The 144,179-nt window shown below is 37.9% G+C and overlaps 1 protein-coding gene across 3 annotated transcripts; it reads left to right on the top strand.

Annotated features, from left to right (window-relative positions):
- Positions 1 to 36,054: 36,054 nt before the first annotated feature.
- LOC131063748 (uncharacterized) lies at positions 36,055 to 142,002 on the top strand. Of its 3 annotated transcripts, XR_009111126.2 has the most exons (8): positions 36,055 to 36,975; positions 92,310 to 92,457; positions 93,286 to 93,375; positions 93,606 to 93,660; positions 94,296 to 94,418; positions 131,423 to 131,479; positions 131,576 to 131,811; positions 141,419 to 142,002. XR_009111126.2 is itself a non-coding variant. In XM_057997650.2 (7 exons), exons 1-7 carry the CDS (start codon positions 36,182 to 36,184, stop codon positions 131,698 to 131,700), a joined length of 1,392 nt encoding a protein of 463 aa, XP_057853633.1. In that variant the 5' UTR covers positions 36,055 to 36,181; the 3' UTR covers positions 131,701 to 131,971. The 3 variants fall into 3 exon arrangements, 2 of the variants coding, with proteins under 2 accessions (XP_057853633.1, XP_057853634.1); XM_057997650.2 differs by lacking the exon at positions 141,419 to 142,002 and having other exon boundaries at positions 131,576 to 131,971; XM_057997651.2 differs by lacking the exons at positions 131,423 to 131,479; positions 141,419 to 142,002 and having other exon boundaries at positions 131,576 to 131,971.
- The last annotated feature ends 2,177 nt before the right edge of the window (positions 142,003 to 144,179 follow it).

The following is a 144,179-nucleotide window of genomic DNA, read 5'->3' as shown; positions in this document are numbered from 1 at the left end:
CATCCATTTGTTCAACCTCTAAATCATAAGCAGTAGCAATAGAAAGCAAAAATCTAATGGACGTCATTTTTGCAACAGGAGAAAATATCTCACCGTAATCAACACCCTCAACCTGAGAGTAGCCTTTTGCAACCAACCTTGCTTTATACTTCTCAATGCTTCCATCTGAACCAATCTTTTTCTTGAACACCCATTTACAACCAACAGGTTTTCATCCTTCAGGCAATGGTACAAGATCCCATGTATCATTCTTTTTCAAAGCTGCCATTTCTTCCTCCATAGCAATCTTCCAGGATTCTGCATCATTCATACCTAATGCCTCTTCTACAGATTTCGGTTCATCCATACTAGTATTCAGAGCAAAAATACATCTCCAATCATCAGGTGAATACCTTTGAGGTGGTTGTCTATGTCTTGTAGACTTCGAACAAGCTGAGTTGGAGGTTCTTCCTCCTCTTCTGAAGATTCAGAGCTAGACGAGCTCTCCTCAACTTCTTGCCTATCTAGGGGTCTCGATTCAACTCTTTCAGGTGTAGAAGGAAGTTGAATCACATCTTCTTTTTTAGTCTGTTCTGGCTGCAATGTAACAGAAGGAGACTTAATTTCTCTAAAAATAACACTTCTACTGTGAATTACCTTTTGTGCAACAGGGTCCCAAAGCTTGTATCCTTTCACACCATAACTATACCCGATGAAGATACATTTCACAGCCTTGTTCTCCAACTTTGTTCACTTCTCCTTTGACACATGTGCACATGCCTCGCAACCAAAAACTCTAAGATGTCTCAATGAAGGCTTGTGACTTGACCATGCTTCCATAGGCGTTTTATCAACAAGAGCTGATGTAGGAGACCTGTTAATCAGGTAGCAAGCAGTGGCAACAGCTTCAGCCCAAAACTTTTGTTCGAGACCAGCACCACTCAACATACTCCTAGCCTTCTCCATCAGTGTCCTGTTCATTCTTTCTGCAACTCCATTCTGCTGTGGAAAATACGGAGTTGTCTGCTGCCTGTTAATTCCACAGTCTTTACAAAATCTATCAAAATCATTAGAGCAAAACTCACCGCCATTATCAATTCTCAAACATTTTATTTTCTTTCTAGTCTGCAACTCAACCATTGCTTTAAATTCTTTAAAACGACTAAAAACTTCAGATTTACTCTTTAGAAAATAAACCCATGTCCTTCTACTAAAATCATCAATAAATGAAACATAATATGTGGATTTTCCAATCGAAGAGACATCTACTGGACCAAACACATCAGAATGGATAAGATCCAAAACACCACAAGTTTTATGAGAACTCGAGTAAAACTGAACGCGGTTTTGTTTTCCATAAATGCAATGCTCACAGAAATCAAAGTCAAGATTACAGTCATTCAAACCTTCAACAAGGTTTTTATTTTTCAAAGTCCTTAGACCCTTTTCTCCAATGTGGCCAAGTCTCTGGTGCCATAACATAGTCTTCTCTGCAGGTAACTTTGCTTCAAACGAAAGAGCACCCTTAGGTACCCAAAAACCATTTCCATCTGCTGAAGGTGAAACCTTCAAATCTTCCAGTGAAGTATCCGCAGATTTACTTTTTACAGAAGTGCTATTACACTCAACAGTGTATGCTTCAAGCTTATACAAAGTGCCAAACCTGACACCTCTAGCAACTACCATAGCACCCTTAATCATCTTACATCCTGCTTCAGAAAAGACTACCTGCACACCCGCATCTATCAGTTTGCTCACAGATAACAGGTTTCGTTTTAATCCAGGGATATGCAGCACACCATTAATCCTTTTTATTCTACCATCAGAAAACTTGATTCTAACTTTACCTCGACCAACAATGTCTAGATGTGAATCATCACCCAAGTACACCTTACTTCCATTAAATCCTTCATATTCAGAAAACCAATCTCTATTGGAAGTCATATGAAAAGATGCACCTGAGTCAATTAGCCAGGCATCATTACCTGCATGAGTCACCAAAGCCGCAATAAAGGCATCGCCATCTTCCTTGTCGGACTCAGAATCAGAATCAAACTTTTTCTTTTTCTTCTTCTTCTTTTCTTCTTTGCAGTCCTTACGGATGTGACCCGGTTTACCGCAGTTCCAGCAAATGACTTTGGACTTTCCAGGAGATTTTGATCTCCCTTTGGATTTGGACTTGTCGCGCTTCTCATTCTTCTTGCCTTTCTCCTTAGGTCTTCCATGAACGGTTAGGGCTTCCTTTGAACTGATGGATACCTTCCTTTGCATCTCTTCACCGAGTAGGGCACCCACCACATCTTCAGATTTCAAAACAACAGAAGTACTACCGATAGCCATAACAAGAGAATCCCACGAATCAGGCAAAGAACAAAGCAAGATCTGACATTTCTCCTCCTCGTCCATCTTAACACCAACGGATACTAATTGAGCCACCAACATATTGAATGCTTCCAGGTGGTCTGCAATTCGTCCACCCTCTTCCATCTTCAAGGAATACAATTTCTTTCTTAAGAAAATTTGATTTAATAAAGATTTCACTTGATACATCTCACCAAGCTTAGTCCATAGCTTCTTTGCAGAGTTCTCTTCATGGACATTGATTAGAACAGAGTCTGCCACGCACAGTCTGATTAGACCCTTGGCTTTTCGGTCCATAACATCATACTGAGCTGCTGCAGTAGGATCTGAGGGCCTTTGGACATTCGTATCAACAGCATCCAAAAGATCTCGATCTATTAACAGATCTTCCATCTTCAGCTTCCACATCTCAAAATTACTTCCATTAAATTTCTCCACCTCTATTCTCCCTGACGAACTCGCCATCTGAATATTCCTGCAACAAGATCAAAAAGTGTCTTCTGCACAAGCTCCCACTCAAATCTGGATTAGTTCAAAAAACCCAACTGCCCACAATTGAAACCAAAGGTGATCAGGGTCTGATACCACTTGTAAGGAAGTTAAGTAGCGGAAACAACTTCCTACACTAACCTTGAGAGGAGGGTAATGCAAAACTTTTTCAGATCATTACAACAGTTATAGAAAATAGAAATAGATATAATAACATTCATACCACAACACAATGATTTACGTAGGGAAAACCCTTTCGGGAGAAAAACCCCACCCTCCAAAAGCAGCTCAATATTTTATTCAGCAATCAAAAACAGATTACAACATACTTGCAGAGAAAGCTCTTCGTAGGAGTACCACTAATCAGAGATTCAGAGGCAACTCAATAGCCATAGGACTCTTACACACAACCTCTATCTCACACACCTCATAAATAGGAGATACAATACAAGAAACCGTCAAATGGTATTACAAAACCATGGGCTAAAACCACCCAATAAGGTGTAGCCGACCTTATCTCCCTTCTAGATGCCCTATGACATGTTAAAGCACACATCAACATGTGTCGCTCCCTTTTACAGCTCATTTATGTATCCGATACAAATTATTTTTCCTCTTTCAGGAGTACAAACTTCCGGAGGCCATAACTTGAGAACCGGGTGTCCGATTGACGAACCGTTTGAAGCGCCGGAAAGCTCGCGAAGTGCTCTATCACCTTATAATTTGCTTCACTGGTTACGGCCACTTTTCAGGTCGTTTCGGAGCCTCTAAAGTCCCCAAAATTAAGTTTAAATATTTTATTGCACCCCTCCAAGACGAAAACATTAATATCTTCAAAACTAGCTATGACCTTGCGACGCAACTTTACCGGAATGCTTATCTAACCAACCAGAAGCTTTAGGGAGAGTTTCGCACCATTTCATTCTCAAATGAAAACTTACTATAAATAGTAATCTCGCATAAATGCAAGGTTGAGACACCATTTTTCCCAACACCACCATCCCTCAAGGTGTGTGACAATGCTGATCTTTCCAGGATTTCCATCTACTCAATCCCAATTCTTCCAATACCTTATCCATTATCCAACACCTCTTTTCAGTCCTTTCATCCATCCTATCCAATCCTTGGCATGAACCCTTAGTCCCATCTCATATCCATGTCATTATCCTACCAATGTCTTTGAGCACATTTTTAATAGTCATGGTCCATTTTTCAATGGTACCATCCAGACAACAAGATGCTTGATTCCTTCTTCCATCCTCGATCAAGTGTCCATTTTCTTCCAAAAATGCAAAAATGCAAAAAAATTGAAAAAGTCAAAATATAAAAAAAAAATCAGAAAAAAAAGAAAAAAAAAGAGTAAAGAAAAATAATTCGTCCTCTAGTGAAAACCTGGCAAACAAGCACCTTGGGAAAGTACCATGATGAAAACCTGGCAAACAAGCGTCATGCGTAATTTATGAACTTCTTGCACACTACACTTGGGGGCAGGTTTCCTCCTTCATATCCTATTGCTCTTCATTATCCTATCATACCCCTTCCTTGTCCTATCATCTCTCATGTCCATATCCCATTTTCCACCTTTGATCTTGACAAGGCAGAGGATCTTCATGAGCATCATGCATCCTGTTCTCAGCTTTCAGTCTATCATAGCTTTTGGTCTTTATCCATTGGCTTATCACAACCTTTCATCCATATTCCTTGGCTTATTGCAACCTTCAGTCCATATTCCCTATCCTATTCATGTCCCTTATCCATTCTTGATCTTGCTTGTCTTATCCATATCCTATGACTATCCATACACTCTTTTTTGTCCCTTGATCTTGATCCGACATAAGAACATAAAATGCAAAACATGTTTCAAAAACCTCTTCATGCCATTGTTTTACATTGTCACATCCAATCTATTATCCCATCGTGTGATAGCCCTTGGAAATTGAATCTGGTTTGTCTCCATAATAAATAGCCTCTATTTTCCCTCTATCCACCAATATTTCAGCAAGCTTCTTTATCTATTCATCATATTCCTTGCCTTTTTAGACACTGTGGGAACAATCATAAAAAGTCCATAAAAATCAAATAATGTCCTGAAAAAAATCCATAAAAATCAAATAAAGTTCTGAAAAAATCCATAAAAATCAAATAAAGTCTTGCAAAAATCAATAATTTTTTTGAAAAATGACCTGAAATAATCCCAAAAACATTCATAAAATATCATGAAATAAAAAAAAAAATCAAACAACATCCTGAAATAATCCAAAAAAATTGTAAAAACATCCTGAAATAACACAAAAAACATTTGTAAAAAGTCCTAAACAAAACACAAAAAAATAAAAAAAGTTCAAAAACCCTAAAAATTGGAAAACATCAAAATAAAAAAAGTACTCATTTTCATTATATCAATAAATTGGCTCTTTTGTACATAGACAAACATTTGAGCGGATGTCAAACAAAAAACATGATAAAACACCACACTTAACAAATCATGCATTAACAGATGAACTATTCAACCAAACCAAACTAACCGATTCAATTGTCTTATCAAAACATCATCAACATTATCAGTCCTTTGTCAGCATTATCATGGGTCTTATGCAGGGTGTGGTATACTCGAAACCAGACTATGTCTTGTCTTAGATGGGGTACTGCATTCCCTGAAACCAGATAGATTGATTGTCCTTTTACTACAATATTATCACCTTTTGACAATGAAGATTAGAATGTTTGTTTGACTTGCTTGGATTAATGAGTCTTATCTTTCATTGATTTATCTTTGATCATGTTCCTATGTCACTTGATGATGTCACTGAGTGATTTAGAGTGGTCGAGATGGTTCATGATTGTTTTTGTTTTTGTATTTTATGTTTGTGGAGTGTTTAATAAATTACTGGGGCACGTATGTCTTCGATATCTATGATAAGTACGTTCTCTTTGTGAATGCCACACATACCTCGACCTTTGACACACGTATTGTCTTAGGCAATTATTGACTCATTCCTTGTTTGCAATGTGTCTATTTTACGCAAAGGGATTGCATTATTGCTTTGGCCTTTAATGCCATGATGTGCTGCATCCATTTTGCAATATTAAATAAAGGTTCTCACCTACTCTTTGTGCATTTGTGAAAGCAAGATTGTTCTTCACCACTAACTCTTCTCCATCTAATTTCCTCTAACTAACATTTCTTTTGTCAGTCATTGCAGTCATCTTGGTCTAGTCCTAGTACTATTTTTGATAAATTGGCCTCTTTCCTAGATTTTTCCAGCAAAATCCTCGAGGGGGCATCCATATATGTTGTCATTGTTTTGGGCATATTTCTTGATTGTTCTTTGAAACAATGCTCATAATCGCATTGTCTCAAAGAGGGGCAAAATGTAGGCATCTAAAAATGGTCAACGCTTGCAGTGTCATACTTTAACATGTATGTGTGACCTTATTTTAGGATTTTCACATCCTAAAAACATTTCTTCTATGACACACACTTGATCTTTATTATTTGTTGACATTTTGTCATTCTTTTGTGTTTCTTGCATTTGTCGCATTTTCAATTAGGTCTTGTCAAGATTATCATTATCAATTGCAATCTTTGATCGTTATCAATATTATCATGTCAATTGGATATCGTCAACCCTTCTTAATGTTGAATTAGGGTTTTGTCTTGATCATTCATCAATTTATCAATCTCTTATCAATTTGTGACCGATTTGTCAATGGTCTTTGATCATTTGACCTTCATCAAGTCAACCTTTTATCAATCTTTGATCGATTTGTCATCGATCTCAATCAATCATCATTTCTTGTCAATTTGGATCAATTAGTAATTAGTCATCATCAATTGGCATCTATCAATTTCATCCTTGTCAATCTTGATCAATTTATCATTGATCTTTATCAATCAACATCGACACTTTATCAATTATCCAATTCCCATCATTAAATCATGATCAAATCGAGCCTATATCAATTATCTTTTGTCATGACCTAATTATCGTCCTTGCATTTCTAATTCATCTCCTCGGGTTTTGTGATTTAATCATTTAATCATATTTGTCATTTTCCCTCTCGGATAAATAATTTATTCATTTATCTTAAGTCTTCTGGTCACAATTAAATATTTATTTAATTGGCTAATTAATTCCCCCCTCTTTTGTGAATTAATTAATGAATGAAAACTTATTAATTAATTCACCTAATTTACTAGTTTCCTAATTTCTAATTTCATCACTTTCTAATTTCCTAATTTCTAATTCATCATTTCCACCTAATTTCCTAATTGCTAAATCCTAATTTCCAACTCATTATCTCTCTCAAGTGGCTCTTATTTTTGTGCTTTAATTTGGAAACATGTTTCCTTATTTGTCATGAGTTTGGATATGACATCTTATCCTAACATTATATTTGATGGTTGGTCTTATCCTCTTGCATGGAAATAGTGCAATGGCATTTCTTTCTAAATCTGATTTTTCCCATTTTTGAATCCAATTTCATCTAATATCGATTTCTTGCTAATTGTTGTCCTCTCTCCATTTTTTCTATAAATTGGATGCATTTCTCATCAGAATCAACCATGCTTCTAGTATCCTCGCATTGTCAAAATCAATCTTGCTTTCATACTTTGCTCTTGCACTTGTAGGTGAGATCCACAAATCCTCTATTTGGGGGAGAAATGAGGACAATGGAGAGATATGAAGGAGATGATTTGCTTCTATGGTTTGCAATTTGATTAGAATTTTGCCTTCATAGCTTCATTGCGTGTAGTAGGATCAATTTCATTGCAATCTAGTTTTTTGTGGTTGAGATAGTTTAGTATTGCTTTGATGTATTCCATTTTCCTATCTACAAAGCCAATTTCCATCTTTTATGACAATACCAATGCAATAAATATTTATAAGAATTTAATACCTCATTCAAGAATGAAACACATTTCAATGCAGTATCACTTTTTGAGGGAGAACTTTTTGGAGAATGAGGTGAAGCTTGATTATGTACCTACAAAAAGAATAGATTGTTGATATCTTTGCTAACGTGCTCTCTAAAGATACTTTCGAGTATCTTCAAAGAAGATTGAGGGTTATTACCCCTCCTTATCTAAAATAGATGTGTATAGAGGTGCATTAGTCCAGTGAACTTCATGAATAGTATTCTAGACTAATGATTGGATCTTCCAAGTCTTAGGGGGAGCTAAGTGTAGTGGTGAGTTTTTGAGGAGCTGAGAAAAATGAGATAATAGTTTTTGAGTTTGGGCCTTTTTCCTTGATGGAAAAGGGGGAGAGAATGAGAAGTTGGGAAAGAATGAGAGTTTTGGAGAATTGGAGAGTAAGTGACAAAGGGGGAATATTAGAGTGTGATTGATAAAGGGGGAGTATAGTGTATTGGAAAGCATTGAAAATTTGGTATGAGAGTTGTTGATACTGTTGCTTTTGTTGATGTGTTGCCATCAATGACAAAGGGCCAGATTGTTGTGAGTTTGGGCGAAATGAGTTGTTGGTGTATTGTCATTGATTTCAACATGTTTTGGTTGTCATTAGTGACCAGTTGGTATAGTTGATGTTGAGTTTCTTGTGTAGTTGTGCTGAGATAGTTTCTCCATATTTCTTCTATATTGTAGATCTATTCATGTGGTTTGGATATATTGTTAAGTAGTGTTTAGAGATGTAAGATTTGAGATTTGGTGCTTTGGATTGCAATGCTAAGGAACTTGTGTTCACCAGTGTGATAGTGTTTGACAGTATTTTCGAGTGAAATGCATGTTCTGCATTTCTTCACTTTATGGTTTCTAGTGTTGCACTTTTGGAGATAAGTTGGTAATGTCCTTAGCTTCATTCTATTCAGTTGGCACGAGCTCTTGGCCTTTAGAGGCGTGGTTTCAAAGTTTGATGGTGTTTACTCCAAGTTTGACAAACCTTGGTTGTTTACACTTCACATTGTTGTTCTAATGATTATGGATTGATGTGTAACATGTGTGATGATTATTTTGGTCTTATTTAAGATGTATTGTGGTCCACTTAAAGTTCTCTTCCACTATAGAAATGTTTAGTGTTGACCTAGTTTGAATTGTGTTCAATTGAGATGTTAAGCCGACCTTGAGAGATTTTGCATATGTAAGAATGGTAAAAATAAAGCATAATTTGTTGAGGATGACATGTGAGTGTTTAAAATGGGAAAGAAAGTGTGAGTTGTGGCATATGTGTATTGGTGTATGTGATGAAGGTGTGTGAAAGAGGATCTATTTTCCTGATTGTTTGAGTTGGAAATAAGTGTTGTTTGAGTTGGTGAATTTTTTTGATCAATGTGGACTTTCATGTGTTAGCTACTAGAAGTAGTGAGCCAGAGGTTTCTACAAATCACATGGTTGCAAAAATGTATCAGTGGTAGATTCTTTATCTTTTATCCGTCTTCATCTGGGCAGTGAGCCTTTCTTTTTTTCTTTCAAGTAGTGAGCCCTTTGGTAGTGAGTGTTTCTTTGTAAAAATCACCTTGATCGGTGTCACCCTAACAAGTGTTTATATGTTGAGAATAATATTCTCTATGGATTTTCCCATAACAGGTTTTTCTAAATCAAATCTAGTGTTTCATTGTGTATGATGTGTTCTTCTTTTCATGTTATTTTGTGTTGATCATATATTTTTGTGTATTAAGTGATAAAGTTAAGTTACTATGGATTTGATTTAAGAAAAAGATTTTGTGGTTGTGTAGACAACTAATTCACTCCCCACCCCTTCTTAGTTGTCTTGTGCATGAGAACATTCAACATAAATCAAACCTACAAATTAGGGAATTCCTCAATTGAAAAATCATCCAAGTATTAGTGTAATAATTTGATAGATTCATCCACAAATTATTAAATAGGCCTATGATTTTTAAATAATCAAGTCGTAAATATTGTTCCAAATTAGTATATGGACTTGATATTTATTTTGTCTCCCACCCCTAAATAAATAATCATGTACATGGAATAAAAGTGGACAAGCTACATAAAATCAACCTTCAACAATGAATTTGAATATATAGGATAGTTTATTAATGATGAGTAAGTCAATTACAAAAGTTTATTCAAGTGCATAGAAATATAAATAAAAAAATAGATTTCAAGTGATTTTTAGCTTATAAGCTATAATGCATGGGATTTTCATCCCAAAATTATCTCACGCTAGAAATCCACCAACAAGTAAACTGGGCAGTAAGTCAATAGTCAATGTAGGAGCTTTTAGTCTAAATGTTCTCATGCCATCAAACAAGATCAAACAACTTTCAAGAATGTTTTTCCTACATTGTTTGTGTTTACTATTTTATTTGATGCAATAGATTGATCTTGCGAACATGTATGCACTACTAATTGTGCTCAATAAATGATAAAGTAAATCCAGATCATTGTTTGGTAAATATTTGATTTCATTTTATCTCTTCTGAGATATTTTATTGCATTGTCTGCCTTCTAATTTAATTGCATTTCTTGTCTATGCCACCTATAGAGTTTGTATTGCATCACTTGTCTACGTCGCCTGCAAAGTTTGTAGGGAAAAACAACTTCCAGGTAGTTGAAACATTCCTCGTCCCATGCTAGTTTAGAATTGTGGATTCGATGGTTTGAACATTATATCAAAGGTCTTTCTTGTTGAAGGTGTTTTCTATTTTTAATCTTCCAAATACTTATAGATTTAGTAATATTAGTGTGTTTCACTAATTTTGGAGAATACACTTTTCTTTTTTTCTGTTGGCCATCTATGGCATTGTCCCTTCTATAGGGGTATTTCTATACACCAAAATTTGGTAGGAAATTAATCTGCCAAATGTTGTAGTGGAAATGCAAATGTGAATCTAAGACGTTCACAATGGAAAATTCAGTGGAGGAGATTTAGGGTATATTTTGAGTAGAACATTAGCAACGATAAACTTAGAGAAAGTCAAAATGAATTATAGGGTTTCAACAACTCAGTCAATTGTCATGGTTGAAAGTAAATATTTTAAAAGGGGCAAGGGAAATTATAGTTTAAATGAAGAGCAGGCAAGTGCAGTGGAAACAAATGACAAGTGTGCGGAGGTTGTGGGGGGGCTCAATTTTGTTAAAACCATAGCGTTGACTCATCACATTTCTTATATGGTTACATGTTGCAATGTGTCGCCATTCAACATATTGGTACACACTCTAATTATGTTGTTTGCTAAACTTTCTTGGCAAACGATGTTAATTAGGTAAATTGTGTTTATTTTCTTCTCGTACTGAGTGTGTTTTCTAGACTATTTGTGTGAACTTTCTTGGCAATCTGTTAGTTTTACTGCAAACTTTGTTAATTTTCCAAAAAAAAATTCAAATATGTGTTAATTTTATATTTAATTATTCTTTATGTTGATTTTTGCAATTGATTTTCTTTGTGAATTGTGTTAATTTTCTATTTTATATTTTCTTCGCAACTTGTATTAATTTTCTATTTGATTTCTCTTTGTAAATTTTGTTAATTTGACAATTTATTTTTAAAATTTATTGATTTGTCATTTGATTTTTCTCCATATTAACAAATTATTCTAATTTTCCTCACAAGCTATTAGTTTTCCCTCAAGCCATGTTAATTTTTTTCTATTCAAATGATATTTCATAGATGATGCTTCCTTTTAAAAATTCATATCTATGGGTGTTAATATTTCATTTAATCTTTTCTTTGCAGCTCATTAATTTTCCATTTAATTTTTCTTTGATGGAAGAGTAGTATTGACAAATTGGAGCCCCTCTGAGTAGAACAATAATGTATTTTTTAAATGCTAAGCGTGATTGCAATTTCTTGATTTTGTATGATGTATGCTAAATGGTGCACTATTGTCATGGATGTCTCATCATTTACACTTGTGTAGTAGCATTGGACTCTCTTCAAATCTACATCTTGTGAATCAATTCTCTTAGATATTTCTTAGTTATATAAAAAATAGCACCAACAAAAATTATCACAATTAATTTGTTGAAGTCGATCCTAGCTATTCTACAATAAAGGATAAACATTGCAATTAATGTGATGATGTATTGATCCAACTATTCTTGGAGAAAAGTGACACTAGTCTTGTAAATTGTAATTTGCATCTATTTTTCAATTGTGTTTTGTTCTTATGTTCTTCATTGTAAAGTTTTAAATTTTTTCCTATATATACATTATGAAAGACATTTTTATTGTACATTCTTTTTTCAATTAATATATTTTTTAATTAAATATTATTTTTATATAAATATGACTTGATTGTTTGTTGAGGTTACTTTCAAATTTACACCATTTTTTTTCTTTGCAATAATATCTTCTACATCCAGTCTACCAGCTTTCCCTTTTCTGTGCAATTTCTATGGAATCCTACTGCTAGGTGTCAGGTAAAATTTACCAATTTTTTCTATATTTTGGATCATAAATAAACAAGCAATATGGTTCATTTTTAGCTCTGTTTTATTTCACTCTAAGACAATTTTGTTGTCCTCTGTAATCTAAATTTATTTTGTACAAAATGTGTACATGGCTGGAAAGATGTTATTTTTACTATTCATCGCATTTGTACATAATCTAGTCTACAAATAGACATGCCAAAAATCTTTGTTTGATTAACAATGGATTTCCTCGGCCCTAAACCTCAGTATCCTTCACAAACACAAAACCTGTAACTAAACAGTGGCTATTACATTAGTCGTCCAGAATCCATCTCAACCGCACCGAATAAACTACTTATTAGAATTGAGTCAAAAATTTATTCTTGACTTTGAGAGTGCCTAAATGAAATACTCTTAGATTTTAAAGCATTACATCTTTGCTTTTGTGTTTTTTGTGCCTACTTCTTGTTTTACTTTTTTTACTCGATTTTTCTACAGATGCATAAATAATATGTTACTGTATACTTTTCAAATGTATCAATCTCTAAATTACTTTTGGCAACTTCACACCTTAAAAACTAAAAAATATTTTTATAGATTAAATTATAAAAATACAAAACTCAATTCCCCTTTCCAAGAGAGCTAATTTTGTTCCTTTTTTCTTCAATTTTCAAATGTGTCTTAAACTTATCCTTAATGGTTAGTTGAAAGAACATAAATATCAAAATGGGTGGGAGATAGCTAATAAACCAAATAGGTTTTATAGTTATAATCAACAATTTCATCAAATACTATCTGATGGTAAAAAATTAATAATTTTGGTTTAACTTATTGTTCACTAATCTTTAATGCAGATAAATGGGCATCACATTGTAGTAAATTATTTTCCAATATTTTGTGAGTTTTGAGATTAGAGGATTGCAATACCACTATTTTGATCTCCTTTGATAGGAATTCTATTTAAATGTTAGGGATGTGGTGTATTGTAATATGCAATTGAATAAAAATACATTCAATTTCTTTTTGTTGACAATATTACATTTGGCCTAAAATTTCACAAAATTTCATCTTGATGTACATATTATGTTCATGTAATACAAATAGGCATGCCAAATTGAAGGAACTCTTATGACTTGAGTTTAAGCTAGTTGGCGCATCATGGCATGAAAAGTCAGAAATAACATGTGTGATGCTTTTTGAATCCAACAAATTCTTTTACATGATTACTGCATACATAGTGTCAACCTTCATTTTGAATATTACCTTTGGTTTAAGTTGCTTGATCCATACACTTACACCTATAAGTCTAAAGTTTAAATAAGACCATCCCTATGTCTATCGAATAAAGATTCAAGATGAATATATTAGTTTATAATAGTGTGGTGACGTGACTCAATTTATATGTTTTTAATATTAAAAGCAGTGAAAATTAGGGCGTTGCCCCTTAACATAGCCCAAGGGTTATCAGTAGTACATTTGCAACAAAAAGATAAAAATCAAATAAATGGTCTTAACAACAAACTAGTAAATAAGTATCAGTAGTGGGTACACCCCGTATGTCCAGAGTAGCCATAAAATCATTAAATTTTTAAAACTATAAAGAACCTAGAACTAGGGACCTAACTTGTGAAGTCACACCTTCCCAAGGACATTATCCCAGTCTTCTATGAGGAAGTTGAAGAATTCCCTACATGCTTTCTTATCAACATCCTCTTCCTTCAAGGTCTTGTCCTACAACAAATAGAGGGTAGTTGTCAAGTTGTTGTTGGTGTAATTATTTATTCTTATAGGATATAATTACACTTTACTTAAGTTAACTTAGCATAATGCATCTCATCGTAGTTTGGATATGAGACACTTAGGGAAGTGTGTACATAGGGATGTAGCTTGTAGGAGAAATTCCACCTTTTGTGGTCTTATCTTGTTGTTACACTCCACATTCGGTGTGTCATCCACCTCTTGTGGAATATTATATTATTTCTCCTACCCACCCCTACTTTTTCTTACCTACTCTTGTTTCTCATTGAGCCACATGTCATGATTATGTGCTCACATATCCATTTGGCCTTGCCTATATATGCAGACCTATATCCATTATATTGGTTAATCCAGTTGATCATTTGTATATTGATGAAAATACAATTTGTTCTTGTCATACTATTGTCTCTCTTTTGTGCTTTTCATTGTGCCCTTGATCTTGGCAAAATCTCACATGGTATTAGAGTCATTGGGGCTTCATTGATTGGTTTTGGGAGACATCTTGGAAGGCTTCTATTTTCAGATCTGAGGTACTGCGCATTTTGAAGACATCCTAGAGCATTTTTTTACCTCACCATTGCGTCCGGGAGGCTGTTTCCATAAAAATCGAGTATAAACTCAACCTATTTTGGCGAAAGTCGAATTTTGGGTGTTGGAGGAATTTTTTGCCCAATTTGGGCAGTACGGTATGAATTTTCAGAAAATAATTTTTGATTATGCAAAAAATAAATTATTTATTTGAAAAAAAAAAATTAAATTGTTGCAGATTTTTTTTTTTTTTAGATAGGAGATTATTTTTAAAAAAGAAAAAAAGAGGAAAAGTCTTTTTGCAGGGGTCGTACCACCTACAGGCACACCGCCCATCGTACCTCATCCTCAGCTTCCCCTTCAACTTCGCAAATCTCCCCGACACCGCCATAGTCTTCGGACACCGGCCCGCCCGACCTCCTCCCGGCCACCGGCGACAGCGGCCCCCGCCACTGTCGACAACAGCCTCGACACCCCGCCAGCTCTAGCAACCCGCAGCCCACCACTCAATCACCAACTCCAGCAACTGCCACATCAGGCACCTCACCCCCTAGCGAACCCACGTCTACCATGTGGCAGGAGGCCACTGGCCCATGGAAAAACAATGCCATGTCATTCGCCTAGTCAGTATTTCCGTACGATTAGCCAGGGGGTGCGACGACCATTTTGATGGTCATACGACCATCAAATTTAACAAAGTGATTTGCTAACGTCAGCCTTCGTCAGCACATTTTTGAAAATTTTAGACCCCTCTTCGTTCAGCAGTTTGGTTTTTTGGGTCAACTTTGGAGGCTCATAACTTGCTCAATTTTGCTCCTTTTTGGGCGCAATTTTTTTTGATTTGGGCTAATTTTCCATTCTTTCCACAGTGGTGTGGTTATTTTCTAATCTTGGGGCACAGGTTTTTTAGAATTTTCATATTCTCTCAGAAGTACCTGTCCAATCCTCAATTTTGCAACTTTAAAGGCTTCATTTGGGCTCATACAACCTCCTTTTCAGGTGTTGTTTGTTTTGAAAGTGCATATTTTTTCATCTACTTTCATAATCTATGATCAATTTTCAGAGATTTTGAGTGGATATTGTACTTTCAGATATTGGTCCCTTTTGGCCTACTTGGTACTTGTAATTCGCTTGGATCTTAGTTTAGATCTCTTGCATTATCAATTTGAGTCTCCTTTGGCCTCTTTGAGGAAGTTGTAAAGTTGAAATCATAAGTCCACTTTGTCATTTTTTGCAAGTGGCCCATTGTACACACACTAAGTATAAAGTGTCAAATCATCATTTTTTTGGGGGGGGGGGTTCTTTGATTGAGTGAATTTGGGGGGGTTTCTTGTGTGATTGTGCCTCTCTTTCCTTGTGTTGTTTCATTTTTTTTTCTATGAGTCCTCATAAATTTCCACCTTTAACTCCTCATAATTATACATCTTGGAAAATTAAAGCATGGAGCAAACTAATGAAAAAAGGACTCACACATTACATAGATGGAACAATAGCAGCAACACCTGATACTAAGGGTGATCCTAATGCTTAGTTAGAATGGCTCACTAAAAATTGCATGGCTCTTGGAACTTTGCGTAAGTATGTATCACATGACCTCATTTTTCACATTGAGAAGTGTTCTACAATCAAAGAGGCTCAGGACATCTTTCAGAAATTGTATGGTCAAGTTGATGAAATCAGAGGTTACAAGATTGACAATAAGCTCACCAACTTGGATCCCAAGAGTTTTGATACAATCCAAGATTATGTCACCAAAGAAAATGAGCTAAGAGCAAAGCTTAAGGATTGTGGAATTGACAAAAAGGATGCTCAGTTGATATTCAACTTGTTGGACAAGCTATCACCTGAATATGCAACATTTGTTTCTAGCTTCCAAACCCATCATTTGACAGTGGGGAGTTCCTACACTATGCCTTCATTTGATGCTTTCACAAAAATGTTGATGTTGGAACAATCTAAGTTGTTGAACATGGGGATTCTCGAGTCTTCAAAGTCCAAGGCTTTGGTGGCTAATCAAGGGAGTCAAGGCAAAGATTCCAAGAAGAAGAAGAAGCAATCTAAGTCAAAGCCACAATAGGAAAAAGGACAATCATCCTCTCCATCATAAGGAGATTTTTCATCGTCTTCCAAGAAGGGGAATCCACCTAAGAAGGATAAACCAACTTGTGCTTATTGCAAGAAGTATGGTCATGATGAGCATCGATGCCACACCAAGCAAGTTGATGAGTTGACAAATCTTCTTAAGAAGAACAACATTAATTTGACATTCGCCTACAACAAGAAGGATTCATCTCCTTCCACTTTCTCACAGTCTAAGGGAAAAGGGCAAGCATTTGTGGCTAAAACAAGTTCTTCACAGCAATGGATACTTGACTCAAGTGCCTCTTATCACATGGGTTCTACAAAGGATCAATTTTCTTCATTGGAGCCATCAAAGGTACCTCACATTTACATAGGTGATGATACACAAGTTGAGGTTCAAGGGAAAGGTTAAGTTGACATGGATGATGGAACATTTGAGAATGTTCTTTATGTTCCTAACTTGTCTACCAATCTCCTCTCTATCTACCAAATCACTCACTATGGGAATGGGAAAAAGGTTGAGTTTACACCTGATTCAGTTGGTAGAGGAACTTGATAATGATGCCTTGGTAGCAGTGGGATAAGTCAATAACAACTCAAGGATTTATTCATTCTCCCACTTTGTGCCAAGTTATCCTTCTAGGGCCTTGCTTACTCATTCAAATTCAGAAAGTAAGCTATGGCATGAGCGGTTTGGTCACCTCAATTACTGCTATCTTCAGTAGCTTAGCACTAAAGACATGGTCACAGGTCTAACTCGAATCAGTTTTTCAGAGGGTGTATGTTCAGGATGTTCCATGGGCAAGCATCCCAAGGAGAAGTTTGATAAGAGGAAAGCTTGGAGAGCTTTGGAAGTTCTTCGACTTGTTCACAGTGCTGTAGCAGGTCCATTTCCATCACCTTCATTTAGTAGGGCCCGCTATGTCCTCACCGCCATTGATGACTACTCTCGCTTCACTTGGGTCTATTTTCTTGTTCATAAGAGTGAAGTGTTTGACAAATTTCTCGACTTCAAGGCTCATGTGGAGAAGCAATCAAGGAAAGTGGTCAAAATTCTTCACACAGATAATGAAAGGGAATATATGAACAAAAGACTTGAGGATTTTTGTACATTTGAGGGGATTGATCTTTAGCATTTAGTTGCCTACACTCCACAACAGAATGGAGTTGCAAAATGCAAGTTTAGAACTCTCAAAGAAATGGCTAGTTGTATGATACATGCACATTCTCTTGATCCCGCCTTTTGGGCAAAGGTTATTAGTTGTGCCACACACATCCAAAATCGAGTTCCTCACAAAGCTTTGATAGAAATTACTCCTTTTGAGGCTTGGGCTGGAAGGAAACTGATTGTGAGACATTTCAGAGTCTTTGGGTGTCCACCATGGGCTTGCATTCCTCCGCAAAAATGCAAGGCATTGGAACCTCAGAGTTGGCCTTGTATTTTTGTTGGATATCCCGAGGGTGTTAAGGCATATTGATTGATGGATCCTGAGACACATGCGGTGTTTATTGAGAGGAGTGTTCATTTTGAGGAAAGCTCTCCTAGCTTAGCCTCTCTTCCTCCTCTACCTTCCTCCATTGTGGATAGTGATTCAGATGGTGAGACTCTTTCAACTCCAAATCATAGGGTTACACCTCCGCATGGTCCACTTGCAGTTGAGGAGCCTCGTTCTCCACCTCCACCTAGACCTCGTTGGGCTCAATAAACACTTGAGTCGGTGGGCTCTCTTGTTGGGGATCCTTCAGATACACAGAGAACTCAATCACAACATCAAGACCTTCCACATGCATACATTGCTACCGCCTCTGATCCACAAACATTTTAGGAAGCATCACGGGTTCCCGAGTGGGACCATGCTATGGAGGAAGAGTATAGTTCCTAGATGAGGAACAACACATGGGAGTTAGTCCCTCTCCCTAAGGGGAGAAAGATGGTTCAATGTAAGTGGATCTATTGAACCAAGTTTGCAGCGGATGGTAGTGTGGATAAGTATAAGGCTCGACTTGTTGCGAAAGGTTTCTCTCAGGTTCCAGGTGTTGACTATACTGAGACCTTTGCGCCTGTAGCCAAGATGAACTCCATTCGCTTGACACTTGATATTCTTGCAGCTCATGGTTGGGTTGTACATTAGATGGATGTGAAGAGTTCTTTTCTTCATGGGGATCTTGATGAGGAGATATATATGGAGCAACCACAGGGTTTCATCCAGGATTCTTCATTGGTTTGCAGACTGAGGAAATCTCTTTGTGGCCTTAAGAAGGACCCTAGGGCTTGGTACGCCAAGATGGATTCCTTTCTTCTCTCAGTAGGGTTCACTAGGTGTCATTCTGATCCAAATGTCTACATTTTGCGACAAGATGACTCACACTTGATACTTGTGCTCTATGTTGATGATTTGATCATTACAAGGAGCACCACATCCATCATTAGCAGTGTCAAATATACTTTGCATGACAGATTTTCTATGACTGACTTGGGTCTTTTGCACTACTTTCTCAGGATAGAGATTTCACAGTCATCTTCTGGGATTACTCTTTCGCAGCCCAAGTATGTTCTTGATCTACTTGCACACTTTTGTATGGTTAATTGTAAGTCTGCATCGACTCCCTTTCTCTTAGGAGTCAGGCTTGAGGCTAGGTGCTCTTCTCCACCAGTTGATGCCACATTGTATAGTCAGCTTGTGGGTAGTCTCACCTACTTGACTCACACACGCCCTGACATTTCATTTGTGGTTGGCATGGTTTCCCACTTCATGTAGGAACCACATGAGCTTCATTGGAAAGCCGCCAAACGCATCCTACACTACATCCAGGGTACACATCATTATGGGATTCACTATGCAGCAGGCATAGGACTTCGCTTGGTTGGGTACACAGACTCTGATTGTGCTAGTGATCTTGATGATCGTAAGTCTACTTCTGGTTACAACTTCCACCTTAGTTCGGGCCCCATTTGTTGGCAGAGCAAGAAGCAACATGCTATTGCTCTCTCTTCGACTAAGGCTTAGAATCGAGGGGTTGTTAACATAGCGACTGAGACTATTCGGCTTCAACATATTCTCACAGAGTTTGGGTTCTCCACTCCATGACCAACAATTCTACATTATGACAATCAGAGTGCTATTGCAATCTCAAAGAACTTGATTCAACATCAGCAGAACAAACACATTGAGATTCATATGCACTACATTCGAGAGCTGATTCAGGAGCAGGTCATTGATTTGTAGTATTGTCCTACAGGGGAGCAGGTTGCAGACATATTCACCAAACCCTTCACTGAGAGTAAGTTCCAGCAGTTGTGAGCTTTCTTAGGGGTGCAGGATGTCTCATTAGGGGGGGTCAGCTGACTTCTCCTTCCTCTCTTATGGGGGGGGACTTTTTCCTCTTTGAGGTTTTGTCCTTCTTCTTTGAGACTCTTTTGTACATTCATCTCTCTTATGGGGGGGATTTTTTTCCCACTGGGTTTTCTCCCTTTCTCCGTTTGTGAGAGATTGCATTGCATAGGTTTGCTTGCATTTGCATATTGTACATGGGTATCTATTATGGCCTAGTAGTCGGGACCCATCTTGCATTGTTGACTTGAGTCTTTATTCCCCTAAGTTGCACTTAAGTGGGGGTGTTGGTGTAATTATTTATTCTTATAGGATATAATTATACTTTACTTAAGTTAACTTAGGATAATGCATCTCATCGTAGTTTGGATATGAGACACTTAGGGAAGTGTGCACATAGGGATGTAGCTTGTAGGATAAATTCCACCTTTTGTGGTCTTGTCTTGTTGTTACACTCCACGTTTGGTGGGTCATCCATCTCTTGTGGAATATTATATTATTTTTCCTACCTACCCCTACTTTTTCTTACCTACCCTTGTTTCTCATTGAGCCACATGTCATGATTGTGTGCTCGCATATCCATTTGGCCTTGCCTATATATGCAAGCCTATATTCATTATATTGGTTAATCTAGTTGATCATTTGTATATTGATGAGAATACAGTTTGTTCTTGTCATACTAATGTCTCTCTTTTATGCTTTTCATTGTGCCCTTGATCTTGGCAAACTCTCACAGTTGTGCATCACCCTAATGTAAAACTTGTTGATGTTTGCTAGTTGCATATCCCATGTGTCCCACCAGTTCTTCATCTCTTTAATATTCACCCTCAACTCATGAACCTCATGTTTTAGGGCCTGCAGTTCACCATCCCTTAGTTGGTTGCTCAACTCAACATTCTCATCTACCCTCACAGTTTTTTGCACTTCTTCGATAGTTTGGTAGCACCTCCTTTCCCCTTTCTTTCCCCCCTTTTTCTTGCCAACTTTCCTTCCCCTGTCTTTCTTCTCCACCACACCACTCAAACCATCCCCTTCCTTTTTCTTATTCCCATCATTCCCAATATTCGACCTTAGCATAATAATAGGGTCCACTTTTTGAAGCATCTCATCTGAGGCCACTTTATCCAACTGCTCAATAGGGTCCACTTTCTCTCCCATCACATCATGAGAATTCAACAAACAAAAAATACCAGCCTCATCACCAACAATAGCCTCCCTAGTATCCAAGTCCTCATCATCGGGCTTATTTAAATTCCCAACATCACCCCCCTCGGTATCATATTCAAATTCAATAGCAGTCTATTTCTCACCCTTTTTGTCACTTGCATCTCAAGAGGCAATCCTCTATAACCGTTTCCTTCCTTAAGTCTTGATATTAGGGTCCTCTTCCTCAATATCTTAAGAACTAGAATTTTTAATGATAATTCTCTTTCATTATGTAGGGGATTTTCTTTTTCCCTTAGGGCAAATGGTTTTTCAGTCCTTACTATTGGTAGGAGAGGAAAAGCTGGGAGGGCTCAATTCCATGATGGTCACAAAGGAAGAAAGGAGTGGAGAACACGAAAAAATTCACCAAAGAGATAGAAAAATCTAGGGGGGGGCAATTCCACCCGCATACATAGCCAGGGGGTGAGAAGCATGAAGAGGGGTTTGAATCATCATGATATTACGTGGGGGGCATAAGGCTGAATGGTAAGCATAAAGTCTATAAATTAGACCACGGTGGAGAGGGATGGGCCTTTTATCTTCAATCTTAGGGTCTAAAGCTTCTTTGATGGAGCTTTCAAGGGAATGCGACAGATAATGGGAGAGACAAATAGTGACATGATACCTAAAATGGTTTAAAAGAGGAATATGGTAATAGTAATAAACCTTATAGTGGCCCACTATGATAAAGTACTTCATGACCATAAGGCATACCTGGTCCCATGGGTGAAGTAACTCCTTGGCGAAACCACCTTCCAATTTAACAGGGGCTTCCTTCCCCTTGGAAAATTTATTGAGACTGTCATTGTTGGTGACATGGCTAGTTCGCTTCCATCTCCTGCCTTCAAGGGAAAGGCCTATGGATTGGGCAATGAACTCCTCAGAGATTTTGAAAGAAATTCCCCCAAGAACAACCCTTCGATTGGACCAAGAAGTGGAAAATTGGATTGAAAGTTTCTCATCATGCCCCCTCAAGTTCGCCAAATATTTTGTCACTCCCCCTTTGACACAATAATGCCAAATGATAGGGTAATTTTTTAAGTCATCGACCTTGTCTGGCTCATAACATACCCTATCACCTCTCATAACAGACTCACAGAGATTCCCAGAAAAGGCATTGCCACAAACCAAAGACATTAATATTTTAGCGACAAAGGTAGCCAAAAAAGAACACCGCCTTGCTAAAATGGACTTAACACTTACATAATTATTTTGATTCCCCAAATTGTGTGACCTAGGAAATGCATAATTACTTAGATTAAACTTTGAACTACGTGGTGCATGCCAAAGGTAAATCTTACCTTGCAAAAGGACATTAAAATTTAAAATCACTGCCTTGTTGTAGAGGCTTAAAAAATCATCATTGCCCATATATCCACGTGTTTAGGAAAGCCCATCCTTTATCATGCGAGCACGAACCTCTAGAGGCATCATGTGAGCCCCAACATAGTCGAGGTGCATCGTCAACAAACCCAAACAAAAAAAAACAAATCATGATGGTGAGTTGCCCACCAAGGTCATCAATCCATTTGGTAGCCTACATCATATTAATTTTTGTCCCTATCAGTGCCAAGTTGGACCAATTGAAATTCAAAAAATCTCACCTTATCGGGCTCACATGACCAGACTAGAGAAAGTGGGTTTTGATGATGAGATGACTATCCATGGGAGATTTGGTTGCAACACTCTCCATCCAGGAGTAGTCAGACATTGTTAGGGAGGGAATTCATCCTCCTCCAACATCTCGATCCTTTAGTTAGAAGTCCAAGCACCGCTAAGGCGTTTGCCACCTTGTTTCCCTCTCTATAAACATCTCAAACAGACCAGTCCAAAGCATATACAATCAATCTCAAGGTCAGTCAATTGGTCGCGAAGACGTTGAGTGGCAGGATGCTTCCCTTGCATCTGCAATATACCTAGGTCCTCCTACAAACACAATCAAATGAAAATGGCAACATCCTTGCTATGCAAAATCTGCTACTACCTAGACTTCATTAGATACTTTCCATCAAGAATCTCAAGTCTCATCGGTTAATTCGACTCACAAACACCTAGACTAACAACAGGAATTTACATCAATTGCCTAGTCTCAACAGGTACACTGAGTCTCCAATACACAACAAGCATGCATACAACGAAAACATTGACATCAACTGTCAACATTACACTCAAACTGGGGCAATCGACACTGACTATCCTATACTCAAAGAAAAAAGAATTATAACACTTGACACAGGTGCTAAACAAAACAAAAGAGCTCAACAAATTCCACAAAAGTGCCAAACAAATACAAAAGCACTACTTTCACTATACATTCGTGCTACAATACAACATTAGCGCTACTATATGCAACAAAAAATGCTAAAACTGGACCATTCAACATTAAAAAATGATAGTACCAAAACTTTGAAAAACACTAGCGCTAAAACTACCCTACAATACCGCTATATTCATGATAGGGCTACAACTACCTCATGATAGCGCCATTGTGGCACAATAGTGCTATTTTGGGCAACAAAGTCGTCCAAAATTTTCCCTTAGCTAATAAATGCAATAAATGAGTTCAAAACACAAAGGTTATAATTGGACTTACAGGGGGTCCATAGTCGGTTGGTCGTTGGTACCTCCAGATGCGCTCGAAACGATGATCTACAATTAGGAACACCATTTTCTCTATCACAATATGTTGCAATGGGTCACTATAGGGGTTCTAGATCGCTATGTGAGAGTGTGAAAATGAGGATCATTTGCCCCCTTCTTGCCTAAATATACCCTGCCCAACCCTACCCCTACTTCGTTCCGCTCACCGTCATGGACCCTGCGAACTTTTGAGGCTTGCCATTTCTCTGTTTTCACCCCATTTTCCTTCGTTCTTTCACTATTTAATCCAAATTCTTCTAATCTATCATCCCCTAATTTTTATTTTTTTTTGAGATATCACTCGATTTTTTGAAATTTCCAGCCCGTCTCTCGAGGGGGCATACCAACCCACAAACTAATATCTCTGAGGCATTTTTTCATGCCTATCTGTTGTTCTTTGAAACAATGCAATAAACTGCATTGTCTCAAAGAGGGGCAAATGTAGACACATAAATCTATCTACTGATTAAATGAATATTATATATTTATTTAATCACTAATATTCCTCTATTAATTAAATTTACATTTAATTAATTCACCTTAGCCTATTATTCTATTCCAGTTAAATAAATTTCATTAATTCATTTAATTACTAACTATGGTCCAACTATTTAAATAAATTTATCAATTTATTTAATCAACCCCCTTTCCTCCTATTTAAATAAATTAAACATTTATTTAAAATCCCCGAATCAAATCTCCTTTTAAATAAATCAATATTTATTTAAAAATATCTCATCCACTTGCATTCCCCTACAAATGCAAGTTGCACATTTGAATAATTTTTTTTATTTAATTAAATCATATTTATCCTCACCCACCTCCTTCTAGATTCTTTTAACCCCTTCTAAATTAGCCTAATCATTTGCACAATCCTAATCCAAAGCTAACCCTCAAACCATCATCTCAACCATTTAAGACTCTTATAGAGTCATGAATGCTTCTCTCCTCCAACACTCCAACCCCCATGGGTCTTGACCCTTCAAGTCAAGGCTTGACCATGGGTAAACCTTGCATAAGAGTTTACCCATTGGATAATAACCTTACCCTTGGACAATACCTTTATCCAATAACCCAACCCACATGACGTTACCCTCATTTCTTCTCAGGCATTAAATGCTCCTTCCCCCTCCTCTCAAGCCATCTCATATTGACACTTGTCATCATGGGATTGAGTTGAAAGCCATCACATGGATCATGAATCATGCAATCTTGGCCCTTCACAAGCCTAGTCAATCCTGACGATCCAATCCTCTATTTTCCTATAAATATAGCCTCATTCCTCAAGCAAAAGAGGAAGCATTAGAGCATTATTAATATAATGAAATTTGCAGAGATACTTAGAGATTTCTCATAGTATCACTCTTTGCATTTGCATAGCACGTGTGTTCATTTTCAACCATCTTAAATCTCCATATGGCATCCATGGTTAGTGCTAAAAGTTGAGAGCTACACTCATTTTGGACTTGGAGAGGAGAGAAACAAGGGAGAAACATTAAAAGGCATCATGCAAGCATCTTAGGGAGGCTCTTCTCCTTTCTTTTATTTGGTTAAGCTTCTTTGATGCTTTTTGGAATCTCTTTTGATATGTTTTTGGAATGGTTTTGAGTTCTTTGTTTTGGTTTTATGGTTGAAATTAACATACTAACATTGAAATTTGTTTTTGGCTCGTGTCCACATTTTCTATGGCATCACATACATACATACATACATGAACTGAGGTGAATGCCTTACGACAACCTTATGCAGTTATTTTCTTTATAATAATATAAGTTATAAATATATATATATATATATATATATATATATATATATATATATATATATATATATATATATATATATATATATATATATATATATATATATATATATATATATATATATATATATATATATATATATATATATATATATATATATATAATTATCTTTGAACTATTGTTGCATTTATATTGTTAGTCATGCATTCATAAACAATGATAGGTATTATTTGAACGATTTATTTATCTTTATGTTTGGAAGACTAATATTAATTAACATGTGTGGGTTAAATAGACTTAAGTGGATCAATTTATGTTTTCATTTTGGATAGTAGTATTATTATTTTTTAACTAAATCGGATGAAGGGAAGTAAATGGTTAAGAATTATTTAGTATTCAAATGTGATTTAGATCTCGTCATTGGCACATTGTGCCCTTATGTGTGTTGAGGATTGACTTCTATAATTTAGAACCATGAGAATATTGTTTAAATGTATTTCTCTCCCAGAGGCTAGGGTGTGTTTTTGTATCCTTCATTGTGTATTAATATTCTTCATCTCTTGATGTTATTGGATCCGTGTCTCTCTAGATCTGTAAGTGCTAGATGGTCTTTCCTAGCTTGTATTTATTACTTCCTTATGGTTATCTTGTTCTATCAAGTTAGTTAAGCCTTTCTATGGTCAAGACTCTATCATCTCGAGTTTGTGAGTATTATAGGTCTTGTGTTGTACTTGGTTTCCTAGGTGCAAGTCAAGGGGGAGTGGCTCTCATTGGGGGCGGGACCCAAAGTGGTTGCTACGGTAACTCAATGAGAGTTTTGTAACCAAGTGGAAATCTAACTAAAGAACTTGGGTGGGTAGCTAGTTCGCATAAAAAATATTAAATGTTGTCTCTCTTACTCTCGAATTCTTGTATAGGTTCAAGGTAAGTAGAGAAGGCCTGTAATGGAATCCACCAATCTTGTCCCTTCAAAATGTTGGTGTGGTCCACTAGAATTTTTATGAGTCTTGTGGGTCGGTAGAGGTCACCAGGGTAACCCAGGATGGGGGCCGAGACCTAGTGAAGACTCACTAGGGTAACCCATGACAACCTAGTGATGGCACTCTTCCTTATTGCATACCTAGTGGCCTCTTATGTTATTTATCTTTCTATGATTTGCTTTTGGCCTTTGGAATTGGTTGGTTTTCTTAAGAGTCTCTTGTGATTATAGCCACATGAGTCTCTTGTGATTATAGTCTTGTGAGTCCCTTGAGAGTCATGTTGGTACCCTCATATGCTTGCATCTGTCATGTGGGTTTATTTGATATCTCCTTGCACAGGGGGTGGACCTAATGGTACCACATGGTTGGGTGGAGTGCTATTCACACTCATTGGGTTTTGTTCATTTTGCATCATGTTCGTCATGGATTGTGGGAATATTGAAGACTTTCTTTATGATCCAAATCTATGTACTTATTTCCTTATTGTACTCAAGGAGATTAGATCCTTCAGATACATTGTAATGTAATTGTTGATCATATGAACATTCTTATGAAAATGTATTATGTACCAAGATCCTATATAATTAACGATGTTTTAATTATTATTGTTGATTCCGATGATCATGTATGTTGGGGATTACTGTTATTACTTGAATGGAATATCCCCTGTCCAATTGATGCTTGAAACAAAGAATATTTTTGACAATAGTTTTCGAATTTGGTTTATATGAGTTGCTGATATATTTGTTTCAAACTGAAAGCAAGATGTTAACAGTGTCTATGAACAATATAAGTGTCCTTAAATGTTTGGAAGATAAGTCTAAGATGCTTATACAACTAACTTGAGAGTTCACTACCAAATTAGGCCCTTATAAGACATAATATATAACTTTTCAGTCAACTGACATTTTAACAAACACTTGATGTCCGTCCTCAGATAATGCACTTACAATATAATGCAAACCCAACTTCTTATTCATATGATAAATCAAATTACATTCCCATGATAGCTTAGAGTAAATGACAAGACTGCTAATCAACAAATTTATTGACTGTCATAATCAGTTTTTTCTAAGTACCTAAGATCTTGTAGTCATATATATATACACACTCATAGAATGAAAACAAGTTAATGAGAACCTAATTTATGACATCTTCAAGGAGAAGTTTTGACCCCGCACCATGCCATATCAAACTCTTCCATGACCGCCCCTGCAGCTGCATAGTTCGGACTGAGATCACAGTGAATGACAACTGGTATCACCTCAGACTTTCACCAAAATGATTGATTTGTTACATCAATTATAGTGTCATCCTCAATATGAAATTTGGAGGTCAAACTAAAAAAATATAAGTGCAAAATCAATTGGTAATGGCAGACTTGGTTCGATTTTGTCTTCAGTCCATATGTGGTCGATTATACCCCTATTCACCTTCAATTCATCCAAAGGGAAATCACCTTGATCTTATAATCAAATTGTTGAACTCCAATTTGCCCTTTGTAGCTATAATGAGATGATTTGGGCAAAAACGTGAAAATATGGCAACCTGATATAAATGCTGATAGGATTCTGATTGGAAGCTGATTCACTTGCAAATTGCTCCTAGATGAATCGCTTCACCTTGTTGATCAAATCGCCTAACTCAAATGATGAGTTCAAAGCCCCTAAGTAATGAATAAAATTGAAGGGTATTGCACAACAGTTCAATAGTCTTCAGACCTGCAAATATAAATCTGCGAAATGTGGTCTCCCAAGAACAAATAGGCCTCTCTTCCTTGAATGCTATTGATTAGCTATGAAAGCCAATATCACCATCTCTATAAATCTTTCAAGATAATCACCATGGTAGCAACAAAACCTCAGTAAGCACAAATAAGAAAGACTGAAATGTCTCTCTCTCTCACCTGTAAATTTGTCTTCAAGAGAAGACTTCACAAATTTAAGCACCGATGTAGATCCTATCACGAACCTACTCCAAAAATGAAGAACTAGGGTTTTGTCCATCCCTTCCTCAATCTGCTGAAGGTTTGCATCCTCAAAGATTTCACCAATGCAACGCATCAGTCATTTCATCAAATCAATCTCCAATCTTCCTGATCCTCAATCAACCTCTTCTATTTATCCTTTTCATAACCCATCATAAGATTCCTTCTAGAAGAGGGTGGGTACACTTTATTATTTAAGTGAATTTTAAATTATTTTAATTTTATACTTTAGTCACTTTTTAATTAAATATAAAGTCAATTTTTAATTTTTAATTTATTTAATGACTTTATAAGAAATTAATTTAATTAATTTCTCCTTATACCTCCTTTTAGCCAAAAGGCTAAAATCAGGGACATTACAATCCACCCCTCCTGAAATTGCTTGTCCCCAAGCAATCATTGCTGCTCAACCAAACATCCTGTAGAATAACACCACCTGGATCCCAAATGAAAAACTGTGTAATGTCCCTATCAACATGCCAAATCTCTTGTAACACCAACTGCACCTGTTGAATCATTTCAAACACCTCATCATGTGCCATAGAAGTGCAAGCCTTAGCCCTGACAATACTTGGATCCCAAACCAATCCATCAATCCTACTATATGTGATGAAGATGAAATGACTCCTCGAATCATCATGAATCTCCCATCCTGGAAGACATTGTAAATCAAAGGAATCCATCTCACTTATTCCCCATCAAATAGGTATGTCCCCACATACTTTTGTGCCACTAAATAACTGATGTAGACCATGCCAAATCTAAAAGTGCTTTAAAAAACAAAACATGACAACCACTAACCCATGCAGAATCAAGGAAGATTAAATCACCAATCAAAAAATAGATAGCTGCCATCTCATATGAATCCAAAGAGGGATACAACTCTTGAGGAGTTGATCCACTATAAGTGTCATCACAAAAATCATCATCACCTTCAAAATTAGTCAAACTTTGTTTATCATGAATGTGTTGAAGATGGAGCTTGGTTTGTTGAGCCAACATCTTGGCTTGCTTTGCCCTTTCTAGCCATCCATCAATCAACCTTTGGGACTGCTCCATATCAGCTGCTCCAAAGTGCCTAAAACTTATCCCAAAAAGAGATGTATCTTTAAAATTTCCATGTCCCCTACTTGCATCATGTGCACTAACCATAGTACTCCCTTTTCCACAATTAAAGGTCATTATATTATGAGAAAGTGAAGACATACCACCACATTGTGTACTGCTTTCACCCTTTCCAAGCATCTCTTCAATGCAAGTTTCATCCTTTATACTTGTAGATTCATCTTCACAAATTCTTCCATGTGTAAGGTCTGCATCTTCATGAGAAGTATATAACATAATGTTGTTGTCCTCAAATAAATCTGTGATGATATCATCCCATTGCAAAGTGTCTCCTCCATCAGTCAAAACACTAGTGGTTGTTCCACTAAGTAAAGAATCAATTTCCACATCAACCCAAGTTTGATATAAAAAATCAGAATGCTCATGATTTGTATTCATCCCTTCCAACTCATCTTTAACACCTAATTCTTGGGTATCTTTACTTGACAACACTATAGAACCATTAATCTCTTGTGTAGAATTTATTGTCTCGTGCTGATGCAAAGGAACCTTACTATTGTCATGAGAATCAAAACTGATGTAGCTTACATTCTTCATGCATTCTTTATGTTTGACACTCATATCTTGCGTGCTAACATTCAAAGCTTCTTTCGCGACATTTTTTGCATTATTTATAGTGTCATCAATAGACTCAACCAAGAATTCATCCTCTGCTAACCGTCCATTACCAAGTGCTGGTTCAAGAGTTGCCTTCAAGGGAAGACTAAGTGTATCATGTGCTATACTTTTTGTCCCATGGCTACAATGTAAATCAACATGCGTATAAGTCTCCTTAACCTCATTATCTATGCATTGGTGTTTAGGATCCCAAAAGCCTTTGAAAATGAAGCATAGACCTTGTCTTCTCATTTCATTCTTGCTCATTATGGATGTTCTTGTAACCTGATCATTGATCTTTGATGTAGAACCATCTTCATAAGCTGATTTAATAGTTCTATCATACCTGTTCACCTTGTTCCCATGACTAAATTGTGTTCCTTTAGAAGAAATTTCCTCCTTATACACCTTCCTAATATACTTTACTAACCCAATCTCTTTAGGCTTACAGGTGACAAACAAGTTCAAATAATCATGTAGAGAGTATTGTGCTTTAAAAACATTTGGCATTGTCTGATAGCCCTCAAGGAGTTGAGGAGCTTCGCGTTCATATTTTCCCTCAATTTGATGGCATCCTGTTCAATTTCTTCTCTAGATTTCCCCACCATATTGTAGTAGTCCATGACTGAAACTTATGTGTGTTGGTCACTCAAATGATGCAATTCAAGATCCCAACAGGATGGTAGGAAACCGCTCTGATACCATTGAAATATCCCTTGTCCAATTGATGACTGAAACAAGGAATATTTTTGCCAATAGTTTTCAAATTTGGTTTATATGAGCTGCTGATATGTTTGTTTCAGATTGAATGCAAGATGTTAATAATGTCAATGAACAATATAAGTGTCCTTAAATGTTTGGAAGACAAGTCTAAGATGCTTATACAACTAACTTGAGAGTTCATTACCAAATTAGGCCCTTAGAAGACACAATAAATAACTTTTCAGTCAACTGACATTTTAACAAACACTTGATGTACTTCCTCAGATAATGCACTTACAATATAATGCAAACCCAACTTCTTATTCATATGATAAATTAAATTACATTCCCATGATAGCTTAGAGTACTTGACAAGATTGCTAATCAACAAATTCATTGACTGTCATAATCAGTTTTTTTCTGAGTACCTAAGACCTTGTAGTCATATATGTATATAAAAAAACTCATAGAATGAAAATGAGTTAATGAGAACCTGATTTATGACATCTTCAAGGAGCAATTTTGACCCTGCACCATGCCATATTAGACTCTTCCTCGGCGGCCCTTGTTGCTGCAGAGTTCAAACTGAGATCACAGTGAATGACAGTTGGTATCACCTCAGACTTTCACCAAAATGATCGCTTTGTTGCATCAAGTATAGCACCATCCTCAATATGGAATTTGGAGGTCAAACTAAAAAAGATAAGTGCAAAATCAATGGGTAATGGCAGATCTGGTTTGATTTTGTCTTCAGTCCATATGTGACCGATTATACCCCTATTCACCTTCAATTCATCCAAAGGGAAATCGCCTTGATCTTATAATCAAATCGCTAACCTCCAATTTGCCCTTTGTAGCTACTATGAGATGATTTGGGCAAAAATGTGAAAATATGGCAGCCTGATATAAATGCTAATAGGATTCTGATTGGAAGCTGATTCACTTCCAAATTGCTCCTAGATGAATTGCTTCAACTTGCTGATCAAATCGCCTAACTCAAATGATGAGTTCAAAGCCCCTAAGTAATGAATAAAATCGAAGGGTATTGCACAACAGTTCGATAGTCTTCAGATCTGCAAATATAAATCTGCGAAATGTGGTCTCCCAAGAACAAATAGGCCTCTCTTCCTTGAATGCTATTGATTATCTATGAAAGCCAATATCACAATCTCTAAAAATCCTTCAAGATAATCACCATTGCAACAACAAAACCTCAGTTAGCACAAATAAGAAAGACTGAAATGTCTCTCTCTCTCTCAGCTGTAAATTTGTCTTCAAGAGAAAACTTCACAAATTTAAGCACCGATGTAGATCCCGTTACAAACCTACTCCAAAAATGAAGAACTAGGATTTCGTCCAACCCTTCCTCAATATGTCGAAGGTTTGCGTCCTTAGAGGTTTCACTAATGCAACACATCAATCATTTCATCAAATCAATCTCCAATATTCCTGATCCTCAATCACCCTCTTCTAGTTATCCTTTTCATAACCCATCATAAGATTCCTTCTAGAAGAGGATAGGTACATTTTATTATTTAAGTGACTTTTAAATTATTTTAATTTCATAATTTAGTCACTTTTTAATTAAATTAATTAAATATAAAGTCACTTTTTAATTTTTAATTTATTTCATGACTTTATAAGAAATTAATTTAATTAATTTCTCCTTATACCTCCTTTTAGCCAAAAGGCTAAAATCGAGGACATTACATTGAATAACAACGTTGTGGGGCCTTGAGGACTATTGTTAGTTGTTATATGTTTACCCTTTCTTATCATGTTGTATGTAACTCAATGCATATGTATAATTTATCTTTTAAAAAAGAAAATTATTCACATTTTCTTTGTTTTAATTGGTTAGGTCCTCTGAGCCTCATAGCAGGGGTGTTACAAACACATTATTAGTTTGACATAATGTTCACACAATTAACTACGATATAGTTTTTAATTTGATCTCATATAAAATATAATCATGATATTCATGCATTGAGACTTTGTTAACTTTCATGAAATTTTCTACACATAATATCTATGAGCAATTAAGACCCTATAAAGACTCTAAGTTGTCGACCTATTTTTTTCATTCATATTTTGTTTTTCTCTCATACTTTATCTCTTAACTATCATATCATATTCATATTTAACTAATTTTATAAATAAAAAAATACATTGCTTGATATCGTGGACTATAAAAAGATCCTTTTCTTTTGTAGCAAAGGAGTGATTGAAACCAAATGACACTTCATCATAGAGTGTGTAGCCTATAAGGATATCCGTATTCAGTTTGAAAACAATTTAAAAGTGGCAATATGAACGAGCTATTTGAGGAGGCAAGACTTCACAAAACAACGAACTTCTTGATAAAGATACATAATAGATTAGTTGACATTGATTTTTTTTTTAAATTGTGTTAATTTTATGATTCTTAATCTTTTAGATTGCTTGATCTTATGAACATCATTAAATTTTTTTCATCCATTCATTTCATTTCCTTAGATTCTATTATTATTGAAGAAGTTGAGAAATACAACTTCAGAGATCCCAAGAACACATACAAGCAAAATACCTGTCACAAGAGAAGAATAGAGGCAAAAGACAATAATAGCTCTGAAAAAAAGATTATCATTCTGAGAGAGAATAAATAAAAAGTGCAATACAATACTTATAAAAGGAGAATATGCAACCCTAAAAAAACCCTAAAGGGATAAAGTGTATTTAATAATTAGAATACATACCATATTATTAAATGCCTAAGTTTAGCTCAAGCGTAGATGATAATTGACTAATAATTAAATAAATAATTATTAGCTAATACGTGATAACTCTAACACCCCCCCCTTAAGATGAACTTAGGGAGTAGCTAAAAAACTAAATGCATGAAGCAGAATGCAACTACATGATGAAGACAAATTTGGGTCCCAACAACAAAGCCTGATGAGGTACCCAATTACAACCAAATCTCTATAAATAGGATAAATACAGAAAACCAGGTGGGAAAAAAACTCTACTCCAAAAAGAGATGAAGACTAGTGAAGGACTGAAGAAGCCTCCAAACTAAAGAATGTTCCAGAAAACATGAATAAAGGATGAACATGAAGAACACCACTGAAACATGAAGTTGCAAACACTGTCGAAGAATAACTATCGATCTAAAGAACCTCCACTGAAATAGAAGATGATTAGGTAGACAAGGCTGTAATTTGCATGAGTGCCCTGAAATAACACTACTCGAATTAGATAGCAAACAAAGACAAACAACTAATCTCGAAAATACAGATGGAAAAAACACCAAAGTCTGAAGAGCTGATCAATCGAAGATGGAAGGTTGCCTCCAAAAATAGGAATGAAAGAGTGTCCATACGGTAAATGATCCATCTCACCGAAATGCATAGGTAACAAGCCAGTGCATCCACCTAGTACATAGGAACAAATACTGAATACATAGCTCAAACTAACGAACCAAGGAAGCATTAACACCAATAGTAGAATCTCCCACAATGCTGACAAGGGAGAGGTTATAGGTACATTGAAATTGAATGCCAAGAAAAATTGCATGACGAAGAACCAGGAACATCGAGAGTGCAGCAGAAAGTACAAAAACACATAAAGGTTAGTGTCGTAGAAGGAACACTCACTTGACACACATCACGAGGCTAATGCCATGGAAGGAACATTCACGTGACAAAGGTAGATGACAAACAAAGGCAAACATCTAACCCCCCATGACACTTTATAATGGAGTGCGAGTACAATAAGGCACACATGTGCAAGATCCCAAGCATGCAAGGCATAATGTCACTTTATCTAAGTGTGTTTGCAAAAAAAGAAAATGCTTACAAAATGACAACTTCAATGTTCAAAGAAGACAAAAGACTGGAAATACATGAAGCACAACCAACAAAAAGTCATTTCACCAAAATGAGAAGTTTCCAGGATCTCAAATGTCCAAGTAATTCACTAGAGTGTGAAAACACAAAAAACTGAATAAAATGTACCCGGAGTAAAATCCCCCAAAAGTACATGGATGGCTGTGAAAAGCTCTGAAACACTGTCCCAACATCACTGGAATCGCAAAAAATGGAGAAACTAACGAAAAGTTATGAACTCAGGACTAAAAACAACACCTCTGACTTCAAATGGCTATAGCTAGCAGAAAAAATAGGTGATGAAACCCACAAATCTAGAAAATAGATGAAACTAGCTTTCCAACGATATCTCGTTTGCCGAAAATCAATATCCTATGCCCAAAATCAATATCGTATGCCCAAAATCAATATCGTATGCTCAAGTTATGGTCAAAAGAAAAAAAAACCCTCTTTTAGGGCACAAAGAGGGTCTAAAAGGGTCATTGTGCAGTCTGTACTGCTAATGTCAGCATGATGTCATGCTGATATCAGTAGCCGAAAATCAAAATCCCTTAAATTTTTTTTGACGCAGGTTAAGTATGACCGTATAGATATTTGTGTCTCGAAAAAACGTGCCATTTTTTTTTTCGATTTTTAAAAAAAATCCGTGCCCAAAAAAGGGCACAAAACAAAAAAAATAAAAAATTCTTAGAGCCAAAGTTGTCCAAATTAGACAAATTTTAATTGCAAATGGGGGTTTTTGAGTGTTTTGAGCTCAACGGTGAAGTCCATTTGAGCCCAAAATGCTCAGAAATAAAAAACTCTGCAGATGCAAATAAAAAACTTTGAAAAACTTGAAACCCTAGCCTCCAAAAAATCTTCTAAAAAATCAGGAACAAGTAGTAGCAGATGTAGGCTCTGATACCATGAAGAAGTTGAGAAATACAACTTCAGAGATTCCAAGAACACCTACAAGCAAAATACCTGTCATAAGAGAAAAATGAAGGCAAAGAACAATAATAGCTCTGAATTTTTTTATAACATTCAGAAAGACAATAAATAAAAAGTACAATACAATTCTTATAAAAGAAGAATTTGTAACTTAAAGAAACCTTAAAGAAATAAAGTATATTTAATAATTACCTTATGATATTATTAAATACCTAAATTTAATTTAAGGGTAGAATATAATAAACTAATAATTAAATAAATAATTATTACCCAATACATGAAAACACTAATATAATTATTATTTAATTTATCTTAAACCTACTTTACCTTCTATTAAGATAAAATACGTAAACCCTTGAAAAAAGACTTTTACTTTGTGGAAGCCAGCTCCTACGTACCAACCTTTTTTGCATCCTTTATTTTGGAAATGACCTTCACATGAACAAAGCGCCATCTTAGTTACTCTGAAAGCCGTCACCTCTGAAACGTCCTGCAACTAAAGTTTTGCTCTACTGTATGTGTAACTGTTTCTTTATCAAAACCCCAAGACAACAAATTTCAGTTTCATCAATAGGTTTCAGAGTAGTTGTCAATCTCTGCAGAATCGGACGAGCCATGCCGAGGCTTACCAGGGAAAAAAAAGACGCGCGGAAAGCCAAAGCAGACGCCTTGAAAGCGTCAGAGACGAGCAACACTGGTAATAATAATAATGCTCCTCCTGCTTCGAATTGCGCTCCATGCGGCACAAGCTCTGGTATTGTATCGGCAGGAGGACAAACGAGGGTTTTAACGGCGGGAAAAAGCGAACAGGAAAATGCGACTCAAAGTAATGCTTCTGCAGCGGTGCAGGATAAGAGAGCTGAAAAGAGTACGGCTGAAATTGTAAAGGAGAGATCAGATGGCGGAGAAAGGGGGCCGGGAGAAAACAAACACCAAAAGGTAAATGAAATTAATGCTTCTACAGTGGTGCAGGATAAGAGAGCTGAAAAGATCAGGGCTGATATTGCCAAGGAGAGATCAGGTGGTGGAGAAAGGGGGCCTTCGCATAAGTCTGGCGAAGAAGAGGCCGTAAACTTGCGGCCGTCGCAGCTGGAGTCGAGGCAGAAACAAAGGGACGACCGTTCGAGCTTCGCTGGGAACAAGGGTTTCAGACAGGATTATAATGGCAGAAATTCGAGTGCATCGCAGAATTATGAAGGATATAATTCTAGACAAGGTGGGCAACATGGGTATAATGACAACCGGTGGAGAGGTCGAGGAGGAGATAATGAAGGTGACAGCGGACGCATCAATGCCCTTGGAAGACTCTTGTAAGGGTTTTTCATTTGTAATTTTTTGTTTCGTTTTGTTTTTAGAATCATTGGCTCTTATTTTATTCTGCATTTAGTGAAATGGTTCTATTAGACGGATGCATGTATGCCTGTATCCTTAGACTTCTCTTTTCTCTATGATTTGGGCTTTCTTCCCCACGAGTGAGGGGTTTTCATTGCGTTAAATTAAAAAAAGCGATGGTAGTTGCTCGAGTGTTTGATGCCAAATTTTACTCAATTGGTCCATGTTTCACGTCCCTTGGGTTCTATGTCGGGGCCTTGCTTTGGAAATTAGTATGCTTTTCTTCGCAATTGAAACTGCCCTTCGATTTGATTATGTATCCTCCTGATCCCGGGGTATCTTCCGAGTTTAAATTTTTTTTGCTGAGCGTAACTAGGTGGTTCTCTTAGATTTGACTCTGTAGCTTTCTGGTTCTGGGGTTTCTGATTATCCGTGTTTTTACAGAAATCATGGGGCCCTAGCTCGGCCCCGGACTCTTCTGGGGACGGGCAGTTAAGCATTTCGATGTGCCTACAAATTTAACCATATTATCAATGGGGAGTCCATTGGGTAGTAGGCTGTTCCACCAAGTTTACTCTCTTTGAACTTGTCTATGGGCTGGAAGCTAGCTTACTTATCAACTTCATCGTCCACAATCTTCGAACAACGCTCTTTTTGAGGCTAATAGATGACAACTCCATCAAGCAAAGGCTTGAAGAATCAGACAAGTTAGACGAAGCCAGACAACTTGCGGAACATCATTTGTTGATAGAAAGAAGATGGCAAAAGGCTTGGCATGACCACAATATCAAATCCAAACAATTTCAGGTTGATGATGTGGTGCTTTTATATGATAGCAAGTTTAAGAAACAAGGAAAATTGAAGGTCTGGCGGCTCGGGCCCTATCTAATCAATGACATTTTGGATTCTGGTGGAATCGGACTAAGAAGATTAGAGGGAACAATTCTACAATGTTATGTTATGGAGTCCGACTTAAACACTATCATACCAATCTAGAGTAGTGTTGGCTTGAGGACAAGTCAACATTTTGAAAGAGCTTGCAGAGCCACAAACCGAAGAGACATCATGTAGAATAGGAGCAGCATTAATGAGTCATGTCTCGTTAGATGGATATTTGTAATAGATAAGATGCAAAGAGATAGATATTGAGAATAGAGAAAAAGTGTGTGTGTGTGTGTGGAGATACAGGGATAAAGCAAAGGGGGAATAACCTATACAAATGTACATAAATGATCTTTGATAACAAATATACTGGAGTTCCATATGTGATGTGTTATGACTTATGAATGTTGCATGGTTCAGTGTTTTGTTAACTAGTTAAGGTACAGTTTGAATTAACTCCTTGTTCTCTTTGTATAATCGAGTTTGAGGTATAAAATACAAAAATTACACGAGGCTCAGAATTTTGGTTTGTGTTTCCCCCTTTTTCTTGTTAACAATAAGGACTTCTTATGTTTTGTACTTTGAATGAACTGAATTATGTCCATTTCTGGTAGACAACACTTACTGAGGCTTTCTTTGTTAATGTTTGAGTGGGCCTTTAATCTTAAATTTTTACGAATCCTAGTATTGGTTTGGGTAAAAGGAAAATTCAAGGTTGGGTACATTTTGGGTTTCTTCATTCAAAAACATATAAAAATTATAAATATATACATATTTACAACCCAATAAGAAAAGCAAACATATTTTTTTATTTTATTTCATATAGTAGTATATATTAACTTGATACAATATTAATAAAATCAATATGTAATAGAATAATAGATTAAAAGTTACTTTTTTATTAATAAATAAATAACTAAATAAAGTTTCTATTTTGCCATTGTTATCTCCACATATCCACCATGGTATATGAACCTAAGTTACACCAAGTTTTTGGGACAGAGGGACATGTTTCCAAGATGGTTTTCTGGAAGGTCATTTTTTATGGGACAGTAGGGGATGGCTATTAAAAAACAAGAAAACATAAAATAATAAGGAAATTTCAAATATTTATATGATGGCATTGATAAGGCATTCATTACATACTTTATATAACCTTGATACATAATATCAGACCTGAACTGAGATTTCGCATGATATTGAACAAACAAATTAACAAAGTTTAATTTCTTTCATTGTCAATGTGCATATAAATTATATAAAAATTACAACAAAATGCCCAAAGGTTGCAAATTTCAACTACAAGATGACAAAAACATAGAAAATATTAAATGTCATTGCCCCTAATTGGCATTTAGTAACATTCCATCAATATTGGAGCTCTAGTTTGAGTCACTGTCATTGTGAGTGGCTACCTCATCCAATGGAATCCCAACCAATCACTCTTGTGCCTCATCAACTTGTGTGGCATCTTTGGGTTCAACATCTGTAATGTGCCTTTTTTGTAAACGCCCGAGTTTTTGCCCTAAAATCACAATTCCAAGAAACTTTCCTACTAGGATTAGAACATAAACTTAAGCATAAGATATCTCTAATTTATTGGGGAAATTCAATCATAGGGAAGCTAGGATAAGGTGACTTGATAGGGTGCCCTAGGGATCCTCTACCCTAGGCCCAAGAGCAGATATACCATCCCTCTTGGCCTCGTGGCCCATGCCATCCATATGAGGTGATGTACCTAGTGAGGTGTTCTATAACCATTCCCCTTAATCTGCTACTTTTATTCTACTTCCTATGATTGAACATTCTTGATTAATTCATCCACCATGATAGAGAGCATGAGGAGCATTCACAATAGGGTACCCTGAAAGTCCATCCTTTCTAAGCCCACAGGCAGTACCTTTTGTACCCCTTTGGCCCCATGGGACTCCCCAGTCTTATACCATGAGGTGGCATACCTAGAAGATGACCCCATCACCGTTCCCCTACTTGTAATTTCCCACTCTCTCCAACATGGTTGGTTACATTCAGAACACATGAAGATGTCCAGTATTATGCACACATTCTACATAAACAACAACAAGATATTAATTAATTTTCTCTGTGATATACATACGGTCATAAACATATAGCCTATTATAAGCAGTCCTAAACGGTCAGGTATATATTATAGACAGTCATGTATATTCTAAACAGTTATAACCAACAACATATTATCAATTATCGATGAGCAGATAACATTCATCATGCTGTGCATAAAGAACTCTGTAATGTCTCCGAAGGGGACCCTCTTATATTCTGTCCTAGAATCATAATTTTAGTACATAGATAGAACAATAGAAGGGCATTTATGTCAAATAAAGCTTAGTCTGGAACCTACACTGTCATTATGTTGTATTGCATTATCAATGATATTGTCAGCATTATATTATATTAAGAGCCTTATACTATATCATATATTAACAGCATTATACTATATCATATTACATTTATATTATACTAATGTATTATATTATATTATTCTTATTATTAACAGCATCCTATCACAGTACCATATTATATTTATCTTATTAACCATATTTAATTATCATAACCTTATCAATATTAATAAGACCATATTTTATTATTATTGTTAGTTGGGTTGTTAATACTTATACCTAAATTAGTAATGCACTGCCCTATATACTTATCACTGTCCCAATGACCATAGTGTGCTGTTTCTAACAGTCAGTTTGACTGCTGTCTTTTTCCTGCTGTATTCCCTTGCTCTACGTGTGAGTCCCTATCCCATATACCCCCCGTGCCTTCTTATAATGATTTGCTGGGTTTTAAATTGGTGCGTTGCTGGTGAGGGGCTGCAATGGGAAGGACGTGACTCCTTCCATTTCAAATGATGCCTTTGTCTACTTTGCTATCGTATATCGATAGCCTTATTAATTAATACCTTGGTGTAGATCGATGCTAGTTGTTTTAATTAAATTGCTGCTCTTTAATAATATATATGTTTAGATTTGGAACCCATCATATGTGTTCAATGTCTGCAGACTATCTTCATAGTAAAATCCCGTATTAATTATAATAAGGGAGTATAACATCAGTTAGCAATATTAAGTATATAAATCATGTTTATAATATAATATTAATTTATTTTTAAATATATCAAGAATATTATTAATAATAAATATTAATTAATTAATAATATTTAATAAATAAATAAATGTTAAATAATCATTTGTTGATAATAAAAATTGTTTCATTTAAGATATATATACACAATGATCAAGGAGGGGACATGACAAACTCATACCCCAAAACCATAAGCATATTCGAACTGCTGTATATTTAGTTACTAACATTCGATCTGATTCCATTCCATGGTTACATATATTCCCCTTTACAAATCTGCTGATAAATATTATACTCAGAATTCTGCATTTTAGGATGGCATACCATATCCTTCTTTCTGCTCTAAAATGGAATCCCTTCCACTCTCCTTCTCAAATAAAACCTTCTCCCCCTTCTTATTACTTCCAATGTGAGGGACAGTCATGCCCCTTCATTATGCTTTCCCTTTGCAATGGTCACAACCTTTCACAATTATCACTTCTTCATAATGTCACAACCTTTCATCATTTCTATCCTTAAAAGCCTGTTTTCTAGCATTAACCTGTCTAAAGTTTCAAGATAATCAGGAGGTAGACCATCCCTTCCACTAAAATCCCAACCACCGACATGCTCTGAAGCCCACTTGGCCAAACAATCAGCCATTCTATTCCACTCCCTAGGAATATGACAAAAGGAGACAAATTCCAATGTATTACACAGTTGTAAAATCTGTCTGACCACAGAAGCTAATTGCCAACTCACATCATCCAAATTTTGTTTGTTCAACATGTCCACAACAATCTGAGAATCCGACTCACAAATAATCTTCCTCCATCCTAAAGATCAGCCTCACTCAACAACAATCTTAATAGCTAGGGCCTCCATAAGATTGTTAGAGTGCTGCCCAATATAAATAGAGAAGAAAAAAACTGCACAACCATCATCACCTCTACCCATACCTCCAATACCTGCATGTCCAGGATTCCCACGAGAAGAGCCAGCTGTATTAATTTTTAAGATTCCCACAGGAGGGGGAATCCACCTTCCATCTTGTTGGTGTCTGTTTTATCATCTACCAAACATTAGGATAGGATACCCGAAGGCATTCTATCCTCTCTTGAAAAATCACTACTGATTCCAAGGTCTATATGTGCGAACAAGCGACTTTAGTGGAATAGCTTCTTGGGTAGTGTATGCTGAAAATTTCAAGGGGGACATACGTTTAACAACTATCTTGAACAACTGGACTTAGATGGATTTGGCAATTTTAGGCTCTTCTTCTTTTTTTGGATTTTTTGGGGATTTAGACTTTCAAAAAAGGGGAAAAGAGATAGGGTTAAGAAGGCTAGTCTACTCCTACGAATTCTAGAGACGGTATCAACTGGGTGCTCTCGAGAAACCAAACTTCGCTTCGCCACACTAGGGACAACTACACAAAGCTGGTGCAATCTTCAATGGGTTGTGCTTATGATCGAGATGTCGGGATGCACAGAGGATGGGCTCAGACTAACTTTGCACGGTAAAATGGAAATCATCCATTTACCAAAAGTATGAGCGGAGATACACCATCAATCGACACTTATCAAATCCTTCGTTCAAATTAACAACAATGAAAGCAAATCTAAATTAATTTTAATTAAGTGTTGAGGAAATTGAAACCATGCAAATAATTCAAATAATAGGGATTACAAAGCAAGCGCACATTCAATATATTATTTGGAAATGACCTTACGCAACAATACATCAAAAACCTCACACTCTCCAAATGAGAGGAGGCAACCTTATATAGTTTTTCAAAATAAATGAATGGCCGAGATCAAACAGTGATCAACGACCAAGATTGAAAGTCATAAACCCTAATTAGGGTTTCCCAAAATACTATTAGCTCAAATGAATAAGAGGGTGACACGTGGCACAACTACTAATCTCATTGAGGTGAGTGTCCACTTTCCTCTTTTAGAGATTCGACGTATTTGGACACAATGAGCTTGACCTCCTCCATGGTGACACTTGGCAAACTGCCAATCTGGAAGTCAATGATGTCCACATCATCGGTACAGGTAGCGAGGATGCTCTCCCACTCAACCGCTTGGGCAAGAAAATTTTCATCGATGAAGAGAAAATTTGCAATTTTCGAGAGATCGCCTTTGTCAATCATCCCTGAATCCTTGAAGAAGTTTGACTGAATCCTGGCTCTCAGGTTTTCTGCCTGCAAATGTTTCTCCCTTATGCTTTCCTTCTCCCAGATCTCTGACGCCACATGAAATACCTTGCTCAGGATCTCTCTTAACACTTTCCTCTGTCTCAAAGCACTTGGTCTCAGATTTCTTCAGAACTTCAATCTGAGTGACCAAGGCATAGTACCATGTGCTAAAGTCATACCTGTCTTTGGCCTGTATGATACTTGCATCCACTAGGCTTCTCTTCGACAAGCCTCGGATAACCTTCAGATGTGGGAGTATTTCATTCTGAATTACATCCACATCCTCCCAATTGGTGGCTAGATCCTGGATACGATTGATCAGTGAAGAGGCTGATTCATGTGTTGATACTAAATTCTCTACCAGTATGTCAGCACGCGCCGAAGCGTCTGAAATCCACTCCTTTGCTTGAGTGTACGAGCCCTTCATATCATCATAATCCTTCATCGATCCTTGTTGAAGAGGCTGTGGCGGAGTAACCGAGATCTCACGGTTGAGTGGTCTGGTAAGATGGAGAACGTACTTTCTCCACTGTTGCTTCTCTTCTTCAACCTTCGTCCTCTTTTCTTTTTCATGGGCTAGACTTGCCTTCAGAGTGTTGCAAGAGTCATCAAGATACTACACCTCTTGGTCCTGGGTGGGCTTACGCAACTCTATGGTGGTAATCTTGTAATCATCCGCGACGACATTGTCCCTAGTCTTTCCTTCTTTGGGCATCGCTATCTGGACTGTCCTAAACCCTGCACTGTCTCTCTGAATTAGAGAAAACTTTCTGGCGGGCTTGGGTGGTTTAGTTATAGTGGGCTCATTCACCCTCTCCAGAAATGCTGCAGTGACCTCTTCGGAACAGGCCTCCTTGGGGACCTTGGCCTTTATTCTTTCCCTCAGCCAATCCGGAATGGTTGATTGCTCTATAGTATTCCAGTCAAACTCATCATCTGCCTCTCTTGGATTTGCTGGTATGCCATCCAAGATGACTGTAGGTGCTTCAACTTGCTCTCTGTTTGGACTTTGGATGACCTCTTCCACTATTTCCCTAACCGGATGAGAAGACACTCTCACTTCATCATCAATCATGCAGATGTTCATCTCTTGCTCCCCAATTGCATTCTGATCGGGCACAATGGAAGCGACACTCAGGATGGAGTGGCCTTCGCTGGACTCCCTTCTTTCACCTACAACCCTTTTCCCTGTGACCTTTGTGGAGCTTCCAACCAACTCCTTTCTCTTTCGAGACCCAACACTTTCTGGATTTCGGGCATCACTGGCAGAGGTACAAGGATTGATGGACAGAGTATCATCTACTCCCATCAATTCGTAGGTCAAGGTCACACCTTTGGCCTTTAACTACCTTGTCTTTTCAGACGTCCACCACCTCAAATACTCAACCACCGACCTCATGAGGTCTGCTAGATCTGACTTCTCCCCATCTGTCCACTCTATTAAAACTAGGGGTTCATTTTTCATCTTTTCAAAGCCTGGCTGTTGAAGCTCTAGGCTTTCCTCCACTTGATCGACAACTCTAAATACCTCTGTTGCTCTCACCATGCTCAAAGGAATTCTCGACCAAAATCTCTTCCTGATCTCGAAGCTATCGGCTGCATTAGCCCGATAATCTTCTAGGTCTGGTCTGTGCTCAAATGCCGTTCCTTCGACCTTCTTTATCCTGTGGAATGGATTGAAATTCCTTCTTGCCTTATATTGATAGAGGGGATACCAGGCTAGCTCCTTCTCAGTGGTCGCAACAACTTGTGATGATGGACATGTTTCCAGCCCATTGCCAATTGTAAGTGAGGATGTTCTTGCCTTCTTTTGCTTATCCCTTTGAATCACTATATACTCCTCCAATTGTCTTACAACCTCGAGCAACACCACTCGGTTGGTAGGGTAAGTTGGAAGCTTGTTTGGAGGTCCAGAGAATCCCTGAATTCGGAGGTAAGTGAACTTTGGATATTGGATGTACCAATATCCGAACTGACTGATGAAGTCCATAGACTCTTGAGAGAGTCTCTGGTGCAGCCCACCTTGCAATGTCCGAGTGATGTGCATAAGGAAAGTATCTTTCACTCTTTTGAAATGGAATTTCTCTTCCATGTGGAGCTGGGGATAGCAATCATACACTGGAAACTGGTTCTCCTTGTTCCCTACTTCTCCTCTACAAGTGAGACCTCTGTATCTGTAGGTCCTGGCCAAGGAATAAAACAAGTAAGAACTCATGAAGAAAGTCCTATTCGTCTCTAGGTTCCACAGCTGGTTGTTGTTGATGTGTTTTTTGTACACATGTGAACACAAAATAAAATAGCTAAAAGTACCTTATCCTCTCTTGAACAAAGTTTCCCGACTGCTGAAGATCTTGCCGGAGGATCAGTCGGAGTAACTCCAAGGTTCTTGTATGTAGGATCTCTACGTGTGGATAAGCTCTTTGCGGTACGATGTGATTTTGCTGGAATGACAAGGGGACTTAAATTCGACGACTTGAACGTCTGATTTGCTTTGGATATTGCTGGAACATGAGTTTAACTGGTCCTAGATTTTGAAAAAAAAGGAAAAAGGAGAAGGGTTGAAACGAGATCTATTTCTAATACTAAGAATGTAAGAGTAATGAATGACCTTTGATGAAATTCTAACTAAGTCTTGTTTCGACATCCCAGGACCAGCTCCTCAAGGTTTGTGCAATATTCTGAGGAAAGCTTTATGATGTTCAGATCACCGCTACAAGCATGGACACCATCAGGCTGATGCATATCAATGAAGAAGCGACAATTAAAGTTAAGCTTAAGCTGAATGATTCCAATTGACTACACAAGGCAAGTCTGCAATCAACAAACTGCTTGTAGTATGGATATACAAATTTCACCATCGATCATACACATTTCTTACACTCATCTAATAACATGAAATCAAATTTGAGAAGTATAAAGACCATGCAAATTGTTGAATCGACCCATAGAATTCACCATTTCTTCAATGAAGTTTACAAGTCCTTTACAACAACATCTTGGCAACAATCTTTGCCTTCTCTTTCTACTCTACTCTAACTATTTCCTACTCTCAGACTATTCACTACTATCTATTCTCTATTAACCAACTATTCACCCACTATCAACTATTAACCTTTACAAATGAGAAGCCAAAGCTTATATACAGAAACCCTTTACAAATAGACGACTCTGATTGATTTAGAATCAATGGCTAGGATTACAAGATGGAAACCCTAATTAGGGTTTGTTACAACCAACTTCCTCTAGCCAATGAGAAAATTACATTTCAGGAGTGAGGACCAATAGGAAGCAGGGGTGGGTGCCTCGAAGTTTGTGCCATCCCCGATGAGTCAGGTACATTGAATCTGGACACACTGAGGTGGACCAATCCAACTGGAGGAATGATGACTGGGATGCCACCTTGTTTGACACTTGTAACTTGGTTGATGTTCAATTTGATGATGCTGAGAAGTTAACTTTAATTAACTCTTCTTCAACGAATCCTTGCTTTGACCTTGGACCGGAGGAGGTCGTCCTTGATGATGCTGGACTGGAAGAGGTCGTCCTTGATGATGTTGGACTGGTTTTCTTGATCTGCAAAATAAACCAAAGGGTGATTAAGTACATATGACATGTTCACTTCAACAAAACATTTTCACCTTAAATCATCAACAAGAAGACTTTAAAATAAAGTTTGCTCAAAATCCTTCCCAAGGACAGGCCCTATAAGAATTTCACCCTGGACCCTTTGGAAGGGTCAGGAGTGAAATTTGCATTCCTGGCCAATTTAGACCTTTTTTCAACATTACTTCACAACCAGCTTTTCGCCTGGCCCAAACAAGGTGAAAAATAGGAGTTTCAAAAGATTTCGCTCTGGACCCTCTGGAAGGGTCAGGAGCGAATTTTGTATTCCAGGATGATTCTATCACTTGTTTACTCCAAAACTCCTCCCAAGGCAAACATATGATAGTTTTCCTTCCTCCAGAGCCCAGGGATCCATGCCTTGACCTTTATCATGAGCAAGTTAGGTGAAATTTAGAATTTCGCTCTGGACCCTTTGGAAGGGTCAGGAGCGAAATTCATTCTTGGCTCAAAATCCTTACCTCTTGGACCCAAAAACTTACTCAAATGCATGATTGTGGCAATCTCCAAGTCCAATCCTCCTTGACCACTATCTTGGCTTAGCTCAAACTTGAGGGAAAAAAGGACATTTTGTGAATTTTGCCCTGGACCCTTTGGAAGGGTTAGGAGCGAAATTCAAGTCTTAGGCTTGATTCTTCATCTCCTTCACTTCACTTCATCTTGCAAGGCAGAGTAACACCATTCCATCCTCAACCACGCCCTAGGAATCAAAGTCCTGGCCTCATACAAGGGAAAAAAAACAGTTGATTTGAAGAATTTTGCTCTGGACCCTTTGGAAGGGTCAGGAGCGAAATTCATTGCTAGCTTGTCTTCCCTCACTCAATTCCACTCCTCACCTTGTCTCCCCTTGATTCCCTCATTTGGATCCATCTCTCAATTTTGACAACATTTGCTTGATCCCCAGAAGGCCTGAAAGGGAAAATTCGCTCAAAATCAAGGCTAGGGACAGGACCTATCTAGGATTTCGCCCTGGACCCTTTGGAAGGGTCAGGAACGAATTTCATGTTTTAGCTCAAAACTTGCATTTTTGGTGATCAAAAATCATTCAAAGGCAATCCAAAGGGCTTCTCTCACCTAGATCTAGGCCTGACTTAGCACAAAATTTGAAGGATAAGATGGATTTTAGGGTTTTCGCTCTGGACCCTTTGGAAGCTTTAGGAGCGAAAATCTTGTTTTAGGCTTATTTCCTCATTCTTTCATCTCCAATCCACCTCCAAGACCAAGGACACATCGCCTCACTCCTATCTAGGCCATAAAAACCAAAAACTTGACTTGATTTGCAAGGGAAAAAAGGTGATCCTAGGAATTTCGCTCTGGACCCTTTGGAAGGGTCAGGAGCGAAATTCATGTTTTGGCTCAATCCTTCAAATTTGATAATCACTGGGAAGTGAAAGTCACACCTAATGACACTTCCAATCCTAATTCACCTTGAACCACCCTAGACTTGGCATAAAATTGAGGGAAAAGAGTGGTTTTGGGGAATTTCGCTCTGGACCCTTTGCAAGGGTCAGTAGTGAAATTCACACTCTAGGCTTGACATCTCATCTTTTCAACTCTAATCCTCTTTGTAAGGCAAAAATACATCATTCTCCACCCAAGGAACAAGGTTTGAAGCCCAAGCAAGGGAGCAAATGAGGTTTATAATGAATTTCGCTCTGGACCCTTTGGAAGGGTCAGGAGCGAAATTCATAATTTGGGCAAAATCTTCATCTTTTAAAGCCTCCAACTCCCTCTCAAGGCAAGAACATACCAATCCACCTTCCAACATGCCCTAGAGATCAACACTCAGCCAAAATTAGGAAGGAAATGAGGGTTATGAGGATTTTCGCTCTGGACCCTTTGGAAGGGTCAGGAGCGAAAATCTTGACTTATCCAATTCTCTCTCAAACTGATCAATTTCAAGGTCTTTTCAAACACTATTCAAGATTGTTAAATTTAGTCTCAGTCGTAACTCTAAAATCGTAATCTGTTTTAGCGCCCAGAAAATTTGATTTTATACCTACGATTTAATTTAGTATTAAACTAACATACTAGTTTGTTATTGTTATGTTTGGTTTAAGTAATCCCGCCGGTGTAGAAGGATCGTGGCTCCACACAGGGGTCACAAACGTGGTTCCACATAGGATCGCAACCCCCTGTGGAGGCACGATCCAATGAAGACAAATGATATATATCCGCCACCCTTGTTGAATAAAATTACATACGATACATGTGGTGAACGTAGAAGATATAATTGCTTGGTCTTCGCATCTGCAGAGGCAAACTGATAAGAGCTTGTGGTTAGAATCGCCGACTGAGGCAATCCACGTGAGAGCTCATGGATAGAATCGCCGACTGAGGCAATCCACGTAAGAGCTTGTGGATAGAATCGTCGACTGAGGCAATTCACGTGAGAGCTCATGGATAGAATCACCAACTGAGGCAATCCACACAAGAGCTTATGGATAGAATTGCCAACAGAGGCAATCCACGCAAGATCTTGTGAATAGAATCGTCGACGGAGGCAAATTCACACCTTGAGACTATGGTCCCCTGTGATGTGCATCATATGGTTGATGCAAATACTCCCAATATCATGAGATGATATTTTTGAGTTATGGTGAATATCATGTGCCTTGATATTCTTGTTTATACCATACTTCTTGATATCATAGTGAGATAATATTTTCTCTATTCCATAATTAATCTAGACTTAATGCATTTGCATTGATTTTATCTTTCCTAGCTAAGAGGGAGTTTTAATTATGTTTTGTGTAGCTATGGTGAGGGCTATAAGTGTTGACATGGGAGATCACTACACATTATGTCTGATCATCCTCCCTAGCTAAGAGGGAGTGTTAATGTTTGTAGCTTTAGTCGAATGATCATTTAGAATACATATAATATATGTTGATTAATAATAATATATTATTATGTTATATTATTATATTATTATTAATCATATCAAATCTAATATTCAATATTAATCTATTATATTATTCTAAATTAATAATTGATTGATGAAACATTATAATATTGATTAAATTATTATAATTAAAGGAAAGACACATGCTTCTCCAAAGGAATATATATATAGTATAATGTTATTCAATTTGTGAACACATAGAATTCCAAGAATGCAAGTATCAGATTGAATCAGATATATACATTAAAATACATCCAATAAAACCTGGGAAAATCAACAAACATTTTAGGCAAGATAGAAGGTCAAATGGAAGATTTCGCTCTAGACCCTTTGGAAGGGTCCGGAGCGAAATTTCCATTCTAGGTTGATTTTCACCATTTTGTAGTCTCAAACCTCCTTTGAAAGGCAAACATGTATCCAAGGGCTCCAAACCATGTCCTAGAAGTTACAAATTTGGCCATGTTAAAGAGCAAAATAGAGGAAATATGAATTTCGCTCTGGACACTTTGGAAGGGTCAGGAGCAAAATTCTCATTTTAGGCTCATATCTTGATTCCTTTCTCCTTTCCTTGGCTTGGACATAACTTGCCTCCTTTGATCTCTATCAAGCTCACCTTGGCATCCATTTGGAGACTTTGTGAAGAAAAATAGGGTTTTATATGAATTTCGCTCTGGACCCTTTGGAAGGGTCAGGAGCGAAATTCATCTTAGGCTATGATCCTGACTTCATTTTTTCGCATTTCTTCATTCAAACAAGTGCGTTTACCTTCATTCAAGGCTAGGAATGGGTTAGCTCATAGTTTGGGTCAAGGTGGAGTGTCTTGTAGAGGAATTCGCTCTGGACCCTTTGGAAGGGTCAGGAGCGAAATTCCTATTCTAGGCTCAATTCACCTTCAAACAGACTCGACTTTGTCTTAGACTCGATCCTAGATCCATTTCCTTCCATATCCTTGCAAATTTGCTCGACCACTCTTTGACTTAGGTGAGATCCTGAGTCCTTGGTGAATTTTTGCTTTGGACCCTTTGGAAGGGTCAGGAGCGAATTTTGACATTTTAGCCTCTCCGTCAGAATTATTTTATGGAATATAACATTTAAGTATAAGTGAAATGTCACTTATACTTTAAGTATATATTCCATATATTCTGTCAGGATGTTTGATAGTGGTTTCGGACCTCTAGGAGTTATAATGCAAAATCTAGTTTTTGGAGGATTCTTCAATTTTCCAGACTTAGTCAAATTTTAGGATCAAGACATTCCAGACTTAGCCAAATTTCAGGGCATTTGAAGATCAGGATGACATTCCAGACTTCATCACTCACCAACTTGACCTAGCTCAGACCAAGCGAGACACAATTAGCAACAAGAGCAAAACCAAGCCCTAAGGAAGACTCTCAAAGAAACCCCAATTCCGGGGACCTGTGGACTCACCTTGGCTCAAGCAGAGCCTGCCATCCTAGTGATCCCCCTGGCGACACTCAAAATGCAAAGGCTAACAGACAAACCCTAAAAACCCAGAAAGCAAACCCTAGAAAGCAAAAAAGAAGGGGTCCCCATTTGCAATGGGGCGATGTGTGAATACGTCACAACAACTGTCTAGGTTGTCGCTGATCATCCTGGCCCAGTCTATCATTTTTACTCCATTGATTATTTCATTAATGAAATAATACATCCAAGGTTCGAATGGAGCTCCCTGAGGGTTTCCCATTATTCTATTGAGCAGGATGATCATGTCTCCAATGTCTTCCTTGAACTATGCTCGCACTAGGCTCTTCCTCTAAAGTTTGGAGGCACCCTTCCTTGGCTTGTCTAGCCAGGAATGGTTAACTATGGCATCATATTCCTCCAGGTGGTCCTGATACAGACCGTCAGCTTCGTCCTTTGTCATATACACTGTGTTGTGATACTCTGGGATCCGGAAGGCCTCTCTGATGGCCTCATCACTGATGTTCGCCAGTACCCTTCCATCAGGTGTAATAATGCCTTTACTGATTGGGTTGTAATGTTTGGCACATTCGACTACTAGTTCATTGCATTGTATGGTGGGGAGGAAGCCAGCAACATGCACGATGCCACTCTTCATCATCTTTCGTGCAATGGTGGTAGGCACAAGGTTGTCCAGACCAAACATTCGCTTCTTAAATTCCCTCAGATTGATGTGTCTGAGGTTGGTGTTGCTGACGTTCTTCCATTTTGAAGTCATCCTCGACTCCGGAGTAGCATCTTTATCCACTTGAAATTTCATAATGTCTAGGACCTGCAGACAAACAATGAAATTTTAAGTTAGAAAATAATTTGCAAAATTTTGAAAAAAATAATGGGGCTGCGAAATGGCTGAGTGTCGGAAAATTTCATCTTATACTTAGTCATGAAAACTTGAAATTTCATTTGAAAAACCTTTCAATCTCAAGGATAATCGTGATCGTCAATCAACACTCAGCGTCATAACTTTGAAAAACTTTTTCAAACTTAACCAAAAAATGATTTTCTTTCCCAAAATTTCGAAAAAATCATTTCTCAAATTCTGGAAAATATTCAGAAAAAAACCATAAATCTGCATCATGAATTTAGTTTCACCTTCGAATGGGTAGAAGTAGGGCTAGAATTCTCTCAAGAACACTCAGAAAATTCAGAAAAGGTTAAATAATTCTTCCTCGTACTAGTTGTCTTTCTCCAAAAATCTGTGAAACTTTGTCAAAAAAAGTTATCCAACTTCCAGCAATATCAAAAACTTTCTCCAGATGATCTTCAAACTGAAATAATTTACTAAGCTCTCCTTAGTAACTTCGAACTTGTTGGTGTAGAAATGAAGTTTGTAATGAAGTATTTGTAAACAAAATTAACTCCTCAATTGGAAACCCTTAAAATCTTCCAACTCATACTTCCAATTCTATCTTCACTCTTTGGGAAAGTGTTGTCATGTTTCCAAGTTTGAAGAAAATATCTTCCAAAAGTTTCCAATTTGGTTTATAAGTTGAAATATTTATTAATCTTCCAATATTCTCTTTCAAAACTTTCTATTTTGGATTTAGGTTCGAAATCCTTACCAATCTTCCAATATTCTCCTTTTGAAAACTTTCCATTTTGGTTTTTGAGTTCGAAATCTTGGAGGATTTTATGACATCACTTGCATTTTTGTTGATTTTGTTTGACTTTCATGTGTAGGCGGACTTTTGGAAGCTCACCTTCATCTTCTTCAAGCTTTGGCGGACTTTCCTCACCTCTCCAAGGTATGGTGGAGTTTGATGGCCTTCCCATATGGTATGGCGGAGTTTTGGAGGCTCTTCTTTGGGCTCCCCAATTTGCATGGCAGACTTCCTTGAAGGCTCCCCTTGGGTAGAGTTTTGGAGACTCTCCCTTGGGCGGACTTTGATGAGTCCTCTACCTTGGGCAGACTTCTAAGGACTCTCCTCATGGGCAGACTTTGGAGGCTCTTCCTACCTTGTTGCTTGCCAAGGCGGACTTCTAGATAACCTTTCATCAAGACTTGGAGGCCTAGGGCGGACTTTTCATATGGCTCTTCCTTCATGACTTAGCATCTTGGGCGAAGTTTTTTGACTATTCCAACATGGGCGGACTTTAGAGGTGGCACCAAGGAACTAGGATAGGGCGGAGTTTTAGGTGTTGGCCACCAAGGCTTCTCCAAAGCATGGCGGAGTTTTGATACCCCCTTTCCTTGGTCTTCTTGACCTATGGCAGACTTTAGAGACTCCTCTACATGGCGGGCTTTAGGCTATACCCCTTCATGGTGGACTTCTAGACCTCTCCTCATGGGCTCTTCCTTGGCTATCCTCCTTCCTTGGGCGGACTTCTAGAGGGTCTCATGGATAGGGCGGAGTTTAGACAATGCTCCCACATGGCGGACTTTGGAGGGCATTCCTTCATGGCGGACTTTGGAGTGTTGGCCTTCATGGCGGACTTTGTAGTGTTGGCCTTCAACATGGTAGGATAGGGCGGAGTTTCAAGACCATTCCCAAGGCTTCTCCAAGGTATGGCGGAGTTTGAGAACCTCTCTTCATGACTTATCCAAGACATGGCGGACTTCCTTGATGTGACCCCAAGGCATAGGGCGGATTTTGTTGATGACTCTTTCACCTTCACACACCTTCCTTCTAAGGCGAACTTTTGCTGAGGCTTCCATATGGCGGACTTTCCACACCTGTTCACGACATTCAACCTTATCCATTAGCCATTAACAAAATTTTGGAAAATTTCAAAATTTCACATCTTAACCAAAATTAACCAGATTAACTTGAAAATTGAAATCTATATTTAGGCAAACCCATCTGAAGTGATACAACCCCTAAAATGTAGGAACTAGCTTTTTAGGTCAAAACTCGGAGATTTTACGTCCCGGTCGAAGCTGGCCAGTGGTGTGGGTGCAAACCCTAGATTCCCATCTCGAAAAAGCAAAAAGCAGGTATCCCTAAAAAATAGGGAAAACTTTCTAAAAATAGCCATACCGGGGATCGGGTTGAAAATGCCAAAATGAAACTTCCTAAAAAATAGGAAAAAGCAAAAAAGCAGACTTTCTAAAAATAGAAAGTTGTCCAAATTTGTCCAAAACAATTGCGATCTTCATCCTCCGGCTTGTCTAAGCACTCTGGTGGTGTTTGTACTCTGGAATCACATGATTTGCAAAAACTAACTTTCAATCGTTAGGGCCTGAACTGCTCAAAACTAGGCAAAGCTTGGTAAAACTGAAGCGGAAGGTCATAGGATGCTAACAAAAACCCTAGAAAGCAAGAAAAGAGAGGGTCCCCATTTGCAATGGGGTGATGTGTGAAAAAGGTCACAACACATCTCTACTTATCTGCTGCTTTGCATGTCGAGATCTATTTCCAGCAGCACAGTCCATTTTAATGTTTTCCAATTGCAGATTCCTTACAATAGCATAATCACCCGGATCAACATTTTCAGACAAATTGCACTTAGCCGAGATTATCTCTTGAAGCCTATTAACTATCTTCTGCCACAACTGAGGACTCCCTATATGTGAATCACAAAAGACCCTCCGATTCCTTTCCAGCCACAAATTCCAGATAATAAGGGCTGGCCCAATAGCCCAGGCCACTTGAAGAAAATAAGTCTTTGCTGGGGGTCTGCCCAAGCTATCCCAAAATTCAATTAAGGAGGTAGCATGAAAACAAGCATGTTGCCAAGCCTCCCACCACTTGTGCCAAATCTCCCTAGAGAAAGGGCATAGAAAAAACAAGTGAGAGCAGTCTTCCTCGTTATGCATACAAAGATAACAGATAGATGGTCCCTGGAAGCCTCTCTTACGAAGATTCTCCCACGTGAGGCATTTCCTCTGAGCAACCAGCCATAAGAAGAAATTACATTTCAGCCAAGAGAAGCTATTCCAAACCTTCTTCCACCAGGGAACATCCGTCAGGCCATGCAATTGCCTATCAAGCTGAGTATAACCTTCAGCAACAAAAAACTTGCCTTTTGGATTAGGACCCCAAGCCAAAATATCTCTCTCCTTGAGGGAACTACATAACCTGCCCTCCAAGATACTAACCAACACCACACGATCTTCATCCGAACCACCTAAGGGCCATTCAAGAGGATCCTTCCAACAAGTCACCTCAACCTGTCCGATGCGCCTAACTGTTTTAAAATTCTCCACCTTAACCCATCTAGCATCAGTGAAAATATTGCAAAGAGGCTGAAGCTGTGGATAATTAGACAGAATAGGAGGGTGACCATCCCAAGGGTCCTGCCAAAAAAGAGCTTCAGAGCCTCTATTACAAATCCAGAAAAGGCCATCTTTAATAAGTTGGGCACCTTTTTTAAGAGTATCCCAGATACAAGAGCCCTTGCCCACTAAACTAAGACGAGGCACCTCATGATCATTAGCACCAGGGAGATACTTGTGGGTTAAAATCTTGGCTCAGTCGTGATCCTGATTGTTTCACCACCTCCAATACAGCTTAGCCGCCAAGGCCTTGCTAACCAAAGCAATAGATCTGAGGCCAAGACCCCCAGCATGTCTCGGTCTACAAATAGAGTCCCATTTAACTAAACTCCACTTAGAAGAAAGAAAACTACCAGACCAAAGAAATTGATGGGAAAGAGCATCAAACTCTCTCACAAAGCTGGAGGGGGGAGCCTGCACAAAACACCTATAAATGGGAAGCGCTTGCACCACAGTCTTCAGAAGAATCACTCTTCCAGCAGAGGATAACCACCTGTAAGTCCAATGATTAACCTTACAACGAAATTTATCCAAAATTCCTTGCCAAAAATCTCCGCGCTGAACCCCCAAATCTAAAGGAATCTCGAGGTACAACAAAGGAAGGGACCCCATCTGAAATCTGAGGATCCTGGCAATCCTATTTTGAATAAGCCGAGGGGTGTTAAAGAAATCTATAGATGATTTATCTTCATTAATTTTCTGACCTGAGGCTTTGCAATAGATATCCAAAGCTCTCTTGAAATTCACTGCCTCATTGATTCTGGCCCTGCCCATCAAACCTGTGTCATCCACAAACTGAAGATGAGAGTAGGGAGGTAGAGCATTACTCCAACTCCAGCCCCGAATAAGACCATGTCTCACCTGGGAATGTAAGAAATCTGCCAAGACCTTCAGCCATGAGAATAAATAAATAGGGAGATAAAGGGTCCCCTTGCCGAAGCCCCCGCGAAGCGCTAAACAATTCCGAGGGTTCCCCATTAATAAGAACTGAGAAAGAGGTAGAAGTCACACAACTAAGAACCCAATTCACCCACTCTTCTCCAAAACCAAAAGCCAAAAGGATCTTTTGTAAGAAATCCCAACTCACCCTATCATAAGCTTTGGCCATGTCAAGTTTAATAAACATAGCCTTCTCCTTAGAGGAAGCCATCGAATGAATAGCCTCCATTGCTATCACAACTCCATCAAGGATCTGTCTTCCATTAATGAAACCACCTTGCTCCTTAGAAATTGTTGATGTGTCTTTTGTACACGACCAAACACAGAATAAAATACCTAAAGGTACCTTATCCTCTCTTGAATAGAGCTTCTCTAAATGCTGAAGATTTCGCAGAAGGATCAATCAGAGCAGCTCCAAGGTTCTGATATGTAGTTTCTCTACTTGTGGATAAGCACCAGTGGTCGTTGTGTTTGCTGTTTTATCAAGGGGCCTTACGTACTTTCTAAGAAAGCTAGTTCTTGCAATTACTTGTCAATGAGGAAACTGAATTTTCCTAGTAATAACTGATGTTTCAAAAAAGGCCAAAAGATCGAGGGTTCGAGAAGGCTATATTAAACTAGGCCTAAGAATGACTAACTAGAGAGTGATCTTGGTGAAACTCTACCAATCTCAGTATTGCCAAAGAACAACAACTCTACTGGAATTGGTGCGATCTTCTAAGGGAGTTCAATGATTTTCGAATCATTAATGAAATAGATACTATCAATAAGATACATACCAATATCTCAAATAATGATTGAACTCTTAAACTGTTTCAATATCTCCAGTTGACCACACAAGGCAGGCTTACAATCAGTAAGGGGCTAGTGGTTTGGACTGAGTTTTACCAAAAGATCAAACACAACATTTGTCACTCAATCTAATCCTAAAATCTAGGTACTATCTCCACTAAGAGTGATTCAAGAAGATAAACAACCATGTAAAAAGCCACAAAGATTGCAATAAAACACCATAACTTCAATATTTCATTGATCTCATTGCAAAATATAACAACGATTGTTCAACTTTCTCTCTTCACTAATTTTATCTCTGCTGCTAACAATCTTATTCTTCTCCTCTTTTTTCTAACCTTTTAAAATGAATTGAGTGAGGGCTTATATAGCACTCTCAAATACAATGAATGGCCTCGATCTAAAGAGGATCAAAGGCTGAGTTTTTGACACCTAAACCCTAATTAGGGTTTGCTACAAAAATGACCCTATTTAGATAAGTATTATCACTCCATAGCCAATAGAAATTGACACAAATAACGAGGAAACATAGCCCAATAGGAATTGAATTGCCACATCATATCATAACAACTTTTCATCTAGAATTTTGTTCCCTTTTCTTTGTTCTTTTCTGGCATATTCAATAAATCTGGACGTAATCCCTTTGATCTCTACAATGGGAATCTCATGCAGGTTCTTCATCCGCTCTTCCAAGTGAAGGACCTGATCAAAGGCTGCAAGAAGGGTCATCTCCCATCCGTGCTCTAGTTCTTTTGTTCTCTCGATCAGGAACATAGTAGCATACATCTGATCTTGTTGCTTTTCTATGATCATGTTCTCCTCTTTGCAAAAAATAACCCTGATCCTATCTTCCAATTCTTGGACATCCACATCTGTTTCGATCTCTATCCTTCTGTCAAGGATTGTACATAATACATCAAACACCTTATCTTGAATAGGATGGATAGTGTCCTCCACTCGGCTGCGTCTACTATTGATGTCCTCAAATAGAACTTCCTTCATTTGGAGTAAAGTTGACCATTGTAGAAGATTATGGGTTCCTCCATCAATTATCTTCTCTTGTGCTAAAACTTGTCTTGATGTCCTTCTTACCACCTGTAATACAGGGATGACAATATCTCTAGTGTGAGTGAAGGCATCCACAGTCACTACTAGATTATGAATGATCTCAAGGATTTGGATAGCTCTATGGACTGTCTTCATCATTCTTGCTACAAATTCCATGGCTACCTTGTAGGATCCATCAATCCATGTACTCATGAGTTAGGCTAAGTTCTTCATCTTTTCTGCCTCATTTATTGACTCAGGAGGGAGTGCCTGCAAGGGTGAGACTGCTGGATTCTGTCGTCTTAACGGCTGATTAAGGTGGCTAAAATAATTCCTCCAAGCATTAACCTCCTTTTCCAGCCTTTTATTCTTTTCCATTTCTTCCTTTAGTTTATCATTAACTGCTCTCACTGAATCGATCGCTTCTTCCATGGCTTGCTCGGAGGTAAGTGGACCAAGATCAAATGTCTCTAAATCATATTCTTCTGCCATAATCTCATCCTCGTACTTGTCCACTACTGGTGTAGCTACCTGTATCTTCCTGGATCTTGCATCATCTCGAATTACCTTTGACATCTTTGTAGCCTTCTTCCTTTCGATCTCTTCTTGAGAGTTTCCTAGAAGACTTTCCAAATCAAATACTTGCTCTTCATCTTCAACCACAATTACCCTCGTAAGTCTTTCTTTTAGCCAATTTGGAATGGAAGATTTTCTCTCCCTTACCTGTATTTCTTCAGGCAAAGGTCTCTCGGCTCTGAAAGGAGATGTTGCTTCATCATCATTCTTTTCTTCTTGTTGCTCATTAGCGCCAACTTGGAGAGGAAGAGTCTGACTTGATGAGTGCTAAGGTGTTCGTCCTTTGCCTTGTTTATCATTCTGCACTGTGGATTCCATAGACTCATCTATTTCATACACCTTCTCTCCTTGACCCTCTCCTTGACCTATCTCCTTTTCATGTCTAGAAGAAGTACTCAATGGATGATCAGGATTCACCTTTTGTTTCTTCTTGGATGGTTCTCTCTTTTCAGGTCCCTCCTTTCTCTTTGACCCCTTGGAATGAGAAGTGTTCTCACTTACACTCGCTTCTCCTTCTTCTGTTCTTGCTTCTAGGCTGAATGTCATGGCTACATTCTGTTCCTTCAGTTTTTGATGTTGGACATCTACCCATCTGTTAGTACAACTCAAAACCGGGTCCATCAATGCTCTTAAGTCTGCGACTTCTTGCTCATCCCCATCTATCTTCACTTCCTTGTCTTCCTTCTCATAGGAGGATTGGAGATATCTACCACTATCCTGTGCTTGATCAGCGACATTAACTTTACATTTCCTGATAAGATCTAAAGGTAATCTAGAGTGCATCTTCCTTTTTACCTCCACATCATCCTGAACATTCATCTAGAAGTCCTCTACTTGAAAGTTGAAACACATGCCTGTATTTCTTCCCAACTGTTTCTTCCATATGACCATTAGGATCAAAATTCTCTCTCGAGGCAAAGGATGTGAATGAATACAAAGATAGTTCCTTTTTTGCATCTTCGGCTGCTTAAGAATTAGGACACACTTCAATTGAATTTCCTAGTGAAATAGGTATGGGGATACCATTCCCATGCTTATGTCTTGATGCTTTAGCACAAGCTGCCAACTGTCTAGTTACTTCAAGTAATATTATTCTATCCGTAGGATAGCTTGGCAACATATAAGGAGGTGAAGGACATCCATGGACCCTGATGTAAGTGAATTTAGGAAATTGGATGAACCATGCACCATGTTTCTTCACGAATTCTTGTGCTTCTAGAGATAGTCCATGGTGGATCCCTCCTTGTAATGTCCTGGTGATATGCATTGTGAAGGTGTCATTGACTAGCTTGTAGTAATTCTTAGGTGGATGATGCAATTGAGCATAAGAATCACATACTCTTATCTCTCCTGACCCTCTCCCAACAACTCCTCTGTGTGGTAATCCTACATATTCAAAACTTCTGGCTAAAGAATATATAACATATGAACTCATGTGGAATGACTTAGTAGGGACTAGCCTCCTCAACTGCACATCTAGGCTATTGCTAATAATCTTGGCCCAGTTGATCATTCCTTTCCCTTGAACGATCACTTGTATTAAGAAGAACATTCACTTGCCGAAAAAGAAGGCTTGAGAGGCACCTATAATCCGGTTGAGCATGGTTATCAAGTCTCTGAATTCCTCTTGGAAATCAATTCTGTGAGGCGTATTGGGTATCTTATTCAAGCAAGGCCTACTCTTGAGTAACCAATTCTTATTGACGAAGTTCAGACAGGTATCAGGGTTGTCCTTGTAGATAGACTTAGCTCCTTCTAAGCTCTTGTAGATCATATCTCTCGGCTCTGGAAGATGAAAAGCTTCACTTATAGCTTCTTCTGAAAGATAGGCGAGGACAGTTCCATCCTTGGCTACGATTGTTCTTGAATGTGAATCATAGTGCCTGACACATTCGATCATTAGCTCATGACATCTGATTGCGGGAGGGAAGCCTGCGGCCTTGATGATGCCGCTCTCAATTATCTTCTTGGCTATGGGTGATGGCTTGCCGATGTAGGGTGCTTCTCAAAACTTCCTCACATTGAAGTTCCCTAAGTTGGTGTCTCCAATACTGCTCCATTTGGATATGATCCTTGTCTCCAAGTCTTCACTCTTTTGATCTTATTTAATGAGAGCTTGCCGGGTAGCGGATCCACTTGCCTTGGGGGCCGCCATTTGCTACCTACAAAAAGGCTTAAGTTAGGTTTAGGTATAGTACCCTAGATAGGTGATTTGAGATCTCTTAATTGAATTTTAATTTGAAAATAAAATGATAAACCTTAAATTATGAATTTTCAAATTGACATCACCTTCAAATCAAACTAGATTATTGAAGACCTAACCTTAAGAAGATTGATATAGAAATTTGAATCAGACCTTCAATACATCTTCAAAAATCAGATTGCACATACCTTATCCTTGATTTCTAATTATCAACCTGAAAAGATAGATAAAAAAGGGAGATTGCTGCTGGATTAGCCTTCCTTCCAAGTGATATTCAAAGGGGGTCAAAAGCTTCAGGTCTGCACCTCAGGTTCGCCTTTGCAGATTCAGACCTTGACCAGCCTTCCTAGATCAGAAATTCGTCTACACCTGCTGCAATTCGCTCCTCCAGTTCTGCTACTCAAATTTGCTTAGGAAGAAAGTATGAATGACTGATTAATGATTGCAAAATTACTTTCCTTTATAGGGCGCTTTCATCCCTTTTCAAAGAGGCCGACCTCTTAAATAAACAAATACAATTAAAAAAATCCATCTCTAAGGTGGCCGGGCTAGCAATAAAGCTTAAAAAAAAATCTTGGGTGGCAAAGAGTGAATTTTTTTTTTTTGAATTTTAAATCTCAAAGATCAATTTGGCCTATCTGACAAGTGTTTAATGAAGGCAGATTTTCATTATTTATTCAAAATGAGGTTTGATTAGCAATTTAGGAGAGGAATAATGTGTTTTGAATGTGACTTGCTTGTGAATCTTTTGAAGAGACATAGGCAACCCTAGGAGATGTTGAAGTTTATTCAAGATTTGATGTTTGCCATTTTACTCCATTCACTCCATCTTTCCATTATTTCACCATCTTGATCCTTAACCTCTCAATGTCCTTGCAATTTACCTTTTACCTAGCTCAAACAAGGTGAAAAATAGGGATTTCAAAGGATTTCGCCTTGGACCCTCTGGAAGGGTCAGGAGTGATTTTCATGATTAGGTCCAAATTACATCATTTCTTTACCCCAAATTGCTTCCCAAGGCAAGTATGCACTAGTCTTCTCTCAACCAAGGCCTATGAATCCATATCTTAGCCTCCATCATGAGCAAATTAGGTGATTTTAAGAATTTCGCTCTGGACCCTTTGGAAGGATCAGGAGCGAAATTCATTATTTGCTTGATTTTCCCTCTCTTAGCTTCATTCTTCATCCCTTAAGTCATCAAGAACAAGTCTATAGGCTTCAAAATTGATTAGGAATGCACTAGCTTGTTGATTGGAGCAAGGAATAGTGTTTGGTGAAGAAATTCGCTCTGGACCCTTTGGAAGGGTCAGGAGCGATTTTCTTCCTTTAGGTTGAATTCTACTTTCTTCTTACCTTGCTTTGTCATAATTTTCACCTTTGGATTCCTCTTTCATGAAGAAACACTTGTTCTATCCTTAGGAAGGCTTGAAAGGAGAAATTCGCTCAAAACCATGGCCAGGGACGGGACCTATTTAGGATTTCGCTCTGGACCCTTTGGAAAGGTTAGGAGCGAAATTCAAGTTTTAGCTCAATTCCTTTACATTTGGTGGTCACAAGCTATTCAAAGGCATGCCTAGGGGCCTATTCAAGCTTAATTCATCCTGATCAACACTTGTCTTAACATAAAATTTGAAGAAAGAAGAGATTTTGAGAATTTCGCTCTGGACCCTTTGGAAGGGTCAGGAGCGAAATTCAAGTTTTGAGCTCATTTCTTCATTTGTTCAACTCCCATCTCCATTGCAAAGCTAATATAAACCAATCCACCTTCAACCACGCCATAGAAACCAAGGATTTAACCTCATCAAAGGGGAAAATAGCTGTTTTCAAGAATTTCGATCTAGACCCTTTGGAAGGTCAGGAGCGAAATTCACGATTTAGGACAAAATCCTTCACTCCTTCACATTCCATCACTTCAAAAGGCAAAGACATGTTAATCCACTTTCAAATATGCCCAAGGAACTAAAATATTGGCCTAAACAAGGAAGAAAATGAGGTTTATGGAGAATTCCGCTCTGGACCCTTTAGAAGGGTCAGGAGCGAAATTCCCAATCTTGGACAAAATCCTCACTTTTCAATGCTTTTGTTCACTTCTTAAGGCAAGAACATGTCCATTTACCCCCACTATGTCCAAGGAACAAGGCTTTAGTCTAAACAAGGAAGAAAAGTGCTTATGGGGAATTTCGCTCTGGACCCTTTGGAAGGGTCAGGAGCGAAATTCCTATTCTAGGTTGATTTCTCACTTCTTCCATTCAATTTACCTTCAAACTTGATCAAACTCACCTCTCCTCACCACAATCAAGTCCATTCGCCATCCACCTAAGTCAAAATCCTCACTTTTCAACGTCTTAGGCAAAATAGGGGGTCAAATTGAGGATTTCGCTTTGGACCCTTTGGAAGGGTCAGGAGCAAAATTCCTATTCTTGGCTCAATTCACCTTGGATTCGACTCGACCTTGCCTTAGACTCAACCCTTTGATGCATTTCCTTTCATATCTTTGCAAATTTGCTCAACACCTCTTTGACTTAGGTGAAATCTTAGGTCCTTTGTGAAATTTCGCTCTGAAGCGAAATTCACGATTAGCTCGAGTTTCTTGACCTTTTCCACCCATCATGCCTTAGATTCATCCTCTTGAGTCTTCTCTTTGTCATTCAAGTCTATTATTTGCTTACTGGCTCCATTCAATTGTCTCTGACTCGACAGAAGACAAGACTCTGACCTAAAAACCTACAACTTTGACCAATCCTGACTCAAACCCTTCAACCCTTTGCACAATCTATACATTTTCCATCTCTTGAAAGGCAAGATCCTTCTAAGATTACATCAGGGTTCAAGGCAGACAACACATGACTTTCCCAAGCCCAGGTCAAATTTGGCTTTGAAAGAAACCCTAGTTGAGCTCTGCAAAGGAAACCCTAACCTACCCAGCCCAGGCAACCACTAACTCACTCAAAACAACAAGCAAGCAGAGAAGAAACCTTCCTAAGAGAAAGCAAGACCCCCCAAAAAAGGGGGTCCCCATTTTGATGGGGCGATGTTTGAAATGGTCACAATAGAAACCAAAGTGCAGAGGAGAGGTTTGAGTCGTTCAACAATCAATTTAGTGATTATCTTGTAGACAACATTACATAAAGCAATAGGCCTGTATTGATCCAAGCTATTAGCCCCCTCCTTCTTAGGAATGAGAGCCAAGAAGGTAGAATTCATAGATTTGAGCATTTGTTTATTCCTATGTGATTCTTGAACCAAATCTAGAAGATCATACTTTATAATCTCCCAAAATTCTTGAAAAAACTCAATAGGAAACCCGTCAGGGCCAGGAGCCTTGCCTTTTTTCATTTGAAACACAACCCCCTCAAGTTCAGACAACAAAATGGGGTGCAAGAGAGCATCATTCATTTCAACAGAGACAAGAGGGGGAATACAGTTCAAAATGGGCCTCTCTTCCACCATAGCTTCAGGATCCTCTTTGGTAAACAAATTAGAAAAAAAACTGACAACTTTTGTAGCAATTTCTTCTTTTGATGAAAGATGAACCCCTTCTGAAGAAATGAGAGAGGTAATAGAGTTACCATACCTCCGAGCCTTAATAAAATTATGAAAAAAAGCTGTGTTTCTATCACCTTCTCGGAGCCAATCCACACGAGACTTTTGTTTCCAAAATATCTTCTCACGCAAATCCCACTCTTCTAAGTCCTTTAGAGCAAGGGACTCGGCCATACTGAGCTCCACAGTCATCCCTTGATCCCTAATTTGATGCGTAACCTCATCCAGCTTGGATTGAGCTGCCATCTTGTGTCTATGCAAATTCCCAAAACATTGTTTATTCTACCTCTTCAACTTGTATTTTACATGTTGTAATCTCTTCCCAAAGGAGTACATAGCCCGCCCGTGGGTAGGCACCCCTTCATACCACCAATCAACCATAAGATCCCTCAATGACAGATCACGAAGCCACATCAGTTGAAATTTGAAAGAGGGATTTTTGGAGGTTCTAAAAGATGTAATAGAAAGCTTAATAGGCCAATGATCAGAACCCCTCCAATCAAGAATTTCTGAACTGGTGGACCACCTATCATACACCCAATAGCAGGAAACCAAAAATCTATCAAGCCTTTCAGAGATAGCCTCAACACCACTCCTCCTATTATTCCAAGTAAAGACACCATTAATTGGCTTCACATCAATGAGATTCAAGAGACCAATATTATCTCTGAGTAAATTTGAGGAAGGATCAAGCCTGAATAACCCACCTCGCTTTTCCTCCAAACTAGTAACGGCATTAAAATCTCCAGCCAAAATCCAGGGGAGAAAAGGATCCTGAGCCCAAACAAGATTGATGTGAGCCCAAAGATGAGACTTACCCACAAGATCAGTAGGAGCATAAATATTAAAGAAGAGGCATCTTTCTCCAGTCTCAAAGCTAGAAGCGACCATAGAAATTGAAGACCTGCTAGAAAACCACCACAAAGGGGAAACTTTCCTCGGGTTCTAGAAGCAAGCAACCCCTCGTGAACTGCCATGAGAGCTCATTCCCTGCCAAAGGCCCTGGGGCTAGACACACAAAGCACAACTGTCCAAACCATCCACTGAAAGCTTGGTTTCCTGAATAAAAACAACATCAGGGGACTCAGAGTCAATTAATCTGCGAACAACCTTTTGTCTAGGGATGCCATTCAACCCCCTTACATTCCATGAGAGCACAATCATTTATGTGCTTGAGAGAAGTGGGAATCAATGGGCTTCACAGACCCCGACTCAACCAAAGTATCACCAATAAGCTTAACCTTTTCCTGATCCGTTTTTCGTCCACTCCTTAAAGGTTTGTCTAAAGAATCCTTTTTGAGGGTCTTCTGTTGCAAGCCTAAAACAGGTGGGGCTTTATTACTCTTCACTGAACTTGGGGCCACTATAGTGGAAGGAGGAGTAGACGCCATGACCACTGCACCTTCAAGGACCTGTGACTCACTAAGATATCTGTTGTCCTGAACATGGGAAGGCAAATCCATAACCATTTGAACATCCTATTGATTCTCCAAAGATAGGGCCCTCTTTCTTGGAATCCCCATCCAACACCTCATGCTGAAATTGGACACCCAAGGACATTTCAACTAGAACTCCTTCCTCTTGGACCAAATCCTCTAGAACCTCAAACTTATTTAGGGTGTCATCATTTTGCCTATCCAACCAGGTTCTCTTGTTTCTCTTGTCTTTATTCCGAGGTTTGACAGGAATGAAGCCATCTTTATCAGCAAGACCATTAGGCATAGCGGCTTTCCCCTTATCTTCCCCTAGAGCAGAGTGAGGAGGATCGGAAACACCTCGTTTAGAAGATTTATTTCTGGGACATCTCCGCTGTAAATGACCATATTCATGACAAATTCTGCATCTAAATGGTAGGGTCTCATAGTCCAATTGTTGGATCCAAGAAGATGTCCCCAAACAGATTTCCATAGAGTCTAGCAAAGGATTATTTAAATCAACTTCTACACATATACAAGCGTAGGAAATTACCTTTTGATCTCGAGTTTGTGAAGCTGAACCCACAGGTTTACCAAGAAGCAGTGAGATTGAGTGAAGAATATCTTCTCTCCAGAATTCCAACGGAAGCCTCGGCAATCAGATCCACACGGGCACACGAGAGGGAAGCTCCTCAGCAGAATTAAAGCCAATATGCCAAGGTTTGATAAAGAGTCCCACCTGGTTGAAAAAATAAGGGCCACCCTCAAAAGCCTTGTTCCATTCTGCCAGGTTGGAAAAAATAACCAGAAAATAGTTATTGGCTGCCATAAGTAGCTCCATGTCTCCTTTAGGATTCCAGACACATCGTGCCCAAGACTCTAAAACAGGTATAGAGAGGCGAAGACCAATAAATTTGCATATGAGAGCATGATTGCACCAATATTCAACATCCTCTGAAATTTGCTCAGGTTGAATAACCAGAACTGGACGATCTTGGGATCTCTCCAAACAACCATTCACCTTTTTCATGCGAAAAGACTCTTTCGAAGAAGAGACGCTTGCCCCTGATCGGGAATGACCAATGTGTTCCTTTCCACATGCATGCATCAAAAGAGATGGATCCGCCATATCCAGATCTCCAGAGACCATCTGAGAAGAGGATAATCCTCTATTCTCCATGGATCCAAAGAAAATACCAAAAGAAGAAAAAGACAAGGGGCGGAAAACCCAACCCCAAAACCCCACACACCCCAACGGGAACCCAGAGCAGAAGAAACAGAAAGGGTTGCAAAAAAAAACCTTGCGGCAGACCAGAAAACCCGACCACGGGCAAGCAAAAATCGACCCCCCCCCCGCCGCTGGAACGAAGCAAGCAGGACACAAGCTAGGGCACGTCGGCCCTAGCACGACACACACACACACACATAGCCATCTCTCCTCCCTCGCAAGCAATCCTTCCTTCATTCTTATGCTCCACAGTTTCTTCCTTTTCTCCATATCCCTCCCCTCTATATTAATTGCTTACTCTTTATATACCCTCATATTTCATTGGGAAGACATATCTCTTTAGAGAGATCCCTGTAAAAGGGTCATTTCTCCTCATTGTTGTCTTATTTAATTCAGATCTGCACTTCTGATTGTAGATTAAACTTGTTGTTTCTAATGAAGTTCTCTTCTCCCTTTTATACCTCATGTTTGAGGAGGTCACAACGTTTCTTTTCATGCCTTTTGACCATTCATTAAACTTAACTAAGTTTTAATTATTTTAATTTTATTCTTTTCAATTTTATTTTTCTTCTTTTAATTTTGTTATTAATATTTATTATTAAATCCCTATAAAATGGGGACATTACAACATTCCAATGTGTGGTTCAAGTATGATGATACTTGGGAGTTTTTTAATTTTGATGTTGCAAGGCACTTTGCGTAGCCACTAGCTTTTTCACTCATCGAGTTAAGCCTATTTCTTTTGACTAATTGAATAAGGTTGTGATCAACTCCTATTTGTGGTAGAAAAATTGACAACTTGTAAAAGGAGGCGAGTGGCAATTATTTTTTAACTTTGGTGTATTCTTGCCATGACATGCCACATCTACCTTTTAATAGGGTCGGTTTGAGCTAATATAGCTCTATTCATCCTTGCCTCTAGTTTGTTGAATGTTAGACCATGAATATTGACAAAGGCTAGTCATTGTATGAGAAGGAAGACTCCTAATCAGTATACATTTTTTAAAGGGCTTTCATGAGTCATTTTTTTCCACCTCTTCATGAGATTAAGGCACTTGCCTAGGCCAAGTTGAATGTCATTTGAGATTTGGAGCATAGGTTGCCTTATGAAGAAGAGTATTCATAGTGGTTCACTGTTGTGTCACAATGGGCCTATTATGCTCCTAATAAAGTTCCAAAGGAGGATCCTTGCTATGAATTTCTTTCTTCATGTGTCTAAACATGCTATCATATGTCTCATAAATTTCTCCAAGGTTAGGAGAGTCTATAGCAACATCTCTTATGATTCACATAATAGGTGAGACGAAGGAGCAAACATTAAACAAGCTATGAAAGTTAAAATTCAAAAAAAGATTTAAGACTCAAATGACAAAGTGAATTCTGTTACAAAGTTAAAATTCAAAAAAAAGATTAAGACTCAAATGACAAAGTGAATTCTCTTACAAAGAGTGAAAATAATTTATGATTTAGAAACATTGATAAAATAATCATTTAATAACTTAACAATAAAACCAACAATTTCTTACCTCATTTTGGACTACCAATCAACATCAAGGATCTTTTGTTTCATGTTTTTTTCTTTCAATTGTGTTTGCCTCTTTCAATTGTGTTTGCCTTTAGCAATGCACTACCTTTTGGACAACTATCATTAATTGTAGAGGCTTCTACATCTCAAGTATCTTGGCCTTTGCACCTCAGGCATCCTCTTTAACAAATGAAGTAGTTGGCAGATTGACCATTCATGGGCTTGAGGAATTCCTTCATTGAAAAAGCCTCAAACAATGCAAGTGAGGTGTGATGGTTGCAAATGGACATTTGTGTGTCTCTAGCTTTTGCTAACACTGCCTTCACCAAACATATCTTCCCAATGTCTTTCAATGTGTTGTTCGATACATGAACACAACATGGGGCTCAAAAAATGTGCTTGTAAACACCCTCCACCATCAAGTCAATTAACTTATATACACTGGTTGAATCAGTTACCACTTGACAACATTAAAGGGTCCAATCTCTTCTATGGTATCCTTCAGAATTTGAAATTGGAAGTTTGCATTCTTTCTCTTCTCCGAATAATCAATACCTCTTAAGAAAATAAGAACCAATTGAACATGTGACAACGATATTGATGTCTGGCCGATGTCTAATATTGGTCCATCCATCCATGATGATAGAGAAACCATTGTTTATTCAAGTTTGCCTCACTTACTCCATTACCACACTCACCTTAGAATACTCTCTATTAAGGAGGGTGGTGCGTAACTTATTTTCTGTAGGGGGTGAATAAGGGATCAGCAATAATTGCATCTTTGAACATTTGTTTGAAATAGGGAGAATGTGTCCCATGAATTGGTATGGTATGGGAAAAGGAAAATTCAGCAATAGAAGACCTATCCACCTCTTGTGATTTGATATTAAACATTCTGGCACACTAGTAGCCTTTTCCTTGGTATGAACCTCTCTCCTTTGATTTCCAACATCTATAGTTAGGATAGGCAGTGACATAGTAGGCTGCATAGTCTCTATGTATTATACCTTATTTTTTGACTCCCTTCCATATACAATTCAGTCATTGGCCTTCTCAGTTAGAGTTATTTTTCACAATCTTTTTTCTCTTGCCCACTTATGCACAAAAGATGAGAATAAACTCTTGTATAGCTGCCCCTATAGCATTTGTTGGACAAATGACATAGCCATATTCTACTACCCTCTGTATATTTTTTTGTCTTTGTTTGTTGCTGTTGCAAATTTTAAAAGGGGCTTTTTGAATTAATTGGGCCTTTTACATTGGTTTTGAGGAGTTCAAAAGAGCATTCAAATGGGTTACCTGAACTGATAGTCACTGCAACACTTCCACTCCTAGAAGAGCCCCCAACAAACTTCTACGACTTCTTTGTTGAATTTGAAGCTCATCAACCTCACTACTAGTTGTCTTTTTGTAGTGAAAACATTAATGATTAAACAAAAAACTCTCTGGAACTTTAAAAAAAAATAATTAAAGCAAAGGAATTTGAGCAAATGAACAATGGATTTAAATTCACCTCAAATGAAAAAGATTTGATGTTCTCTTGCTTTCTTCTCATTGCTGTTCTCTTCTCTTCTCATAGTTGTTCTCTGTCTTTGTCTTATTCACAAATTGGAAAATGGCAAAATGAGATTGTTTTTATTTTATTTATTTTTTAATATTAAAGATAGTTTGAAAACCTCTGAAATACGCAATGATTGAGTTTCAAATCAGCACATGAGGCTGCAAAAATAAGGGGAGACCACGTAAGGTCTCAGTTCATGCTCAACTGTATAGTCTGTAGAAGCGTAGAAAGGAAGATGCTGCTGATATACAAAAAAAAGTATACTTAATGAAGCAGCTGCAATCCCAAAAGGATACATATTATATCAGTCATACATAGTCCTATACATATCCATTACATCATAGACGAAGTCAACTGCATTCTAGCAGTTTCTACTATCACTGTACTTGTCCAAATCTTTCCTCCCAATGGGAGGCTCTATGGCAGAAGTCTCATCACTGGATCTGACAACTTCAATAGTAAAGTCTTCACCTTTGTTGATGTGGAACTGTGCTTTGCCTTGAACTCCAAGGTCCTTGTTCGGTTTCTCAGGAGTTACACTAGTATTATATCTCATCTGAAGGTCCAGGTATCCTCTCAAAAATGGAGTTTTCTCAGTTTTGTTGAAAGGCGATGTCTGCCCATACCTTATTTCAGACTTGTTAACTCTAACAGTGCCATCATTCAATAGCTTCATATATTTGGACTTGGATATCTCCATGGTCAAAGTAACCTGCAATGAAACAGTATGAAACACAAGTCTTTTGCAAGACTCAGTAAGTGACATCTTTGATCCTCATTCCTTGCAAGCCATATTATTCATTAAATTTTGGCAGAAAAGATTAATCAAAATAATTCGTTTTCTTTATTCAATACATTCACATTCCCAATTAATATCTCTTTCCAATTAATAGTGCTCCTTAACACTTTAATTCAGAACAAAATAAATTCCAGAATTCTTTAGCATAAAAACGATCAAAAAATATATGCCTTATTGTTTCAGTCTGCTTGCAAATGCTGCAAATTTCAATGTCAGAATGACTACTTTTATAGGGCAGTTTTTCGAAGGATCAAAAGTCACTTACAACATAGTTTTTTTGGTTCAAGGGTTCTAGACCAAAGTTGTTTAAAAATATTCAGCCTTTATTTACCAGTTATAGAATTTTTCCCAGCCATATTAATGTACTCAAAGATATAAATCTTATTACTTAATGTTTTATAAATAGTTTTAGTATTTAGATTTTGAATAGGAGTGCCATGAATCCATTTAAGATTTTTACAGCTCTCACTATATTGGATACATTTTGTGGGCAATTGAATGATTGCACAAGCCTCCCTAAGAGAAGAATATTTCCTCCAGTTGGAGGGAGGGAGATTTTTTTGACAACTCAGAGAGGCCCAAGATTTTAGGTGGCCACTAATTAGAATGTCATTAAAACACCTTATCCCTTTAGAGGATCGACTCTTAGCAAAGCTGCCTTGTAGCAATGCTAAAGGTTTGCCTTTATGCTCAAGGTTCCACCATATGGATCTTTATGCATGAATGTTATTGTTGCAGTCCAGAATACCGCCATAATTCACATTACTCTTTACCAATTCCCAAGCTTTCCATATGCTTCTAAAGATTCTAGACCCTGCAGGAAACATTGGGAAATTGCAAGTCAGCAAGTCATAGAAGGGAAGCATCTTCCAAATCTTGGCCTTCTTAGGGACACCATGCTGAATATTGTAAATAACTAGTACTTTCTAGGGCTCATTTCCTTCCAACAGGTACTGTTTAACAGCAAGAGCTATAGCATACACCCTTAAATCCTTTAACCCCAAGCCCCCATACATCTTGTCCAGACAACACCATTCCCATTTGATAGAGTGTTTCTTTATATTTCCTTTGCCATCTGACCACAAAAACTTCCTAATCTTCTTCTGAATATCATTAATTTGATAGCTATTGAAGAGCCAAATAAAAGAATAGTATAACTTGTAAGAAGATAAGATTTTTTGGCAAATTGGCCCGTTCATGGGCCTTCTCAGGTTGATCCAACTTCTTCCCCTTCACCCAAAGTAAAATGGGAATTGCCGCAGCAAGGGTAGTATAAGGCAAACTTCGATGGATCCTCTAAAGGCAATCTGGGTGTCTCAGGAGCAAGGGTTGTTATTAGAGATTGGTATAGTAATATTGTGAGGATGGGAGCTCAAAGACTCGAGAGGGGTACAAATAATGAAGCGGAGGCCCATGCAGCCTTATTGGTGGTTCAGTGGGGATTGAAATTTGGAGTACAAAATTTACACCTTGAAGGGGATTCACAAATCATCATTAATGCAATCATCAAAGGTGAAACAAATGCCTAGATTTTAAATAATTATATCTGTAAAATCCAAAAAGATTTAAATATTTTCAGGAATTACAAGGTCACTCATGTGAGAAGGACTGGCAATGAGGTGGTGGATGTGTTGTCCAAATGGGCAATATCATTTGTAGTAGTGCATGAAACCCACTTGGAAGATTTTCGAAATTTGCAAGAGGATGATGTGGCGGAGGATGTACAAGGGGATCATTAAATTCGCTCATTATGTGGTATGGAAGGAATGTGGGGATTGGACGGGCCTTTATTTATAGGGTCTCGGGCCCATTTTTGGTAGTATTGGATGCAGGGTATTGTGAGGTGGTGACAAATATGGAGGCCACCTTTACCCTGTACACATCTCGGCAACAATTGGCATTTGTTGGTGAGGTCTTAGACAAGAAGATTAAATGTATCTTCAAATTTGGATGCTTTTGTTCAGATATTGACGATGTTGTTGGGGGAGAGTTTCCTCAAGACTATGCATAAGTACAGGACAAATGTAGATGTGGTGACCATGGTCCTGGCTTGGGGTTTAGAATTGGGAGAAAGGAAGGATGTTCTGGTTCAAGTCTTGCGGTAGTGTATGGAGGATGACTGGCTGGGGGTTTGATGGAGCTCTTGGAGATGGCAACGTCGGGGGTCGGTTTCGATGCTGGGGAAGGGTTGGACATTGATGGAATTCATGGACTGTGTGAATTGGTCCCCTACATTCGTTGGCCATTTGGTTTGGACAGAGATGAGCACAGGGTAGAGGCGGCAATTGCTTGGGATTCTCTCAATCTTTTTCCGAGAGAGGAGATGGAGGCTCGGTGCCCTGCGGTGAGTGCTTCTGCAAGGGGTGGTGCTATAAAGAAGACTGTGAAAGGGAAGGGCAAGTGGAAGATTTCGGGGAAGAGGAGTTCCAAGTTGGGCAAGGTGGAAAGCGTAGGTGATGGTACAGAAATGGGAGGTAAAGATTTGGGAAATGTTGGTGAAGGGCCGAGCGACTTTGCTCCAAATGTGCCCTAGTTCTGGTTTGCACGGCGAGGTGGTGGTTGGTGGCTACTGTGTTTTTCTCTTTAGATGTTTTTGTATATGTGTAAAATCTCAAATCTCTATAGTTTTAGTGAATTTTTTGGTTTATGTATGCGGTGTAGATAATGGTGCCTTTAGTAGTGGTTGTTTTCTAATGGGCTTGGGGTATATGGGTTTCTGGTATGTAATGGCTATATGGGGTTCTTGCATGCCCAAATTTTGTTTGAATTTTGTAATTCTGGCATATTTTAAAAGAATGCCAAAGTAATTGCGGGTCTGTAGTGAAGTCATGGTGGCTGTATGGGGGGGGGTGTTGTTTGGTGGTGCCTGAATTTATTAGGCTTTTTGTAATCCTGAAATGTAAATTTTTATTTCAATATAATAAAATAAACTAAAAAAGATTTTTTGCAAATTTGGATTCTCACAGCTAGGGACAAGAATTGCTTATTCCACTTATTCAATTTCTTATCATTGTTACTCTTGATCCATAACCACATATCATTCAAACAAGGACTAAGTGCAAAAGGTGCCCCTAAATAGCTAACTTGCTTGGTGGGCCCTCCCTATTGAAAGTCATATTTTGCAACCAATCTGGGGGTATCTAGCTAGCTTAGCATGATAGATTTGACATTTGACAATTTTGCACTTGAGGTCGAGTAGAATAGAATCAACTTCTGCATAAGATTATCCATATTCCCTTCATCAAGCTCCACAAACAAGGTAGTGTCATCAACAAACTGGATATTTAGAAGATCTTGCTTGTCAGGGTGAGAAATACCCTTAACTCCAAGGGTCAATGAAGACTCCCTTAAAATGTATAATATAGCATCTGAAGCAATAACGAATAGGGTAGGGCCTTAATAAAAAACAAATAGGGTAGGGGCAAGCGGACAACGTTGCCTGATGGATCTCTTGAAGGTAAAAGTTTTTGACAAGGATCCATTAACATCAATTTGAGCAACTCCATCATTTAGTAGGATATTAACCATATGAAAAAGGCTGTTAGGGAACCCAAAGGCTTCAAGAGTCGTAAGCACAAAAGACCATTCCACTCTGTTGTAGGCTTTCTCAAAGTCTAAAAGAAACATGGCATAGTTTTGGTTGGTTTGCCTAGGCCAGTTCATGGCTTCCCAATTGGTTAGCAAGTTCTCCAAAATGTATCTGCCTTTAATAAAGCCAGTGTGGGCATTGCTAATAAAAGTAAAGAGGATATCCACTAATCTAAGGGCAAGAATCTTTGCAAGAATTTTATATGATACATTAAGTAAGGTGATAGGATGCTAGTTCTTAATGAGAGCCTTGTCTCCATCTTTAGGTTGCAACTTGATTATTCTCTTATTAATGTTGCTCCCTAGGGAACCTCTGACAATGGTTTCCTTATAGATTTGAAGTAGATCCTCACTGACCCAATCAATATTCTTCTTGTAGAATTCCACAAGCAGCCCATCTAACTTGGGAGACTTATCAATATTTAAGACATTTATTGCTTTCTTGATTTCTTCAAGGGTTCTTTGCTCAAACCATAGTTGGACTACTAGCAAAAAACTCGCGAGTTTTTTTGTACTGGAGAGTATTTACGCCATTGATTGATCGAGTTTTTGACAAAAAATCAGCGAGTCCGTATTAAAAACTTGCCCGCGCTGCACTATACACTGAAAACGTCAAAAAAAGTGTTCCTTTTATCATTTTTTGTTTTCTAATTTGCTTTTAAGGGGAAAAACGCCCTCCCAAGCATTTCTAACCTGATTTCCTTCAATTCTTGTCGATTATAAGCGGATTTGAATCTTATGTCAGCCTTGTAGTTCATCAAGTTTGGAGCGCCATTGGGGCTTGTTTGAGGCCATCCACATGAAGAAGAGGAGCAAGGTAGCTCAAAAACACCTCAATGGCCTTGTTTTTGTGCATTATAATTTTCGGTTGCGCTTAAGAAAGGTAGAGAAAGCACCAGTTGGTCCAATTGATTTGGATGATATAGATCCTTACTGTGATTGGACATCGCAGGAGCAACCTCCATTGTTTACTGAGGATGGTATCTGTGATTTGGAGAGGCAGGTTAGGGAGGAGGAGAGGGGTGGATTTGGATTCCCACTAGATGACATTGAGGAGGATGAGGATGAGGAGGAGTCATTGTTAGTGTCAGGAGTAGCTAGAAGCAGAGCTACACCCAAGATAGAGGTCGAGACTCAGCCCGATCCAGTCATATCGAGCGAGGAGGCACAACCACAACAGACTTCTAGGACTAGACCCTCTAGTTCTACCTCTCCCCTAGTTTTTACTAGAGCTGGGAAGAGGAAGATGTAATTATATTGATGTATTTACTTTTGGTTTTGTAGAGGACGTGATTTGTTACCTCTAAGATGATGAATCCTAGATAACAAATTGATCCGCCGCTACCTCACTTAAACTAGCGCTAAGGGTGAGCCAGGGTATAACAACCAAACAAAACTATACTAAATAGAGAAGTATTTAAATGATTAAATCGCGGGAAGAATGAAATGTGAAAATCTGAACTAACAGGGAGAAGCAGAATCGAAAGTAAGTTATACCAAAGAACTAGGAAGGTCTTGGGTTTTGAACGCCAGCGCGGTGTGTGGACACCATCGCGACATGTTGTCGTTTGTATGACTAGAGAACACATAATCTAACTAAAAGCACACAACAACTCTCTTCAGCTGTGCAGAACCTGTTCGTCACCTGCACACATGGAGATGGGGGAAAAATGTTCAGGCTGTATAGGGTTTGCCTCAGTCAGACCCCCGCTTTGGTGTTTCCAACTCCATAGACAGCCAGATAGATAGATCGGATAAAAGATAAAAATAAAAGGCAAATAGAAACTATACTCCGCTTAATGGAAGCAAACCCCTATTGCAAATAGATAAAAATGATCATTGATAAACTAAATGCCATTTCTACTTATCAATTTCTCATGTATGAACTTCATGTTTGGCAAAATTCTTCAGTGGACGGAAACCCATTGGAGATTGGAGGCTTGTGGACGGAAACCCATAAGTTTCGGGTGGATAGTGGACGAAACACCATTGTTCACATAGAGCAACTTCATCCAGAGGTTGCATTGGAGCTTCAAGATTTCAGGAGTTTTCCATTGTGTGTTCTCAGGGCTTCATTAATATTGTTGCAGTAATTTCAGATCTGTATTGAGGACTTTGCTGCTGTTATTGATCTTGTATCAGATCATATTCTCTGTATTTTTCATTTGTAAATCAAACAATATCAGTTGTGGTGTTTACAGTGACAATGGTGGTATTTGGTTGTAACAGTTTTTCTGGGTTTTGCTTATAAATTGGAGTTTGAATGTATTAATGTTGCTGCTTTAATACATCAATTTCAGACCTGATTAAAGGATGCACATGTCAGAAAAATCATTTTCAATAATGTTCTATAAAGTTCCATTTTAACTTGGCCCTTTCTGTGCAAGAGTAGCTAACTAGTTTGGGTGTTTTCGGTGAAGTTTTGTGTAATATTTGTGAATCTATTTTCCAGATCTAAGAGCAATCTTAAATTTTTGGTTGGGGACATTACAGTTCCAACCTGAGAAGTTTCTCATTAAGGCTGTCTTCTAATGTCTTCTATCCATGTCTCTTTTGTCCCTATGGTTTGGAAGATTATTTTCCAGTGATTAGTATTTTGCTCTCATCTTTCAATGATTGTTTTGTCTCTTAGCATTTACCTATTGATCTCCTTGAAGGTGAAGATAGCATCATTGCACTTTTCATCCTTAAGTAGATTGGTGTTGAGCCCACAATTACTGTTATCTTTGTGCAGACGAGTCAAAATTGTTCATTATAATGTTCACTTTGATAGGATGATGGTCTGATAACGAGTAAGGGTAGACACTTACTCTAGATCTATCTTTATTATTGTCAAAAGTGAAGAAATCTCCGCTGGCATAAAACCTGTCAAGTCTACAATACATTCTTTTGGTGCCCTTCTAAGAGTTAGACCGTGTGAAATATAGGTTCTTATTCTCTTTCTTTTTCCCTTCCAAGGGGTTAAAAAGGTTGAGCTTGAATTTCATTCTAGACTAGAAGTGCTTTTCATTGCCCTTACATTCCATTCCTAATCCCCCAGTTTTCATTATGTTTAATCATATTAATGTCTCCCCCAATGATCCAAGGGATGTCTTGGAGGTTGCATAACCATTTCCATAGTTCAGCTTTGTCTCTATATTAATTAGGTGCATAGACAACACAAACCAAATTTGGCCCCATCTTTTTAACTGATTATCCATGCTGCTCTATTGCAAGGTGAGGATCCAGATTCAATCACATAGTGTGCCCAACTATTGGAGAGCAATATAGCAAAGCCACCTCTACCTCTCTCATGATTAGTGGAGAATTGATGGGAATCCTTCCAGCCGAATTTAAGGTTTGTCTCAAGAGTAAACCTAGTAGCTTTCACCTGTTAAATTTGAACCAGAATATAAAAAGATAATAAACAGAACCTTAAAAACAAGAACAACAGAAGCACAAAAATCTTATCCTGGGAAAACCCTCCACTTGAGGGTTAAAAACCCAGCCCACAAAATAATGCCTTTATTGAGTTCTCTAAAACAATTACAAGAATTATTGAAGACTTCAATCAACACTCAATAAGCTTTAGATACTTTCTTTACAAATGCAACTTCTAGACTGTAGAAACAAAAGTGTCAGCCTCTCGAAACTCACAGGTCTTGAACAAGAAAATAATGATGCCAATCTCAGATCGATATATGAAATAGAAAAACTCAAGAAGAGTTACTGAAGATTTTCACAAGAGTCTCTGATATGAATTTCATACGCTTAGTTGTTGGAAGCAAAAATGACACTATATTATCTTCCTTCGATAACAAATTCCAACCTGCGATCATTAAAAACGATACACACTCTTCACATCTCTCCCGAACTAGCCATTACTCTTCCACGCGGGTATGACAAGAGTCACGCATAAAGAAAGAGGTCGGTTGCACCACCGACGCAAGGAGGAAAGGCAACCGACGAACTCTATACGGGAACAGAAACGACAGCCAGCACAGAATCACTCCACATCGGATAAGAACAGCTAGCAAGGCTTTTGAGAGAAAACACACACATCAACACTTATGCGAAGATGAGAAGGAAGTCTCTAAGATTCTCAAAAGAAAATGAAGCTCAAACGAACAATATATATCTGAAGGATTTCAGAGAACTCAGAAAATCTCTCTCGCAGCTACAATACTTCAACATCACCTCCTATAAGAGAACAACATCCTTGTTTCTATCTAGTCTCAAGAATCTTCTGACAATATACTTCCTTTCAGGGGATTCAAGAGCTCTGACATTCCATGATATGCAATGAAATTCGATGCTAACAGTAGTTAGGATGTATCCATTGATTTCCAAAAGCTATCAAAGCATTTAGGAATACAATCTTCAGCCTCTTTCCTTTTTGAAAAAGGAGTTGGGGATTCCTTAGTTATCTTCTTCCTTTTGTGTTTCAATATGTTAATCTTATCATTATGACTTTATGTGTATGAATAATTTTATCCTTAGCAGCCCTCCTTGGGGTGGAGGGAGAGGCAAAGACATGAATCTGTTTCCTTTTTGCAACTTTCAAACTATTCCCTGACCCATTAGTTCTTGCAGGGCTGTTATACTCAATATTTTTATCATTACATGTGTCATTGTGATCAGATAGTAGATCCTTATCATCTTTAATTAAATCCATATGATTCCCAACCTCTATGTTGTTATTATTGTTGGGGCTTAATTGCAATTCCCCATCTATATCAAATACATGACCAGAATTCTGCCCATGATTGGGTATATTCGCAGAATCCAAAAAGGCATTGTTGATACTGAAATCCTTGTCCATATTACTCGGAGTCTGCAAAGATTTATCAGTTCAGGTTTAGAATCTATTCTGCTCAAATAGTTGTCTAGACTTGAATTGGGAATTTGCAGATTTCTAACAACATTTTATCTCCGATCCATATATTCTCCATCCACATTAATAGGTACTAATATGTATTTCGGATACTCTTTCTGTTGGCTATTCAAATCTGGATTAAAGGAACTAGACAAACTTTTAGGTTTTTGTAGACTCTAAGTAACTTGATTTTTAGTATCAATTTCCTGAACAATGCTTTTGACCACTGAGGCTGCCTCATTGTTCAGGGCTGTTTTGCAAATCATCTTATTGTTGTTATCTTTCAAGATTGTCTCAACTGGGGGTAAAAATTCAAATTTGCCAAGTATAGCATTTTCAATAACATCTTGTTTATACAGATTACTACTATTATGTAGTGCTATATTCTGCCTAATTTTGTCCATAACAATTTGTTGTGCAGATTTTATTAGAATTTGAGGGGGGTTCCAAGGCTTTAACTATTCCAATTTCCAAAGTTGGGGTTGAGAGACCGAACATCTGGCTCAAGCACCATCGAATTGGGAGGGATGAAGGAGTTGGAATCACTAAGAACCAAGGAAACATTGGAGGAGCATATAGAGAATGGCTCCAAAGGAGCAGAAACCTAAAACCGCCAATAATATAGAACAAGAAACCTAAAAAAATCGTGGTTTCTTGATAGTGAAGATCATATCTCGTTTTCCTCTGGAAGCGTCTTCAATCAATCATGTTGATGGAGGAGTCGAAATTTCTACTACAAATTAATTCCAAATTTAGAGGCTTTGAGAGATCATACCGACAATTGCACAAAATAATGGCTCATCCTACATTGAGCGGAATTGTCGGACGTCACAAACAATTTGTCTCTCAGCTTATTTTTCTGTTTTTTGTTTTTAGTTGTTAGTAGGGCTGTTTTAGGTTTAGGATTGGTGTCAAGGGATGTGGGGACCATTCCCTTTTTTATTTACTATTTTGTGTTTTTACTTTTTAAAATTATATTTAGAACTACTTGGGTTGTAGGGGATGGCTAATGGCCTATTGGTGTTTGCTCCTTCAAATCACCCATCCTTGAAATGTTTACATTTTTTGAGGTTGGGTATGGGGTGAGGTTGTTTTCTAGCCATCTTTGCATGCATCTTTTTTATTTATTATTTTGTGTTTTTATTTTTTAAAATTGCATTTAGAACTACTTGGGTTGTAAGCGATGGCTAACAGCATATTGGCATTTGCTCCCTCAAATCATCCATCCTTGAAATGTTTCCTTTTTTTGAGATTGGGTATGGGGTGAGGTTGTTTTCTACCCATCTTTGCATCCTTGAAACGTATTTTGTAGGGGATGGGTCAAAATATATTGGGGATGTGCCCTTGAGGTATATAGATAAATATAAAATAATTATCTAAATTTTTTATTTATATCACCATTGTCTTATGCTCTGCCATATTGTTCCCACGGTATATTTGGCCATTGTAATCTCATGCAAGGAGTCCATCAACGTCTCTTAAAGCTCACCTTAGTAGAGTATAACTTAGAAGGAATCCATGTCCATTGGTGCTAGCAAAGTGAATATATCTGTGTGATTGGGAGGGCAAAGGTGGCAAAAATGAAGCAACAAGCAAGAAATTGTGTCTAAAGTCTTCACTTTAGGGTCAGCGATTTGTCTTTATGCATCCAAAATCAATAAAGAAAGCAAAAATAATTTTAAGAAATGTCATAGAAAAGTTGGGTTTATTGTAGGTTTTGTGAAAATTTGCCATATTTGATGTGGGTTTGCATGGGCTCATTTCAGATGAAGCCAAATTCTGATTCAAGGCTCCTAGATGCACGCTTGCCTATACCAGACTAGGATCCCACCTAGAGCAGATTGTACCCATATCCAAAAAGCAGTGGGGATGAATTGGTAACATATATTTTAAGCATCTCATATTGTGTTCCTTGAGTTAGCTCGAAGGTCTCATGGTTGGTATGGAATCTGGATATTGTATTAGTAGAACAATAGCCTAAACTATTGAAAGTGTTCACATATTGAAGGATTGTTTTTATTGCCATGGTTACTTCTTGAAATAGTATGATCTTCCATGTTCCACCAAGTTTTTGGGATGAGGGATGGGACGACGACGAAGGGGATGGCTATATATATATATATATTACTGGTAAGTATTGCTAGATGGGACATCTCCCATTTATATTAAGTCAGAAAAAAGATTATAGAAATTTGTGCATGATAAGCATGATGCCTTCAAGACATACAAAGACCCTCTCTAATTGAGGAAGGGAAAATGGGTCCCCGTGTTGACTGATAAAACTACCAAAGGTACAAAGAGACTTGCCTTCTATGCCTTTCCTAGGGGTTTTGAGAGCTTGGGCAAATACTCTTTTCTCGTTCACAACTTTTGTGTCAAAGATGTCAACTATCAAACCTCTGTTAGGCATCTGAGGGATAGTGGGAAGGACTACCTTTACCATTACCTTGTCTAAAACTAGATGATGGGCAAAAATCGTGCCCCAAGTGGACTCACCCGTGATCTGCACCACATTAGTCAAGAAGATTTCATAAGCAGTTCCATTGTGTACATGACCTTCTTACCATTCCACAATGCGCACTACCTTGATGATGGTCTCAACAGTTGCTTGATCACCTCTTGTTTTGAACAATCTTTCAACCTGTTCCTCCACATACACCTTTGCACAAGAGCATCAGACGCCGAAAGTGCATGCCATCTTTGTTGAACATTTCTGTCATTGATGTCAAAGGATATTTGTCAAGGTTTCTAAATAGAGAATTGGAATGAAATGTTGAGCAGCCTGTGTGTGTGCTTAAGCTGGTTGCTTGTCTACTTCTCCTGGTTGGTTGTTTGCATCAGCTGGCTGTCTGTGTACTTGTTTGAGTCAGATCAGATGTTGTGCCAAGTTATTGACACATCATTAGTCATTGACAAATCATCACTGGTTGCTTTATTTCTTAGCTTTAAGTGGATGACATGGTTTGAATTCATTTAAAAATTGTTACGAACCATAAAGTTCTGTATGGATACGTTTCTTACTATGAGAGGAATATTTTTGGTGGCTTTGCAACATCTGTCAATGTTTGTTAGAATCGTTTCCCTTTTCCTGAAGGCTATCTTTTTACCTTGGTTTTTAACAACGGGTGTTATTATTCTGGCAAATGCTTCAACGGATGTGAATTTTTTTTATTTTTGTTTTTGGTGTGAAGAAGTATTTTGAATAAAAATACCTGAAGGATCATATTTTTTATGGAATTGCTGTAGTTGAACGTAACAGCATTGTGTTGTAGTCTGCAAGCACATAATTTGTGATGATAGATGCAGACAGTAAAAACCGTTTTAAGTACCTGTTGATTGGGCATTAAAAAACGTATTTTTGGGTCTGTTTTTTTGTCACTGCTGAGAGGATGACAGCTTAGTCACCACGATGAGTGCCTTCAGATATAGTGTGTTGCCGTTTTCTTTATGTGGATTATTGTGGCCATTGTGAAACCGTTTTTTCTGTGTATGGGACAGGTGCTTAATTCTGTTCGGATCATTTTGCTGGAAAAGCTGTTTGTTTGTTGAAGCAGGCTATGCTATGTTTGTCATCGCTAGTGATTTTCGTAGTGAAATATATATGAGTTCACATATGCGATGAAGCTGATATCTTTTAGTAAGATGAGCTCTGCAAACTTGTAAGAATAGGATACTGTTCTATATAAGCATCATGAGCATATATATATATATATATATACATATAGGTTAAAAAGTGTGGTACAATGTTGTAATGGAGGTATGTTGAGTTTGTATTTTATTCACACGTGGTTATATTGAGTGATTTAGCTCCACTCTGCGAATGAAAAAGTTACAGACAACCTGAATGTTGAAGGTGTATGTTGAGTGATCAATCAAGGAGATTGAATATTGCTTGCTTGTGCAGAAGAAGATAATGGTGGTAACATTTCTTGTCTTGAAGACTAATAGAGTTGGATACAGTAATTGAAAGCTACAACTCTTGATGTGAAAGGAATCTAAAACTGGGAATATGGAGTCAAATATCTTTTGCGGCTGTAATTTATATTGCCCAACAAAGAGGCTGGAAACTCTCATACATATTGGTGACTTCTGGTGAAAGTTTTTGAGAAGTTTGGCAGCTTGTGTCAAAGCAACCTTATCTTTCTGCTAGTACTGATTGTTGTTTTATCATTTGAAAGATTGTGTCATTTTGGTTATAATGTTCGAATTCTTGCTCATGGTGTGAAGTCTGCATTTAGAGAAATCCTTAATGGAGCTGCGTGTGTGGTTAAAGAGTATGTTACTGAGCTGGTACTTAGACTGAGGTTGGTGCCTTAGCTGATTGGAGTTGGTGCTCTCTCCAAGTTGGTGCTCTTTATGTACATTGGGTTGGAGCCTTTTTGTATCAATGAAAGCTATTGTGTGTTGTGGTTTTTTACTCGAAAGGGTTTTCCATGAGAAATTTGGTGTTTGCGTCTTTATGGTTGCTCTTTTTCATGTTCTATGTGGTTTCATTTTTATTTAAATGTTTAAAATATTGATTGACCCCCCCTCTTAGTATTTTCTGTGTGCTCTTCAATCTGGAAACAGGAAGAGGTGGAGGTTGAAACTTATAAGACCAAAATGATAGAGGATTGAATCGAGAATCCCTAAAGGAAAAGATTGAATGGCTGCCTTTGCCGAACTAAGATACAACAGATTGAAAGCAAATACATCATCTCATACTGTACAAAGCTCCATCCCCAGACTGAAAGCTCTAGTCATATTTGAACAGTTCTTGAGGATAGGCCAATTTGGAGACATTGCCTGCTCTAAATCCACAATTTTTGCTAATCCTATCCAGTTCAACAAGTTGTCACTCACACAAACCTCAATGTCTTGGGAAGCACCCACGTTAGCTAGAGGTTCAACAACTTTTGTTGCATCCCAGAAGATGTGTGATGAAGAAGTCCCCAATATCTTTTAGACAGTCCCATATTCAATCAATCCACGGTTTTAAGTTCCAGCTTGTGATTTCTTTCTTTTTGACCACGTTGACACAGATTTGGGAATCACCTTCAATGTCTAGATCCTTAAGGCCAAACTCCTTGCAAAGCCACAATCCTCGTGCAAGATCTTCAATTGCCTCATTGTTTGTTGCATTCTCGATTTTCCGTGAGATAGCAAAGGTCATTGCCCCTTGACAATTTTAGAGGATGCAACCAATTCCAACACCCTCGAGCTGCCCTTTGAGGCCCTGTCAAAATTGAGCTTCAAAGGATCTCTTGGGGGGCCAACAACTTGACATCCCTACCATTCTATAGCCTATTGATAGACTCGTTGATTTCCTTAAGCACAATTAGGCTAGACAAGTGTTTGAAGAGCTCATTATCCTAGCAAGTGAAGCTTGAACCGATACGAACCCAACATTTTGTTGGAATTGTTTGCCGTTGTGCCAAAAGATCGATCTATCAATATGCTTGATACAAACGTTAGATTTAATTTGACCCACAAGAGGCAGTTCAACCATGTCATGAGTCCCCAAGGAGGTGCTGACCACCAAGTCAACAAACTCCCCCTCAACATCGATTGAGCCTTCAACACCCACTGAAGGGAGACTTGAACCTGCGACCCAAGGCTCTGATACCCATTGTTGGAATTGTTTACCGTTGCACCAAAAGCTCAAACTATCAATGTTTGATACAAATGCTAGATTTAACCTGAGCCACGGGAGGCAGTTAAGCCATGTCTAGCTTTAGCGCCACTGTAATTGTCAAACCCAAGTGAGCTTCATTGCTTACGAGCCAAAGGAATTGACGAAATAGGAAAAAGAAAAGAAAAGCAAATATCAAAAGAAAGAGAAAAATGAGATGAAAAAAAAATCAAGAGAAAAGAAAATGAAGGAAAATCAAATATCAAAATTGGCTATGGGAACATGTGATATAACTCCATTGGGGCTATGGACGCCTGACTGGCAATGGACCAATATTCGTGAGATTACAGCGATAACCTCGTCGGGGCTATAGACGTCCGACTGGCAGCGAGGCTCTATCCAGGATGCTTATGAAGTTTAGACAAACTACGTAGCGAATCACAATGGAACCTGGAGGTCATAGTTGTCTTGTCGAGGGGAATGAATACAATTGTACACACATGGGTAATCAAAGACGAAGTGCCTTGATCTGGTCTGCGATTCTTCTTTCACTTTTGAGTACATTTTCTAGTCTCTTGATAAGCTGGGTTGAGTTTTCGGGAGGTTCTAAGTATGAATTGAGTCTTCATCTTTGAAATGTTCAGGAACATTTATTCGAGGTGGCGCTAGATGTTGTGAGGTATTCACACATCGCCCCATTGCAAATGGGGACCCCCACTTTTTGCTTTCTAGGGTTAACTCTTTTAGTTTTGTTGTTGGTCGCTTTAGTGTCTTAGCCTTTGCATTAAAGGGATTGAGTTTCTCAAAGGTCATCAAGTCAGGTGGATCTCCTCAAGATCGAGTGGCCAGGAGGTCAGGTCAGTTGAGTGATTATGGGTTATTTAGATCATTCCTAGGGTTTTTGTGTGCATTTCGGTCATGCTTCAAGTTGCTAAATCAAACCTTGGTTAAATGCATAATGTCCTCCTAGGTCCCGTCCCTTACATCAAGGTCAAAGTGAATTTGCCTTAAAAGTCTGGAATGCCATCTTGATCCTAAAATGGCTTGAAATTTGACTAAGTTTGGAAATTTGAAGGAATCTTCCAAAAACTAGATTTTGCATTATAACTCTTGGAGGTCCAAAACCACTCTCAAACATCCTGACAATATATATGGAGTATAACTTAAAGTATTTTTTATACTTAAATGTTATATTCCATATATGAATCCTGACGGAGTACACAGAGTGAATTGTCTTGTGAATCCTATCCTTAGGTTGGTCATAGAGCGAATTTATTATTTCGCTCCCATACCTTGCCAAGGGTCAAGAGCGAACTTTGTCTTCGAGTCCTGTCCTCCCGAAGGTCATAGAGCAAATTCACCTATCTTGACCTTGTCCTTTGAAGGGACAGTGAGCGAGTTGCGTTTTGAAGGCTTGTCCTTAGGAGGGTTGGTGAGCGAAGTTTGTTATAGGTCTTGTCTTTGGAGCGGTCTTAGAGAAAACTTGATTTTGTCCTTACCTTGGTCTTAGAGTGATCTTGATTCATGTCCTTACCTTGGTCAAGGAGGGAAGTTTGTTATAGGTCTTGTCCTTAGAGCGGTCTTAGAAGCGAACTTGACTCTGTCCTTACCTTGGTCTTAGAGCGATCTTGATTCATGTCCTTACCTTGGTCAAGGAGCGAAGTTTGTTATAGGTCTTGTCCTTAGAGCGGTCATAGAGCGAAATTCTCCTTAAGGATGGTGAGCGAGCTTCCTCACTGAATTTTGCATCAGCTTGCGTTGGATTCACCTATGATTTTGTCCTTAGAGAGGACACAAAGCAAAATGTATTTTAGGGCCTGTCCTTAGGCTGGCCATTGAGCGAACTTGGAAAGAACTTAGAGCGGATCCATAACTTGAACCTATCCTTAGGCCGATCACCAAGCAAATTTAGCATAGGCCCTGTCCTTAGTAAGGTCAAGGAGCGAAAATTTTCATTTAAGGTCTTGTCCTTGAGAAGGACAATGAGCGAATTTATCATATGAGTCTTGTCCTTGGAAAGGACATGGAGCAAGCTGCTTGTTTTTGACCTTGTCTGCCCATGAGACATAAAGCTTATTTGATGAGAATGTACCGTGCAAAGGGCAGCTTGCGATTTGTGATTAGGACCTTGTCCTCACCAAGGACAGTGAGCGAGCTGCACATATATGACCTGTCCCTAGCAAGGCTCTAGAGTGAATTTTATGAAATCGTGTACCTTGCTCAATAATTCAAGCAAATTTTCTCCATAAGTATTCTTGGTGATGCTTTCATGCGGAAGCAATGAAAAATTTAAGGCTAAAATCAACAAAGTGAAAGAGAATTGAAGGGATCAGATTATGGATCAACACCAAGTCATGTGCCTTGCAAACCCCAAGTCATGTACCTTGCAAACCTCTTAGAGTGAATTTCCAAGTCCATGTACCTTCCAAAGGTTTGAGAGCGAATTTTGAAGACATGTACCTTCCAAAGGTTTGAGAGCGAATTTTGAGTTATGTACCTTAGAGGGGTCCTTGAGCAAATGTTTTTTGAAACATGTACCTTGCAAGCTCCTTGGAGCGAATTTTCAAGCATGTACCTTCTTGAGGTCCTAGAGCAAATTCTGACCTGTCAGACCTACAAATCACACAAAGTTAGAGATTATGTCAAGTTAAGAGATTATATAAGCTTTATATCATATGCATTTGATACTATATTTGCTTTTTTTTGCAGATATGGAAGGAGAAATCATACAACCACCCTAAGGCAAGATATACAAGCAAGGATTGGAGGTTGGCCATGACAAATACTTCCTATCGCCACTATGCAAGATCAAGAGGAGGCTTCATCAAACACAAATGTATTTAGGAGGAAAGAATCTCAAGTATTCTCACCACACCCTGGAGACATGAAGAGATCAAAGGAATGTTATACAATCACTCCAAGGCAAGCAAGTGAGGGATATCCCATCACCACTACTTTGAGCAAGCTTGTAATGTCGAGTATCAAATCTTCCAAACCTACAAAGTGCGAGTTGAGGTGGTGTCCTAGTCATCATCCCAGTCACCATTTGCCAATCAAGGAAGGTCTACCTCTACATGTCTTGATTCAACGTACCTAACTCACCAATGATGGCACAAACTCCGAGGCACCTACCCTTGTTATCTATTGGTCCATGCCCATTGAATGTAATTTTCTCATTGGCTAAGGAGAGTTTGTTGTAACAAACCCTAATTAGGGTTTCATTGTAAAATCTCAGCCATTGATGGAGAATCAATCTTGGCCGTTCATTGTAAATGAGCTCTCTATACAAGGCTCAGGATCTTCATTTGCAAAGGTTGATAGTTAGCTAATAGTGAATAGAGAAATAGATGGTTAGTAAATAGAATAGCAATTAGAAGAGAAGTAGATTAGGAGAAGGAAGAATTGTTGGCATGACATGTAAATGAGATACTCTTTTCATTGAAGTTATGGTGAAATTTGTTATTTCAACAAGCCTCATGGTTCTACTTCTCAATTTATTTTCATGTTGATTAGATTGAATGGAAGAAGTTATTGAATGCATTTATGTGGGATCCGCCTAATCCATACCACTAGCCTCTTGCTGCTTGTAAGTGCGCCTTGTGTGGTCAACTGGAATGATATGAGCTTAACTTCGAATCGTTCTACACTCATTGCTTATGCATTAACTTGAATGGTGATCAATGTTTGATGGTATTGATTCGAACATCTTTGAAACATCCTTAGATGATTGCATTGAGCTTGTGTCAAATTGTTCAAGTTGAAGATGAGACCTCGCTCGGTAGGATTCCATATAGTCATTCATCCATCTTCTTACATTCTAGGTCTTAGAGTAGATTCTCTCAAACCCTATCTCTTTTGCTCTTTTTTATCTTCCAACTGAGTAGATAGGACCTCAGTTCTAGCAAATCAAGCATTCAGGCATTCAAATGTAAGTCCCCTTGTGATTCTAGCATAATCACATCAAACCAACTAAGCCTATCCACACGTAGTGACCCTACATTCATGAACCTTTGAGTCTTCTCGAATGATCCTTAAGCTAATCTTCAGCATCCGAGAGATTTTGTTCAAGAGAGGATAATATACTTTTGGGTATTTTATTTTGTGTTCGCATGTGTGTAAAAAACACATCAACACTGGGCAGATTAGAAAGCGTGAACAACTCATTTGGGGATGCACCCATTTATTGAGACTTGACTATCCTAGATCTTGAGGCACTAATGGAGACTTCTAGATAGGCGTTGATTAATGGAGAGGTCATCAGGGAAAATGAGGCATATGATTTCACTCAATGGTTCTATGCAATAAGCCCTGGAAAATAATTCTTTAAAAGATCCAACATGGAGTCAATACTATTGAGGGCAGCGGTCAAGAAGGTTTAGGAGGAAATCCTTAATGCTGTTGAGGCATTGTTTGCAAGAAGAATAATTGATGAGGAGCTAACAGTGGAAAACCTTAAGGATAGGCTGCACGAATTCTTCTTTGTGGAATCCTTCTCGAAGGAACATTTGGAATTTGTTTCCTTGTTCTCAAGAACAATGCACAAGACTCAAGAGGCTATGCCAAGATTGGAGAAGTTTTTCTCCAAGTGTGAAAATCATATTGTCATGCTAGAATTCAAATTGGAGACAGTGCAAGGAGAGCTCGAGGTCATCGTGACTAGATTCATTGCACTTGTCGTTAGGGAAAGACAAAATGGCCGTCCTATTTTGGACGAGAATCTATTAAATGCATGAGGGCATGATGAGTCATTTATTGCACGGTGGATGGCTTGACCAAGTGGTGAGTCATTTATTGCATGGTGGACGCCTGGACCAAGTGGTGGGTCATTTATTGCATGATGGACGCCATATTTAGGAGTTAGTGGGCATTAATGTTTAAGTGGGTGAGATTCTTCATTTATGACCATGTCCACTAGGCACTATATTTGGTCAAATCCTAATTAGGGTTTTGCATGGGCAAATTTTAGCCTTTGATTTAATTGTAATTTGGGACGTTTGTTTTCATTTTGGGGCCTATAAAAGGGGTTCAACCCGTCATTTTTAAGAGAGGGAGAATTTGTAAGAAATTGTTGCTTAAGGCTATCAAGATAATAAGAGCGATTCATTGATTTTGGTGATTACTTGAGTTATTTTGAAGTCGCATGGTTTCGCTTCCCTACTTAGATTAGATTTATTTTCAAAGCACTTAGATGAATGAGACAGATAGCATCATTTCATGGTGAAATCATACGCTCATACATTTTGTAAGTAGATGATTTCTACTTTCAATGCGAGGTTAGACTAAGCCTTTTGAATGTGTATGTTTAACTTCAATCATCGAATGAATATTGCTCATCTTGAGGGTAGTCATTGGTGGTATGAAAATCTTATGCACAACCTTTGAAGATTGCACCTCTCTTTGCGTAATTGTGGTCGATTTCACTTGAGCCTTTGTTATATTTTGAGTTCCTTAGATTAGATTAGTACCTCTCTAAAATCCTTTCCTATTTACTTTCTGCACATCTTATTGATAAAAGTCCAAAAAGCACTTATCATTGCCAAACTATTTGCAAAATTTCCTTGAAATGAAATTTCGTTCGAGTCCTCTTCACTGCACGTAAGTCCCCCTTGGATTACCAACAAAACATCAAGCCAAACGAGCTCATATCCAACGTAAAGTTGCAAGTATGCAATAGGAGCCTTGGAGTCGCCTCTATGATCTTTGCAATCTCACCAAAGATCGTCCTCTGCTCTTCTTTCGTACCATTTTCTACAACATATTTTGCCCTCCTTTTTAAATGCCTTCGTCGAGATAATGAAAAAGCAACCCGTGCTAATGACATCCCCTGGCTATCTATAATCCCGAAAGAGAAAGCATTAGGGAAAGAAAAATTGACGCAACTTGCAAGGTGCTAACGTCTATCGTTACCTAGGTAATGTAAATCATCATGAACATGGACTCACTCGATATGCTTGTTGGTGAAGAAAATGGAATCTGCCACGACAAAAGCATTAACATAATAAAACAAGGAAGATGTATGTATTCTTAAACGTACATCCATGTACGTGTGGGAATATATATATGATCCTTTAATAAGGAAACATAAGGTAACTCATATAAATATATGTATATATATATATATATATATCTTGTGGTATATATATGTATATATCCTGTGAATATATATATATATATATATATATATATATATATATATATATATATACATGAACATAGAAACATAGCTTAACCATGAAAACTCAATGACATGAAAACATGATCAACATAAAGATACATAACTGGACAAGAGACACATGAGGCGATGTGGTAAACACAAGTTGTCAACAACCAGTAGAATGGAATAAACACCATCCGACCAAGGTGGCGATGCTTGAAAGAAATATCTAACTTCCCCGGCTGAAAGCTAAATGACAATTGTTCTCTCCTTGATTATACTCCCCCTCCCGCTTGAGGGTGTTGTGATTCCTACATCCACTCGGTTATACGAAAATCAGTTAGCCACATCTTAACAGTATTAACAGATTGCATAAATTATTGAAAATAAGATAACTTCATTATTCATTATACATTCAAAGCGGAAACAAAAGCAATATCATTGATTAGCTGAACCAAAGTATAATAAGCATTTTCCGAAGTCAGGAAAAAGGGATGTAACACCTTCTGGATGGATTCTTTTATTAACTTCAATACTGTCTCACTGACCTTGTCAGGAGTTTTGTTTTACTCTTATGAAATTTCGTGTATTTTCCTCTTTTTTCTTGGCAATTGCTTGGCTTGCAAATGTGGATTTGCTTCTGCTTCTTGCTTTTTGATGTTTTTCCACATTATCATCTGCAAAGAACTTCCCATGATTTCTCCAAAAGAATGCTTTCCTTTGCTTCTATAAGAATTCATTAGGTCTCCAAACGTGTGTAGGCTGGGTTTTAGAATTCATTTTCTTAGGGAATTCTTTGTCCTACCTACTTGGAGTTTTAGGCTGGGTTTTAGAATTCATTTTCCTTCGGAAGTCTGTAATTGATGTTAAAGAATGCTAATTGAACTTTATATGTTGTGCATACATTGTTTATTCATTGATCTTACTGTTGTTCATGACTCTCCATTTTAATTCCTCTGATTATTGCTTTCTGTGTCTTGTCAGAAATTTAGGAGATGATGTTTTTCTGAGATTATTATATCATAATCAGCAGAGTTTGCTCATACTTTGTTATGTTTGCAGATCTCGTATTTTGCGACACCAAGCTCCTCAGTTGGGATTGAAAGTTAGAAGTGATGGATATGTAGTAGTAAAAGATTTGTTAAGACTACGTACAAAAACTTCGGCGGGACTGCCTCTTAATGCTCACTCTGTTGATGATTTAAAAGAGGTGAATAAGCATTCATATCCAGCATGTGCATCATATAAACTCTCTTTTAATGAGTAAGTTTGAAAAGGTCACAACCATAGAGAAATTGTTCTTTTCATTTTGGACGACTTAAGTAAAATTGAAGAATGATAGATGCTATTATGTGTTGCAGTTTGGCCATTGTATTTGAGCTTGTTAATACAAGGACGTGTTACTTTACTGTTTTTGACTTGGTATCTAAACGGCATTGTTTAGATTTTAGGCTGTGTCAAAATTATATTTTGGAGCTTCATAGATATTAGATCAGTTCCTTTTGTTTTCTTTTTGCAGTCACAGTACATGTTGTATTCCAATGGCTTTTTTTCCAGTAATTATGTTTTTGGCTATATGCACCACTTTTTTATGCATACAACTTCTATACGGTAGATTCTTTCCCTCTTTGCCCAAAATAATAGCGCTGAAATGTTTTGCTGGTTGAAAATTGAAATGGTTTCATCAGCTGTGTTCGTGTAGAATATTGTACATTTTTGTTTGACATGTATTAACTTTTATTGACTTGCGGGGTGTAGCATGGCCTAGATGCTATAACTGGGGTATCTCTTCCAGCAAATTCACCCAGGACTTGCACCTGGTCACCTTTGTTGGATGTGTTGGATGTTGTAGTTTACAGTTGCCTAATTAAACATTCAACATTTGTACATTTAAACATGTAACAGGAAATCCCCATGACATACCATCTCAACTCAGTCCATTTGACGTAAATGTTCCAAACTTTTAGGATTGATGTACATTTTATTATTTTAATATGGTTTTAATGTGTATGATTTCAATGTATTCTCAATCTTACAGGCAGTAAAGAGGGATGATAAGCAGCGATTTGGATTGCGTGAAGAAAATGGCCAACTCCTGATCAGGGCAAATCAAGGCCATAGCTTAGAGGTATAATTTAACCTTAGTCTCTTATTGGTTTTTTAATACTCGATTTGTGGATCTTCTTTACAATTTTTGATTATTTCTACCAGGTTTTTGATGTTTAGTGGTTTATTGTAATTGCTCAACTTAATACCCATACAGTCTCTTAACACAGGGAAACATTAATCATACTTATATTCTTTATTAACTTTTTAGTTTCAAATGTTTTGATCTGTATTTGTTATTTTATGGCTCAGACAATAAATTCAGTGGACTTGTTAGAACCAGTCCTTTCAGCTGAAGAAGTTCCAGGTATGATTCTATTTCACTTATTTCAAGTAGAGGTGAAATTAAAGATAATATGTTTTGTTTCTTCCAAAGTTGTGTGTTTTGCTTTTCTTGTTTCTTATCATCTTGCAAAGCTTTACTGACTGCCTTATTAGAGAATTTGAGCAGAAGAGTCCATTCAAACAGTCTGACAGTATTTGCTGTTGTAGTTATGAACAATTGGACTCTATTTTCTGCAAGTTAACCAGTTTGTATCAGATCAGAGATCTAACTTATAATAAAAATTCGCTTAAAACAATGTGGTAGAAAGCAACATGCTACTTGAAAAGCTGAAAGACATGATTAGAACAATTGAATATTAATCAGTACTGTGATTGCTTGTTAGTGAATTTGTAAGCAAACTTAGTCAAATCTCTTCATTTCTGTTTATGGACTTATATGCACAAGCCTAGTAACACATTCCTTACAGATGAGACCTTAAGTATAGCCCGGTAAACCTTATGGAATGCAATTGTGATTTCTTTTTACCAAGAAAATATCTATAAATATGGTATACTTGAGTATAAGATCTCATGACTATGCACAATACTGTGATTTATTATATCATTCTTCATTACTCAACTCATTATTTTGCTGCTTCCTGCTTTTACAAAATGCAGTCTGCATGCATGGGACTTACATGGAATATTTGGCGTCAATTAAAAAGGAGGGCCTCAAACGTATGACAAGGAATCATGTACACTTTGCAGCAGGTTACTCTAGGCAGGATGGTGTAATCAGTGGTATGTATGCTTTATTGTCCTATTTGTTTTTTTGGGTACATATATTGGCTACCTTAGAGGTTTCGGTGAAGTTTATGTTTTATGTTAGCAAATTGCTGTTTTTTTTTGGTACCTCTTGAAGCTTGCCAGACTCTTCCAGTTAAGCTTCAATAAACACAATAGAGAAAGGTGAAAGGAAAAGAATAATAATTTTTTTCTTGAAAGTGAGAATTTTATTCTCTCCTCTTCATAGTATTGTATTTTGTCGATATGCATTTTTAATTCATTAGGATTTTCTGCCTTGCTTGAGTAATGAATGTTAATTGTGCCTCCAATCTGTGACTTTATTTTTCCATTACTGAGGCAATCATTTTTGTGCAAGCCAAACTTAAATCTTTGTTGTATCTGTTGTGGTATCCTGCTGGTCTTCTCTGCAAACTTTGAGCCTGTGTTTTCTGCCAAATCACGTGTCATCCCATATCAAGAAGGGCTGTCACATGAAGAGAAGTCATGGGAGGTAAACATTAATATACCTTTGCACCATGAAAATTAACATATTTAACAATCTATTCTTCTACTTGTATCTGGAGATAAAATTAAAGAGGACAATAGTCAGATTTTTTCATTTCTGCATCCCATGAACATGCTGACAGTTTTCATACCTTGATCACTGATTTTCAAGAAATTCTGTTGTTTGAGCTATGTGATGATGTAGCAGCTGCATGTTTATGGGCTCACATGTGGATAATGTGCAATCAACAGAATGATGAATATGATCATTAATCTAATATCACAATCAATTGTTGAGCTCATATGAAATTTTTTTGAGGCAGAATTCCACAGAAGGTGAAAAATCAGTGGTGTTGTCATATTGCATAGGGTGAAATTAAGGAAGGGTTTCATCATTTGAGCTTTTATGTTGTGTTGGACAATACAAATTACAAGACATTACATGCTTTACAAGCTTTGCCAATGGAAAAAGAAGCTTGAGAGTGAAAAGTCCAGACTGGTGGATGGTATTCACCACTCATCCCCCTAAAAACAAATGCTTAGAGCTGCTTGTGTGCAGATTGAATTCCCTTGCCTTATAATATTACCAGAATACATGAGGGAAAATTTCATCGGTGTAATGACGGTCCATGGAAACATTGATAAGGGGAAACGAGCATCCAGATGCTCTCAATCAAGATGAGATGTGATGGACTATAGGCTGTGGGAGGAATTGGTGCAGAAAAGAGGAGGATTGCTATCTGCTTGATGTGGAATTGCTCTGATGACAATAGACATATACCAAAATGTCTTTCAGTAAAAGATGACACTTATTTATCCCTGAATTCATTGGGCTCACAAGAACCGGAATAGACAATGTATGGAGAGGATGATATGTAAGGGTTTGATTTGTAGGAAAGTGCTTTTGGTTTTGTGGAAGAGTGGTATGACAATGCAAAAGTTCTTTTAAGTTCATCTGATACTGTAAGCATTCAATATGTAGCAAAATTACTATTTTAATGATTGCCACTGGCCACACATTTGTGCCATTGCCAATTGATTGATCCCCTGCAGTTGTCATCACTATTACTCCATGTCTCCAAGAATATATATGGTACTTGTTGTCATTTTATGACATCCCTGTTCCATCAGTGAGAACAAATCAGAGATATGCTCCATGGGCCAGCGCTGCCCTAGTTGATCAAGGACAAAACCAATGGAATCATGAAATGTTAAGTGTTGTCTTGTCAGGAGGCGGAAGCTCTCAAGCTTTTCTCTTCCTTGAACTCTGAATCTCAGAATTCTTAGTTCTCAAGCCTTTCTCTTCCTTGAACTTGGAATCTCAAAATTCTCAATTCTCAAGCCTTTCTCATCCTTGAACCCGGAACCCCAAAATCTTGAAATTCCCAAGTTTCCAAGCCTTTTGAAACCTGGAGCCCCGAAATTCCGAGGTTCCCGACTCCTCTTGACTTGCGACACTTCCAGATGACATGATCAACACTCAAGACTCTTAATGCTCCATCAATCTCTGCAACTTGTATACTTTCATTTATGGAGCTACAGGGGCACATTTAATGTTGTTGGTGTAAATAATTATTCATGTTGGATATTATTACACCTTACTTAAGTTTACTTAGGAAATGCATTACATAGTAGTTTGGGTATGAAACACTTGGGTGTTTGTGCCACATTGGGATAGTGTGTGTAGGAGAATTTCCACCTTTTATGGTGTGATCTTCTTACTACTCTATCATAGCCACTTATTGTGGAGTGATAATTCCACCTTCGGTGGGTGATCCACCTCATGTGGAATATTTTATTGTTTCTCCTACCTACCACACCTATTTTCTATTTACCCTTGTTTCTTATTGAGCCACGTCATGTTTGTGTATTCACATATACATATAGCCTTGCCTATATAAGCAAGCTCATATTCATTGTATGAACAACTATTGATCCTTTGATCATTTATCTATTGATGAGAATACAGTTTATTCTTGTCCTATATTTTGTCTCTATTTTGTACATTTCATTGAGCTCTTGATCTTGGCAAAATCTCACATGGTATCAAAGCCATTAGAGCGTCATTGATTGTCTTTGAGAGGCATTATTGTGACGTCAAGAGGCAGATCTGAGGAGCAGCATCTTTTGGAGGTGTCCTAGACTAGATCCGACCTCGCTATTGCGTCCGGGTGGCTGTTTCCATGAATTTTGAGTATAAATTTGGCCTATTTTAGTGAAAATCAGATTTCGGGCTTGGAGGAAAATTTTTGCCCAATTTGGGTGGTACAATGTAGATTTTGAAATTTTTAAAATTTTTTTCTGCAAAAATAAAAATAAAAATATTTCATTGATTTGCAGAATTGTTTGTTGAAAAAAAAGATTTAAAAAAAAAAAAAACTTAGAAAATGTAGGGTTCACCACTCAACACCTTACACCGCCGCTGCCGTGTTGTGACTTGTCGGCCGACCCCTTTCCGACAGCTGCAGCTCCCATCTTCGTTGACTGTCGGCCGCCACGCCACCGACGACAACACCTCCACCGCCGGCCGCTTCCTTGCAACTGGCGACCTGTGCCACGCGGACCCTGCGCCAACAGTCTCCTGCACCGGCCCCGCCGACAGTCTCCCACATCGGCCGCCGGCAGTCTCCCGCACCAGGCGCCTTCGCCATCTCGGCTGCCACATGGGGCCCTTGCCACGCAGTCTCCTTTTGTGCTCATGTTCCTTCCTTTTTGTTGCTATGGGTTCTTCTAAGTTTCCTCTCTTAACTCCTCATAATTATGCTACTTGGAAAATTGATGCATAGAGTAAACTTATGGAAAAAGGACTAACTCATTATATTGATGGAACTATTGTTGCTCCTGCTGATCCTAAACTTATGGAAAAAGGACCAACTCATTATATTGATGGAACTATTGTTGCTCCCGCTGATCCTTAGGTTGATCCTATTGGTCACTTGGATTGGCTCACTAAAAATATCATGGCAATTGGTACCTTAAGAAAGTATGTATCAAAGGATCTCTTTTTTCATATTGAGAAATGTATTCTAATCAAGGATGCTTGGCAAAAGTTTCAAGACTTGTATGGTCAAGTTGATGAGATTAGGGGATATCAGATTGATAGTGATCTCACCATGTTAGATCCCAAGAACTTTGATACTATACAAGATTATGTCACTAAGGCAAAAGAGTTGAGGGCACAACTCAAAGATTGTGGCATTGATAAGAAGGATACTCAATTGATCTTCAATTTGATGGGCAAACTTCCACGAGAATATGCAGCATTTGTTTCTAGTTTCCAAACCCATAGGATGACAATGGGTTCAAGCTACTCAATGCCTACATTTGATGCTTTCGCCGAAATGTTGATGATGGAACAAACTAAGTTGATAAGCATGGGCATTCTTAAGACTTCTAAGTCTCAAGCATTAGTGGCAAATCAAGGGAACAAAGGAAATCAAGGAAAGGACAACTCAAACAAGAAGAAATGGTAATCAAAGCCCAAGGACAAAGCACCACCTTCTCCACAACAAGGAGATTCATCCTCTTCCAAGAGGGACAATTCACCAAAGAGGGAGAGACCTACTTGTGCCTATTGTAAAAAGTTTGGTCATGAGGAGCGTCGTTGCCATTCTAAGTAGATTGATGAGCTCACACACATCCTCAAAAAGCATAAGATTGATTTGCCTAATGTCTACAAGAAGGATGATTCATCAACTTCCACTTCCACACATTCAAAAGGGAAAGGGCAAGCATTCATGGCTTCTACACGTGGGAAGACTCACTCTTTTGGGACAAGAAAAGGAAAAACTCTTTGTGCTACTACAAGTCATGATTCAGGGAGATGGCTTCTAGATTCAGGGGCTTCTCATTATATGGCATCTTTGTAGTCTATGTTCTCTTCATTTGAGCCTTGCACTATGCCACAGATTTTGATGGGCAATCATACATACATGGATGTGATTGGGAAAGGATCTATTGCCATTGGGGATAACTCCTTCAATAATGTGTTGTTTGTACCCCATTTGACAAACAATCTCCTTTCCATCTATCAAATCACACATGGCGCAACTAAGAGAATTGTGGAGTTCACACCTGAGTCAATTTTCATTAGATACTTGGAGACTAGAGGTATCATTGCGACTGGGGTGGTTGATCATGCATCTCGGTTATACTCATTTTCAGATTTTGTTGATGATGATGATTTTACATATGATGATTCTTCACATGATGATCACACTTCTTGTGATGATTCAGATTTTGAGGAGAACTTTGGGTACCAGAACATGGGGATTCTCACATGTGACCCCATTCTTGAGCCTTGTGTTTCATCTCCTATTGATATCACATCACCTATTGCACCTGATGATGCAGATAGTGCGACAGTTTTGCCTTCTTGTGATTCTGTGCAGTAGGATATCTCATGTCTTCCAGCTTCAGTTGATTGGGATGACTACTTGACAGACATTGCAGGTTTGTTTGTGGAATCCTACATTGCAGATTTGGGAGACATCATTGATGACATTCATCTTCTCTTTGATGAAGATGATCCTTCTTCGATTGTTGCTAGGGAACACTCAGAACCTTTTGTTCATTCTCTACATGATCATTCTTTCGAGGTTGACATGATTGTGGATACTTATGTACAACAGTTGGAGGAGATCTCTTTATGCTTAGAGGAGACATGTGAGCCTTTGGGACTTGTTCTACATTCATCTCCACTAGATCTTGGAGTACCTTTTTCACCACCTTTGGATGGGGTATCTTTCAGCATCGACATGGGGACACTTGAGCAGTTTTCAGAGATTCCATTCATCATGAGTTAATTTCATACATCTTCGCTTCATGATTAGGGAGACTTCATGGATACACCTTTGGTTTTGTTTCTTCCTAAGGGGAGGAATGTTGTTTGACGTTCGTGGAGCAGTTTCTTCATACATCATCGAGCTTCTATGATTGGTGCAGATTCTACATTGAGGGGGGGCTTCCTAGCTTTTCTTCTTCTCTCATATGGGGGGGACTTTTTCCTTACATGGGGTTTTGTTCCTCACATACTTCTATGTGAGTTCTCCTGTATAGCTTTCATCTCTCTTTTGGGGGAGGGTTTTTTCTTATTGGGTTTTTCTCTCTTTCCTCGCTTTGTGAGAGATTTCATTGCATTGGTTTGCATGCATTTGCATTTGTAAATGGGTACCTGTTGACGTGTCTAAAGTCGCATCGCTGCAAACTCCATCCAGCCAACGCAGAATAGAATGTACTCGCTGAGCATCCTATCCTCTCTTGAGATAAGGAAATCCCTAATGCCATTTCTTTGATCAATGGGGACGACCTCAAGGTTTCGATTGTCAGGTCTTGACGGCTAGATTGCTCAGTGGTTTGATGTGTTTTGCTGGAAACATAAAAGGGACTTACGGTGATATGGATAATTACTGGATGAGTTCCCTAAAACTTTAACAGTCTCGTTATCGATTGGTTTCAGTTGCATGATACTATTTCAGCAGGACTGCAGATTCTTCTTGGTAAAAAAAGGGAAAAAAGAGGGATAGGGAAAGAGAGGTACAAACAGTCTAAATTATTTAACTAAGATAGTATATTCAGAAAACAGACGGACACCTCCAAATAACTAGATTAAACATTACCAGCCATTTAAGCACAATACTTGTATGAATCTAGTGCAATCTTCAAGGGAAAAATGAGTTTTCATGCTATTAAACACAACATCAGAACTTTAACATTCATTCAATGAGTATTCAATAACCGAACTAAGCATGTGAAAGGTTCAGATTAACCATGCAGAAGGAAAGACAATCAATCATTCCCTAATGGTATGAACAGCGAGGATTCTATCAGATGTTTATCTAGAAAATGCTATATAAATGAAAGAAACATAGCTGAAAAATTCAAATTAATGAAAAAGGAGACCATGCACTCACAAGGAAACTACAGTCTTAACTTTGCATTAAATCTTGTAAATTTCGCCAGAGCTTCAGCAACAATCCATGAACTTCTTACAAAATGAGGGAAAACTAGTCCCTTTAAATAGGCTTCAAAAATAGATGAATGGCCAAGATCTAATCTAAACAAGTGGCCTAGATTCATCGTTACAAAAGGGTACCCATACCCATAAATGGAGGGTAAATATCAGCAACTACCCCAACGGGAGCAATAACTACCTAAAAGGTAATTAAAACGTATCCAAAATAAATCAAAAAGGTGCACACACATAAAGTTTACATTTACAGTTGACTTGGAATTCAAATATGACCCTTTGGCCAAAAGTGCACTTTTCAAAATTTTAAAAAGGAAAAAGCACTTTAAGAAAGCACTTTTTCTTTTCCAGCTTCATATCCTTTTACCAAGAATTCATCTTCTCCATGCAAATATTCTTGCCAGTCTCGACCTGCTGCACGCTCTTCACGAACATATTCCTGGAACTTGATGCACAACTGGAACAACAAACTGAATGGAGGCATAGGAGGATGACGTATTTTATACTGCATGCCCTCGAGGTATTGATCTACGTGCTTCAAACCATCTTGCTAGTTGGAACGATTACGCTCGAAGCACAACATGTCTGAGTGGAATTGACCGGCAAAACTCAGGTCCCTAACGGAATAGGTGATTCTATCCGTTCCCAATCTTTCTTCCCAGTTTGGTTGTACCACTTCATCGTACTGGTCATTTTTCCATCCCTAAACCATTGATCAGAGGATTGTCTTTCCAAGTTCCTGCATGCCTTTCAGAATTGCCTCACATGCATCGTGTTCTTAATCAATGATTTCCCTTGTGTCATTCTTCATGGTGATAGTCCAGTACCATTCTTTGAAGACGTCGATATCATGGGGGTGCAGGATGTCGGGGAGTGTAGGGGATCTGTGCTTGGGTCCAAAAGAGAGCTCTTATGAGAGGAAGAGTTGTAGTAGCTACTTCATGGATTTTGAGGGATTCCCTTTTTACCTCTAATAACCTGACCAGAGTGGTCTCTCGATGGTGTGCCATTTCTTTTACCTCTTCAAGGGTTCGTTCCCCCCTTCTTTTGATGCCTTGTATCCATTCCCTAACGGCCCTTGTGGTGTCTCGTACTCCTTCAAATTCTGTCGTGGTCCTCTGTGCCAATGCTGTCGGGGGAATGTGGGATTCGGAAGCATTATGCAATGGTCTCAAGAGTTGATCAATGTACCCCTCGGCCTGTTTCGCACGAGCTCGATACATGTTCTTTTCAGCTGTTATCTCTTCAAGTTGCTTGAGCATGTTCTGTACTGAATCTTTGAATTCCTTCTTTTCTTGCTCCTTAGTGGCTCGTCCGATGGGGACAGTCGTGATGCTATAATCAGCTAGTGTAATCTGATCTGCTAGCTTGTCTACAGGCGGGGTGGCGATGTGAAGAGTACGGTTCCTTTGCTCATCTTTGGTTATTCTGGAATATGCCTTGGGCTTTTTCTTCCCCTTGGCCTTGGCTTGGTCTATAGGTGAGAAGATGTCCTCCAAATCGATGGGTGGCTTGGTGGCGGCCTTGCGCTGAGCTTGGGCAATTAACCATTCTTGAGGTACAGTTTGGGCTGATGTTATGGTTAGATTGACACTCTGTTCTTTGATGTTTTCAGTCGGCTCATCGCATATTTGCAGCTGTTTTGTTACAGGTGGAGTAGAGGAAGTGTCAAGTTCCTTGCTCGCAGCTGAATTCTCTCCCACTTCACTGAATAACTGCTTGGTATTTTCATGTGATGGTTGTTCTTTAGTCTTTTCAGGATCGCGGGTATCATCTGTCCTTTGCTCTCCTTCAACAGTGGAGTCATCCTTGGTAGTATTATGGAGCAGCAATTCATGGCGGCTCTGTTGGGTGGGTTCATGCAACTCAATCCCCGGAGTGGATGGAATCCCTCCTTCCTCAACTTGGTTATCAGGTTCGGCTGATTCAATGGCTCTTAGCTCGGCATCCAGCATGTCGGGTGCAGGAGGATCATTAGCTCCGAATGCGTCAATATCACTCTGGGAAGGCAGAGCAGGTATATAATCTAGTTCAACTACATCATCAGACGAACTAGGGTCTTTTGATGATGAAGTGACCTCTGGTCTCCTAATAGGGATCTTTTCCCTTCTTGTTCTTTTGGATGTCTGAGTTCCTCTGCTGGCCTTAGCCTTCTTTCTTTTCTCAGGCTTTTCAGCCTCTTTCTTAGGTGCACTGGAAGTTCCCTCATCTTTGGAGGACTGAGAATCAAGGTTACCCATCAAGTGGTAGGTGAACTGGACTCCCTCATGTTTAGTCGCTCAATCTGCTGGTGTAACCATTGGTCAGTATATCTTCCTGGAGCTGCCATAACCGCCTCAAAATCAGTGATCGGGTCTTGCGACCAATCAATGCCTGGCAAAAGATGCCTTACTGCCTCGAATTCCCGGACTTGCAGGCAATTTCTTGAATTTGTGAGTTGATCTGGGACCTGACGGTATTCGTAGAGTCGCATTTGCTGCAGACTCAGCCTCAAATATTCGCGCCTTCGGACATCATAGTCATCAGAGCACTTCTTTCAATAATCTTCAACGAACTCTTTTGCTCTGTATCGCCTGCCATAGGCCTGCTTTGCTAGATTGTCGTGATCAAAGCATTTCCTTGGAAAATGCTCTTGTAGGCCATAGGAGGCCAGCTCTGCAAAGGATTCCTCCGCTTGGGATGGGTTCTTTAGATGGACATCCTGGTTGCCTATAATCATAGGGAATGCGAATCCAAATTGCTTCCTGTCCCTGAGTAAGCTGCCTGCCGGACGTGACTGCCTTGCGACCTCCAGGAGAACTATCTTGTCGGTTGGGTACCGCGGAAGTTGGAAAGGAGTAACCTCAAAGCCAGCTATCCGGATGGAGGAGAACCTTGGGAACTGGATGAACCAGGCCCCATATCTCTGTACTAGAATAGTAGCCTGCTTTGAAAGCCTTATGTGTAGTCCTCCCTGCATCAGCCTGACCGGGCGCATTGTGAAGGTGTCATTGACGCGCTCGTATTGACCAACTGCATAGGCAGGGCTGCTCTTTTCTCTTTGTGCTATGTCCTGATAGTGTCACTGTGGATAACAATCGTATACCTTCACTTGATTAGGTCCATTCCCAATTTCACCTTTCATGATCAAACCCGACAGCGGCTGGTTCTTGGCGAACATGTAGACCAAATAGGAGGTCATAGTGAAGTACTTCGTCTCAAGTTCGATCAACTAAGTGTGAATGTTGTCGCTTATGATCTGGGCCCAGTCAAACTTGGATTTCCCAGCGAAGACCTGTTCTGTGAAGTAAAACATCCATGCTTCAAAGTAATTGGATTGGGGAAGTCCCATAATCCTGTTGAGCAATGTGACCATGTCCTCATGCTCGTTGTGAAAGTCGCTTCTAGGGGTCTTTTTCCCAATCCTGACGCTTGGAGGTCGTCTTTCCTTGTACCACTCTTCATTTATCAGTGTTCTGCATCTGGCGGTGTTCATATCATACGCCCCCTGCGCTTCATCTATAGTCGTGGTTGTGTGGTTGTTCGGGAAGGGAATGTCAAATGCGTCGCCAATGGCTTCAGAAGTGAAGTTAGCGAGGACCATGTCCTTGAGGAGCACCAATCTAGAGCTTGGTTGCTAATGTCGGGCAGCCTCTACTACTAGCTCATAGTTTTGCACTGCCGGGGGAAATCCTGCTGCCTGGGCAATGCCACTTTCCATCATCCGCCTAGGCCCGCCATAGGCATTAGGGGAGAAGACTCGGTTTCTGAAATCTTGAATATCAATATGGCCCAGGTCAGTATCACTGACATTCTGACATTCTCCCAGACACACTGAACTTTTAATTCTCTCAATCCTCCTATCTGATATTGATACTTCATCCTTTCGACTCTGCGAGGGATATCTGACTTGGATGCTCGTGATGTCTCGGCTGTAGCAGGTGTCTTTGATGATTCTACCGTCGATTTAGGCATTTATCCTGCACAGCCGGATGTGGATTACGAGGCGATATAAAGGAAACGAAGCGGGTTAGATAAAGGATATGCCAGCATACAAGGACCAATTCGAAAACCGAATTTAAAGAACAATACGACACCTTAGCTAAAAGCTTGATTGAGTTGGACATGAATATTTATGAAGCTTTTCGATTGCGAATTTATACTTAGGCATTTCAGGATCAAATTTCAAAATGGACGATGCTTTAAAATTTTCCTAAGTCTTGAAAATGTGTTTTCTAGTTGATTCTTAGGAGTAAATTCTGATTTAATTGCCCCTGATGTCTTATAAACGGAAAGAGATGTGGTTTTAGATTTCATCAGTTTAATTCATTTTGCGTACGCATCTATATGATTTTGCAAATATTTCGAATGATTTCAAGAGAGGTGAAGCACACTTACCTGGCGAAATGAATGGGGCGAATATTCGCACAACTTGCCTTGCAAGAAAGAAATCCAAATTTTGAATGGGAGAGTCTGCAATTTGAATTTTAACGGTTAACTCCCTATTTCAAATTTTCGTGCCCTTGGTTTGAAAAGAACTTGCAGTTTTACACTCAGGCTTAGCAATTTTATTACCTTGGTTGGGATGGCGATTTACTTCAGCGCGATTTTACCTTGGGCGTCCTTCCAAATTCTAACTTCGTGATTTTAATCCTATGCGAATTTCAGCGAATGAAGGGGGTTTTACGAACCTTGAACTTCACGATTTTGCCCTATGGCGAGCTATTTCGGGGTTTAACGACTTCGCAAGGTTTGTAAAAATCACGATTTTCGCCCATAATGCAAACTGTGATCTTTGGGTTTACCCTCCAAACCTTACGCCATTTCCCCTTCATGCGATTTTGATGACTTCTCAGGTTTTTGAAAATCGCGATTTTTGCCCATAATGCAAACTTGGTTTTAACCTTCTCGCGTTTCATCTCCTAAATGCGATTTTCGACATTATGGTAGGGGATTTCAAGTTTTACCTTTCGCAATATGGGTGCCCTGCACGATTTCGGCATTTGGGTGGGGTTTGAAAATTTCGGCGTTTTGAGGTTACTTTTCAACCTTTTAAATCCTTTACGACTTACCTTGATCATGCAAAGTTCGGTGATTTGGGGTGGATTGTCAACTTCGGCATTTTTGAGGTTTTTGAAAACTTTACTTTAACATTCCCTTTTACGTTTTCACTTGAAAGTGCGAACTTCGGACCTTTTACTTACTTTGCAAACTTTGGCGATTTGGGTGTATTTGCAAACTTCGGACTTTTTAGTCTTTTTGCCGATTTCGGCGATTTGGTGGCTTTTGCCAACCTTTAACCTTTTCGCGTTTTGTCTCCTAAATGTGATTTTTGGCATTATGGAGCCGTTTGTAAATCCTTTAACTTTTCGCATTTCGGCTCAAAAGTGCGAACTTCGGCACTTTTAGTTTGTTTGCAAACTCTTAACTTCAACGCAATTTCGCCTCCTACGCAATTTCGCCTCCTTCGCAATTTTCGGGCTTTTAGGGAGGATTTGAAAACTTTTCAAATTTCTTGCACTTGCACCCAAAAGTGTGAACTTCGGCATTATGAAGGAGTTTGCCAATTCTTGCACTTTAAGTGTTTTTACAAACTTCGGACTTTTGACTCTTTTTGCAAACTTTTAACTTCATTTTGACAATTTACCCCCATATGGCGAATTTCGGAGTTTTTGCTCATTTTGCAAACCTTTTAACCTTTTATGCTCACCCTCCAAAATGCAAATCGGGGCCCTTTTAGTCGGTTTTGCCAATTTCGGCACTTTGGGGCACTTTGCAAGGTTTTCGCCCCTTTTACCTTTCAGTTGTCGAAAATCGCCAGTCTCACCAATCCTGCAAACTCTCAAAACATCATGTAATCTCTCCCTTTTCACACAAGTTTCAGGGTACGGAGGAGTTTTTTGAAAATTTACACTTTTGCACCCTCTTATCTCTCCTATATCCCTATGCGAAAATCGATGTCTTTGGGTCCTCATGCGACCTTCAGGAGAACTATCTTTTTACTTGGCAGACTTTGCCAGCTTTTATCATCCTACGCCTATCTCAGGTGATTTTACAAGCTTAGACGATCTCTTGAAATTCATACCCGAAGGCTCAACTGATCTCATGTATTCATAGGCTCCTCTGTTCAACATCATCATCCAATGGACTGAATATGGGCTCGCTGAAAAGGATGCGAGACACTCTGCGCGGAACTCAACAGGGCGAAGATGGGAAGGCCCAAAAAAGGAAAGGGGACCCTGTCCGCGACAGGGAGCGTGTGCAACGCACAACAAATGGCGACTCTGTTGGAGAAATGCTCCCAGTCATTTCGGGGACGCAAGTCTGGATCGAACCTAGAATCTCTGTTAACCACCACAACTCAGACGAAAAAAGGAGAAAAGGCCTTTCAAAACGAGATAATGTCAAGGGTCAAATCGAATCACACGAAAATCGGATTAACCAGTGTTTGCAAGTGGAGTTCATTCCAGCTTAGAAAAAGTTGAGGCATCAATGTTTCACAATGTCAAGAGCCCAGCAAGCTGATACCTTCAAAAGCAACCTGGATAGAGCCCCCTGCCAGCAAGTGTTCATAGCCCCGACAGAGTTATTGCCTGTTAGCTCACAGAGATTGCTCTGTTTCCGGTAAGAAAGTTTTACTTTTGCTCTGTACTAGCAGAGATGCCTGCATTCCTATCTGCCAATTTTATGCTTGATATCAAGTTGATTTCAAAGCGTTTTTACTCTTGATTCTTTTTTCTTCTTTCTTTTCTTTTTCTTTGGCATAGTAGGCAGTGAAGCCTATGCAGGATTGAGCGTAACAGTGGTCGCTGAAGCATAGCTTCAGACCTTATCATCGACGTAGTGTCCCTTTGATTAACAACTAATTGTATGCGATTTTTTAAAAATGTGTTTGTGCAGTAATCACGATGTTGGGGATAGGTTTTGACAAAAACAAGATCTTGCAGAGAAAGGGATTCTAGATCAATCCGACCTCATCATGGGGCGCTCCAACAATGAAGAGTCCTCCCCAAACTTAGATCCTAGAAGTAGAAGGTTACAAAAATCTAGCATCGCACCAAAGTTGCACAGCACATAGGCTTCCTTCCAAAATTGACAGGGGTCCCAAAATGAAACAGGAAAACGGGAAACTAAACTAAAACAGGAAAAAACTACCTTATTATATACAGGGGGAAAGGCTTCAGAGAAACCTAGGGCTGGAAATAATGCTTGAGGAATTGACCTTTTACCGGCAAGGGGACGTCCTCACCTGTTAGGGTCCTGAGTCGGAATGCATTTTCTCCCAAAATTTTAGAAATCTGGAAGGACCGAGCCACAGATTATCAAACTTGTCATGCTCTCCTTTCCGCTCGTGAGCTTTGTCCCAATAAAGGACGAGGTCAGAAATGTGGAAGGTTTTTACTTTTGCCCTTCTGTCAAACCAACGCTTGACCACTTCTTGGTGTTTAGCAAAATTGTCTATAGCGTTGTCTCTCTTTTCTTCCAAATACAGCAGTTGGGACAACCTGGCCTCTACAGTGTTGTCGATTCCCAGATATTCCTTCATGAATTGCAAGGTTGGTATTCTTAATTGTATGCGAAAAATAGGGTCAAGGCCATATACCAAATGGTATGGTGAAGTTCCGATGGCGGACTTGCATCTAGTTCGGTTTGCCCAAAGGGCAAATCGGAGTTGGGTGTGCCAATCTTTCGGATTCTTGTCTAGGAGTTTCTTAATTACTTGTAGCAGGTTTTTATTAGTGGACTCTGCCAAACCGTTACCTTGGGGATAGTAGTTAGATGAAAACTTTAACGTTATCCCATAATCAAAGGCCCAATTAGAAAATTTTAATGATGCAAATGCAGAACCGTTATCACAAACTAAAGCATGAGGACAACCGAAGCGTGTAATAATGTTTTCTTCTAAAAATTTAATAACAGCATCAACATTGCATTGCTTTAAAGATTGAGCTTCAGACCACCTCGTACAATAATCAGAAACGGTTAGAATGTACCTGTGCTGTGCAGAGGAGGGCGGGTTGATCATACCTATGAAGTCGAGAGCCCACTGGCCGAATGGTTTTACCTCTATGACTGGTCGAAGTGGCATGGCTGGAGTTCGCTCCTTAGTTGCGGCTACGTGGTAGATATGGCAGGTCTTCACATGTTCATGGGTGTCCCTGAATAAGGTAGGCCAATAATAGCTTGCCCTGAGGATTTGGTGGGCTGTTGCTAAGCCTGACCCATGACCTGTTCCAAACTTAGTATGGAACTGCCCTATGATTTGGCGCGCTTCATCTCTATTTACGCATCTTAGGTAGATGCCTTCGCGTTTTCTTCGATACAAGACAACACCTTGCAGCATGAAATGACTGCTCTTCATCCTCAGAGCCCTTTTCTGCATTGGATTAAGGCGTGATGGACATTTTTGATTAAGAAGATAGAAGGTTATGTCATCATACCACTCGTTTGGCGAGACTTGTTCAATCAGGTATTGCTGATGTACGATTCCTGGGCATTCAGATGCGAGAGTCTGCGTCAAAGCCTGACCTCGTACTAGCTTCATGGGCTGAATTTTAATGTCATACTCTTGGATTATGGTCACCCATTTACCTCTCCTTTTGCCCAGCTCGTTCTGCATCAACAATGTCTTCACTGCAACATCCGACACTATGGCATATACCTTACTTCTTAGTATATAATGTCGGAATTTCCTAATAGCTTTGACTAGTGCATAGGCTTGCTTCTCAATATTCGGGTATCTCAACTCAGCTTCTTGGGATTGCCTTGTCAGGGTGTTTGCATGTACACCATGTCAGGTCTGTGCACCTCCCTGCCTTCCTTGATTGACATTCCTCTATGCACGCCAGGGTCAAGGGTTCTCCTCCTTGACAATTGGTCTCTCTTCTGCGACCAGTTTGCTATATATAGGCTGATAAGCCTCATTGTAAAGGGTTCTCTCCTTGCTGGCTTGAGCTATTCTTATGCTCTTTCACTTCTCTTGAAGACTTGTATATTTCTTGTATTTCTGCAACTATAAGTTTGGCCATTGGCCTTAGAATGAATTGAAATTATCATTCTTGCTTGCGTTCAACTTATGCATGTTGTGTATGTTTCCTTACCTTCATTATAAGTGTATGTTTTGTAGCTTTCTCTCATGTATATGTTCTATTAACTTGATCCTGAGTGTGACTTGTGGGAAACCTTCTCCCTTTGACATTCAACAAATTTTAACCTTCATACATGTGTTTGGGGTCATTCATGCAAATGGAGTTTGTGCATCTCCAGTGTATTTCAATTGATTCTTTGTGTCATTTCGGGTGGGGAGAGGAACATCTCTTCTCTTGGTGCATCACCTCCTTTCATTTTAGCATTTCCTTCTTCCCTTTTCCTTTGCAAGCTGTTAGGTTTGGTTTAGAAGTAGAATTTGGAGTGTTGAGTTGGTTCAACACTTGCACTTGGATTGAGAAGGAAAGCGACCTTCTCTGGAGATTCAATCCCATTGTGCAAGGTTCCACAATTTGGGGTTGTTTCCATGTTTCATAGGGTTGTTGAGTTGATAGCTTAGCAAGGGTGCAAACTTTTGTGACAACAATATTGTTGGATGGTGTTTTGTGATTACACCAACACAGAATAAAGTTTTCCAACGGTCACTTCATCCTCTTTTGATCAAAGTCCAATGTATGCTAAGATTGTGACAACTTCATACAATTGACTCCAAGGTTCTGATTATGCAATGGATGTGAACTCAATTGGCTTGATGTGAAATGTTGGTAATCCAAGGAGACTTACGCACACTTAAAGAAGGCTTTATTAAATTTGTAGTTTCAAGGAGATTCTTGCGAATGATTTAGTAGCATATAGCTTTTTTTAGGACTCTTCTATTTAGAAAATGCAGAAAATAAAATGGGAAAGGGTTTAGGAAAGCTATTCTAATCTAAGAACTCAGTAGATAGCAATGCTTAGGGTGAGATCAACCACACTTTACTTCGCCACTAGAAGACTACATAAGGTGGGTGCAATCTTTAGAGGTTGTGTTTGAGAGATTTTAAAGCATTGATGAACACCATTAGAGAACAATTTCATACAACAATTTAGATTAAGCGCACACATACAAAAGCTCAGTCCAACCTTGCACTATCAATAGAAATCATCTATTAACAAAAGGTATGAGCAAACAATCTTTACCTTAGAACTTTTCAATCAACTTTGTTCATCTAAATGCTAGAATTAAATCTAAATCGAGGGAAGTGAAATCATGCAAGTCACAAAATAACACAAGTGTATACCATTAGAGAACAATATATCACTATTTATTACTTCAATAGCTTATAGAAACAATTTCATACAATCTCCCTCCTTTACAAATGAAGGGGTGAATCCCTTTTATAGGTCTCCAGGATGAAAATGGATGGCCTAGATTACAAACCGATCAACGACCAAAACATGCAAACCCTAATTAGGGTTTGACCAAAAGATTCCAAGTATGATGCCATATAGTGGGAATAAATATTAATGATGCATCACACTCACTATCAGTTAACTACTCTTTGCTCAAAATAGTGCCCAAAATACATTAATTACCCATTACATTCAAAAAGCACCCATTATGGAATTAATGCACCATCATCTCCAAATTCAGCTAACATGCAATAAATGTTCTATTATCTCATTAAGTATGACGATTGCCATGCACTGAATTAGTCGCCACTTGGTCAAACATTCCTAACAATGAATGCGCCACCATGCCATCATGCGGTCAAAAGATTCTCGTCCAAAATTGGACGACCATTATCCCGTTCATTAACGGAAAATGCAATGAATTTGGCGATGACGACTCTAGTTCTCCTATGGAGACACTTGGGGCATTCTCCAGCTTGAATTCCAGCAAGGAAATATCCTCTTCACACTTGGAGAAGAACTTCTCCCAACTTGTTGGTGCCTCTTGAGTCCTTCGCATTGTGTTGCAGAACAAAGAAACATTTTCCAGATGTTCTTTGAGAAAGGATTCCACAAAGAAGAACTTGTGCAACCTGTTCTTCAGGAAGTCAACTGTCAGCTCCTCATCATTCAACCTTCTTGCAAATAATGCCTCAACTGCATTATGGATTTCCTCGTGAATTTCTCTGATTGATTCCTTCAATGATGATGATTGTTTGTTGAATCTTTCAAAGGATTCCTTCCTAGTGTGGATGACATAAAATCACCATGAGAAGTCATAAATTCCATTTTCCCGGACAACCTTCCATCAATCAAAGTTTGCCTAGGAATTCCCATTAATGCTCAGTCACAAAATTGTGAAGTCTTGATAAATTTGCACATCTTCCCATGAACTATCCGCAGTCTCAAGTCTGATCAAGATGACCAAAATTCGCCAATGGAAGTGAGCCAAGTCTTCGATGAATTGTCTTGTTGAAGCGAAGACATGTTCCACCCATTTCTTATAGCATTGAGCTCTTCTCCTTTTTTCTTCAATGCCATTAATGGATTCTCTAGGAAGAGAAGAGGGAAGAACAAAGAATGGATCTTCCTCTCTGAGTGGATGTTTCAAGTTGCGCAAATATTTGCACAATGCCTTGTTTTTGCTCTCCAGCTTTCTATTCTTCTCTTTCATTCTTTTCATTTGTTCTTTCAATACTAAGGAAGATTCATCAAAGTCTTCAACCAACAGTGCTGTGGAAGCTCGCCCTAAGCTAACCTCTTTGATTTCATATTCATCGGGTGTGATTTCACTCCTATCCTTTGTCCACCCTGGGCATAGCTAAGTGTAATGTCCTGGATCCTGACTCGTCCCTTGTGATCTTGGAAAACTTCTTGGCTTCCTTCTTTGTTGGCTTATCTATTCTACTTAGATTTTCTTCCAATTCTTGTGTAGGATCCACTTCTTCTTTTGGCTCCTTTCTCGTTCTTTCCTTCAGCCAGTCTGGAGCGGCTGTCGGCTGATCCTGAACTTCCATCTGCTCTTGTTCCTTTGAAACTTCATCCAAAGTGCCTTAGTTTCCAAGATTCGTTTCCATGAAACAATCATGATCCTATTGTAATGTATTAGGAGGAATTTCATGCCTTTGATTTTCTAGCAAAACAAATTTATGGGAAGTGCCGATGCTGAGAACATCGTGTTTGTGAATTGCCAAGATCTTTTTCTTGCAGCTGGCTTCTTGCAACATTCTGTGTGAACATTTCGACCTCGTGCACGCTAGAAGAACTAGCCGGTGATTGTGCTTCCTCTATCCTTGGCCTTTTCTACTGTGGCTCTTCCAATTGGACTTCTTTTCTCTTCTTTGTTTGTGACTTCTTAGGAACATTTTTCTCTTTCCTTTGTTCCATTCCTTCCTGTGGAACCTCTTCTTCTCCAACTTGGGCTCTTGATGACCCTTCTGGCTCCACTATGGGAGTCCAGGTCTCCCATCAATTGGTAAGTCAAGTGAACATTATCTGCTTTGTACTTTGTGGTATGCTGTTCAACCTAGTGCCTAGTAAATTTTATGATTGACCTACTTAAAACACTCAAATCATCAACCTTCGACTGTAACCAATTTGCAGCCTGAATAGGCCTATTCTTTAGATTTCATACTTTCGTTGAACCACATTTTCATCTTCCTTAACCTGATCCGAGACCTGAACTACTACACAAAGTCTTATCATGTTAAGGGACAATTTGAAAAACATCCTTCTTCTGACTTCAAAGTCATGTTTGGCATTGGCTTAGTTGTAACATGACTAAACATTTAAAGGAAACATTTATTCAAAAATGTAACTAACTGAAATGAATGTAACCGTTGCAAATATAGCCGTTAACATAAACATTGCAAGTAACATAGAAATAAGAGATTTTTTTTTTTTTAAAACAAGGATAATAATAACTGAAAGTAATTTAATTGAACTAAAATTAAACATATATGTAAGATAAAGAAATAAATAACATTGCATGAATAAAAGAGAGAAAGGGTTTAGAGAGTACTTTCAACTGATGCTAAAACTCTGAACTTCGAAACTCTGTCATGATACTGGTGAGGAGGGAAAGTATCATTAGGGCGCCTTTCTACCCAACCACAGACTATCTAGTCCCCTGTGCCATATCCATCTGGATTGGCCCGACCCTTCGTAGGGAGGTAATGGAAAAAGAGAACTCAATGCCATCTGAGACTTGGTGTTAGGACCTACACGCTTAGTCGGTCATACACTAAGGGTAGCTCCCTACTAGTATGACGCCTTGACTAAAGGTGTATCTGGTACTAAAGATCAGACGAGTGCATGCATTACGCAACACCACCTTGGCCAAGGTTTTACACTGTAAGCACAAATTAACGCGCTGCCAATGATCTCACCCTTCTCGGCAATAAGTCTAGGTTTGCGGAGTTCAATTGAACTCCAAAAGGGAATCTAAGACCCAACTTTGTGTTTAGCGTACATTTGACACAATTTTAGTACTCTAAAATGTTATCATTACTTTCTTTCACATTCAAGGCTGCAATGTTTTATGATGTCTCAACTGAATCCCTGGCTTGGGAAGATAGGGGCATAAGAGCCGCTGATTGTACGCACAATTCCTGAGTATGGAATATAACTTTGCTGGACATGTCTCTACTGTCCTGGCATCTTGAGAGTGACCTTCCAGTAGTGATGCTAACTGCATCATGTACAATAGTGCTCTTCTACCCACTGCCTTCCTAGGCTAGGATATAGGTTAATTTCTTAATCTAGAGAGGGTAATCTCGATAAAATAATTTTATCTAAGAGCTATCTTGTCTTCATAGTCTAAGAAAGTTCTGAAGTCTTGGATAAGATGTCAAAATCTTCATTAACTTGTCTCGGAAATGAACACCCTTCCATTGAATGGTAAAAGTCTGCATCACTATGCTGAAATATGCTTACCGGTGCATGTTAAGGTACACATACACGAACACACGAGCACAAATACCTTTACATATACATCAAGTATTACCAGTTTTAAATCACATTGGTACATGCTTGCCGGTATATGTCAAAGTACGTGTGCAAATGTGCACCTGTACCCGCACCCTCACATACACTTAAGTATTATCAGACTCTTCAGGTTTAGGTTTAATTTTCTTAAAGCAACGTAACATCCAGATCGTAAGCAGAGGTTAACAATAATACGCTTAGGTTTTCACAAAGGCTGCTACTGTAGTTTAGGTTTCATAACAGAGAGAAAATAAATTTTATAACCCAACATTGATATAATGAAGAAATAGTAGTTCTATTAAAGAACTCAGATATCTATAGTTTGCCCACAATTTTTATGAAGGAAGCAAGGTTTCGCTGTTCAAAAGAAGCTAACAGCATAGTCGCAGCAGAAATTAATATATAAATTTCCTTATAATTTGCAAACTATTCAAACCCTAGTCCAACATCGGAAGTATAGGGTCTTTTATACCTTCACATTTTACATCAGACTTGTAGAGACCGCTGTGCAGGTTTTTATACACACATATTTATATATATACTTAATGTACATACAAATATATATGTATAAAACCCAGTACATCTCTCATATTAAGAGGAACAAAAGAAACAAATGCAGTCACAGCTACGTAAGCCCTTCTATATGAATTAAGAGCAGTTTTGAAAGGGAAATTACTTCCTAATTTTCAAATATTAGCCAGTAATTTTAATTGACTACAGAATAATGCAGCTGTAGTATGTATATCTCCTTTTTTGTTTTCAAATACCCAAAACCCTACTCAGAATACATGGAATTACATCATACTGGTTATTATTGTTAAAACTGAAACAGTAACAAATATACTTCATAAGAATGCAGAAGGTTTTTTAAACCCCATATGATCTTCCAAGAAATTCTCTAAAACTTCAAGCAATTCACACATAACAGAGACATTTTTGCATTTCTTCCAATTTAATTTCAAAATTTAAGAACAAAGGAAGAGTAAAGAGTAAAATCACAGGTCTAAGAAGGTAACATGACCTGGTCTGTCTTTAAGAAGATGAATCTCTGAATCAAGCTTTCCACACTGCAAACATAAGCTGAAATCACTGAAAATACCAAGCAAACCCTTATTCCCTGCCGTAGAAGAAGAATAACAATAATGCCTCGTTCCCCTTCTAGAACGGTTTATTTATTATCCAAAAACTTGATTCCTTCTTGCAATGCCCTAAAACCAGGCGGTATTCCAAACCCGACAGGAGTCATGTTAATCTCGTGCTCCATTCTCACGCCTTCAGCATTCTGCTTCCAGAAGAAGCTTCTCCCTCACGCGTTCAGCATTCTTGTGAAAAAAAATATCTTTTCCCAAAATAAATATCTTTTCCCATATCGATATCAATGAGGTTTTTTACAACATAAGTTTTAATTCATATTCCTCCAAAATGCTCGATGGCGATAAATTGGTTTTAATTTCCTTTACTCTTTATTTTTTTAACAAACCTCCAATAGCCCGATAAAATATTATAACTTGCTATTGAATGAGGAATATGTCATGGCTTAGCGTTGAATAAGATTAAAATGTTTTATTGAAAACTTATTTCCTTTCAACATTATCAAAATATTCCAAGCCGACTCTCCTAGTGGCTTTAGGAGAGATTTAATTACATGTCTCCCCCTCTCGTTTACTAGAATTATTGAGTTGCCAATTAAAGTTGGCAAAATATTAATTTATTTAATTAAAATAAACCTTGTCATGAAATATTATTAACTGGTTTAAATATACATATTCATATATATTTATATATATACGACCATACATCTTATGTAACCTGACTGCGGAAGTACGTATACGACCATGTGTATGTACTCTCGTACCCAGGTATTCACATAAGATATATATATATATATATATAAAAAAAAAAATCAGTCACAGCTAAATTTGATTAATAATTAATGAAATAATTAATTAATGATAATAATTAATAATTACCTTGAGAGGCGACAAAACCTAGGGTTATAAACCCTAAACTCTCTGCACTGACCCTCTAGGTTACCTTGTGCATTGGCTAACAAGGTCTGACAAGGTCAACATAAGTTTACCTGGCTTAGGTTAGGGTTTTCAAATGACATTGAGTCCTTTCTTTCCTTTCACCTCCCAACCTGATGATACTTTCCCTCCTTTCGTGGAGGACGATGGTCTCTTGCACACACTTGGCCAACGGAATCGGTTAGATCCAAATCTTGCCCAGTTCTGATAATTAATAATTCATGACAAAAGTAAAACATTATATCATATTGTTAACTGTAAATTCATCAATTAATCAATCAAAGTCCATCAAATCATCATAGAAGGCATAATTATCATCATTCACATATGCATAATCATCTGAACAAATCCATCAATTAAAGCATGAAACTAGGGCACATTAAACATCTTAAAAGTATATCAAAAAAAAATGCACTAGGGTTAACATGTATCAAGACGTAAATATTGCACATAATCAACTAGGGCACAAGTGGGATGTAACATCAGTAATCTTCCAGCTGGATTTTGTGCTTGTGCTCCACTCCTGCAACCTTCTCTGGATTTTGTGCTTGTGCTCCACTCTTGCAAGCTTCTGGATCTTGTTGTATGGTTCAAAACATTACCTTGCTGAATGGAATGTTAAGTGGTGGAATGATAGTTCCTCCTCTAACTTTTCAGCTGCTGCCAACGTTGGACACATTTCCGCATAGTCTCCTAAGACAATTGGAAGTTCTACTAACAACTTCCTCTTCTTCTTTTGGATTTTTTCATAGGCGGTCAGCTGCCTGGTAAGCTCTAGTAGCATCATCTTGTCTGTTGGATATCTTCGCAACTTATGCAGCTGGTTCGAGAATCCTTGGACCGGGGTGTAGGTAAACTTTGGAAATTGGATAAACCAAGCTCCGTACTTCTTTATCACCTTTCTAGCCTCTTGCAACAACCTCGTTCGGACTCTACCTTGTAACAGTTTGGTCAAATGCATTGTGAAGGTGTTGCTTACCAACTTGAAAGTAGTGTTGTACAAGTGCAACTGCGATAACATTTATGAACTTTCAGTTGTCCTGGTCCACATCCCATGGGTCCCTTTCCTGGCAAGCCATTGAATATGCTCATTCTTGTTAGCGAGTAGATGACATATTAATTTGCTCATTTCATAGTAGACTGGGATTGCTTCAAATGTTTTAGTTAATTTAAGTTGTGACTGATCAACCTTGCCCTATCTACTATTCCATCACCTTCCATTACTTCACTGATGAAGAAAAACATCCAAGGTTCAAATAAGGCGGCCTGTTGACATCCCATGATTCGGCTCAGCAATCAGCACAAGGTTGACATAGTCCTACTTAAAGTCCATGTTGGTGATCTGCTTAGGCATCTTGGAAATGTGTGGCTTTGCTTTCGGCATCTAGACTTTGTTAATTATTACAACACATTTCTCAATGCGAGCATCATATATCATTGTTGCTCTTTCTTTGGTTTTGTAAATCATGGGTTGGTATGTCAGAATTTTGAATGTTTTTCCAATTGTTTTAGGCTTTAGCTGTTAAGTTGGCCAGGAGCTTTCAATCCGGTGCCAAAATTGCTCTTCTCTTAGCATTAATGATATTTTGCGCATTCCATTATCAGCTCTGGGCATTGGATGGCTAGAGGAAAGTCGACAACTGCAACGATCCCACTTTTGACAATGCTGGTGGTAATGGCTAACGAAGCACACCCTGCTGTTCCAAAAACTCTTCCGGAATTCTCCCAACTGTAATGTGCCTAAGTTAGTATCGCTGACTTCCTTCCACTTTGAAATAATCTTTGACTCTAGAAGAATCCCTTTTGCTTATTTTTGATCTGTGCTTGTTAGGAAGTATTTGCAGCTTTGTTGGATTCCGCCATTTCTACAAAATAAAATAAATAACATTAAAAATTATCATAAAGGAAATTGACAAATCCATGAGGAAGGAATTCCAACCTGTAAATTCTAAACTTGGTTTAAAATAAAACCTCTCCAAGGACAAGAACCTTTGAAAAAATAAAAAAACTCCGCTTTGACTTTTCTCCACTTCTCTCTAGCTTCAAATTTCTCCAATAACCGTTGTGAGAAATGAATCCCAATTCTTTGTTTAAATAGAATTCTTCCACTAAGCTGCTAAGTTGGCGAAAGGTAAAAATTGGCAGTTGCATTTAAAATGTGTCATGTTTCCCTTGACAACTCGCCATGCAAATAGACCCCGTTATCAACGTTGAGTTCAAAAATGGAAATTTCAAAAAATCCTTGAATTATGTGTCATAAATGCGGAATATTCCCTTTGCATGTTGCCAACTCATTAATTGCGGAAAATCTTTCTATTTTGGATGCATAGAGATATTTTGAAAGATTTTCCTTTCTTGAAAGGATTTTGACAATTTTATCCGCTTCAGTAGGAATCCTGATCGTCTAGAATTTTAGGAAAGAAAATTGTTGTAGAGAGAAATTTTATCTTGAAGGAATTTTTTCGTGTTCTTGTGCTCATCTTTTTCTGAAGGAGATTTTTTGATCAATCAATCACTTTTCCAATTTTTTTCGGAATTTATCCCATCTTGAGCTTTGGAATTTAGGAGAGAAAATTGTCACTTAATCAATTTTTCATCATCTTAGAATTTCTTCATCTTGGGCGAAATTCTTCCTTGAGAAAGGAATTTTGAAAACTTCGAATTTTCCTCCCTGTATGCCATTTTAGCACCCATCATCATGCCTTGGGCAAAATTTGCCTTGATGGAGGAATTCATGCGTTGGGAGAAAATTCCTCCTCTACCCTTGTTTGGCACTCTTCCTCATCCTAGAGCGCCATTTCACCATGGAATAGGATTTTGCTTTGCACTTGGAAATTCCTCTTGCTCACTATTTTGGTGCTCTCCTTCAAGTTCGGGCACTAATTCCACTTGGTGTAGGAAAACGTGCCTTTTTGGAAAATTCCTCCTTTACCTTGTTTTGATGCTCTATGCATTGACTTGGGCGCCATTTTCACATGGAGGATGATTCTTGACTTAGGATGAAATTCCTCCTGTACCCCCTTCTAGCGCCCATTTCTCATCTAGAGTGCTGAAATCACTATGTGTAGGACACTTTGGAGGAAAATTCCTCCTCGTTGATTTGGCATCCATCTCCATGCTTGGGTGGATTTTTGCCATGGTAAAGGAATTTTGATGAAGTTCGGATTTCTTCCTTGACTTGTCCATTTTTGCTCATCATCCGGATATGGATACCATTCTTGGAATGAAGTGAATTTCTCTTACCTTAGAGAAGGGTTATCGTGCTTTTTCCACTTCAGGAAAGAATCTCATACTTGGCCATTTTTTTGATCACTTGTCTTCTTTTTCAACTTTCTGGATTTAGACTTGGGTTTCCAGGAATGCTCTGCCTTCAATGTTTTGACCACTACCAGAGATGGACCTGCCCAAAATAGACTCACTAAAAATAGTAAGTACTTCAAAACATCAAATTAGGGCAAACCATGACAAGGTGACGCTCACTAAAAAATAAAAAACTGCTAAACATAGTAGTTTGTTTTTTTTTGGCAAAAGTAGGCCAATTCGGGATGTAGTGAAACTTACTAAAAATAGAAAGTGCTCAGAATTTGCTCAAATTTCATTGCTAGGTTCCTTGAAGGGTCATGACTTCATTGTAATGTTCAGATTTTCCAAATTCCTAAGGAAATGTCCTCAAATCTAAGTCCAAAGGGCGAAACCTTAAAATAGACAAAACAGGTTCCGGACTTAGTCAAATATGCTCAAAACACTTTCAGATCTGATCAGAATTTATCAAAAACACTTGCAAACTGGGAAGACCGAAGGGACTGCTGTGAAAAGACCACAAGAACCAAAACCAAAAGACCAAGAGCACCTGAAAAGTAGTGGGTTCCCATTTGGAATGGAGTGATGTGTGATTAGGTCACAATAGGTACAAATTAGAGTATGGAGAGATCCTTCAAGGTGAATTGGAGCCACAAAGTCAGCAGCAAGCCATTAATATTGTTGCATTCGTCTATGGGGTTGTAAAGATGGAATATGAGCATAGTTATAAATTTGTCAAGTGATACGGAGGCTGATAGCATTGAAAAAGAAGGAAATCTTGGGGCAAAGAACCTGACTCTTTAAGAATTTGAAGAATGAGCCTATAATGGAAATGCCATATTTTTGAATGTTGGAGCATGTCTGAGAAGATATTGGGCTCAGATGAAACAATTGATATTGCTGCTGGTTTAAGCATTGAGGGAGTGGATCCAAATGTATCAAAAGGAGTTATTTTGGGTCAGCATCTTGTAGGATAGACTATTTTTTAAAAGAACAAGTCCTAGGAGGCCGGTATGCTTCTACTACAGTGAAAGTTTTGCAATGTTGAAATGCACATAAAATGATATGTTTTCAATGTCAAGTCAGCACAAAAGAGGTGGTCTTCATCTGTTTCCAGTGTTAAGTCAGCTCAAAAGAGGTGGGAAAATATGAAGGCCAATCAATCAGCCCTCATCAAAGAGGAGGAAGTCACCACCGGTAGGACAAACGCAACCCTCTTCTTTGAGGAGGTAGAAGAAAGTTGATTATATTGTGCCTTATGACCATGAAGATGTTAATGAAGTCAATTGAGAGAGCTTTTCTTTGTTTCTTCTTGCAAGTGTTCAACCCTTTATGTAGATGAGGCTTGGTATTGATGATGACCTCGTTGATTTCAAAAGAAACATTGATATTAGCACTGGTGAGCCTAAATTACTCATGGAAAAGATTGGATTTGTTGATTGAGTCTTGGGCAGTCAATTAAGGACTTTTATAGTGCATTTACTTCATTTTGATATGTAAGTCGGGAGATTGTGCTGATAATAAAAAGAGATCAAAACATAAGCTCAGAGATATCCAAATAGTAAGGGATCAATATCTTTGAAGAATGGAACTCTTAATGATCTCGCTGACATTTAGGCGAACACGTAGATGGACTCGACCATAAGGTAGAAGGAGATTAATGTTGATGTGGAATAGATGAAATGGAAGTGCAAACATTGAGCTCAAGGCTTAGTTCAGAAAAAAAGAGTAGTAGGGTTCTAGAATGAGAAATAAGGAGTCCTGAATTTCAACTTGTCATTGTCATCGATCGAAAGATGCTTGTTGATCTTGTCTGTATTAAAGCTAAGCTTGAATAAGTTGAGGATGGTTTTAGAAAGTTCCAAATTGCAAGGCAAAGTGCTTTATCCATATCTCTCAAGCAACAAGATGCCAATTTTTGTTATTAAATTTCAAAGATCTTGAAGTTGGAAGGGTGTGGGTGCTTGCAGGTTTAGTAAGATGCCATGCCACTTAAATAAAAATTAAAATGGAGTAGCGATGTGTATTCCTCTCAATCACTAGACAGTTCCATTAGAAATCCGGAAGTTTCTAAAAAGCACACTTAAGTAATCTAATCAAGAAGGATACCATGTTTCAGTGGAAAATCGATGCAGCAAAATTTTTTAGAAAAAAAATTGCAAATATAGAATATAGGTTATTATTGGTAACTGGCATGTTTTCTGCATTGAAAAGAAATTTCCACTTTGAAAAGCCAAGATGACATTGCCAATGAAGTGCAGAAGATGAGAATTGATGAAACCACCCAGGAGGAAAATGAACTGACTTCAGAAACAGTACAAGGGTTATTAGAGAGAGAAGTCCTGACTTAAAAGGGCAGAAGAGTCATTAAGAGTTGCTTAGTTAAATGAGTTGTTGGAAGAGGTAGACAGACTCCTTAGAAACTATAAGAATGGGAAAACATTAAATATGCCTTCATCAACATAAAAAAATAGACTTACCAATAACTTTTATCAGCAAATGAGTCATCTCAATTATCAACAGCAATTAGGGTAGGCATTGAGCATGTCAACTCAGCTTCTTTTGAGTTTGATTCAGCAGACCTCACCACCTCATTGAACAAAATTAGGAATACTTCAATTTTGCTATTAATTTCCTTTGGAAAGATACCAACGCATAGAGGAACATGGCAATTAAAATGAATATAGAGAAATTGGTCATTGAAAGTGATTCTATGTTAGTAATTAAGTTTTTGCCAAAACTACAACAATGTAGACCTCCCTATACAGATTGGTGGATGCAACCAATAGTATCAAAATATAATATACTCTTAGAGAGGTCAATAAGTTCATGGAACACTTATCAAATGAAGCTATTCACTCAAAAGACAATGCCATGAACTTGATCATCTAAACTCATCTCTTGCAACTTCTTCCACCTATCCAAGTCTTGTTTTCTAAGGAAAGTAGGTTTTGAACTCAAAATTGCAAATAGAAAATTTTATGCCATTACAATTGTACTTCTACATCCTAGGTAATTTACACCTCCAATGTATTTAATAGTTTCTATAAGCCAAATAACACCAGTCTTGATGTTATGGCCTTCATCAACCTCTTGATCATTTAGACCAAATACTGCACTTATTAAGAGCAAACAATAGTCATAAGTGGTTCCTGATGTAGAACAGTCTCAAATGTGTCTGGGTTTCAAATCCACACTCATTCGCTTGAAATAGAAGCCGCTTTGGCACGAAAGAGAAGAGTGTTGCCTTTTCACTCTTTGCACACATCATAGTCATTACGGCAATTCTAAACAGCAAATCTTTTGCCGATGAAAGTTTGATGCTCAGCATGTACTTCCCACTCTACATGTCGACATGGGTTGGGACCAACAACGGTTTCAATCAATTTGACAATTAAACTTCAACTCAGGAAATTTGCTGCACCTGTTGGATTTGACAATCGTTATAATCTGAATGACAATATCTTGATGGTATGGGATTAATAACCTCTTGATTTATTATGACCAATCACCACACTTATTCAAGGGAAATGTCAAAGTGTCTTCACAATAGTCATATGCAGCAAATTCCTGACCTGGATAGTTACAAATTTGTCTTGTTTTCGAATTCATGCTCACTTGGTAATTTTTTAACTTGGACCATATGTGAAACAAGAGTCTTGCCTTGCTTGTAGCTTGTTATGCCCGTAATCTTATATTTTGTATTGGGTTATGAGTAGTCAACTTATGGCTACCTTAATGCTTAATTAAATCATATTATCATTGTTGTATTATAATTTAGTTAATTAGGCTGCCTTAGGGATTATATGTTGTTGTCTAAGTTGGTCTAGGTGATATCTTAGGCAGAAGTATGATATATATAGGAGGTAGAGGTTGGTTATTGTCATCATGTTGAGTATTTTGTTCTTGGTGAAGACTATTGGAGGTAACCTTTTGAAGTGGATTAGGAGGTTGCCCCTTCAAAGTGGCATATTATTAACAAGTATTTGCAGCATAATTCATATCATATTCTTCTATTTTGCAAGTTATTTCATAACATAGCTTGCATGCATCTTAGTTGTGTCATATGTGATGCTTATCTCTACTATTTTGCCTATAGAAAAGACAAAAATAGCTAGAAAAATTGTTTTTTTGTTCTAATCACAAATTTGAAGAGAACCTGTACCAGAAGAGTTTCTTGAGGAGAACTTGAATCAACATCTAGATGATATAGTACTAGGTAGCCCAAGTCATGCTGACCATGATGATTTGGATTGGAGGGGTTTCTTCATAGAGACCTGAGTGGTGGGAAAATCTCATTGGTGATGTTCGGAATGATGAGATGATCAAGGGTAGATCTTCTAGAGGCAAAGAGCAAGCAAAACACAATTAACTCTTCTCTTATGGCCAACTTTCAGAGTGTTTTTGAAACCCATATTTTGTAGAAGCAAAAGGTAAAATTGAATGGGAATTGGCAATGGAATCTGAACATCAAAGTTTTACAAAGAATAAAGCTTGGTTTCTTTCAGATTTTCCACTAGGGAAGAAACGTATTGGCTGCAAATGGGTGTAAAAGTTAAGTACAAATTTGTTGGTATGTTTGGTGAGTACAAAGCAAGGTTGGTGGCGAAATGGTTCTTGTAGAGAGAAGGTATTGATTACGAGGAGACCTTTGCTCCTACAACAAAGATGAGCACCATCCAATCGGTTCTGGCCATGGCAACTCAATTTGGTTGTAAAGTCCATCAAATAGATGTAAAGAGTGCCTTCCTCAATGGTGAATTAGAGGAAGAAGTGTACATGAATCAGTTTTAAGGATTTCAGGTTGTAGGAAGGGAGCATCACATATGCAGATTGACAAAGGCTTTTTTATGGCCTTGAACAGGCACCCAGGGCATGGTACATAAAGATTGATAGGTATTTGGATGAACATGGGTTTCAACGAAGTCCTTCAGATCCTAACTTGTACGCCAAAATAATAGGCAATTGCATCATCCTTCTAGTCATTTATGTGGATGATATCATCATAACAGGTAGTGAGGCACACTCGATTGAGAAAATCAAATGGAATTTGAGCAAGGCTTTTGACATGATAGACTTAGGCTCCTACATTATTGCCTAGGTGTAGAGGTTTGACAAACATGTCGTATTTTCATTTCTTACTCTAAATATGTTAGGAGTTTGCTAGACAAGTTTAGATTGACACATCACAAAATCTTTACTGCACCTATGGAGAAAGGGCTGAAGCTTTCAACCAGAATAGACTTAAAGTTGATTAATGAGTCAACATTTAGGCAACTAGTAGGCAGCCTTATCTATCTCATAGCCACTAGACCTGACTTGAGCTATGCAGTGAGTTACATTTCCAGGTTCATGATAGCCCCTAAGGTAGAACATTGGGTTGCGTGAAGTGGGTGATGAGATATGTGAAAGGTACATTCAACTTTGACATTTTGTATAATAGAAGCAAAAATCCTTATTTGGTTAGATTCATAGATTTAGATTGGGTAGGTTGTGTTGATGATAGGAAGTCCACTTTTGGGTATGTTTTCAGTCTTGGTATGAGTGTAATCACATGGGCCAATAAGAAGCAACCGGTGGTAGCACTTTCTTTGACAGATTCAAAGCATTGGGGAACAATCAAACCAACATGTGAGGTAGTATGGCTATGGAGGATGCTTTTAGACCATGCAAATGTCTCAAGTAGGGCCTCAACCCTTTTTTTTGTGACAACCAAGGGGTGGTAAAGTTGGCCAAGAATCTAGTCTTCCATGAGCGTATAAAATATATTGAGCTTCATTGTCATTTCATATGACAACTTGTGGAGGATGGAGCAGTGATGTTACAATACTTTTTGATAGAGGACCAAACTACAAACATTCTTACCAGGTCTTTTGAGCCCTGACAAATTTGTCAAAATTTGGGATAACCTTGGTGTAGTTGACAAATTGACCATTAAGGGAGGGTGTTAAAATAATATTGTACTATTTAGTTATAATGGTCAATTATGTTGTTAGGATAGACTTCAGGAATATTCTTTATTCTTTTAGTTGCCATTTGCCTTTCTTAGTTGTCGATCTTATTGTTATTGGATAAATCATTTGTAACTCTTATTTAAGGATGCTTTCGTTCCTTTGTTAATATCAAATATCTCGATAATCATTCTCTCTGTCATTGCTTTCTGTAATAAGAGCAAGCATAACTGATGTTTAATCCATCCATAGAATCAATTAGAGGGAGAAAGAATAAGCCATTTAGTGCTCATTAATAAGCCATTATGGAATTTATTTCCAGTTTCAATGTTTTCCATCTATAATTTTCTTGTAACATGCATCGACCAAGCAAGACATTTGATGACTACTTTTAACAATTATGTTATAATACACCTAACCAATTATTCGCTATTCTGTTATCATCATTATTATTATATTTTTTAAATAAAATTGCAACTTAAATTACTTTGTAATTGAAATTTATATATATTATCATTTTGAAATCGAGTCGGCAACTAAGTCAATGCTTTATATGATCTGCCCTTCCTAATTATTATTTATTAAATTATTTCTCCTTCTAGTGACATTTTTACCAGTCCAATATAGTCGATTGCCGTAATATATACAGAATGACAGTATGACCAATATATTAATATCTATAATATTTTAGATTCCTACTGAATGAAGAATCATGCTTTAATACTTTGATTGTTGTCATCACTTACAGCTTGTTAATAATTTAATACTATATAATACAGTCTTGCTTAAAATGATATGATATGTGGGTGTAAATCATAATTATCGTGTTAATTATATCCAAATTCCAAACTATAATTCAGCAAACAATGAGTTTTATATAATATCATCTCTATTAAATCTAATACTTAATGATTTTTCAATGAAATATTGTGGAAAACATTTATTATAACTATTAACAAAACTTTTTAACATATTTACTTCAATTTTAGAAGTCCCTACTGAAAAATAAATTGAATGAATGATTCAATAATCAGATTATCTGTTCAACAATATACAAGCGAATATAAAGAGATTACAAGACGACGTTCTAAATTAAGAACAAGTCATTTAAAGTGAATTACTAAAAAGCTAAATGCTAAATAAAGCTTAAAAGCTAATTAACTAAAAAGCTAATTAACTAAAAAGCTAAATGACCATTAAACAAGGAACCAAATATAGGTGATTAAAATATAATTAATATTCTAATACCCTCCCTTAATGGTCATTCTATCTATTAACTACCCTACAGAAGACACTGCAGGTCTTTTGATCACAAATGAAAAGAACTTTTGCTGTGGTGGAGACCCTCCCTGGATCTGAAAAGTGTTAATGACCAAGAATACCAGAATCCATCCAACCTGATGTTGGGTAACCAAACTGAAACCTGAAACCATGATTTTGAGGAAAAATTGGCAAACCCTCCAAAAGTGAAGATACAAATCATCATTTTTGTGGAAAAAAATGGTAAAAACCTTTAAAACGATTTTTGTGGAAAAAATCGAACAAAACCCTGAAACTTCGCATGGCAAGACCCAAAACACCACGTGGTAAGACACCAAACATCACGCGGTAAAACATCAGACATCATGCAGGAAAGCACCAGACAACATCACGTGGTAAAATACTAGACATCACATGGTAAAACAACAAACCTCACGCGGCAAAATAGTAGACATCACGTGGTAAAACAACAAACCTCACGTGGCAAAATAGTAGACATCACGTGGTAAAACCTTGATTTTTGAGAAAAAAATCAAGCAAAACCCTCCCATGATTTTTTATGGCGAAAAATCAGAAAACCCACGCAAGCTTTGCAGATGACAGATAATAATTTTTAAGGAAAAAATTCTAAACCCTTCGAACAATTTTCGAGGGAAAAAAAATGTGAAAACCCTAGGACCTGTAGGACGAGGTCTGGCCTAAATCAATCTGATCAGGGCAACGATATTCAGATATCGTGAACATGCACTGTTTCCAGGTGTTGTGGCAGTTGTTGAACTTTTGACTGTGTTCCAACATGATGTTGGTCAAAGATGCCATCATGAAAGTGGAAGTTGAATGAGGTCAACCTAGTGAAAGCATGAGACAAAAGAATCTGATTCAAAAATTAGAATATAAGTCGCTGCACAAAAAATCTGAAACCCTAGAGGAAAATTTTGGCACGAATTCCAAGGCACAAATTTCGAGGTTTGGAAGAAACCCAGAAATAAAAAAATTTCTGCAAACTTAAAAGCATAAATGGTGGCAAAAAAAAACAGCAAAAATACCCAACGTCCACAGAAATCGCAGAAATTGTGAACTGTTTTTAAATTCCAAGGCAAATTTGCTGGCACAGAATTCAAGGTGCAAAAAAGAGGCACCCAGAAAAATCTGAGACCAACCCAGAAAAGCTCTTGAAAAACCCATCAAGAATCTGAAAACAAAATGCAAATTTGACGGCTCAAAAATCGAGGCACGGAAAACGATGCACCCAGAAAAATTTGACGACGACCCAGTTGAGGTCTCGAAAAAGCCACCGAGAATCTGCAAGCAAAATAAAATTTCGACTTGAACTGAAGGGTCAAAACCCTAGTCGAAAATTGCAGAAACCCTAGGAAAATTTTCAATCTGCAAAAAAAACTCCAAGTTGCAGGCCCGAAAATCTCCAGAACTCTAAAAAAAATATGAACTGCTGCCCAACACAGAAATTCACCCACAAACCAGAAACCCTCAAAAAGCTTTCAAAAAAGCAAAATTGTTTTTTTATAAAAAACAATTAAAAAAATCTGGAAAATATTCCAGAAAGAAAGCCATGAATTTTTATTAAAAAATTCGCCAAACTTTAAAGAATCCCATCGACCTACTCTGATACCATGAAAAATAAATTGAATGAATGATTCAATAATCGGATTATCTATTCAACAATATACAAGCGTATATAAAGAGATTACAAGACGACGTTCTAAATTAAGAACAAGTCGTTTAAAGTGAATTACTAAAAAGCTAAATGCTAAATAAAGCTTAAAAGCTAATTAACTAAAAAGCTAAATGACCATTAAACAAGGAACTAAATATAGGTGACTAAAATATAATTAAATATTCTAATACCTACCTCTTGCAATAACAACAATTCACTGTCACAATCACACCATCTTGTACCAAATGGGTTAAGGTCACTATATCGTACCAAATCCTAGACTGAGATCTATACCTTGGGGAATCAATTTTTCGGCCCTGCCTATGTATCCCTTAAGGGAACTAGAGGCTTCATATTTACCCAACCAAGTGAGTTAAATCACAAACAAGAAATTAGCAGTTTTAACAAAAATAGCAACTTTGTCCCTCCATTCCCAAACTCCATGGAGTTATGGTTACTGTATTGACAAAATTTTCAGGCCAACATATTCATTTTATTATTATCCTTTCTGAACAAGTTCAGGTTACTTTACAAGGTTATCTCTCTCTGTTTGTATTGAGGGTAGCACACTTTAGTTTATGAACTGAAGACAGTGCATCTACTACTCTCTTGAGCTTATACATACAAAATAGAGACGTCACAGTAAACAAACATATTCATATTACATTGAACATCATTTACTTTATCATCATGCTCGGAAGGGGCTTCAGTTTATCTTGTGAGGATGATCTCTCTCCTTGGTACATCTATACAATCATATCTTAAGTAATGTAGTAACTAACAGAATTAGAAATTCACACACACACACACACACATATATATATATATATATATATGCATTTTTGCTAACATTAACCACATTAAAAATAGAAAATGAAGGTCAGCCAATACTTTTGGCTTTGACTGTGTAGATCTTTCATCACCAAAATTTGTTTCAGATCAAACTCCATGATACATCATTAGGGTCTGATAGTCAGATAGTTTTATCCCATGAAGGCTAATGCATAATATAATGAAATTTCCATAGTTCATATTGATAGTTAGCCAATGCTTTTTGATTTGTCTGTCCAGAATTGTAAGTCAGTAAAAAGCATTTCCGATCAAAATCCATGATTGATCTTTGAGTATGACAGCCAGAGAGTTCCCTCCCATGAAGGGTATTGATTAAAATCATGAAATTTCCAGAATTCATAATGATAGTTAGCTAATACTTCTGGATTTGATTGTGTAGGATTTTTATTAACAAAAAATGTTTCTGATCAAAATCCATGATTTATCATCAAGGTATGATAGCTAGAGAGTTCACTCCTATGAAGCATATCGCTATCAATTAACATCATGATTTTAATAGCAAATGAATTTTATTTGGTATTAACTTATTTCATGCCCAATATAGTGTTTAGAGCATATTTATCAGGAGACTTGTACCATGACCCCTGGTGCTCGTCTTCCGTACCAGAAACACAATTGTCTTGGAGACCTATATGAAGATGTCTTTAGACTTAAGATGAAGTGTCTTTGCATCTCCTATGCATCTCTTATTTGCATCTCTTGAAAATGAGGAAACTTCTAATAAAGCCTTTATTTTTCATAAAATTTTACAAGTTTTTTTTGGGGGCTTAAAATTTTCTTGTTAAATCCTAAAGAGGTAAGAAAATGAAGCAAAACAATAATAAGGTTTAAGGTGTGTACACCCTTTGAATTTTTATCAATTGATTGAAAAATATAGTAATTGTCAAGTTTCCCCATACAAATAATGGGATTCACCTCCTAGTTTCTTTGGCATCTTCAGGTGATTATGATTTTAAATGTTTTTTTTTCTATAAGATTATGATTATTAATTATTAATATAATTTGTTAATTTCAATAATTTTAATTTATATATATAGCCATATCCGAGTACCCAGCTCCGACCTTTTTTTAAATTGGTGTATCAGTACCCGTCCCCGTCTCCTATACATTTGTTTATGTTGGCAACAATGGTGTAGAGATCTGAATTAACATATCATTTGTTTATGTTGGCAAGCATGTTTCAATGCCATAAAAAGTTTTAATTGCCAATCCCAAAAGGCAAATGGCAGCGCTTATTATCATAACTGAAAAACTGCTGCATATTTTTTTATCACATATTTAAAACATGGTTTTTTAAAATTATATGGTACTATTTTGAAAGTGTGAGAGTTTGACTGGACAAATCTTGGCCTTGATTGTTGAGCTGTTTGGCATGGGAAAATTCCCAAGTCTGGATTACTGGTGATCTTTTGTCAGATTATGCTACTATGGTTTTATTGCATATGATATTGAAATATATTAATTTCCCATTTTATCTGCTTTTCAGCACTGAATGATACATAGGTGTGAAAGTTACCTAATTTTATTTTTAAATTTCTACAGCACATTCAATCAATTATTTTTCTCTATTCTGCTAACGTTTGAATTCATATTGATAGGAGTGCGACATGATTGTGAAGTTTTCATACATATGAATGTATCAAAGTACTTAAATGGTAAAGGTTCTAGTTTCCTTGGATGTTCAATCAGCTTTTGGAAGTTGCACATAAGTTCAATCTTTGAATTTAATTCATTTATGACTCCTTTTGTAGATGGCATGAAGCTCTACCGTTCTGAAAATGGAGTGATTTTGGCTGAAGGTCGTGATGGTGTTGTACCACCTGAATATTTTGCTGAAATAGAAATTCCTGGAAAGAAAAGAAACAATAACCTATGAACAGAATATTATGTTTTATGCATACATAACAGTGGTCTGCAGATGAAGGAAGGAACAATCAGCACAAGTTTGATGTGGGCAATGGATCTATGGACCCATCTGTTGTAACAGGTGATTGATCTTCTGCTGATTCCTTTTGTGCACTCTCAACTGGTAGACGATGCTACTCAAAATGTAAAAAAATGCAGGCATCTCCAATATCCGATCTTGAATATCTGAGCGTAGAGGATACATAAAAATAATTTATTAATAAATATTTTAATTTGGTTTGCATGCGATTGCAATGAATGATCCTTTTTGGCCAATGGGATGTACAATTTTTTTTGGATGCACCTCTCTATTTTCTCGTTATTCTGTAGAATATCTTACATGGGTGATCGCAGAGAAATACAGTGTTGTATTGGAAACCTTTGGAAGCAAATTTGCAAGTGTTGTCCCTTCCCTTTTTTCTGACTATCTTCTTGTCCTTCTGTAGAGAAAACCAGAGAGATTATAGATAAATGTATGTAATGAAACCTTTGGATTTTGATTTGGTGATTTTGTGCATTTTCTTTTTTGTACTTGATTGACATTTATGTTTCAGACCATTTCAATTTATACAGAAAACTATCATAGCCTCTTTTTTTGAGACGGCAAAAAAATAATTTGGGCTTCATGTTAATATTGCAAATCTGGGCGAAAATGATTGGATTCTGATCAAAATCATCTAATACTTTGTTGTGAATGAAGAGTCGGCATTTTTTTGTCCAATATACTATTAGAGAATAAAGTTTTTATTAGTTAGCTAGCATGACAAGAAAAATGAAAAATATGATATGGAAGATGCAAGTTATTTGCAGAATTCACAATTTTTTTGTTTTCACATATCACCACCTGCAACCCACCTAGTTCAGACTCCAAGCCACACCAAATCAGAGCAATATTTATCTGAGCAGCCATAGGCAGATTGTTCCCGTTAAGCAACCTTTAGAGGAGAGCATAGGCTCCTCCTGAAGTTAACTCACAAAATCAAATTGAGATTTCAGATGTGCAGTCCCAAATGGAACAAATCAGATTGGCAAGAAAGACATAAAGCTCTTTGTACAGCACCATGCATGTGACCTTTCCTCTGCAAAGAATTAAAATGGTTGCTATCTATGTCTGGTTACCCGTCTAATCAGCTTCTTCATGGATGAAATGGAGAACAGGCTATAGCTACCAAAAATTTGTTATATAGTTTCTTGGGGCTTTTCTGGGCCCAAAACTTTAGGATCATGTGTATGGGAGAATGGGAGGCCAGCAGGGATAGTAGGCCTTTTTATGATGCCAAAAGAACATTTCATGGCCATTTTGCCAACAAAGCAAGAAAAGATAGTACCTTCCATGGAGACCCTTGGTTCATAAAAAACTCAAGGTTATTTAGGAAGCTTTGGCCTTTTGGTGTTGGTTCACATTTTATCATTTACCGAACATTGGAATAAAATATCCAAGGATACTCTATCCTCTCTCGAACAAAATCACTACGTGTGCCAAGGTTGCGAGAAAGACCACACGTCGACTCCAAGGTTTATATTTGCGAACGAGCGACTTTGTGTTGGATAGCTTCCTTGGTTATGTATGCTGAAATACGAGGGGGACTTATGCTTGGCTTGTTCAATTCATAGTGAAGGTCTAGACAATGAAGCTCTATCGATTGGGTCTTGGATCATGGACTTAAGAAAACTAAAAAGGGATAAGGGTTTAGAAGTTCTAATCTATTCCTAAGAATTCAAGAGACGGTATTGACTGGGTGAACCTAATAACCACACTTTGCTTTGCCACGCTAGGACAACTACACAAAGTAGGTGCAATCTTCAAGGGATGTGCTTATCATTTTCATGTCATGAACAACTACCATCAAATCGAACAATATTTATCCAGACAAAAGTCAAGCATCCACAAAGTAAGCTCAGACTAACTTTACACAATGAACAAAAATCATTTGTTCATCAAAAGTATGAGCAAAGATTCACCATAAATCAATACTTATCATATCTTGCATTCGTCTAACATACATGAAATAAAATCTGAACTATGATGGGGGATGAGAACCATGCAAACTCCAAAATAAGAGAAGTAATCACCATCAATTTGAACAATGCATTACTTATTACTTTGGTAGTCATAACAACAATTTGCTTATCTCAACATGTTTTTCAACATGCTCCCATGATTTACAAATGAGGGGTGAGCTCAATTTATAGGCTCCCCAATTACAATTCAATGGCCAAGATTGATTTTAAATAACGGTCGAGATTACAAAATAAAACCCTAATTAGGGTTTGCTACAACTAGCTACCCCTCGACCAATGAGAAAATTACATTTGAGGACACTTTGTCCTTCTTGCTAAATATAAACCGATAATAAAATAGAAGGTTGTTGCATTGTGAAGTGTGCCTTTTAGAAGTTTCTAGATAAGTCGAGTTCATTGAACTTGGACATGTTGACTTTGAACAATCTGATTGTTGAATGTCCTCCCTGAATTTTCCAATTTGTGTCGAGAAATTGTCTATGGAAATTTGTTTGGAATACTCTTCTTGCCACCATCTGATTCTGATTGGGAGCTTGTCTTTAATTCTTTAGGAGATGAAATCCTTCAAGAAGTTGCCTTAATTGCTTCAATAGGTTTGGGATTGTAAATGAAATCCTTCAAGAAGGTTGGAATTTCTTTCTATATTTTCGCCAAGTCTGAAGACTTTCCTCTCTTGATGCCTTGAAATTCTTTCACGTGCCCTGAATTTGGAGAATTCCCTTGTGCCTACGCCACAATGGAGGAAATTGGAACTTTCTCTGTGAAGCATTTCCCATACTTAGCCAAATTTTGGCTATTCAATTTCATTATGTGACACCTTCGTGTGAACCTTCCAACACCTAGCCAAGATTTCGGCCATCTCTATGCTCGAATGAACTTTTCTTGTGGATTTGCCCTCAGTTCTGAATTTGGCTTGTGCTAAGTAGGACAAACTCCACGCTTGGATAAGGATTTTATTCATTTCCTCTTTACTTTTACTCTTTATTCTTCTTTCTTCCTGTTTTCTTTCCAACACTTAGTCAGAATTTGACTCTTTTTTTGTTGAAAACTCCACTTAGCCATTTTTTGTTTCCTCTTCGCAAATTCCAACACTTGGTTCGGACTTTGGAAATTCCTTTCCTTCCCTGGGTAGGTGAATGTATTGGCAAAGAGTCTAGAGAAATTCATGTGTGTTCAAAAATCTTTAAGTGTCGAAAATTTCTCTCTGTGTTGAATTTATTTTCCCTTTGAAAATAATTCTAGTGTTGGAAAAAAAATAAAAATATTTTAGGTGTCGAGCTTTATTTTCCAACCCTTTCAATCTTGATTGATCTTTTAGTGGTGAATCTCGTGCTTCTTGTCCAATTTGTCTGTTCCTCTAGCCATTTTCCCTTCTTCATGGCAAATTTGATCATCTCATGCTAAACATGTCCTAGGCGAACTTCATAGTGTTCAAACCATCCCCTTACATGCCATGGTGGACTTTCATCTTGTTTGGACATTCCCAACTTAAGTAAGGCGGACTTTGTATTTGGCAAGGCAAGTGTTGGTCGGACTTTGTGATTTCTTGGACATGTTCAACTTCTTCTCCTTGTCTTGCCATCTTGACCTTCTTCCAAGGCGAACTTAACAACTGTTAAGCTATGACAGAATTGCTTAGTGTCACATTTTCATGTTCTTTGTGCCATCTTACTTGGGCGGAGTTTGCAATTTATTGGACATATTCTTTATGTGCTTGGGTGGACATCAGATCATGCTAGACATGCTAACTTTCATTTTTCTTTCTTCCTTAGCGGTCTTTCGTGCTTGTTAGACATTGCTTGGGGCGAACTTGACAAGTGCTTGGATATGTCTTAGGCTTGGGCGGAGTTTATGTTCCATGTGCCATCTTACCTTGCTTTTCCTTCCTTAAGCGGATTTTGAAGCTTCCTTGCCATAGACGGATTTTGGAGATGTTTGGATATACTTTCTTTGTGCCAAGGCAGACTTTGATATTCTTCCAGCCATGCATATCCTTAGGCAAATTTGATAAATGCTTTTCATGGCGGACTTTGATGTTTGATTGGAACATGCCAATGCTGGTGCAATTTTTTACCTTATGGTGGACTTTGATCTCCATTGGAACTTCCTTGTGTTTGGCCATGCAAAGGGCGGAGTTTGGAAGTTATTAGCCAAGGCAGACTTGGATGCTTGTTAGGCATGGCAAACTTCACCTCTTCATTGGATGTGCTTTAGCTAAGGTGGATTTCAATTTCCTCTCGCCATGCCGAACCTTGTGCAGGACGGACTTCCAACTTCCTCTCGCCATGTTGAACCTTGTGCAGGAAGGACTTTCAACTTCCTCTCGCCATGCCAAACCTTGTGTAGGGCGGACTTCCAACTTCCTCTCGCCTTGCCAAACCTTGTGCATGACGGACTTCCAACTTCCTCTCACCATGTTGAACCTTGTGCAGGACGAACTTCCATCTTCCTCTCGCCATGCCGAACCTTGTGCAAGACGAACTTCCAACTTCCTCTCGCCATGCCGAACCTTTTGCAAGACGGACTTCCAACTTCCTCTCGCCACGCCGAACCTTGTGTAGGACGGACTTCCAACTTCCTCTCGCCATGTTCATGTTTGATCTGCCATATTCATCTAGATCTTCTAGAACAAAACCCTAGTTCGGAGCTTTTTCTCTGCTTTTTACACTCAGAGACAATTTTTCTATTTAGAAGACATGGGCATTGAAGCTATATGACCTGTGGGACCCAACCCTAGGTCTACTTTGAAAAAAAGTAGAAAAAGCCAAAAAGCAAAAAGCAAACGAAAAAGCTACTTCCTGGATTGGTTCCAAAGTGCCAAAAATTGAAAAAGCAGAAAATAACAAAAAAGCAAAAAAGTAGAATTCCGTAAAAATAGGAAGGTGTCAGAATTGACCCTAAGCAATTGCAATCTCTGTCCTTTGGCCCGTCTAAGCACTTTGACGACATCTAGACACTGTTCCGAGCATGAATTCCCTATTTGACCTGGATGACTTCTCAAAAACTCTAACTCATTGCAAAAAAACTGGTGATTAGCAGTTGCGACGCCAAGGCAAAACCCTAGAAAGAAAAAAAAGGGGAGTCCCCATTTGCAATGGGGCGATGTGTGAAAAGGTCACAACAGGTGTCAACCCCATGAAGGAGCTCCCAAGAACTGTTGTGATCTGGGTTGGGCTGCCCATGCTTGCAGTGAATAGTGGCAAGGAGTCTCGCTTTGGAGAATTGAGTAAGCTATTGGTGGTGGGTTCATTGCAGGTTCAGAGTTCACCAAATACCCTGAGATCCTTAAATATTCAAGGATACGTGTTGATGTGGATCTATAAAAGACTAAAGTCTCTTCTTGATGGAATACTGTTTAAATATGGGTGGAATCAAATAGCAGCAGTCTATGGACTAATGAGAATATCTCTTCCAGGTATCTGCTCTGCCATGAACATGGATATATGGCCTGGGTTTGTCCATGTCAAACCTCACTAAAATAGAAACCTGTGGAAAATCAAGAAAATAACAATCACAAGCTGGAGGAATTCTGATTGACAAACAAGATCAGCATTCATGGCTGTCAAAGCATCTTAATGTTGGATGACAAAGAGGGGAACTATCAAAACGCCTATGCACAAAAAGGTTAGGTTGCAAACCCACAGTCTGAGCATATAGAAATACAATATTCATTCAAGATTATGTAGCAAATTTATCCACATTTTGCCCCAAAAGTCAGTGAAAGGTGGAAGAAGCTTAGCAACCCAAATGGCAATGAAATACAAGTCCATGAAAAACATACTTTGATCTCACAAGTAGAATTATAACTTGAATAAGCATAATTTCGGCAACATATTATCCCAATCAAAACAAGCTTGCTTAGATGCGGTAGCAAATAAGAGATGGTGGGTTTACAGTTTACTTGTGAGATCCCAACAAGAACTTCCTCTTGTTAACGAGTTCTTTATTTCATGATGAAAGGAGGATTGCTTTTGGAAGTAGACATCCAGAGAAATGTGGAAGAAGATTTATTCTATCAATTGGTGTCAAAATAAGTACCATATCAATGCAATATCATAGATTGGAACAGGATAATGTACCTAGATAAAAACTGAAGCAGAAATAAAGGCATGTGCCACAGGTTTCTTTTGAAGTATCCTAACAGATGAACAAGAAATAACAAACATGATGGTTGCAAAGTTCCAGTGGTTATTGGTGATGAGGGAATCTCAAATTTTACGAGATTGCAACCAAACCTGAATCGGTTACAGTATTCCTATTCCAAAAGACATGCCCCTGGGTTGTATGGATTTGCTGCAGTGTTATGCCAAAGGTTAGGAATTTTTCATGTCTGATTTACATGCAGTATCATAGGAATCAAGGAGGAACAAAAAAGTGTGACAAGCTATAAAGACAAAACTGGTCTCAATTACAAAAGAGGCTCATGCTAAGAGGATGGATCGATACAGGCATATTGTGATGAGTAGTACGGCGTATAAAATAATCTCAAAATACTAAATAGAATAAATCTCCTCTTTTATGATTTATTTCGGACACCCAATTGGCTTTTGTACAAGGCCGAGATATTAAAAACAGTACCATGGCTGTCCAAAACACACTGCACTTTCTCAAAGATACAAAGATTTTCACAGGTGCAACTGGAGCTAATAATTCAGTGCTTTAAATTTTTAGCATTAAGCACTCAGTTTATTGAATAGATCACTAGCTGTATCTCTGCTCCCACATGCATGGTATGCATAATTGGAACATTCGGTACCTGTTTAATTCAACTAGAGGTCTGCCAGTGGTGTGTTCATAGCCCATATCTATTAATCATAATGGGTGATGGCTCGATGAGACAACTAGAGGAAGCAAAAGGACAAGGGAAGTTTCAACTCTTCTCCAATCAAAACATTAACTCAGGAGGCGAATTTGTCTTATTCTCCACCCTTATTGTTAGGGAAGTACATCAATACAAAAAATCTTTTACAAAAATATGAGTTAGCCTCGAGATAGAATATAAATAATCAGAAACTAAGTGTCATATTTGTTAACATTCAAGGACTGTGAAGGGGTGAGATTCTCGTAACTCTTGACCACAAGGAAGATAGATCTCCTTTGGCTTATCTTGGTTTCCTCTTCATTGGAAAGCCTCCTGAGAAATCTGGAAGCCTATGAGAGAAAGATGGAAATAAAATTGGCAGTGGACCAACATGTGGCTTCCTGTGACAGATAGAATCCAACCCACCTAAGCTGTCCTCTACACTATGTTAGTCTATATGCTAACACTTTTCTCTACGAAGGCAAATAGAGGAATAACTTATCTCCCTAATATTTTATTGTGAGTAGAAGATCAACGACATTAGTTGCATGTGGCCTGGTCCGCAATGACCAAACATAAAAGTGGAAAACCCAAATGTAAAAAAAATTCCAAAGAATTCAGAAAAGCTATGTGTGATGCCCCCTTTGGGAGGACACTAAATCCTGCCCAATATACTTGTAGAATTATTGCAGTCATGTATATTCAGTCTGCTGTAGTAATTTGGACAGATTCAATTAGATGTTGTTTCGCTCTTTAAATGCACAGGTCTGCTATTTATATCAATCTGATCTGCTACGTATACTCATATATATGTGTGTATGAGAATCCTTTCTATTCCATCAGCTCTGATTCTCTGGTTATTGATTTAATGTTTCCTCTTCTTTTCCTTCGGTGCCTGCTTTATTATTGTTTGCAGATTTGTATTTGTGTTCTGATATTTTTGATAAATGTTCATATCATTCTTCCAGATTTTCTTATAATTATGATTTAGGTCTGCTCCTAAATCTGCTTTTAACACTTCAGATATTTTGTTCTATTCCATGGATCCTACCTTCTCAAATGAAAACTTCTCCACTTTATATCGTCCAATGTGAGGGAGAGTCACACCTCTTCTTAACAGTCACAACCTTTCACAATTACCACCCTTCGAAAGGGTCACAACCTTTCATCATTGCTGCCCCTTTGAAAGAGTCACTTCCTTATCTTCTTCCCATTAATGCTTACTTAATTCCTTTGCTCCCTTCTTTCTTCCTTTTTCCCCTTTTTTTTCAAATGAAGTTCTCTTCTCTCCCTTTTATATCTCATGTTTGAGGGAGTCACAACTTTTCATTTCATGCCTTTGACCATTCATTAAACTTAACTAAATTTTAATTATATTAATTTTTATATTTATTCTTTTGTATTTTAATTTATTATTATTATTGATTAATAAATCCTATTTCAACAAGGGCACATTACACTATGGCCATAAAGGCTACTGGCAGAAGCAGACTATCTCCAGATTTCCATTCAGTTGTATGGACCAAATACTTGACTGGTCAGAAGCCAATATACACCTTATTTGCTCCATGAAACCACAACTCAAGCATTGCCTGACAAATCAGAATGCGTTTCTTTCTTTGCTGGTGCCATTCAATGTCGCAAGCGACTAGAGTTCCATTCGTCTCTGGTTTGGGGGACCCCCATTATCAATACCTAGCCTTCATGAACTACAACATGCTTTGCAAAGCAAACATTACTTCTTGTTGCCCAATTTTTTCAAATCTAACATCACAATACTATTTGGTGGAATGCAAATAATTGGGATTCTGTATCTTATAGCCTAAATTTGGAAATTGATTCATCCAATTTACCCACATAAACTTAAACTCTCATTTGTTGTTATCGGGAATTCACATTTATTTTTCTTTCATCCCCTCATTGGATAGGAAGGTTGCCCATATGTACACCTTCTCTTTGCCGTGGCTGTATTCGGTATAAATTTCATTTCTGCACCAGTCACACCGACGTTTACATTCTGTCATCTCTTTTTGACTTTATTAATCATCTTCATGCCATTGTAAATAGTAATTATAACCCTGGCTCTTCCTAGTAAGACATGTCAACAATCTTCTGGTGGTGTTATCCCTTTCAACCCTAATTTTCTTGTCTTTCCCATCAAATCTTAAATCTAATTTACTTTTTTAAAGCGAAGGGTTTTTTCTGCAATGTGACGGCACCACAATTTTCCCTTGGTTGTACAACTAAATGGAATTGTTTATTGTGATAGATTTGTTAATAATTTGAGTACTTTTTCCATATTAAAACTATCAACAAAATATTTTCAAATTCTTTATTTGGATAAGAAGTTAAGCAAATGAATAAATCTAGCTAAAAAACAGCTGAACGTTGACGAGTACAAAGCTAGGCTATTAATGTTAGAGATTAATTTGTAACTGAATTGTACTCAAGCTGTTTATGTGTCATATGAGTTTGATTATGAGTTGTAGACCTGTCTGTAGTCCAGTTTGTTGTCAAGAGTTTTTAGTTAGCTGTCAAACAAACTAGCATAATTATTGGAGAAATGTTGAGTTTTCAACAGTTATATATTTGTAATATATTAATGAATAAAATAATAGAATGAGTAGTACAACAGTTCTATTCTGCTCTGTTATATTGAGTTCTTTTACTTCTGCCGTTGTATTTTTCCTTGTGTAATATCTCTTTTTTTAATAATATCAGTGTAATATCAGTGGGTTACAGTGTTCGAGGTATATGAAAACACTACTCTAGCCATTAAATCATGCCTAGAAATAGACTTGCGTGCACACCATTTCATGTCTATGTTTTAGAGTTACTGACAATAGTATCTCTGTCACGGTTGCAGTGCATGAAATATGTTTGAGGATTGTGGATCCAATTAAAGGGTTGCTTTCCAGCTAATGAAATAAGTTTAGTATGGCAATGGAGGAGTGTACGAACTTGGTAACATAGTATAACGACATTTTTTTTATCTACGTATGCAACAAACGGCATTAATGATTTTCGGAATTTTGAGTGTAAAGAGTGAATATGAATTAAATCAGTTGATTGGTCATTTTAGCTCACATGCAAATTTCTATTTTGCTTAGTTATGTGGCAAGATGAAATAAATCAATCATTCACAAGTATTTTACGAATCTGATAATAATTATGAATGGCCTTTAGATCAAATTGGTCTGAAGGACCTAACAAAGAGCGTGTTGCAGACATTTGCATAACCATTATTATTATATGATGGGCAAGCTAAAAAAATAGTCGTGTTAGAGGAAGAGTGGTGTTATCTTTTATATCATGCTCTTACAGGGATAGGGTGGCTGTTTGAGTTTGGAAAATTGAAAAATAACGTTGGTTTCTTTTACAATTTGGCATTTATCACTAAAAAGACCCCTATATTTTTTTATATAGTCAGATTATTTTAAATTTGCATCACGAGGTTTATATTGTAATGGGTGTTGCAAGATGTGTGAAAAGACAATCAAATGAAAAAGTATCGTGTGGTTTCTATACGAGTTCTTTCCTAAATGAAGGTGTAATATAGTGTAAATCATTATTATTTTTAGGTAGACCTACTGGACAGTTATGTGAAATGAAGCTATCTGAAGATACAAATTTGTTGTTATATACTATGTAAACTAGGACATTTTAATAATTTAGTAGAAATATATATTGATGTTAAATAGTAATTTGTATTTAGTTTGTATATTTATAAATCATGAACTATGTGTATTCTAGAAAAAAAAGATTGACTAAATTGTATTCCATATTATTCCATGTGAATGAACAGATTAAATTAGCATTCTCAAATATACTCATTAAGTAAAAGTAAAATGAAAATGATAATGGAAAAGAAGAGCAAGGACAAGCAATATTTAATTGCAATAATAATGTCTAATGTTTTATCTTGAATTCTAATGGAATGGGTACTTAAATGTTCATATGGGTGAGATATTTATTATTTTATCATTATTTTTCATGGAATGGGTACTTAATGTTCACATGGTTGAGATTATTATTTTATCATTATTTTTTATTGCTTTGGAATATTAGTTTTAATGGTATTCAAGGAATTAGAGTATGATAGAGAAAAAATTATAAATTAATTAGGGTTCATTTATGCCACTTTTTGAATCTTAGATAATGCATCATTCAAAAATATTTTCAATTTTAATTTTGCTTCGCTTATTTGTTCTTTACATTTTGCTACATCAAAAGTGAAGATTTTTTACCTAGTTAAGATTTTTTACCTAGTTGCAGCTACATAGATTCAATTAGCAAAATCTTGAAAAAACATTAGTTATGAAAGATTTTCAAAAGCTAGAGAAAAATAGATTTGAGAAAATCTATATAAAGCTAATTCACACATCTTGCAAAATTTTAGGCAAAGATCCACCTCCAAGTGAGAATTATGCTAAGGTGGTTTTATAATAGTTTTTGGCAAATGTTGAATTTTTGATAAAATTCAATTTTGTCAATTTATTATTTGTTGATCCTTAAATAGGATTAAACTCATAATTAAACGAGGGCCACGTACTTGCCTCAATAGCCGTGAAGTAATGATAACGACAATAATATGTATCTATGTTATATATTATATTGTATGATCAATAGATTCGACATATCAACATGTCTTTCAACAGGGCTGCTGCAGAATCAACAAGAACTGTCAGGTCTTCGCCCCTGCTTTTACTCTTTGCTTTTGCCTTATTTGGTTGGGACCTTTAATACTTTAATATTTACTATTAGTTTAATCGTGTTTCTATGTCTGTCATCCCAAAGCTCTCGGGTTGCTTTACTGTTAATTTTCTTGCTGTTTGTACTTAGCCTTACTGGTAGTCAGCGGTTAATATGCTGTTACTAGTGTTCTGGTTTTTGCGGTCAGGCTTTGTATCTTGGGCCAACACCCAGTTTTTGCTGTTTTTAATAATAAAAACATAACAATATATAATTTCAACAAAATAATGCTGGAAAGTTCATCATTTTTCTTTTGTATTCATCTTTTTTCAAAAATAAAGATCAAAGCCTCATCCAACAAATACTTATGGAATGTGTATATAATAAATCTGACAAAACCTTTAGAATTAGAGTCTTTAATTCAAGTTAATCAGTTGCCACCATAAATTGCAAAAAGATTCTTTTACAATGCATATTCAACTATATATAACAAAATAATATGAAACTATCCTTATAACTAAATCTTGAAAATAGGAAAGAAAACTTTATATGAAATAAAAATGATAGTAAAGTTGTTTAATTAAATGCTTGCCTATTAAAATGAAGTAAAGAAATGGTGTTAAGTGCTTTCAACAATCGTTTCAACTTATGATTGGGTTGGAGTCTACGTGGATACTATTTTTGCTTTGTAGCTTTTGTAGGTTCAATAGCTTTCCCATTTGGCACAATTGTATTGTTGAAACAAGTTTTCTAGGAGGTGATAGTGTTATGTGTGCTTTTGTACTTCAAATTCTCAATTTCTTTTTTGAGTTTTGCCAATTGTTATGATAGGTGAAATAAGCTTTCTATTGTTCACTAATGAAATTCTTATTTGTTAGTTCGTTAGACACTTATCTTTTAAACTATTTTCTAGCAATATTAGTATTAGATTTGGT

The sequence above is a fragment of the Cryptomeria japonica genome, chromosome 5 (assembly GCF_030272615.1).
Source record: "Cryptomeria japonica chromosome 5, Sugi_1.0, whole genome shotgun sequence".
Lineage (NCBI taxonomy): Eukaryota > Viridiplantae > Streptophyta > Pinopsida > Cupressales > Cupressaceae > Cryptomeria > Cryptomeria japonica.
Note: the sequence above shows the minus strand (reverse complement) of the source record. Positions and strands in the feature narration are given on the sequence as shown.

Bases quoted from the DNA above. Each gene is read 5' to 3' on its own strand.
- LOC131063748 (XM_057997650.2), top strand. From the start codon at position 36,182: ATGTGTAACTGTTTCTTTATCAAAACCCCAAGACAACAAATTTCAGTT. The intron at 93,376-93,605 runs GTATAATTTAAC...TTTATGGCTCAG, and splicing joins ATCAAGGCCATAGCTTAGAG to ACAATAAATTCAGTGGACTT. The intron at 94,419-131,422 runs GTATGTATGCTT...TCATATTGATAG, and splicing joins GCAGGATGGTGTAATCAGTG to GAGTGCGACATGATTGTGAA.